The 144,179-nt window shown below is 43.0% G+C and overlaps 1 protein-coding gene across 2 annotated transcripts; it reads left to right on the forward strand.

Annotated features, from left to right (window-relative positions):
• Positions 1-48,222: 48,222 nt before the first annotated feature.
• On the forward strand, positions 48,223-112,642 carry MMP2 (matrix metallopeptidase 2). 2 transcript variants are annotated; one of them, XM_075940312.1, is made up of 14 exons: positions 48,223-48,366; positions 48,666-49,016; positions 53,681-53,907; positions 58,821-58,969; positions 61,161-61,289; positions 65,010-65,183; positions 78,474-78,647; positions 81,646-81,819; positions 85,612-85,767; positions 88,097-88,226; positions 96,096-96,232; positions 99,585-99,744; positions 109,300-109,424; positions 111,597-112,642. In XM_075940312.1, the coding sequence occupies exons 2-14, from the start codon at positions 48,864-48,866 to the stop codon at positions 111,698-111,700; spliced, it is 1,992 nt and encodes a 663-aa protein (XP_075796427.1). In that variant the 5' UTR covers positions 48,223-48,366; positions 48,666-48,863; the 3' UTR covers positions 111,701-112,642. The 2 variants fall into 2 exon arrangements, with proteins under 2 accessions (XP_075796427.1, XP_075796429.1); XM_075940314.1 differs by having other exon boundaries at positions 48,224-48,366; positions 109,300-109,409.
• The last annotated feature ends 31,537 nt before the right edge of the window (positions 112,643-144,179 follow it).

A 144,179-nucleotide genomic window follows, 5' to 3' on the forward strand; every position in this document is an offset into this window, starting at 1 on the left:
CATGCACATAGAGATGGATTGCCCATGCTAGGATGAATTTCCAAAGAATTCCATCCTGCAAGCCAGTGGGAGCAGTATTAGAAGCCTAAATATGCAGAGAAGGCTTCATCCTTGCTTCCCTATCCTTCTGCTTTCTACTCATTCAAGTATTTTATGCACAGCGATTTGGTGCCCCCATCTTTCTCCAGATGAATTCAATAAGAGCAGGAGCAGATGGCCTCAGAAACTGATCTACTTAACCTTTACACTGTACGCAGAGTTCAAAATCATTTTATTTTATACTGTGCCACTTAGAATTGTTCTCAAAGGAATATGAATACTTTCACTGAGAGGAAGTATAACAACTCTATAAATATACATTTGACAATATTCCAAAATGTTGTATTCCTGTCTGTCGGTCATATAATAAACCTAGGATGTAGGAACTTTGTAGAGAAAATTTTAAAGGAATAAAATTCAGCTGTTTTTGTCAGTTTGAGATGTTTTACTTTTGGTTTTCATTTTTAAAACCTTCTCAGCAGGAGCTCTAGAGAACATAGTAAAAAAAACCACTTAATGAAAACCTCAGTGAAATATGTACAGTTGACCTTTGATCAAAAAGACTGTGGAAGTTCAGATCCATGATGTATTTTTGTATTTGACATGGGCATCAGATATTATTCCCTAAGTAGAACAATGTCAGTATTACATTTTAGAAATGTTATGAAGATAAATGTGACCTGCTTTGTCATGAAGAATTCCCTGAATTCATTCAGGGGACCTTAATTTCTTTAATCTGTGAAGAGGGCACAAAGATTCTTTGCAGATATGCAGAATCTCACTTGTGCCTTCTGACACCCTTTTAGTTGAGAATTTTCAGTAGGCAACCATAGTGAGTTATAGGCTCTCCTACGCAACTATTTCTTTACAATAGGATTTTGTTAGGCAATACACTAGTGGAAGACCAGCTTAAGAAATGGGGTAGTTAAAAATGGGCATTTTTCTTATGTGCACCAAAGTACCTCTCCTTTCTGGATGCTGAAATATTTGTGGAAACCTTCCTCTATCAACTGAGATTGTCTTCTTCCATCTTCTCACAGGATAAAGGAGGCTCCTTCAAATTCAGAAGACCCTCATCCAAGTGGTGGGAAGTTGCAAACAGCATTGACAAAAAACAAAGACTAAATAATGCATCTGCGTGCATAGATAGGAGAGACATTTTCCCCGTACCAGCTTGCTTGTGTGGGATGAAAGCAGCTGTAATATGGTTACAGCCCTGAGTGATGGAAAGGCTGGGCAGAGGCTATATATTTGAATGCCTGGACACACAACTGCACCCACCCTGTGCAGTGGCTCATGTCTGCAGGCAAACCCAATGTCTTCAGATGTTGTTCCTCTTCTTCCTCCTCCTGGCTCATAAGAAAGCCTTAAATGACCCCATAAAGGGCAGGTCAGTTTGCAATTTAACATTGTCCTATTGCACACTGCTTCATATTTATTGGAAATTATGACAGATCAAGACTGCTAAAAACCAATCATTTCTTTTGGAAAGTTTGTGGAGCATCACTTAGGCATTGATTGCATGTACTGGACTTTGGAAAGTGCATTTCAGAGCATTTATAATGTGTTATGTAACACTGTCCAGACCTGCCAAACCTTTCAGCTTCGCATCATCACACAGCTTCGATTGGGAATTCCCACTCAGGTTATAAAACCTTTTTTTCTCTCATTGTGCAGCTATCCCAGACTCATTACGATCATTATCAAGATGCTCATGGAATCAAGCCATCAAGATAACAACAACAAAAAAAGGAAGACTGCCTGATTAAATGAAAGGAATAGTTCATGGGACTTTTTAAAATAGTGAATAGCTCCTAAGGTCTCAGATGAGTAACATATTCCACAAGGCAACAATTCTCTACGCATTTAATCAGCATATAACATCTGATACTTTACTAGCACTGGGTAGCATTACTCACTCTGTGAGGAATCCTTATTTCAGGGAGACAATTTGTAGAATTAAGATACTTCTCAGTTTGAGCAAGGATTGAAGAATTGGACCTTAAACAAGAGCAATGAGCTTTCATCTGGGGGTATTAATAGAATTATAATATAATTAATTGAATTAATAATTAATATAATATAAGTTGACATCTTGCATTGTCAACACAGAGAACAGTGCACAGAGAGCAGCTATCCCAATGTATAAGTAGCTAGAGGGTGATATGGGAAGGGTAGGTTCAGCATCACATGATGCAGGTTTTTTAATCCAGTCATTCCATGAGCATCCTACTAGGTTTCCAGCTGCTATTCAACTGCCTTGGTAACCTGTGAGCCAGCCATAGACTCATGGTTTGGGTCACTCAATGGCCCCAGCGGTGTAGCCCAGTCTCCAGGGCCTGGCATGGCCTCTGGTTATCTCCACCCATCCTCTGAGGCTGGTGGTTATTGGGGTACCCGGGGCGCATCCTCAGGGTTAGGCAGGTGTCCCAGGGACACAATCCAGTCATCCCTCAAATGGCAGGGCTGCCGTGCCTCTCTCTTGGGGAGGCCAAGGAGAGTGTCTGGCCTGCTCACTCATTGGGCTCAAACTGTGCTCTCTGCCCCTGCCCTTATAGTCCCATCCCCACCCTTCCACTTCCTGGGGGTGGGGGTGGGCATCTCTGGTCCTGCCTACCAGGAGAATTTATGGAGGGCTTCCCCTTTTGGGTCAGCAGGAGACCATGCTGAACCACTACATGGACCTTCTCCAATTTCTCCACATCTTTCTTGAAATGTAGTGTCCAGAACCAGACACAATACTCCAACTGAGGCCTGATCAGTGCAGAGTAGAAAGGAAGAATGACTTCTCCTGTCTTGCTCACAACACTCCTGTTAATGCATCCCAGAATCTTGTTTACTTTTTTTGCAACAATGTCACACTGTTAACTCATGTTTAATTTGTCATCCACTATGACCCCTGAATCCCTTTCAGCAGCACTCCTTCCTAGATAATCACTTCCCATTCTGTATTTGTGAAACAGATTGTTCCTTTCTAAGTGGAGTACTTTGCATTTGTCCTTATTAAATGTCATCCTGTTTACCTCAGACCATTTCTCTAGGTTGTCCAGATCATTTTGAATTTTGACCCTATCCTCTAAAGCAGTTGCAACCCCTCCTAGCTTCATATCATCTGCAAACTTAATAAGCGTACTCTCTATGCCGCCATCTAAATCATTGATGAAGCTATTGAACAGAACCCCACTTGTTATGCCCTTTCAGCATGATTGTGAACCATTAACAACTACTCTCTGAGTACGGTTGTCCAGCCAGTTATGCACCTACCTTATGGTAGCCCCATCTAGATTGCATTTTCTTAATTTATTGATAAGAAGGTCATGTCAGACTACCCTTAGTGTCACAATAAGAAGCCAAAAAAGGTACATGGAAAGTGCGTAATTTAAGTTTGATGTAAACTGTCTGGGGGCAGTGACAGTCTGTTTAATATGTTTGTGAAGTACAAGGAACAAATGGGTCATGGAAGAATGAACACAGTATAAATGCTTATGAGGATTATAAATCCCTCAGATGGAGTTTTGTAGATTAAGACAATATATTTTCTAGCAATCCATAGTAATAAAGTTCCCGAAAAGCACAGAAAACGGAATAATTTCCTTTCCAACTGGGGTATTTCCATAGCAGGGGATAATACAAACCCTAGTGACATCAAGATGGGAATGTTCCATAACTATGGACATGTGATCAGAAACACTAAGGGTGTGTCTGGAACTACAGGTTTTTTTTGAAAAAAGTGGCCTTTTTTTAAAAAAATTCCCCTGCATCTAGACTGCTGCCGTGTTCTTTCAAAATTAACTCAAAAGAATATGGTGGTTTTTTGGACCACGGTAAACCTCCTTTTATGAAGAATAACACCTTTTTGCAAAAGTGCTCTTTCGAAAAATAGGCGCTATGTAATGCAAACAGGGGCTTTTTCGAAAGAGAGCATCCAGACTACCTGGGAATTCTCTTTTGAAAAAGTGGCTTGCTTTTTCAAAAGAAGTGGTTGCAGTATAGATGCTCTCTTTCGAAAGAGGCTTGTAGTCTAGACATAGACTAAATGGCAAGATAAAGAAAGAGTCACTAAATGATTATAGAAATTCAAAGCTAAAATAAATGTGAAGTGGCACAGCAGTGCTGAGATGACATGACAAGCGGAAGTGTTGGGAATCTAAACATGTATCTAAATGGACCAAAACTGTGGAAGGTAAACTTTTCTGAATTATACTAATGAGGTTAATCTCATCATTTATATGATGAAAGACTGTAATTAGCTTTCTAAAATGATCTTTGCAGAAGAGAAAAACATTGGGTTTTCCTTTGCGCCTGATGAAAGATATACACTGTTATTTCATGTGTGGTTTGGTGAACAACTTTTGATTACTACTTTCAGAAGGTTAATGTAGGATTATATTGGATTTATGTTTCTGGATTTGACCACTTTGTGCAAGGAATTCCAGAGTAACCCATTGCTACTAAGTGTAGAATATCTGCTGGGAACAAATAATTAGTTAATTAAAAGCAAATGTCCACATGATGTGCAGTACTTTCAACTTGAACTTTAAGAGTCATAAAATGGTTGCAATCACAATTTACCATCAGAGTTTCAGATTAAGATACTTGTATAATCCCTTTCCCTTGGAATTCACCAGATTTTGTTCAAGTATGAAATTCTCCATCTAACTCTGTGCACCCTGACAAATGCTCTGCACAGTTCCAACCTCAATCTCTGAGGTTGCTTACAAAACGATCGTTGTTTATAAAATGATCAACTTTGAGACCTTGACCCTCTTCCAGTGAAGAAAATAGCAATAATCCAATTGACTTTAATGATACCCTTTATTTCTCTGAAGCACATGGTCATGATTGTTCTTCAGTCTCCTATAGTCTCTTTGCTACTCTCACAGTCTCTGTGCCTAGACTCCTCCAGCTTTAGAACTTTCCCTCTACCCCAGATGTTCTGTAATTTCTGAATGGAGACAGAGTAATTCTAAATGGCTGTTAAACTGATATCAGCTGTGGGTCTCTTTCTAATCTTCCTGCTAAATGTTGACTTTGCAACCCCATCTAATTGCACAGAAAATACACTCTAGCTCATTCATCCTTAAATTAACCGTTGTTTTAAATGAGCATAAAAATGGTTTGGAGTTTTTACAAGTCCATTAGATATCACCATTTGAGCATTTTAAATCTCAATATGCTCACATGCAAACGTTACTGAGAGCTATGTTATGAAAACAAAGCCAAAACTATTCTCAATCAAATGTTCACAGTTAAATGAGATTAATATGTACATTCTAGCACCTAATTGTGGGTATAGATTGGTTATCTGCATCTGCAGTCTCTCAGTTGGATGCACTAGTATCTCTTTACCCATTTTGAACATTTAATGGTACATACAAATTAAACATGTATTTGCACAGATAAAACCCTGGCTCCACTGAAGCCAAGAGTACAACTCTCACTGGTTTCAGTGGACCAGAATTTCACTTACAGTTTTGCTGGCTGATTTGTGATGTTCTGTTGCTATTAAAAAGTGCACTAGGCTTCCAAAGTCCTCTCAGTAACTGTCTGAACTGAGATTTAAGCCTGGAAAGGGAAGATGTAGACACAATAATCTTAGTTAATGCCCTAGGCAGTTAAAGTTCATCATAACCTCTATGAAACAGCTCATTTCTAGCAACATACTGTCAATACTCTCAGTAATTAGAAGTAAGTCAAACTACAAAGAGAAATGGGGAATAATAATCAGAACCTCTAGTTTCAGAATTAGTTTGACAAGAGTAAGGCTCTTTTGTGTTAAGATTACAGCAATCTCTTTAATAACCAGATTTCTATACATGAACAAAATACTTGGATATTATATTTCATTAGGAAACATTCCATCCCACACGTTTGTTTTCTTTTCTCTTTTTCAAACTCTGAGAAATACAGATAGAATATTTTACAGTCTGCAAAACCTTCAGGGACCCCTGGCACTGTTGCAATATATAAAATAATCATCATCAAACCAAGAAAAAAAATAGTAAGAGCACTAGAAATACCACTCTTATGATTTAGCCTGCAGTGAGTTTTGCACAGTACCAATATTAAGTTAGCCCAGTGACAATATCTGCAGAATTTCAAGTTGCAGTCTCGTGTTGTTTCTTTACTTTGTGGTTTGTTTAACTTTGCCAAATGGCCAATGCAATTCTATCACAGAGACATCACAAGAGTCCAGTATGCACAGAAATATGCAATTATTTGCCTCTTCTCATGTTGTTTAAGTAAGTCTGCTTATTGTGAAGCAATGAAGCCATATGGCTATAAACCATTCCTGAGTTCCTTTGAGTTCATTTACCCAAGCACAGTTAAAATATAATTTATTACTCAGTAGCCTGAAGTGAATAACTAACTGCCTACTCTGTTTTAGAATGTGACTCACCCAGGCTCACTTAATCCTATTTTAAAAAAACATGTCTGGTTATTTTATTTCCATATTTTTCTCTCTCCCTTTTGGACCAGAATTTCATTTGTAGCGGAAACTGTGTAGCTGCGTGCTGATGAAACTATGCTGATTTACACCAGCTGGCTATCTGACCAGGCCTGGTACCTGATTAAATTAATCTTGGAAATATTTCCAGGATAGTTGCAGAAGGCAGTGTTACAGATCCAGATCAGTAGGCTACAGTAGCTTGATAGAAGGTCCATATAATAGCCACTGGACAAACAGTTTTCTTTGCCCCAAGGGTACATCTATACTGCAGGGCTAAAGTCAAATTAAACTACACAACTTCAGCTATGTCAATTGCGTAGCTTAAGTCAAAGTTGCTCAATTCAGATTTTGGCACTGTCTACACAGCATGAAGTCGAAAGAAGAACACTCTTCCTTCGACTTCCCTTACTCCTCGTGGAATGAGGGTTACCATGAGTCAGAGTAAGAAGTCCACCAGCTTGACATTATTTCTAAATAAAGGTTTGTAGCATAGACACGCACTATGGGTTGGTCTACACAGCACTCTTACCTCAAAATAAGCTACACAATTTGCACCACACATATTTCAAGGTTATTTCTACACAGCACCAAATCTTGAAATAAAGTGCTATTCTGACAAGTCCCTTAACCCTCATGAAACGAGGATTACAGGGATGCCGGAGTCGCATGCCCATTATTTCATAATATATTTCAAAATAACAAGCGAGTTTAAAGATGCAGAATTGCTATTTTGGAATACTTCCGATATCCCAAAATAGCTCCACTGTCTAGACGTAGCCTATGTTATTTCTGAATAATATTAGTTATTCCAAAATAATGCTGTTGTGTAGATGTACCCCGAGTGACCAAGGCAAAGAGGGCTGCTGTACAGCAAGCAGATTAAGCCAATTAAGAGCTGGTGAAATGCAAGAGAGAGACATGCTAATCAGAACACCAGTGGTCCAATAAAGTCCTGCAGCAACTAGTTTAAAAGGCTTCCTTTCAGGGAGTGTCTGGAACCAAAGGATGGGGAGTGAAGAGGTGCTGAGGAAACGTGGAAGGACCTTGAGGTACCAGGAGAAAGATACTGGGAGGAATAGGTTGAGGAAGTGACTCAAGGAAAAGCTGCAGCTCTGGTGGTGGAGGAATCACTACCTGCTGTCATTGCCTTTTAGGGTCCCTGGGATGGAACTTGGAGCAGAAGATGGGCCCAGTGCCCCCCCAACTCTTCCTGCTCCACTACAGAGACTAGCCCTGAAGGGTGAGCATGGGACTAAAGAGAGGTACACATCAAACCTGTTTGACTGGCCTATGATGAAGGTGGCTGAATTATGTTATGCCTCTCTCCAGGAAAGGAAAAGAGGCTACCTTGAGGGTCACAGTGAGCCTCTGAGGTAAGTGCCACCCCCCCCCCCCCCCCGAAGCACAGGATCCCTAAGACAAAGCTGAAGTTCTGCCACAGTTTAGTAGAGACTACCACCACCGTGTCTTAGGGTACGTCTACACTAGCCCCCTAGTTCGAACTAGGGAGGCTAATGAGGGTGACCGAAAGTGCAAATGAAGTGCGGGATTTAAATATCCCATGCTTCATTAGCATGTTCCCGGGCGGTCACTATTTTGGAAACTGACTAGCCCGGAATAACTGCCCGCGTCTACACGCGGCAGTGAAATGGGAGTTCAAAGTAAACACCTAACTCGAATTAGCTGTTAAACCTCATTCCATGAGGAGTGTGAACACGGGCAGTTATTCCGGGCTAAGTCAGTTTCCAAAATGGTGACCACCCGGGAACATGCTAATGAAGCATGGGATATTTAAATCCCATGCTTCATTTGCAATTTTGGTCGCCCTCATTAGCCTCCCTAGTTGAACTTATAATGGTGTGAAGCCTTTCTGAACAAATGAAATTTCTATTGACAGGAAAAACAGTAGGTATATTCCATAATAAAATTCTAAAAAAGACTGGAAAATATTGTAGTTGACAATTTTTCATTACAATTTTTTATTTTTCTTAAATACAAGAAACTAGGCTATATGTGCGGCTGGAGAGACCTGCTCTTTTTCCTTTTATCTCTCTTTTCCCAGTGCAAGAAAATGTGGAGGAGTCTAAAGTGAAAGACACGGGATGTTTTTTTTCCCACAGAAATGAAGGAAAAGCTCTGGGAAAAACTTGAAATATATAATCTAATTTTTTGTTGTTGAAACGCATACTGAAAAGAAACACCTTTCTATGGGGGGAAATTTTGGAACTAAAGTGGGGTGTACCCCAAAACTATTTGATTTGCCTATGGTGAAAGTGGCTCAATAGTGAAGTTGACAAACTTTAAATTTCAAACTTAAACAGAACCATCACATTTTAGATACATTTTCTTTCATGCATAGTGAGTTCTATCCGGAGTAACTCCACGTAAGTGAATGGAGAGGAAAATCAACCCCATCAATTTTAAATACAGATTATCTGTCAGAGCCTCAGCTGGTGTAAATCAATGTAGCTCCACTGACTAAAAGGTCTTTCCATTTTAATGGAGGTAAGTTGATTTACAACAGATGAAGACCTGACCTTGTATATGGGCTTGCTCACTAAGACTTAATACATCAAACAATTCAGGAAATTATATTCCTGTCTAACATAGTACAGACGTGACTCAAAGTCCCATTGGTTACAATAAGGATGACCAAGTGCACAACCCTTTGTACAATTCAGTTCTTGGTCTTGTCTGGTTCTAAGTTAATTTGGGAGAAATGATGGCATAAATATTTAGAAAACTTAGTTTAGTACCAAGAGAATTCCAGACCAGGAAGGGTAGGGGCTGTCCTGAATATCAATTCTCTGCTCTTATGCACAGCCAGTGACAACTGGATGTAAGTGACTAGAAGAGGTTGAACTTCTTTAGTCCGGCACCTGACTTGTTCCAAACCTGAGAATTTGCCGAACACGGAAGGTCAATATTGTTCAGCTGCATTACCAGCACTTCCATTCCTTACTGGGCTGTTAGAGGACATTGATGGGTAAATTAGAGCTAAATAGCAGCACAGGACACTGAGAGCCAGGACAGGTGCCTGTAAACAAACTTTACGGGACTGTGGGAAACTTGGCCACACCCATGAAAAATGAAAATCCAGATAACTAAAATCATGTGGAACCCCAGATATTGCCAGACTAGAGAGGTTCAATCTGTATTAAGAGAAGAGTTGTGAGAATATACAAGATATATCCTGTCTTGTGCATTACATGGCAGAAGTAAAAATAGGAAACCAAAGGTCTTGCTGCTTTCAGTAGCTCCAATATTTAGTGTTGTTACTGTGATAGACAAAACTAGGCTTCAATAATGCATTGTGAAGCCTCCATGGCAGAGTCCATGTTCTGTTTAGACCTCATTAATATGTAGTTCACTGATTTCCATGCTTCACAATCTGTACCAAAAGATCTGCTCAGCAATCCCCACCTCTCAGACCTTTAACTACTAGAGGCTCCAATATCATTTCCAGAGATCAAATATTTTAATAAATAATTTGCAGAACATTCGCTAGTGTATTGTGGAGTTCCATTGTAATCAATAGAAAATGAACATCAGAGTAAGGATATTCCTAGGTCTGTTATCTTCATCTGCATACTTGCTAATACACAAAAGGCCTCTCCATCCTTGCTACAAACTAGTGAGGTTCTATTATTTTTAATGAAGAGGTCCATGGTAATTTGAGGGATTGGTCATTAAACTGGAAAATATTTAAAACAATCCCTTTTAATACAGAGGGATTGCTCTCACTATTTCTCCAGGAGTGCAAGGTGGCAAAAGAGAGCACATCCATCTCCCACTGCATTAGCCAACAGAACTGCCTGGTCACATAGGGTATATGACTACACAGCAAGGCGAAAGCCGAATTAAGCTACGAAACTTCAGCTACATCAGTTGCAAAGCTGAAGTTGAAATAGCTTAATTTGTCTGTTGGCGCTGTCTACACAGCAGGAAGTCAAAGGAAGAACACTCTTCCTTCAACTTCCCTTACCATACAATAAGGGTTACAGGAGTCAGAGTAAGAAGTCCTCCAGCTCGACATTATCTCGAAATAAAGGCTTTCAATGTAGATGCACACTTATACCAAAATAATGCTGCTATGTAGACGTACCCATAGAAGGCAAGTAGCAAGCTTCAAAGGAGTGCAGTACCAGGTATGTGGCCAGGGCCGGACAGAGGCATGGGTGAGCCAGGCAGCTGCCCAGGGCACCAACCGATGGGGGGTGCCTGATGGCAGCTGTAAGTGGCACGCGGTGTCCCTTACAGTTGCCATCAGGCGCTGTGCGCCCAGCTCCTGCAACACCAGCCCGCCCGCATCCCCGCGGAGCCAGCCAGCAGCGCTCTTCCCCCCATGGCTGCGGGGCCCTACACGGCCCGGCGCGTGTGCCAGCAGCGACAGCCGGGCCGGACTGGGCCGCACTTGCGCCACGCGCCCTAGGGGAAGGCCCCAGGCTGCGCGCCAGTGGCTGTAGCCGGGCCGCGCATGCGCCGTGTGCCCCAGGGGGCGGACCCCAGGCTGCGCGCCAGTGGCTGTAGCCAGGCCGCCCATGTGCCGTGCGCCCCGGGGGCGGGCCTGCGCACGCCAGGAGGGCGGGCCCGTTCCCCATGGGTGGGCCCGTGCATGCAGTGTGTGCCCGGGGGTGGCACTGCACGCCCGTGCCCAGGGCGCCAGAATACCTCGGGCCGGTCCTGTATGTGGCCTCTGTATGCTTCTTCATGGGCCAGTATCTCAAAGGTTAGTGAAGTCCTGTGTTGGCCCTTCCCATAAACAGCCTAAATAGCAAACTAGCATTAATTCAGTAGGACAAAACCTGCATTAAATGCAGGTCTAAGTTAGAACAGCTTAAATTCAGTGAATTTAAAATATTGCAATGGAGAGCAACATTTGACCTATTTCTTTTGCAATAACTTTTCTGGATATTCTGATTCAATGTGTGGGCCTGCGTCATCCCTGTACTCCTAACCTCGTATAAACCATTATTGGAAAACAGGATACAGAACTTTAGTCTGACACAGTTTGGCCATTCTTCTGTATTTCTCCAGGGTTAATCCATTGAAACTAATGGAATTGCATAGGCATGAAACTTGAAGTTGCTTTGTGAACCAGGCCTTCTTCTTATTTCTAAATAAACATCTTTTCCTCAAATGAGTGGAACGCTGAAGGACAAAAGTGATTTGAGATTTTTTAGTTGCCTGGGTTATTATTTTTAATTGCTCAGGTGTAATTCAGTTACAACTGGCTAATATTTCTCTTGTATCTTTAGTAAGTTACATAAAGGATACCTACAGACTGTGAATAAATACTTTTATTCATGTTCAAATCTAAATATAATACTTATAAAATCTAGACATTGAAAATGACAGTTTTCTTCATTCAGCTATATAGGAAAAGTTCTAGACTGCCAAATTCTGTCTACAGTCTCTAGTATAAATCTAATTTAAATGAAATCTGTGAAGGGATTAATGATTTATACTGGTTACAGAGAAAAAATTGGCCTTAAATATATGACGCTGTGGATTTAAAAACAAAAACAAACCTATATGTTCTCAAGTAGCATGCCTGTGGCTCCCAGACAAATGCAATAACATGTAGATTGGCAAAAAATGTTCCCTTGGAGACAAAGAGATGTTCTACGTCAGCCCACAACAACACATTCCCACTGTTCAGACTAATAAGAACAAGCATTTTGCAAAGCTGGTGCAGAGAACTGGAGTGATCTTTATATGGCGGTAAGTGACTGCAGCAAGAGAGACATCTATGGAATCTGGAGCAACACATGGAACAAAGGTACAGCTCTGCTCCCACCGTGAAAGAGCCTCAGGCTGTACACAAAGCACATGGATTTAATCTCTCCTGTATTGCTCAGAACTGAGACTATAATCAGAACAGATAAATGGGCGTTTTTATATTTATTTACGTTCTGGAGGAGCAAGCAGGAGATAGATACCAGATTTTTTTTTCATGTCAACAAAGCATTAAAGAAAAACCTCTCCCTAATTTACTCAAAGGGAAGATAGACAGTTACCAGAATTTCATCATCAACAAGTTGCACTGACTGCCAGTCCTCTTTTTTAATGTTGCCTTGGCATATCCACCAGAGCCATCACTCTACTCTATGTAGTGCCTTTCTGCTGAGCAGCCCTGCTTTGCCCCATGACCAGTACAACTAAGAAGAACATGGGCCTGAACTTCACTCAGGTTCTGGCATGGTCTAGGGGATAGGGCATTGGGCTGGAGAAAGCAGGTAGGTGGGTTCTAATCCCCCAACTTTAGCAGCTGAGGGATAGCCTAGTTAAAAGCCAGATATTCTGCTTGCATGGATGGAGATCAGGTATACATGCACTGACTTCAGTAGGCTTACAGCAGTGTAACAAGCCACTATTACACTCTTCTATGAAAGGATACTGCTGCTTGGGAGACTTAGAATGAACATCATTCTTCCCTGATTTACCACAGGGAAAGCATTGTTAGAACAATGCAACTCTACTGGGCAGGAAACTATTGATGAATTATTATTTATACAGTGCCCCAAAATGTACTGGCCATTCTGCAGATACATAGATAAGATAGCTGCCTAGAGAAACTTTAAATCCAGCTGTTCAACTGCCTAGGAGATGGAGCAAGGAATTAGGAGGTTTCCCTCCCTCTTGTTGGCAGGCAAAATGCAGCCCTCCTGCTCCCCAAGAACAAACCCAAACAGCCTCTCAAGATGCACAACACCTTAAAAAAAGGATGTGGAAGGGTTGGTGGATTTATGTCCCTTGCCTCCCTTAGTACTGGGCATCAGAGCTGGTTGAGTCTGACTGTATGCTCTACTCCTGGGATGGGTATATTCTGTGCCTTTGCCCTACAGGAGCTGTCTGTGAAGGCCAACTTCAAAGGGACAGAACAGAATGCAGTTGCCTAGGCACTCTGGTATTTCCACAGGGTAAGGCTGCACCTCAAGGAGACCTTCCTTTTACAAGCTCTGATCTTGCTAGCCTGGGTCTCAAACCAGTGAGGACATAATAGCTTGCACTTCAGCACAGCCTGTGCAAGTCCATCTAACCACCCTCCCAGAGAATCCCTTATGGCAAGACCAGCTTGGAGCCGCAGACACGTGGCAGCAGCTGAGATAACTGACATTCTGCCAGCTGTGGAGGTCTCAAGAAACAGATTGCCTTTGGGGAAACACCCTGGTTTTCAGGTAGATTTGCAGTTCACAGTACATTTTATAGAATTTGTTTGTGTTCCAATAAGGAACAATATCAGGTTTGGAAAACATGACATTTTGCACGAACAGGGAATTCTGCATTTTGGCCTGCACTCTACCTGAGAATGCTTTTTTAACCCACGTAAGTGTGCTCAGGGGAATACTGGGTACTTCTTACCTCATGTGTGGGCTATGCACCCCGACTTCAAAGGCTGTCTCTCACTACTTGGAATAACTGCATATTACACACTTTGGCTAGCTCCCCTTAGCACCATTCTTTTCTAGCTAGTTCAGTCTGCTGTGGGCTCACACTGAGCCTGCAAACACACAGCATGTGACCTTTCATCCCCACATGTGTTCTTAATGAGCTTCCCAAGCATCCAAAGGAACACAGCCTGCTTGGCAGCCTCAAGCCTGATCCTCTCCCTGTGGGTCATGGATGCTGTCTTTGGCGCATGAGGGTGGACAGTCTAAGCAGACATGTGGTACCAACATGGCATTACAGTCACAGCAGAGTCTGTAGAAGGCTGCTTCCCAAATGTGTTCCCATCATTGCATACAGCACCATGTGTGAGACACCCATTGGCATGCATGCTGCTAGTACAAATGAGAGCCTGAGATAGAAGGGACACATCTATTTTTGGCGTGTTTTGATTTTTGAAAGAGGAAAATAAAGCTACAGCGAGTTGTTTCAGTTCTCTCTCTTTTTGCCTTCTTTACTCTCCAGCTTGCCTTTGTGCACATACACTGAACCAAATTCTCCAGGAATGTAACTCTGCATTTTGGTTTGGAATGTAGCCTCCCTCCTATTACATGTTTCATTGCTTCAGAGCACATTCAGTATAAGGGGAGTATTGCAAAAGCTTTGGCTCAGTTTCTCCTTGGTTTTCTGCAACTTCACCTAGTCACAAGTACGTTCCAGGCTGCTTTGGTGACTTCGCCTTCCATGTAAGTCACAGTTCCACCCCTTGTGGGATACCCACATTCAGAGAGCACATCTAGAGGCATTCAGGCCTGTCAATACTTCTTCCTTCCTGCTTCCTAGAAGGAATATTAAATTCCTTTTTGGGTTTTGACTCAAGGGACCCTCTAAGACCCTCTAGGGTTGTGCACAATCCCAATTTTCACTCCCCCATCAGCTCCTAAGGTAAATAATGGTGACAGGGCTGACTGCACTTCTTTGGATATTGTGCAGGGCTTACATAGGATCACTTGTTTTCATCAGTTATCCTGCAGTTGGTAGCTTTGAGACATGGGTGCATGACATGGCCATTTATACCCTCTCTCTTTTTGGCTGAGAAACAGCTCTCCTGCTGCATGGGGAATGCTGCTAGAACCCACCTATCAGACCCCATTATATCCCTCATTATCTGAAGGGATCCAAAAGGATTGTACCAGTAATTCACTGTTGATGATCCATATGCCTCTATGGAAATGCCCAGCAAAAGGAACAGTAAATATGGATTTCAGGCCCCAGGGCATGAAAATACACAGGAACTTCCACTTCAAGAGTAACTGGGGCAGAGGTTTCCAATACTGATATAAACACCACTGAGTAGCAGTGAGAAATATCTCTAGACACACCCAGTTCCCAAGAGGTTAGCCTTTTACAAAGATATATTTTCACTCCAGGAGGGCAACAGAATTGCCAGGCCCCTGGGCAAGGTTGGTGGTGACCCCAAGCTTCCAGAAGGGGTGGGGTCTTGAGAAGAACGGTAGGGTTGGGGGCAGCTGGACCCGCCACATCTCTAGTTATTCTTACCACCAGATCTTAGCACCACCCGGAACACACTACCTGGGGTTCCAGTAGTGATTGAAAGGACCCAGGCTGCCACCATCACAAAGCCTGTTTCCACCCCTTTTGCATTTCCTTGTTCTGACTGCAAATAAAAGCAGAAGTGCCAAAATGCCACAACAAAGGCTGTTCTTGTGGCATCTCTGGCCTGACTAGAGGGAACAGGAAGTTCAGGAAAACACATGAAAGATAATCAAGGACAACCAACTTCTGTAAGATGATGTGACCAGTTTCAGAAGCAAGAATACTTGCCAGCATAGAATCATAGAAATGAAAGTCTGGAAGGGCTTTCAAAAAGTCATCTACTCCAGTCCCCATCTCTGAGGGAGGACAGAGTTTACCAGACCATCCCAGACAAGTGTTTGTTTAGCTTGTTCTTTAAAACCTTCAATGACAGGGATACCAAAAACTCCCTTATAGTTATAAAAGTTCACCCCTACCCCGTGCTGAAGATTAAGATGATTGCTTCTTGACCTGCCTTCAATGAACATGAAGAACTGTCTTTTTTTATATATAAAAGCCTTCAACGTATTAAAAAATGTTGGCTGGTCTATAATTCTCCATTTTGAAGGTACCTGATTTTTTCCAAATTATTTAGGCTTACCCCATTTTAAAAAGAGGAAATGTAAAGCAACCCAGTTCCAAATGGAACAATGTGGTCTCACGCTTCTGAATATTAGAACCATTTCAATGAGGTGCCTCCCTTTCTGAATTTGTGTACACCAAGATCCTTTAAAAAGTCCTATCTGGCAATAAGTGGTATGAGTGGAGTGAGCCCATATATTTTTAATACGAAGAAGTCATCAAAGAAAATTGTTGCTACTAACTCACACCAGTAGCCCCAGCTCAACTGTTTATGCAAGATGAGTACACACAGCCCAAGTTTTTTCCCTTTTACCTTCTGAGAGTCAGTCAGGGAGCCTGAGGCAGGCCCACATCTATGTAGGAATGCCACCAGGGAGCTGAAACACTTCAGACTTATCAAAAAAAGGAGAACGATTCACAAAGAACCTTGCAGTTTAATTACTGGCAATTAGATAATCCTGGTTTGGGGTATTTACAGCTCAAAAATGTTAATGAGTGCCAGTTGTGTCAGAACATTTGATGAAGCTTTTTAAGCCAAGCTTGCAAAACTTAAAACATTCGCTACATCCCATGATCAGAGTGTCTTGGGGGGAGGTTTCAAGATGATTCAGAGAAATCAGAAGTGCTTTAGTAGTCTATGCACAGCTCCCCATGGACTCGAGTTTGCATCACAGACATGCATACCCAACATGTTTGGTGAGAGACATTCCTAACTGGCAGTTTTATGGAAGACTGGATAGCATTACTGGAGGTCACTATCTGAATGATAACATGGAATTCCACAGCTAGGAATAAAATGAATAACCCTGGTGTAATAGTCAGGGGATAAGTGGATAGGAAATGGAAAAAAGGTTAGTCTCTGTGGATTGGTTACCTTTTAACATATGGTCTAACTGTGTTGATAGTTGTCTCAGTAAATTAAAGAATTAAAAAGAAGCAGCATGGGTAAGTAATTACTTTAGAATGAAATAAATATGAAAAATTACAATGAAAACAAAAATTAATTCTGGGGCCTAACAGATGATACATTCCAACGCGTAGATAATGCTGATGATGAATACTTGCTACACAAGTCTCTGTGTGTCATAAAGCATAAGCAACACAATCAAGACAAAGAATTGAAAAAGACAAATGACAAAGCTCTGTGCATCATTAATGAATTATGAGGATAGAAAGGCAGACGATAACCCTCCATGCATATAATAATGACAACTTTGACTGGTGGTGCTTCTCCATGCCTGAGTGTTTAATAAGCTGTGCTGGAATTAAAAATTTAAAAATCATGTCTATATGCTTCATAAAATATGAGGGAAGAGTAAGTCCTGCCAAAGTTAAGATGTCAGCATTGAACATATGATTAAAGAGTGAGCTGATCTCTTGATGCAAATGCATTTAAGTATGGTGGCATTCTAATACTGATACCAAAACAAATAGTACCAATCAGTAGCTTCACATCTTGTTAACTTAAAGGAAAAGTGATCTGTATCAAAAGATCTGGGGACCCAGCATTACATTGTATACATCCTTGTATCTGCTGTCCTTTTTGCCAGCTATTTTATGGCCAGGTCTACACTAGATCTGGAAGATCAACTCCAGCTATATAAAATTCATAGCTGGAATTGGCTTACCTTAACCTGAGCTTGGTGCCATCTTCACAGAGGGAGGCCAACAGGAGCAAATACTCCCATGGCTATGTCTAGACTGGCATGATTTTCCACATATGCTTTTAACGGAAAAGTTTTCCGTTAAAAGCATTTGCGGAAAAGAGCGTCTAGATTGGCACGGACGCTTTTCCGCAAAAGCACTTTTTGTGGAAAAGCGTCCGTGCCAATCTAAATGCGCTTTTGCACAAAAAAGCCCCAATCGCCATTTTCAAGATCGGGGCTTTTTTGCGCAAAACAAATCTCAGCTGTCTACACTGGCCCTTTTGCACAAAAGCTTTGCGCAAAAGGACTTTTAACCAAACAGGAGCAGCACAGTATTTCCGCAAGGACACTGACATTCTTACATGAGATCGTCAGTGTTCTTGCGGAAATTCAAGCGGTCAGTGTAGACAGCTGGCAAGTTTTTCCGCAAAAGCAGTTGATTTTGCGGAAAAACTTGCCAGTCTAGACACAGCCCCATTGGTTTCCCTTACTCCTCATGACTGTGAGGAGTACTGGAACTGGCCAAAGCTGCCCTCAGTGTTCAATTTACAGTTCTTAACTAGATCCACTAAATTGAATGCCAGAAGAGCTATCTTCAGCATGGTGAGTGAAGACATGCCCTATGTCATGATAAGTCACATAACAGTAAGTCATCTAGTATGACTTTTTTCCTATAAACAACAAATGTGTTATAAAGAAGATCTAAGAGAGGTCATTCTGCATGGTAGCTTAGGGCACTGTCAATGGGTGCAAGAATTGAACACAGCTTATTTTTCATGCTCAGACTATGTAGAGTTGTGTGTGATTCTTCCAGTAACTTGTGCTCCTCAGATTGAAGAGATGGCAGCAATAAAACCAGTGGCATCTTTATGCTGAGATCTCTACTCCCCTGGATTCTAAATTAATGCTGGCAAATTCTTTGCATCTACATTAGAAGCTACAACTGAATTTCTACCCTCGTGTTTAATGTTTTATCCTCCATCTTCCCCACTTCTGCCCCATACACATACTCACACGTGCCCTTTCCCATTTTCCTGTATTTTTTTCTAGAACTCTGTGGTGTCTGAGTCCTAAAATGGAAATGCTCATGACCCAGTGAAATGGTAAATGGAGCCCTCAACAGGCCTTACAAGAAAAGAGAGAACAGCAGTATACAGTAAGGAGTTCTTAGCTGGAGAGGAAGCCCATATGGAAGGAAGCCGATGCCCTACAGGTGATTGAGGTTGAAGGGGGAGGGGGGAGGAGCAGACCCAGATTAAGAATGATACTATGGGAGTAAGCTGCTTTACACTTTTTCCAGAAATCTCAAATTAGTTTGGAATCTGAGGTTGATCTAGTGAAAGTCTTGAGATCCAGTCTGCTTCCTCTTCCCCAGTAGGTATGACAAGGGAAATCTGCTCTTTTGTTAAATTAATGTCACAGATTTCTACAAAATCCCCATTCCTTGGGGAAAATTCCTTGTCGTGCACATAGTGAGAGCATGATCTCTTCTGAGATTGCCAGTACTTACTTTGACAGGCTGTGACCACTTACAAGTAAAGCCTAACCCTTCTCTATAATGCTGCATTTTAGATTAAATAATGTTAAATCCAACAGGCACAAAGGACTAAAAAACAGAGAACTGTCAATGAATGCACATGGCATGCTTCTATTTTCACTTACACAGGTGTATCTGAATCTACCTACATGGAATCATTCCTGATTTACACCAGTCTAAGGGCATGTCTACCCAGCAGGGCTAAAGCTGAAATTAGCTATGCAACCTGAGCTATATCAATTGCATAACTTAAGTCAAAATAGCTTAATTCTGCTTTTGGCGCTTTCTACACAGCAGGAAGTCAAAGGCAGAACACTCTTCCTCTGACTTCCCTGCCTCCTTGTGAAATGAGAATTTGCAAGACGGAAACAGCACAGGTTTGGTTAGTATTATGAATGGAAGATGCTGGTTTGCTAATCCATCACTGATTTGACTACCTTCCATTTAATGCACCAGAACGCCATATTTCAAGGTAATAGATCCCTGAAGCTGAATTCTTGGTACTGGGTTTATCCCTCAGATTCTAAGAAAAAATAACTTGTTGGCACAATTCTTTTAGATTGTGACTGGCAACAATTTAAAATACCAGAGAAAATGGAGGGATGGAGATGGCGCTAAAATAAACAGCAGTAGAAAGAGGATGCATTTTCAATGTGGCAATACTCTGAAAAGTGACTGCAAAAGAGAATTCTGAAACTTAATGACCAACTTGTCACTTTACTTGTGTACAGCTAGTGGAAGGAGCAACTAGCATGGCCAGTAGTGTTCTAAATCCCAAGAGCGTATGTCCCATCAAGGTAGGATAATTGGGGAGGTTCTAATTCCCTGCACATCTACTTGTATGCATCTAATTCCCAGAAGATGCATACTTGTTTGAGGACACCTCTTCAAAAGAAACTAACTCCATCCATCACAGAACACCTCTTGCTGCTGAAATATTTTGTCTACAGTTGCAGTACACAAATATGAGGAGCCACCTTCTGTCTGTTAAAGCTCTTCATGCTCCCTCTCATGGCTAATGTGCTGTAAGACACCATTTAGCTGTAAGTATACAGCAGCATCTCAAAGTCTTCCAGAAAAGGCATACTCAGATTATGCCAGTCAAAAGATGATTTTTTTTCAAGCTGCTAGTTCTGTGGACTCAACCTGTAATCTGAAAGTCAGCGTGTGATCTGTATGGCTCACGCATCACTAGCATTAATAAAGATCTGGCATGTGAAATTTAGCTAACCATGATGTTGATTAATTGCTAGGCAGAACAGAAATTCAGCTCCCTTCACTTGCCCATAATTATGTCATCTCTGTATCATTTCAGTTGGTTAAATAAGCAGATGTGTCTCAGAAGTGTAGCGTATGAGAGCCATTCTGCTCAGAAAATGGGCTTTTTTCCAAATAAGTCACTTGCATCCTACAAAGTAGGAGCATGGGGCATCACATGAGGGAATGGAGCTAAGAATAATCATAAGTTGGATTTTATATAATGAAAACTTCATAATTGCAAAGAATTAAAAGGTGTCAGTACAAGGGCCCTCTCCTGCTCCTCAGTAAAACAAATGAATGCCCCACTGCGGCTATTTCAAAATAACCCCTCACCGGGACAATTCTAAGCTATTCCTCCCCAGTGCTTCCCAGGGCGCTAAACCGAGATAGCACGTCTACATTAGGGAAGCCTGCCTCGGACGAATGTTGAAGCTTCCTTGCAGCGTAGATGTGCTCTTTTGAAATAAGCTATTTCAGAATAACTATTCTGGAATAGCTTATTTATAAATAAGCGTGCAGTGTATTCATACCCATAGGCTATGTCTACACTGCAGGCTTCTTGCGGAAAAACTTGCGGCGCGTCTACACTGCACACACATTCTTGCACAAGTAAATTTACAGTAAAGCATCAGAACAGAGGGCTTCTTGCGCAAGAATTATTCCTCTCCCCACAAGGAATAAGCCCTTGCTCTTGCTCTTGCTCTTGCTCTTGCGCAAGAGCAAGAGCAAGAGCAAGAGCAAGAAGGCAGTGTGGACGGGCAACAGGGGTTTCTTGTGCAAGAAACCCCTATGGCTAAAATGGCCATCAGAGCTTTCTTGCGCAAGAGAGCATCCACACTGCCATGGACGCTCTTGCACAAAAGCACAACTCTTGCGCAAAAGCACATGGCAGTGTTGACACGCTATTGGGCAAGAAAGACTTTTGCGCAAAAACTCTTGCACGAAACAGTTCTTGCACAAAAAGCCTGCAGTGTAGACGTAGCCATAGAGAATAATGACAACAGGATCCTACACACCCAAACTACAGGGAGCAAAATGTCACCCAGTCATTTCATCACAGTTTAAAACTTTCTCAACAATTCTAAAATGATTTGTTTGTCCATCCTGGAGCACTAATAAGTCTCAGGTTCTTATTCTTCAATATGCAATAATGAAGCAGGAAAGGCAGACACAATAGTGTTGATCATAATGAATGCAAACATTTTTTAGCAGGATGAGCCATACAATTAATTCTATAGTGAAGACTACACAAACATCCACTCTCTGGATCTTAATAGAGATGTAGCCATGGTAGTCTGGTCTAGCTGTCTCTGGATCTTGTTATACAAGATGAAGAGAACAGGTAATAGGTTTGGCCTGGTGGAGACTATAAAGACACAGGAGTCACTAGGTGGCATGGGAGCTACTGTGGATATTTTAGAGGATTGTGTCCCTTCCAAAAAACATGGTGCCACATTACTAACTGGGAACAATGAGGATTCTTGTGGCACTTAAAGATGCTCACTTATATGGCTACCTCTCTGTAAATGGGAACAGGATCTTGTAACCTATCTCACAGTTCCCACTAAACCCCATTATGAGAGTCCCCTTTCCACATCTTGCCATTATCCAGAGTTTTATTGTAGAAATGTATTGACAAGATGACTTGGTCACCCTGGACTTATTGTACACTAGGCTGTGTCTAGACTGGCAAGTTTTTCCGCAAAATCAGATGATTTTGCAGAAAAACTTGCCAGCTGTCTACACTGTCCACTTGAATTTCTGGAAAAGCACTGATGATCTCATGTAAAATCATCAGTGCTTTTCCGGAAATACTATACTGCTCCCGTTCGGGCAAAAGTCTTTTTCCGAAAGACTTTTGCGCAAAAGGGCCAGTGTAGACAGCATAGTACTGTTTTCCGCAAAAAAGCACCGATCGTGAAAATGGCGATCGGGGCTTTTTTGTGGAAAACCGCGTCTAGATTGACCACGGACACTTTTCCGCAAAAAGTGCTTTTGCGGAAAAGCATCCTGCCAATCTAGACGCGATTTATCCGGAAATGCTTTTAACAGAAAACTTTTCCATTAAAAGCATTTCCGGAAAATCATGCCAGTGTAGACGTAGCCTGGAAGTGAAATGCAGAGTGAAGGCAAATCCAGAGGCACTATCACAAAAGACAAAAAACCTTCATATCTAAAAAAGTTCTGACAGTATTTCTTTACTGCAGAGGAAGATTGAAGCTGCCGCTGTCAATATTCCAGGGATTGAATTAGCAGTCTAATGAAGACAACTAATTCAAAGTGAGAGGGAACTCTGGTCGATGCCGGTAACCCTGCTTTCACAAGGTATAAGGGAAGTCAAAGTAAGAGTGTTCTTACTTCCTGCAGTGTAGACAGCTCCAAAAGTTGAGTTAAGCTACTTCGACTTCAGCTACGCAATTAACGTAACTGAAGTTGAATAGCTTAGGCTACGTCTAGACTACAGGCTTCTTTCAGAAGAAGCTTTTCCGGAAGAGTCTTCCAAAAGAGAGCATCCATACTGCCAAAGTACATAGAAAAAGAGATCTGCTTTTTTGAAAGAAAGTGTCCACACTGAATGGACACTATCTCACATTTAAGCTGGGATGACTATGGGTGGAATGGCCACCAGAGCACCTGTGCTTTTTCCTCTTTGCTCTTCTTTCAAAAGAACTCCCTCTTCCCCGTGCACACATGCTTTTTTCTGAAAGAGCTCTTTCAGAAAAAGGCTTATTCCTCGTAGAAAGAGGTTTACCAATGTTGGAAAACCCCCTCTGTTCTTCTGATTTTTTTTTGAAAGAATGCAATTGCAGTGTGGGCATAAGTGAAGTTTTGTTTTGGAAAAACAGCTGTGACCTAGCCTGGGAGGGGTTGCAACTGCTTTGGAGGATAGGGTCAAAATTGAAAATGATCTGGAAAAATAAACAAATGGTCTTAGGTAAACAAGATGAAGTTTAATAAGGACAAATGCAAAGTACTACAGTTAGGAAAGAACAATCAGTTTCACACATACAAAATGGGAAGGGACTGTCTAGGAAGGAGTACTGCTGAAAGGGATTTAGGGGTCTGAGTGGATGACAGTGCGACACTGCTGCAAAAAAAGCAAACATGATTCTGGGATGCATTAATAGGTGTGTTGTGAGCAAGACATGAAAAGTCATTCTTCTGCTCTACTCTGCACTGATTAGGCCTCAACTGGAGTATTATGTCCAGTTTTGGGCACCACATTTCAAGAAAGATGTGGAGAAATTGGAGAAGGTCCAGGGAAGAGCAACAGAAATGATTAAAGGTTGAGAAAACATGATCTAAAAGGGAAGATTGAAAGAACTGGGTTTATTCAGTTTGGGAAAGAAGAAACTGAGAGGGGACATGGTAGCAGCTTTCAAGTACCTAAAAGGGAAGAGGGAGAAAAATTACTCTCCTTTAGCTCTGATGATAGGACAAGAAGCAATGGGCTTAAACTGCAGCAAGGGAGATTTAGGTTTGGACATTAGGAAAAACTTCCTGTCAGGGTGGTTAAACACTGGAATAAACTTCCTAGGGAGGTTTTGGAATCTCCATCTCTGGTGCTATTTAAGAGTAGGTTAGACAGACACCTGTCAGGGATGATCTAGACAGTGTATGGTCCTGCAGTGAGGGCAGAGGTCTGGACTTGATGACCTCTTGAGGTCCCTTCCAGTTATAGGATTTTATGATTCTAAGTGTAACCATCACTACATGGAAATAGCTTTCTAAAAATGACTTCCTGGAACCCCCAATAGAATGACAAAGCCTGTAAATTACATACCGTGTAAATGATTGAACAGATGGAGTGAGCACTAATTGTATGACAGAGGGAGTCAAGATTCAGTTTCGAGGCCACTGAGTCATGTGGATAGGTCAAAAATGGTTCGGTGCCTCAGTTTCCCCATCTGAGAATAAGATTTAGCTTAACTCACAAGGATATTGTGAGGGTTAATCAATCATAGTGTACAAAACTTTGTGCTCCTGGATGAAAGGTATTAAATTAGTATTGTGACCCTACAATCCCCTTGATGCATATTGATTCACTGCTGTATAAAAGCAGTTCCTGTCAGGCCTGACAAACTCATTACCTGACACTTTGCTGTCAAGTGTCACAAATATAAAATGTTCTTACTAACATGGCCTCTGAGGTGACTTCTTCCCTCTTCATGCTACTTACACCTAGGAATATTCACATGACTATTAAAGCTCATCAGAGGGAATGAAATGTATTCTTTCAGCCAGGACAAATACAGTTTATTTCCTTCAACCAATATACCCCAATCCAGTAAATCTCTTAATCTTAAACTTGTAAGTAGTCCCCTTGGTTTCATGAGTTTAAAGTGAAACATGTGCTCACACTATACTGAAGCCAGGGCTGTTCTCAGCCACAGGCTTCTCCCCCTCCCCATACTGGAGGAACAGGTGTTAAGGAGGCTCCCCTTCAGGTTCAACCAATCACCATTTAGCCCCATCTGGTGGTTCCTTGTTTTGCTGCCACTCTGAATGTTAATAGTCTCTCCCCTCTCAGGGTTCAAGAGTCAGGTGGCTGGTAACTCTAGCAAAGGGGCAATTCTAGGGGGCTCATGTTTACTCTGCAAACTTTACTAACCCCTTTGTTGGGCTTGGGAATCCAGGCCTACCATTCTTCTAGGGGCCCTGCCCAGAGAACCTGTATGAAGCCCTTGCAACTGGTTTTACCCAATTCCTTACTACTTCCTTGAACTCCTTCTTAGCCCCTCTCTACAGTAGGCCATTTCCCAAACACACAATCTGTGAGCCTTTTCCTCTGGAGGACCAGCAAATTGCCTGGCTCCCTACCAGTCCCTGGCTGAAAAACCTTTTTCTCAGAGGTTCCTCACCCTGTCTGGCAACCACCCTTTCTGACTTGCAGCCTTTTTATCTTCTCAGCTGTTGCAGATCACCAAATCACCAGGTAAGGAGTATAGGGCATGTATATAGCCCGTTGGCAGGGCACAAATCACTATGGCCAGCATGAGCTGTCTTTGAACTCATGTCTGTGCACTCACAAAGTATTCATGATTTTTCACCCAATATTTGATCAGTTTCTCCCATTCACCTCCTCACATATGTTAGCAGGGCAGGGTTCTGTTAAAGTTTGTAAAGGCCACAGAGCTCCTCGAGACCATGTAACTGTAAAATATATCATTCTCTGCTCTTGAAAGCCTTTCCTAGCCAGGTAAGAAGCCTGTGATCATTCCATATGTGTCAAAATTCAGTAAACTCATTTCCACAGCAGAGGCATTTGAAAAACTCTCCAACCCGACTTCATTGGAAAAAACTGCAAAAAAAGTTTGCCATTACATAATATTTCATGTGGGGAGGGAGGTGCACCTAGCATTCTATTAATAAAAAGAAAAACACCACAATCAGATGGTAAAGGTTCTATCACTATCATAACATATATCATTAGATGAATAGATTAACATAATGCAGAGCTAATATCTCATATTCTGGTCTTGTGCCACCCTTGTGGCTTGTCATTAAAGAAAAGAAACATCAGGATTTCAGTGTCTTGTATTCAAAGATAATTGTCTTTTTTTTTTTTAAAGTAATTTTCAGACTGGGGAGCAGTTAGAAATTATTTCCCCCCCCCCCGGGATTAACTGACTGAAACAATGGAGGATTCTCTCCCTTTTGGGTATGGGGTATATAGAACCAGCTGTGTGAATGCCTTATACTTATGGGCTTATCCGATACCCAGGGAAGTCAATAGGAGGCATTCAAGTAGAGCTTGTGGAGCTCCAGAGATGACAGTAACCTGAGCAGTGCATAGTACTAGTTTTGTCCATACATTGGCTTAGCAAATTCATACATCCATCTCTTTCTGTTTTCTGCCTTTCAAATACATTTTTCATCCTCAGTCCTTCCCCCGGATGCTGTGACGTGCCAAGTCAAAGAGCACCTGGTTTCTTCAAAGACAATTTTTAATAAGTAAATAAGCAATAGACACACTGAACATCAATTACTCCACGGCTGGGTCTAGACTGGCATGATTTTGCGCAAATGCTTTTAATGGAAAAGTTTTTCCGTTAAAAGTATTTGCGCAAGAGAGCATCTATATTGGCATGTGCCTTTGCACAAAAGATTTGCTTTTGCGCAAAAGCATCCATGCCAATGTAGACGCTCTCTGCGCAAGGAAGCTGTGATGACCATTTTAGCCATTGGGATTTCTTGCAGAAGAAATTAATGTTGCTGTCTACACTGGCCCTCTTGCGCAAGAATACTTGCGCAAGAGGGCTTATCTCTGAGCGGGAGTGTCAGAGTATTTGCTCAAGAACCACTGATTTTGTACATTACAAAGTCAGTGTTCTTGCACAAATACTCGTGGCCAGTGTAGACAGGCAGCAAGATTTTGCGCAAAAGCAAATGCTTTTGCGCAAAATCATGCCAGTCTAGATGCACCCCACATGTACACAGTTCAGTAGGCAAAATTAAAAAACAGAAAAGGAAACTTACAAAGGCAAACCAAAGCTGCTGCATGAACCAAATAGGCTGGATGTTTTCAGTGCTGCTTTTTTATTTATCGCTGGGCAGATACTTTCATGGAGAAAAGTACCCATTACTTGTTTGACTCAACAGAAAACACAGAGTGATCTGTTCATGATCACACTTGCCAAACCAACTCCTGCTCAGCTATTCAATTTCTGTATAACATAAAGAAAGGACAAAGGGAAAGACAGCTATCTAGGCAAAGTAAATCTTCATTTAGATTCCTATGTAAAACCTTAGACATTTTATTCTGTGGAACAGAAATATGGATGCAATCCAGATCTCTCACTGGCTTAAAGTCAGGGGGAAAAAACAGTTTGAATCAGTGGAGTTAAGCCTTTGCAAAATGTGGGAAGGGAACCTAGACTCAGGCTCACTAACTGGAAAACATGTAAGTACTGTAAAGCTGATGAAGTTGCCTCTGGAAGCAGTTTAGCCATTTATTTGCCCGGTATTAACAATAGTCAAGTATGAAAGAAATTAACAGCTCATAAAAAGCACAGGAAGGGCAATAAAAATGTTAAAAGACAAAACACTGGAATTTAATCTTTTTATAGACACACACATTCTCATTGGCCATTTAACTGCTGCCTTTATTCAGCTGTTCCCATTAGCAACTAACACAAGTCATCTGAAGAAATACAGGTGGTACCACTAGTTCACATTTTCTTTTTAATGGCTAGTTTCTTTTGAACTCAATACCTTTATTTTTATCCACAAGGCAGCTAGGCTTTCACCACCTTTGGGATTCCCATTATTTACCTGTAGTTTCCCCCTCAAAGTCACAGTTCTATCACAAAGTGTGTACCATAGAACTAAGATGTGTATTTTGTTCCTGCTGACTTACTGGTCTAGTTAAAAGAAAATGTGCCGAAGGTTACAGCTAATTATGAAAAATGTAATTCCTAAATAAAATTAGGAGACCCCTTTTTCAACTTTCTTCACAAATTAGGTAATTGCGTAGAATCAGAGAAAAGGTGATAGTGCAATTTCTTCTAATCTACTCCCCTGTACTAGGACGGCTTACATTCAAACAGTAAGTCTGGATACTCAGGACCAGCTGAGTGTCTGGACATAGTTAGTCCAGTTGCTTGCACAGTCTTGGTACTTCCTCACGCAAACTGGTCATGCAATTGCATATGCCTAATTGTGAAAGTTGCCCAAGTTGACTGAAATGTAAGGACTCAGAATAACTGAAAATCAAACAGGAAGACCCCATAGATGTTTATTTTATTTAAGTTTAGCTTTAGGAAAAAATCCACATGTAACTCTAAATGCCTGGTAATTACTAGCCTTGCCATAACAACAGCCAGCAGTGTTAATATTAATAGACAGATGCTTTGTAGTCTTAAATAAGCAAACTGATGCAACAGTTTACTTAAACAGCTGATAAAAATAGTAGGGAAAAACTCTAGTAGAGAAAAGCATCTCACCCCAAGATCATGCACAGGAAACCTGCTAAGACACTTCTCAATTTTTAGTTTTAACAGCTGGTTAAATTACTATGTGAAAAGTTAGTAATATAAACCAGGCAAACTTTGTAACTCCCTCCAAGATTTATTGATATCTTGAATAACTACTCTTGCTAATCTCTCTTTTCCAAGGAACTTATTTTATATGCAATAAACTAGAATTTACTGCCTGGATATAGGCAAATGTGGCAACTAGAACTGGTTGTAGGTTGTTCAAAAATAGTTTAATCATACACTTTTTATCAGCTACTGAATAAATGTTTTGCAAATAAAATTATTTTCCCATTGTTAAACCATAAACTATTCCTGAAGTTACCAGCATTCAGTCACTTTTTACACTATTCATTCCACTTCATTGTGAAAGATCACCCCAGCCTTGTTATCCAATTTTCCTTATCTCTGTTAAAAAGGTGTATAATGTGCTAGCTTATGTAAGTTTATGAGTTTGAGTATATTTGTTTGAGGAAGAAATAATAGAAATAGGTTTCTCTACATAGTGGGAAGAAATTAGCAAAAATATGCAACATTCATCAAGTGAGACACAATTAGCCAATTAATTAAAAAAAACCACTAACACCAAAACACCCTTCAAATAATATTAAATCAATTAACCTAACATTTTATATTTCAAAACTATAAATCCAACCAGAGTTTTTGCCTCATAAAAGGAAGTGCTAGAGCTTCCATGAAGCCAACTAGGTCTTCAATATTGCCGTTGATTTATGTGGAAGGTTCTCAGATAGGGTATGTCTATGCAGCAAAGTTTTTTCGGAATAACAGCCGTTATTCCAAAATAACTATGCAAGTATCTACACAGAAATGCCATTATTTTGCAATGATTTTGAAATAATGGATAGCTTATTCCAACTTCTGTAAACCTCATTCTATGAAGAATAATGCCTATTCCAAAATAGCTATTTTGAAATAAGGCATGTGTAGACATTCTACTTCTGCTATTTCGAAATAGCCCCTCACTAGGGCCATTTTAATTTATTCCTGGGGCTTTAAATCAAGATAGCATGTCTACATTAGGGAAGCCTGCCTCAGATTAATTTTAAGGCTTCCCTGCAATGTAGACGTGCTATTTCGAAATAAGCTATTTCAGAATAACTATTCTGGAAGGGTATGACTTCACAGCAAAGTTATTTCGAAATAACAGTCGTTATTTTGAAATAACTTTACTAGCATCTACACAGCCAAACTGCTATTTTGTAATTAATTCGAAATAGTGGAGCACTTATTTTGAATTTGGTAAACCTCGTTCTATGAGGAATAATGCCAAATTTGAAATAGCTATTTTGAAATAAGTGCTGTGTAGACACTTATATCGAAATAGGGGGCCTCCAGCCTTCCTAGGGTGCCCTGGTGGCCACTCCAGCCTCAATCGAGAACACTCCTCTCCAGGGCCAGCCTTAAACCAATTCGGCCGAATCAGGCTCTGCACCTAAGGGGGCCCTGCGCCCTGCACCGAGAACTTGGCTCCCTCGGCTCAGCGGGCTGGGCTCCCTGCCCTTACCTGCACACGTTGCTGGCTGCTGCCGCCGCCATGCAGATAAACAGGAGACGCCTGGGCATGATGTGATGTCATGCCCGGGATTTAGAAACTGAAAAGGTGGTGGCGGCGGCACACGCGGTTTGGAGTCACTATGCCGGGTTGGTCGGACCCCGTGCCGCGTGGCTACACGCGGTATGGACTAGCTAGTTCGGATTAGGCTTCCTAATATGAACTAGCTGTACACCTTGTTCCACTCGTACAGCTAGTTCGTATTAGGAAGCCTAATCCGAACTAGCTAGTCCATACCGCGTGTAGCCGCGCGGCACGGGGTCCGACCAACCCGGCATTTAAATATGGCGCTGGCAGGCTTTATGCAAATGAAGCCCGGGAAATTCAAATCCCGGGCTTCATTTGCAACTCCGTATGACTACATTACCCCCCCTAGTTCGAACTAGGGGGGTACTGTAGACATACCCTTAGATACTTGAAAGCTGCTCTCAAGTCCCTTTTTGGTCTTCTCTTTTCCAAGGTAAACAAAGCCAATTTCTTCAGCCTTGCCTCATATCTCGTGTTCTCTAGACCTTGCATCATTTGTGTCGATCTTCTCTGGACTTTCTCTAGTTTCTTCACATTTCCTGAAATGTGGCGCCCAGAACTGGACATGATACTCCAGCTGGGGCCTAATGTAGATGGCTCATTCCCTGCCTAGGGAATGTGAGACTGGGTGGGTTGATTTCCAATCCTCCCGTTTATTCTTTTCCTAAGCCAGCAGGGCACAGTAATTCTGATGGGGGTTGGAGAGGGGATGGAAGCCAGATCCAAGATCAATGAGCCCTGGGAAGTGGGCCCATTGAAAGGAGACCTGGACCTGTGGATGCCTTGGGCATCAGCAGCAAGGGCCCGCTTTGGGAAGCCCCCTCTTTGGAGGTGAATGTGGCAGCATTGAGACACCACCCAGAAGCAGGCGCCACAGACACTAACTGCAGAGTCATGGGACAGCTCTCACAGATCTTGCACATGCATAAGAGGATAGAAATGCAGGAGGAGGGGCAGTGGCATAGTGTGGGGGCTGAGGGGTCAGTTGCCCCTGGGAGAAAAATAATATAAAATTTAGTTAAAAATAGATGTCACAAATTTTTTAAAGGAATATCATATCTCCTGCCTTTTGTCTATTTTTGTCTCTTTAGGCCCCCAGTTAAAATTTTCAAAAGCACTTGAGTGACTAAAGTCATTTTTGAAAATTGGACTTGGAAATCTAAGCTCAGATTTTCAAAGGTAATTAAGCTCCTAAAGAGACAGTTGCCAACTCGGATCTTCAAAGATATCGATCTGATCTTTACACACCTTTGAAAATCTGGTCATAAGTGTCCTAGTCAGTTATGAACGTGAGATGAAGGAGCCCAGTCCTACTTCCTTCAGGCTTTTTTTTTTTATTTGAACATTTATCTACACTAATTCCCCTCCTTTCTCTTTCACTATCCAATAAATGCAAGGATCAAAATTATTGGTGCTTTGTGAATATGCTGACTTGAGAGTGGAAAGATTTCATATTGTCATGTATGATTCCTGAAAAACTAGGTTGATACTTGTTCATATTAGGAGCTGTTGAATTCAGTTCACCATTTGCAGTATCTCATTAGGATGTTTTGTGGAGAAGATATTGGTTTTTTTTATTTATACTGTGGGCAAAGCATGGGCTCACAAGAATTCCTCCATGGTTTTACCATGAGTCTCAAAACATTTGGTGTTTTTCTAAAGTCCCCTGGAGTCAATTGATTAGGAATCTCAGCTTTCATTTAAAAAAAGTTCTCTATATTTCTGGGCCTTACAGCTAAAAAGGAAAGCTTTAAAACATGAACCCTAAATACTCAAGAAACAAAAGGCCAATAAAAATCCAACATGTTTTATTTTTAAAAAATCTTATGCTTTGTAGACCATTCTCATAACTTTGTGTAGGCAAACCTTGTGATTTTTGGGTTGACAATACTGCTCTTTGATTGGTAAATTTAGAGAGGTCTCTCCCTTCAATTTCCCTTTCCACCCTCCTTTTTTGTCACAGGTCATCAGAGAATCATAGAGACAATGGAGAGTAGGGTGAGTCCATAACTATGGTTAATGACTGGTCAAGGTGACTAACTATCATCAGCCAGTGGTCTGAATGAGCTATCTACTGCCATCTGTTAATCAACTATAGGAAAAAGCTGTGTCAAGGTGATCAATTTTGGCTCTTTTGGGTTGAAATTCACTTAAGACTTGGAGCTAGGAGAATGAAATGTTGTCATCCATATTGTATGATTAAATGGGGATAAGCCGGAGAAAAGCGCCAGTCTAGACGCGATTCTCCAGAAAATAAGCCCTTTTCCGGAGGATTTCTTATTCCTACTTGAAAGGAAAAGGGCTTATTTTCCGGAGAATCGTGTCTAGACTAGCGCTTTTCTCCGGCTTATCCCTAAGCCGGAAAAAAGCGGCAGCCATGTAAATGCAAATGCTGCGGGGGATATTTAAATCCCCCGCGGATTTGCAATTCCAACTCGTCTCATTAGCATCCCTTTTCTAGAAAGGGATGCCAATGTAGACACAGCCCCAGTGTTTAAAGGCAGAGCTGACTCAAATCAATTGAGAGTCCTTGTCTTGTCTCAGTGATCACTTGAGCAAAAATCATTGATAAAATCTTGTGTAGACTGACGTTGGACTCAACATGCAGGCAGTGTGTTGAAGGGCAAAGGAGGCAACGGTGGTGAGGTACCATATTATCTAGTGAAATCATTGGTGCTGAAATCACTAAGGACTGGAATTTGACCACAGAACTGACACTTTCTTTACAAAGACTCAATTTTTGCTATTTAAAAAGTAAATCAATGTAACAGAAAACTGCAACGCTCTCTGGTAACTTTTTAAAAATCAAACTTTAAACTTTATTGAAAAAATTGGATAGTTTGCAACTGAAAATATTTGACCTACACTCAAGGCAACTGATTTAATTTTGTGTAAAATTTTGCATAATAAAGGATGGCATTTTTTGGAAAATGTTCAACTATATTGATATACATTGTGATCAGATCTACTTCTGATGTGATATTTGTGTGTGGTTGTGGTTTGTTGGGTGTGTGTGGAATTTTTTTTGCTCAACAAAAAATCCTGGGGGGCGCGCCAAAATGGTTCGAATTGGGTGCCCCACTTCCTAAAGCCGGCCCTGCTCCTCTCCCTCCCTCCTTTCCCAGAGCACTTAAAGGGGTTGACTCTGGCCACAGTGCCTGTGCCAGCTCTGAGCCTGCCAGCCCAGAGCCAGTAGTCACTGCCCCTGACCCAGGGACCCCAAAACATGAGGCAGCAAGTCACTGGCAGCCAGCCCTCCACCGCTCCCCAGGAGCAGTCTGCCAGCTTCAGGAGCCTGCCAGGGCCTGGACAAGGCGGGCGCCTTCCTGGTCCAGGGTGGAAATCATGGACCTTATTCAGGTTTGAGGGGATGCCCCCAACGTCCATGATCTCTGCACTAGATGAAGGGAAATGGCCGTCTATGGCAGGATAGCTGCCAGCCTGGCCACCAAAGAACATATGCGAACCCAGGAGCAGGTTCGCATGAAAATCAAGTTGGTCCGGCGAGACCCCCACCCCTGAGCCCTGGGCTTCCCCTCCAACTTATTCCCCTTGCTTCCCCATTCCAGCTCCTTCCTCCCAGGTTTCCCCCTCCTTTCTCCCACCCTCTCTCCTCCCATCTCCTCTCCCCAGTCTCACCAGAGTTTCATCCTCCCCCCAGTTTTGTTAAATAAAAAGAATTTGTGTTTATGAAAATATGTATATTTTATTTGACATCAGGAAGGGGGGCTAGGGAAGGGTAAGTGGAAGAATGTGAGGGAGGAATCAAGCACAAGCCCCCAATGGGGCACAGAGAAGCTCTTAATGCTCCTCAGGATGGAAGCTCTCCTGCAGGGCCTCCTGGATCCTGACAGCCCCCTGATGGACCTCCTGGATGGCAGCCTGCAGAAAGTGCAGCCAGACTCATAGCAACGTGTCCACGAGAAGCACCAGAGTGCCCAGCTCTGGCTCCATGTTGCAGAGTGCTGTGGTGTCCTGAGTCAGGGCAATAAGAGCATACAGAGACACAAATGCTTTGCTGTCCCTCACAAATGCTTTGCTGTCCTTTACGCCCAGACCTCAGTTAGCCTCAAGCAGCAGCCCCACACAATAACTCCTGACCTGGTGCCCTGCTGGAACTGGTTCCAGCCAGTATTAACTCCGATTCAGAGTCCACTTAGTGTGGACACGCTATTTTGAAATAGCAAAATGCTATTTCGAAGTGCATTTTGTGTCTAGACGCGTTATTTTGAAATAAGCTATTTCGAATTAACTATTTTGAAATAAGATATTTCGAAATAACACTGTAGTGTAGACATACCTGAATAGCTTATTCCAAAATAACTGTGCAGTGTAGACATAGACATAGTGTAGTAATTGGCAAGCAGTATAAATCCCTTAGAAGTTTCTTAAATTAAGAATTTCTGGCTAATAGGAGCTTTATTTTGACTTAATATTTCAAGAGGAAAATGAGTAGAACAAATTAAATGGCATTGTAACAAACACACTCCCAGAAAAAACTACAGTAAAACCTGTGTTATCTGGCATGCTCGAGGATTAGAGCATTCCGGGTATCTAAAAATTCCGGTTATCTGAGGGTCCCTTCAACCTAGGAAAAACCAGTGGACAATAATAGTAAAACTCAGGTTTTTAATATCGGTAGTTTTGTAGTGTGAGGCAATTGGTCTCACATTTCTATATTGAGTTACAGATGATTAGTACTTGTTCAATAAAAAATTGTTAAGCCAATCATGGTAAATCAAGCCAAGCCTGTGTTCCTGAAGATGTGACAGTATTGTGGCTGGTGGCAATGCCAGTTAACAAAGTTTTCTGGTTAACAGAGTGCTGGATAACAAAGGTTTCACTATATTTGAAAGAGAGCTATGGAACAGTAATGTTACAATATTTGCTGAAGCTTACTTGTAACATAGCCATAAATAAACATAATTGATTATCAAGCCAGCCTGTAGCCCTTAAATTACTCACCAATTTCACTCCTTCTGGATGAGAATGGTAGCAGTAGAGGTATTCCAACTTTGACTTAACAGACTATGAACATTGTTGCAAGCATTTGAGTCTCAGAGCATATGTTGTCATTTATTTATAGCAGGGCTGCACTATTGAAGGGACCGTTTCAGAACTTTTGTTCACATTAATTCCTGAATGATTATTTGTGGGAGTGTTTAAAATCTGTTGTTATTAATTTAAGGATCTAGCATGCAAAGAAGGTTTGTGCTCATGAGACATAAGCAAAAGCTCCCACTGATTTTAATTAGCTTTGGACTGGAGTTCTAAGTAATCCTGGCTTCATTGTCTTCAGTCAGTAACTTTACTGTGTGGTGCCTCAGTTTCCCCACCTGTAAAAGGGTGTTTATCTTGCTGCTCATTTGTAGTGCTTTAATAGCCTTTGCCACCCAAATGCTAGACAAATATTAACTAAATATATAAGCGCTAAGCAAACCTGTGCAAATTTCTTTTAGCATACTTTTCACCTGTATGTGAACTCTGTAAAGAAACTAATAGAATCCAATGACTAACGGCTCCCAGTCTTTCCTCTTTTACAAAGAGCATGACAACAGGGACCTCTTTGCTTTTAAGAAAAGCACATTCTCATCTCTGAATCTAGCCTAATTAAAAGTCATTTGCATTCAGCCTATATGCTAGTGGTCAGAGGGAATCACTTTCCCCATCAAAGATTATGCACTTTAAATCCTTTGCTATTTCAACCACCATGCATTTGATTTTAATTAAAGTTCTGTCATGAATTATAAAAGACCAGATCTTCACAGTCATTAATTAAAGCCCCTTGGTGTCTGCACACTAACATTATAATGACGAGTGAGATGGACAGTGCCTATCAGCAAGAGGCTCCCCAGCCGCAATAGCAAAGCAAGCAGAACTATTATTCTGACATGCTTGGGACTGCGCTTTCCAATTGTTCCCGAAAAGACATCTCTCAAGAATACAAACCCACTCACAATTGGGAATAGTCACCCTTTGGAATGACACATGGTAGGAAGCACCATGCACATCTTTAGACTAAATAAATGGGTCACTCCATGATCTACTCCTCAGGGTGAGCCTAGAAAATTTGAAAAAGCAAAGTAACAAAGGCCCACGTTATGTGATTACATATCTGATCCTGCAAGCCCTTCTGGCTAAGAGTGCCTACTGTGAGTAGTCATGATCTTCTTAGGAATATATGTGCAAAGTGGTTAGACTCTTCCATGCTTACTCACATTAAGGCCTGTCAGAATTAAATTTATTTGTAATCATTTTGACAAGCATCATCAAACAATAGCAATGGGTAAGGATTATTGTTTTCTTTTTTTCAGCTTAAATGCTCAGCCTTATGCAAAATTATAGGCCTTCAGCATTTTTAAATTGTATTTTTTAGACTTCATAACCATGAAAACATAAATTGTAACATCCTATGTTAACATGCACAAAGTAAATATCCTTAAATCAAATTCCAATAAGTTCTCAAATCCACATTTTTCTCAGTTCGCCTATCTGTAGCTTTTGATTATTATCAATGGCCATATTTTTTCATTGGTTTATGTGTGTATAGTGAAATCAACATTTACTGATTAAAAAACTAGTATTTCCAAGCCTAGTCACAATGAATAGTACTTTACTCTGTAAGTAGCCCCATTTAGATCAGGAGGTGTATTTTAAAAAGTCTAATTGAAAAAGACACTAATCATCATTGATAAGGATGATAAAGAATATTCCCCTAATGCCATTTATGACCATGCCTTGTTACGCAGGCTTAGGGAAGTCTAGCACCTTCAGCACTAAATTCTTTTGTCAGGACATACAGGTGCTGTATTTTTTTAAGGCAATTCTTTGCCTTAACATAAAATTCAATTTTAAAGACAGCTGTGATCAACCAGAAGTGTCTTTCTTTCCCTAGGTTAAGAAGTGGGACTACTTCACAAAGTGTTGCTTACCATGAGTAAAGGACACAAAAGCAGGCCTTTAAATTGCTAGAGATTTTCTTATGCTGAAGTCAATGGGGCTTTGTGCAGTAGAAAATAGCAATCTCAATGGTAAGGGTTTGGCTGATAAGGTCTAAAAGTAATAAATTTCGGTCACAAGCTGAGAGGAAAATAGCAGTGTAAATTGCAGGCACTAATTCCCATGATAAAACTTATTTGAATATAAGCAGTACAGATCTATTTGAATTGTCTTTCTTGGGTTCCCATTCAACACCACTTGAATCAGTAATCTGCTACCCTCCCTAAAAACACAAAATAAGATACGCCATTTGTGCTTCTCAAATTGCATATCTTATTTCAATTGAACTTCAAAATAGAGTATTTCAAAATTTGGCATGTCTACACAGTGCCAAATTTTGAAATAAAACACTATTCCGAAACATCTTTTAACCCTCACGAAACAAGGGTTGCAGGGATACGGAAAGAGCGTATCCACTATTTTGAGACCTATCTTGAAATAATGAGAACATTCAAAAGATGCAGGATATTTCTGGTATACCAAAATAGCCCTGCTGTGTAGACATACCCTCAGAAATCCAGCAAATCCAGAACAAGAAAAAGGATAAAAGAATAATCTTGTCCTGTTATAACCTTGTCTCATAAATAAATGGCCTACTGCGAATAACATCAAAATTATTGTCAACAAAAAGCTCCACACACTTTGAGCTCCCCAGTGCTTTATCACACCCGTCCATCTGCTAGACAGGAAACACACATATCCTGTAAAACAGAGACTTAAAGATAACTCCGCCCACCAAAAAAATCCTATGGAGGAGGCATGCTCTGTGCTGCATAATGTGGGGTTTGGCCTGACTTTCCACCCATTATGGAGTTCTACCTCCTTCCCTGGATTTTTACAAACCCAAGTTCAAGACCCCCCAGGATCAACTGCTTTCATTCCTGTACCTCTAGTCACAGCCAGTCACAAACTATCAGGCTTTTCTCAGTGAGAAGAAGTTCTCTCCTGCCAAACTGAGCTCTTTCCTGTACTTAGGCCACCGAGCCTCACTTCCTTAGAGACAATCAGTTAATTTACTTCCTACTGTGGAGCATCTTCAAGTATAGTCTCATTGGTCTTAGAGGTGATGGGGATTAAGCCTATCACAAACCTTCCCTTCTTTTAAAACTTACTCATCACTGGGCCACATTACCCTTTAGATTTCTGGTGTCCTGCATTCCCACATGCTTCTCCCTCAAGGGGCCCACGTCCACAAGCAACTACTCCTGTAGGCTCTTCACTGACAGTTCTAGAACCCCATCGGGGCATTTTTATGGGCACTGACACCTCTGGGGGATTTCCATGAGTGATCACCATTATTTCATTCCACTTTCCTTCACCCTCGCCCTGGTGGGTTTGTATCCCTTTGAGCACTCACATCATTCATTGTCTCCATTTACAGCCGTGCTGCACATGCACCTGCTTCCTAGGCATTCGTGCCCTCTGCTTCTCCTTCATTTCTTCCTTCAATGAGTCTACTTCTTCAAAGGGCAATATCTTTGGATGTGGCCCACCTTCCCACAATACAAGCAATTAAGCCTTGTCCATCTCTCAGCCACTGGCAGAGTTTCTGTGGCTATGCCCCTGATCCACCTCAGTAACTCCATCTTTCCCCCACCTGGCTCTTCTCATATGTCCCTACTGTCTATTCCATGAAATCTCCTTGGTTGAGCCTCCAGTCCTTCGGATTTCTCTTGTCTACTTGGTGTGGTAACCACTACTGTATCTATCCCAGAGGAGCTGTAAGCCTCACTGAGCAGCTGAAGATGATGTTGCAGACCCAGTCCTCCCCAAAAATGAGTGTAGGAAGTTCAGTGTTTATATCTGCTCCTGTATCAAATCATGAAATCATGAGGCTGGAAGAGACCTCAGGAGGTCATTGAGTTCGGCCCACTGCCCAAAGCAGGACCAACCCCAACTAAATCATCCCAGCCAGGGTTTTGTAAAGCCAGAACTTAAAAACCTCGTGGGATAGAGATTCATCACCTCTCTAGGAAACCTATTCCAGTGCTTCCCCACACTCCTACACTCCAAAAGGCTCTGGATGACAGACCTATACTCTCCTATAGACAACCACCTAACCTCAGGAAGATTCTCACTAACAACCACAGTGCATACCAAAATAAAACTAACCCTGGAGCTTTCCCTTGCAACAAACCCCATTGCCAGCTTTGTCCACATATTTACTCTGGAGACACCATCGCTGGACCTAACCGTGTCAGTTATACGATCAAGGGCTCATATTCCTGTATGTCCAGCAATGTGGTATATGCCGTTATGTGCCAACAATGCCCCTCTGTGATGTATATTGGACAAACTGGCCAGTCACTTCGCCAAAGAATTAATGCTCACAGATCAGACATCAGAAATCTCCACACATAAAAACCTGTCAGCCAGCATTTCAATCAAATTGGTCATTCTCTTAAAGACCTGACAACATGCATCTTACAACAAAGAGACTTTAACACCAGATTACAGAGGGAGACCTCAGAACTTTTATTCATGCTAAAATTTGACATGTTGCGAATGGGTCTTAATCGAGATAATAATCATCTTACAGATTACAAAGACAGCCTCCCCATCCTTTATGTTCAGAGAGCTGTTAGCACCTTCAGTGGCTATTAAATAGGTAGTGTGCTAGCCAGCCCATATCACAACTGAGTCCATTACCATGTGAATTGAATTTGTGGATGAACTGTGATTCCAGTCCTTCCCTATGCATCTGGTTTATGGAGCTGGCCTGTGAAGTAAGATACATAGGGAAGGACTGGAATCACAGTTCATCCACAAATTCAATTCACATGGTAATGGACTCAGTTGTGATATGGGCTGGCTAGGACACTATCTACTTAATAACCACTGAAGGTGCTAACAGTTCTCTGAGTGGTATCCTTCCTGTCTTAGCATCTATCTATTGACTTTGATTTTTATCTGCTTAGTTTAAGTACCTATTCTCCAGAAACTTAATGATGCTCTGTCTCACACACCCCTTCCTTTTTTCTTTTTCTCCCCCCTCCCCTTCCCCTCTCCTATTTATTTCGAGTTTTCATATCCCCTACTCATAACTCCAGTCATCTGAAGTAAGCTCATGATACCATCTACATGTTTTGTTAGTCTATAAAGTGCTACCAGACCATTTGTTGTTTTTTCCCCACCTTTTGATATTTGTAGTGACTCCAGATTAGCCACTTAATTGACTCTTACAATAAGCAATTTCCTCCTTCCTTGTTGCTTTTCCCCCTCGCCCCCACCTTCTGTTCTATGGAGCTGAATTGTAAGTTTGTAATTTTTTTTACCTTCTTTCCCTCTGTCATATAATGGTCATGCCTATTCACTTGGGCTACGTCTACACTGCAGGCTTTTTGCACAAGAATGGCTGTTCTTGTGCAAAAACTTGCAGAGTATCTACACTGCACGTGCATTCTTGCGCAAGTAAATTTATAGTACAACGTCGGAAAACAGGGCTTCTTTCAGAAGAGTTATTCCTCTCCCCACGAGGAATAAGCCCTCTTGTGCAACATTAATTTCTTGCACAAGAAACCCCTATGGCTAAGATGGCCGTCAGAACTTTCTTGCACAAGAGAGCATCCACGCTGCCATTGACGTTCTTGTGCAAAAGCACATCTCTTGCGCAAACGCACATGGCAGTGTGGACACGCTCTTGTGGAAGACCTTTTGCACAAGAACTCTTGTGCAAAACAGTTCTTGCACAAGACGTCTGCAGTGTAGATGTAGCCTTTCAGAATATGATCTGAAGAAGTGGGTCTGCCCCACGAAAATTCATCATCTAATAAACTATTTTGTTAGTCTTTAAAGTGCTACATGACTATTTTTTTGTTTTTCCTAATGAAATAGTTTGTCTGAATATCCAACCTAGACCTTTATACATCAAAGAAGAAGGGCGAGCTCACCAAAAAAGTCCTTCTTATTATCTGAATCTTTCTCTCTCTGTATTTTTTCCTTCATAGTCCATCCCTTTGTTCTCGGTCCTATTCAGACCCTGCTTCTCGTACCATGTGTACATGTAATTCCTGGGGCAACCACTCTGGTAGCCACTTACCCTCTTCTGAGCCCTTTTCTGAGGTTTAGTCTTAAACCAAAACTTTCTTTGCCTCTCCTGGACTTCTCTTCACACACACACGGTCATGCTCCCCTCCTGGACTCACCTCCAGACAGCAAAACCTTGCACCTCCTTGGATTGAACCCTTTTCCAGGATTCTGGCCACCCAAGCTTTATTATTTCTTTTTAGTGATTTCTTCTGTGTTCATTGCTGTAACATCTTGGTAAGCAACCTAGACAGAATGTGCATGTATAATAAATCAAATCATAGGGTGACACCTTGTCTTTATTGAAATCAACAGCAAAACTCCCATTATGACTTTGATGGGGCCAGGAATTCAACTGCAATATAAAAGGCCTTAACCAAATTAATTGAATTGCCAAGATTCATTTTTAATTTAATGACAAGCTGGCAAACTGCTTCCATGTGTCAATGTAACTTCTTGTCTTTTGGACCTACAGGATAAAGCTGACTTCAGACATATATGAGGCATCATAGAGAAAGCAGTTGTGGGTAGGTAGAAGGATCACATGCATCTTGGACAGGATGGTGCACTAGTCTGGCGATGTTCTAGTGTCTCTATCAGTACTCGATTCTGGTTGCCCTTTCACTGGTGTGCAAGGCATTAGCAAAAGAGGTGGTGTGCAGCATATCAGTTTCTCGGAAGCCACACCAGCCAAGGGGATGAGCTGAGAGTGGAGCATCTTACACATCATGTTTCCTTGTTCTTTTCACTATGTTTTGCCACAGTCAAATCAGGCAGCTCTGAGATTCTAGCAAGTTCCCCTGCTGAGTCCAGTGGTTTTAAGAATAGGATGGATTTTGCTCACTCTGCAACAGTGGTTGTCAAAGTGTAGTCCGTAGACCTGAATATATTGCAGGTGAGCAGCAGGCTTGGAACTTGCCCCCCTCACACATAGCAGGGAGACTGGCTGGCGCTCCAGCCCCTTCGAACCGCCTCATGCAAGGTCAACGCGCTAGTGCCAGCTTCCCCCTGCGAGGGGTGGGGCGAGCCTCACAGGCAAAGGAAGTGGCTGGGGAGAGGGCAACACAGGAAATGGTCCACTTGGAGGTTTTTCCCACTGCTCCCATTGGCTCAGCTGGCTCTTGCACCCTCTCTCACAGCCTCAGCCCCCTCGTGCATTCATTTTGTCATCATGGGTGGTTGGCTGTGGTCCGCAGAAAGGTCTGCGTTGAGCGAGGTGTGTTTGAGAACCACTGCACTACGGAAAGGAAGGGTGATGCCATAAATAGCCGTTTACTATAAATGAAGCCATTTTAACTTTCTGATAATTGAATTACGTGGGCCCATACAAGGCAAACTTTTGAATACTGCAACACATTCAGAGAGGAGGAAAAGATATGAAGCTACATCAACACTTCAGCCAGGGATTTTGCTAATGGACCAAATTCTGTTCCCAGGTACCAGAAAAATCTCCAATTCTAGGCACAGAGGGTATGTCTACACTACAGCACTAATTCGAACTAACTTAGTTCAAATTAGTTAATTTGAACTAAGCTAATTCGAACTAACGCATCTAGAACTAAAAAATAGTTCAAATTAGCGTTTTGCTAATTCGAACTAGCATGTCCACATTAAGTGGACCCTGAACCGGGCTTAAGGATGGCCGGAAGCAGTGCTGGCAGGGCATCAGAGGAGTACTTAGAGCGTGGAGATGATGTCTCGGGCTAGCTGAGGGCTGCGCTTAAAGGGACCCGACCCCCACCCCGGACAGACAGTCCTCAGGGGTGCCCCGCTTGCAAACCAGTCCTGTCTTGGAGTGCCCGGAGTGCCCACACTGGGCACATCACAGCACTCGGCCATCAGACCGGCTGCACTTGCCCCAGGCTGCCATCTGGGGAGAGGGAGCAATTGGGGGGCTGCAGGAGAGCTTCCACCCCCAGAAGCCCGCAGAGCCAGCCCAGTCCTCCCCATCGGGGGCTCGTACCCCATTCCTCCCTCATCTCTTTCCACTTACCCTTCCCTAGCCCCTTTCCTTGATGTACAAAATAAAGGACAATTGTGTTCAAAAATGGAATCTCTCTTTATTGAACAAAACTGGGGGAGACTGGGAAAAGGAGGTGGGAGAGGGGAAGAAAGAGGCTGGGAGAGGGGAGGGCAACTACAATGATCAGTGGTTGGGAACAGGTCCCATATGAAGAGAGGCTAAAGAGACTGGGACTTTTCAGCTTAGAAAAGAGGAGACGGAGGGGGGACAGGATAGAGGTCTCTAAAAGCAGGAGTTGGGTGGAGAGGGTGCATACAGAAAAGTTCTTCATTAGTTCCCATAAAGAAGGACTAGAGGACACCAAAGGAAAGGAATGGGTAGCAGGCTTCAAACTAGTAACAGAAAGTTGTTCTTCACAAAGCAAAGAGTCAACCTGTGGAACTCCTTGCTGCAGGAGGCTGTGAAGGCTAGAACTGGAACAGAGTTTAAAGGGACGTGAGATCAAGTGATGGAGGTTGGGTCCATGGAGTGCTATTAGCCAGGGGGTAGGAGTGGTGTCCCTGCCCAAGGTTTGTGGAAGGCTGGAGAGGGATGGCACGAGACAAATGGCTTGGTCACTGTCTTCGGTCCATCCCCTCCAAGGTCCCTAGGGTTGGCCGCTGTGGGCAGACAGGCTACTGGGCTAGATGGACCTTTGGTCTGACCCAGGACGGCCATTGTAAGCTCAGGGCTCAGGGTCGGGGGTCTCAGTGGACCCCCTTGATTTTCATGCACACCTGCTCCTGGGTGGCCAGGCTGGCAGCTCTCCTGCCCTAGACAGCCACTTTCCTGTGCCTAGTGCGGAGATCGTGGACGAAGTCCCCGATGTCCGCACTAGCCCAGGCGGGTGCCCGCCTCTTGCGGTCCCGGGCAAGCTCCCGGGAGCCGCCAGCCTGGTCCCGGGAAGAGGGGGAGGGCTGTGGGGCATCGGGTGGGTGGCTCGAGCCGTGCCAGGTGCAGGGTCTGCTGGCTGGGTGCTGGCAGGCTTGCACCTGGCACGGGCACTGTAGCCAGCCCGTGGCCCTTTAAGGGGTCCGGAGCCGGAAGGGGGGCAGACGAGATTCCCTGGTGTTGGCCAGAGTGGCCACCAGGGAAACCTGGGGAGGGCTAGCATCCCACTAGTTCGAATTAAGGGGCTACACACCCCTTAATTCGAACTAGCTAGTTCGAACTAGGCTTAATCCTCGTAAAATGAGGATTACCTAGTTCGAACTAAGCGCTCCGCTAGTTCGAATTAAGTTCGAACTAGCGGAGCGCTAGTGTAGCGCCTATCAAAGTTAGTTCGAACTAACGTCCGTTAGTTCGAACTAACTCTGTAGTGTAGACATACCCTGAGTCCTTAAGCAAACCCACCCTTAAAACCTTGGTTGTGCACATACAGCTCCACCGCAGAGCCACATGGGTCAATGAGGGCCCATCCATGTAAATCCATTGCAGGGCTGGTAAGCCATTACCTAATAGTAAGAATTGTGTGTGTTGGGGGGGGGGGGGTGCCCATGTAGCAGATATAGCCTAGCTACAGACCTTGATTATGCACAGAATCTTTGTTCCCCATAAGGTCCTTTTCTTCTCTGCCAGGTATAGATGAGAAAACTTAAAAAACAGTGGATAGTCCTGCAGCACCTTAGAAACTAACCTAAGCATGTATAATAACATCTTACCAGGAAACTTATGTTGCTGCAACCTGTTATGTTCAGATTTCAGAGTTCTTTTTTAACCTGTTGCTCAGGTGCTTCTTCTCAATCATTTCCTAGGTTGTTATGAACTTGTAACTAAGGTATATGTAGTTTTTGAAGACTGGCATCTACCTGAGGTTGGAGTTGTGGATGATCGTTCTCTGGTAAGTTTGTTAGTGATTGTGCAGGTTCTTCTATTGTTTTAATGGGTTCTCTAGGTAATACTTTCACCTTAAGAATAAATAAGCTTGCTTAGGAAGAACTGTGTGGTGACCTATACCTGCAGGCAATACATTGTGCATCATCTGTGGAGAGAAAACAAAGTGCATAGCTGGACATGTCACAATGTAAAGCAGGGAACTGTGCAGCCTGGAAAACCCCTGCAGAGGGAGAGAGACGCAAGTCTTGACCCAAGGGAGGAGACAGTTGTGCACAGGTAGCCTGAGAGTGGGAGCCATTGGTGGACCTCAACAGAGAATGCAAGTACAGTTGCCCTGAAACTGTGCCCCACTATACAAGAGCTGAGTTCATAGACACGATAAAAGTGCCTTATTCTTTCGTTGTCATTCAGTTAGCACAATGGCTTGGCAACACAGCAGATACAAAATGTCCAATATAAAAACTTTTTAGTGAACAAATTCCCATTTTTTCAAACGGATGCACTTGGCTACAAAGCACAAGTTCCAGGCATCCTGCTACATTTCATTCAGGCAAAATTATTATGATGTCAATGAAATCTCTGTGGTGCCATTTGGATCACAGAGACACTGGTGAACACTTTGAGGGATGTTTCACATTTACCAGAACATATTTTGTGGGTTTCTGTTGATTAACATACACATGGTATGCATGCAGTTTTACAAACCCAGGCATTCAGAAACCGTGAATCAGGCCCTAGAAGTCATAAGATTAAAACAAACCCTTTCGTTTTTTCACTGAATTATAGAATGGGGCAGCGTTCCTTCTAATTTTTTCCATTTATGAGTTAATGCACACCAAGGCATATGCAGATGTTCACCACCAGTAGAAACACTCTCTACTGGCTGTGGGCACTCAGCTAATCAGCTGGGCAGTACTTCAATCTCTCCTGGGTGGCCACCCAAACATGCACTCTACAAGGAAAGTGCACCTTAGTCTTTTTGTTTCAAGCTGTTAGGGTGCATTTGGGTCACATTTTCAAGTTTTTCTCTGCAACCCTATGTTCTAGAAATGTATTTTTATTTTAAACTAGCAGATTTCCCCAGCATTACTAAGGTCCTTAGCTCAGTTAAGGTTTTTTCCTTTGGGGAGAGAAAGGTGTAAATAAAAGGAAAATGTACATGTTTTATTTAAATGATTGTATTTTTTGGAAATATAGTGTTATTTTGATGAAGAGAATTTTTATTTTGGACTTATTTACAGAAGGGATTGTTGAATGTCCATTTACATTTTTTTTAGTAATTTTTTTAAAGTGGGATTTCCATCAAGTGTATTTTTTTCTTCATCCCTATAAACTCATATCATTTACTATTTTTTAACAAAAAAGGGCTATAGGCAATTTGGTTTCCAACATTGACTTCTAATTTTCAAATCTTAAGCATTGATTTAACTATGCCAAAACAGAGCACTACTCCAGATTTCTCCATTTTTTATCTCTTTTCTGTAAGGTTTATTGAGAACCAAGTTCATCTTATTTTTCTAGCTCATCTTGATTCTGTCTCTGACTATTTGCTCAGTTATGTCAAATTTGAGGACTATACTTGCTTGGCGATTGTCTCTTTTCTGTTTGGTTTTATGAGAAGCTATTCCATTCCAGGCTCATCTTGTTCTCCTGGCACAACTAAACCCTTACATTGCTTTAAGTTATTATAAGAGGATGTTGTATATAAAATTTGGTGGTAATAGCTCTTACTGTTTAGGAGGAGTTCTTGATAAAATAGACAAACTCTGTAAAATATATAGCAGATGAAAGCTGAGATTCACATCTAAACCTGCCACTCCAGATGCTGGGATTTTAAGAAAAGCATTAAATATAACAAGACTTCTGATAAAACCAAGAAAGTTGGCCACACCGTGCACAAGATACAAAATGAAAAGTACCATGAGTATGGCCAAGTCTATACTAAAAGGTTGCATCAGAACAATTATACCAATGGATAAAACCCCTAGTATAAATAAGGTCTAGATTTCATTCATGCCATCCACATGACATTGCTACTTTGATTTGCAATATGAACCTGTCTTTATTGTACTGAGAAAGGGGGAAAATGTACATTGTATATAGGGGACAAAGTTACATATATGTCATACAGGTCATCCCAAATGAATATTGATCATATTTTTATATTTATACACAATAATTAGAGAGCCTTCATTTTCAGTTTAAACTGATTTTTACCAAAAAAATTCCTGGGTTTTACTAAAAGTAATATTCTTTTTTTTTTTCAATTTTCATACTACTTTTGTATCAGTCAAATATATAAAAATTACTTTTTAAATTAGGAAAATACACTGAATATATATATATATAATACATAGCCTTTCTATAACAGGCAGCTTGGCATAGACACTCAGACTAATGTATTATATATTCTATACCGAATAGCACTTTCTCTCTGTCTGTGCTAAGCTTCCTGTTGAAGTAAGACTATGTTTAAGTTTAGAAGATACACACTACAAACATACAGGCCTTCATGCGAACTCTAGCGTACACAAACATCTGAACGTAATGAAGAATTTCACACCCACCATATAGACATTTCAAGTTGTTAGCAAATAAAGATTTAAATATTTGACATGCTAAAATGGGAAGAAAATGTAAATCTGCATCGGAATATGTTTCAGAACAAAAGGAAGTATTCAAAAGTTTAAAAAACTGGAGAAATGGCTGAAATTGAGTGCACTGCAAATGCTGTAGTCTAATTAATAAATGTAAATATTTATAAGCTAATAGTTCTAAGTCTACAGCAGTAAACTGTTTATTCAAATGAAAAGTGTTATTTGGGGATTAATGAGATGTTGTTTTCTTAAATTCAGAAGTGGCATTACATTTTGAGTTCTGTTTAAGTTCTGAAACAGACCACACTGATGAATGGAATTCAAAGTATTAATCTACTGAATATCTCCCCCACCCTTCCCCCGGTCTTTCTGTCCACCAAAATGAATTTCAATATTTACTCAGAAAAATGTATTAATTGTTTTTGCACTGTTTTTCATTTATCTTGGTTGCTGTGGTAATGAATGCTGAAAATTCCCACAGAAATAGGAAATGAAATAATATAGCTGGATCAAGAATACTTTAAAAAACAAAGGCAAAAAGGCTAAAGATAATGTGACTCTTCATTCTGTCTGAACTTGTGTTACCCTTTAAACAAAATACAAGCAGAAAACGAAGGGCCCTGCACATAGGAAGGGACTATTGGAGGGAAGGACTCCTTATGAGCTCTGAATGCATTCATCCATGGTTCATATGGACTGATCTGGAGTGTCAGAAGAGTTCTCTCCCTTTCTCCTGTGCTGGTGCACTGTCTGTCTCCAAATCTAGCTCCAACTGTTTACTAAAATGCACTGTAATATACTGACACACGTGGGACTAAAGCTTGTTTGAGGTAAGAAAAAGTTTGTTGAAAATGATGCAAATACCAAACCTAAAAAAGTAATCTTTAGGATTTTAGTTTTAAAATGTACCAAACATGAATTCCATGCGTCACCAGCAATTAATCTTGGGTCAGAATTGCCCCAGGTGGCACTTGGGCACACCTAGGGCTTGAATGTAATTAAATAAGGGCAGAATTTGGCCTTTTGTCTCTTTCAGCCTACATCAATATATCTGCCTGTGGCTACCTTAAAATCATAGCAGATCACATCTGGTAACTGCCCTTTTTCTCATGTTTCCACTGGTTTTCAGACTTCCTCTTGTGGTAGCTTGAGACTGCGCATCTGGATGTTTTAAACATACAAAGGAATTGCTAGAGCAAGCAAAAGGGAAAACAGTGCAGAGAGTTAAGATGTGCCGATAAGCAACTAGTGGACTCTGCAGCCAAAGTGACCGACAGTCTGTTACGAGAAATCTCTTTGTAAGAAGGGTAACACAAGTTCAGGCAGAATGAAGAGTCACATTATCTTTAGACTTTTTGCCTTCGTTTTTAAAGTACTCTTGATCCAGCTATATTTTTTTCACCAAACTTTAGCTGCTCCATCACCCATCATTAAGTTTCCTGGAGACAGCTCTCCCAAAACAGACAAAGAACTAGCAGTGGTAAGTTTTCGTTTTGTCTTTGTTTCAGATTTATATTGTTGTTCTCCATAAGCAGATGTTTCTTTCTTGTTTCAGCTGAGACTAGGAAATGACTGTAGCTTTTTCTCTCTAGAGTCTCTGGAAGGGAAAGCTGGCTAGGAAGGATATCAGCTTTCAGATGTAAAAGCGAGAGCCAAGTAATGTTTCCTCACTTAACATTTTTAAAGCCAGCTCCGGGAGTCTTTTTTTTTTTTTTTTTTACCCTGAAGTCTGAACACATACAGGATTATTTCAATAAATTGCTTTGACTTTCACTGAAGTAGTAAAGAGCGGGAGGTGGGGGGAAGAGACAGTTAAATCTGAATTCGAAGTAAGTAAAATGCAATAGAAAAATATAGGAACACACATAAACCTGAACTTATTGTTCACAGGTCTCACAGCTTTTCAAATGTTGTTTTCCCTGTTGTTTACTGTGCATTGCATAAGCACAGCTTTGATTGGGCAATTAAAGCTGGTTTGAGCTTCAAAGAAGATAATGACGACTTCTAACTTTGCAATATACTTTTCTTAAGCCAAATTCAATCTGGAACAAAGGATTGCATTTGGGATTTCTGAATGTGACATTAGAAAGTTATGGATGTATAAGAATTTTATCCTAACCTTCTTGTAACCCTGTGGACTTTCTTAAAATGACATAATGGGGAAATCCATTTTAGGGGATATTGAGATAGATTATCCTTATTTTAGTATATAAATTATAGACATTTCTCTTCCTCAGCAGTAAATCCATTTTCAGGAAGATTGAGATAGATTATTCTTATTTTAGCATGCAAATGATAGAAAGTTGGTCCCTCTTTCATTTGGAGTTGATGCACAACTAAGAGAAACTTGCCAGACAGAAGGGAGGTGTGGGGGCAAGGAGTGGATAATTTCCAAAAGGGGGGTGGAGAGGTTAGCAAAAGCAAGCCAGCTGACTCAAAATAGCAATTTCCAGGCTTGGCTCTCACAGAACAAATCACTAAATGTTTTACTGACCTTGGCAGCATGAGGATGGGTCATATATTTCTAATGGTACTTCAACTGTTCTTAAATATGCTCTCCATTTTGTTAGACGCAATCAGACTTTTACTGAATAACGGTAATCATCTCAACTGCATTTCATTCAGCAAACTGATTTATTGTGCATGTTCCAAAGAAAATCATAGTCTATTTTAACATGTGAGTTCTTCTTGGTTTCTCTTGTAGCACTCCTAGGTAATGCTAAATGGCTAGGTTTTCCATGTGCTCTAGATCTGAACAACCCTAAGGCTCAGAATTGGAACCTACAGTTTGCAGCTGGCTTCTGTTTCTATAATGGCCTGAATCAAAAACCCCAGAGCATCCCACTTCCCCCCAGACTTGGAGTGAGGTGAATTTTGCAGCTTGACCCAACATTTAATTTATAGGATCAAGACCATTTTCAAAAGCCTGTTCTCGAAGTGTTCAGTTCTCTTCAACCCTGCCTCTGCTGTAGGGCAGATTGATATATGGATATCCTGATTTATAAGTTAGCTAGTAAATATCTTTATTGCGCCTCTGTACTTCTTGCTCAACTATCTCCCAAAGTATAGTATATGGTAGCAGAAGCAGCCTGCCCCTTCATACTCATGCACCCTAATTTTGAGGCCATGGCACATAATCGAGAGAGAAAAACAGAGCCGTGATCAGAATGTTTACATGCCAATATGAAAATCAGGATAACCTATGCTGATGTGTGTAGAATGTGAACCATTTCACATGAAGCTAATAGGCCCCGTTAACTATGCATTGGCAGAAGGAACCTCATGGTGGTAGCATAGCATGAGGAGTTGGCTTGCGGATTGTTTGTTAATGTATATGCTGATACAATGATCTCCAGAGCAAAATACCACCTCAAACTGTGGTGTCATCACATTGTATAGCTAAGCAGGATCAAGTCAGGTCAGTTCTTGAATGAAGCACCTTCAGAGGAACCCAAGTTGTTGTACAAAGTTACGGTAAATTCCCTTCAGAGACAACAATGAAGTAATTCCTTAAAATGGGGCACTGTTTTGCTGGACATGCCAGATTTTAGATGAGGTCCTTAAATATCCCTTTTTACTGGTGTAGGGAGATTTGCCCAGTAGGCAGGATAGGGGAGGGTCCCTTCTCAGGCAGAAGGGGCATCAAGCCCTCTGTGCTGCCCTGTGTGCAGTGCACCATCCCTGCCGTCAGACCTATCTGGAGTACATGGCCTGGTCCTTTGGTTGCAATTTAAAGGTCCTTAACAGTGCTTTGGTAGCAATTTAAAGGTGGGCTCTGGCCACCACCACTGCCATGATAGCACCGGCAGTGACCGGAAGGCCTGTGCTCCTTTAAATCTCCAGGTCCAGGATAACTTCCCCCTTTTCCTCCCCTCATTGGGGGGCCTGACTGAAACAAATCCTTTATACATAGGCAAAGAGCTTTGCAGACAACAGACTTCAAACTGGAATTCCACTCAAGTCAATGAGTCTCTACATCAAAGTAATGGTTCCCCAAGGGTAACTCTGTGAGACCCATGCAATTAGGCTGTAGGCTAGTTTGTCAAGGTATTTGGGATGTTTGGATAACAGCTGTGATCTACATATTAGTTACTATTATTATTAAAGACATACTTCAACCTCTCTCCTTAATATTTCTCTGAACACCATCACACTTGGGCAGGGATAGCCATTCCCGGATTGAAACATAGTACAGGCAGTCCCCGGGTTACATGGATCCGACTTACATCGGATCCCTACTTACAAACGGAGTGAGGCAACCCCGCACTAGCTGCTTCCCCCCCAGCAGACCAGGGAGACGTGAAGCTAGCGCCCCTCCCTCCCCCCCCCCCCCCCACACACACACACACACAGCAGACCAGGGAGATGCGGAGCGGCTTTTCTCAGCAGACACCTCAGCTTGAGAATAAAGGACTGAGGGAAGTGAGGTGTGGGAGAATAAAACTGAGCTCTGGAGAATGTTTAGCTAGAGTTTCCCCTACAATATGTACCAGTTCCGACTTACATACAAATCCAACTTAAGAACAAACCTACAGTCCCTATCTTGTACGTAACCCGGGGACTGCCTGTACCAAATCCAAATCTCATTGCTGATTTTTCTCTTTTATAAGCCAAACCAGTCTGGCCACCCTGCGCTATGAAAATTAGGTAGGGCTTTTGAAATCCACCTTTTGAAGCTAAGGCATCTAATTATAATTTAATTTTGTGTACCCACTTTTGTGTACCCACTTCTGGTTGCTTTGCAGTCAACAAAGCATGTACTACATGTTTCAGAAATAGTTTTAAGTCTTCTAAAAGTTTCAGGGGGGAAAAAAGTACTTACAAAGGGGAAATGGAAGTGCAAATATTAAAACTGAGAAAAGGACTGCTAAACAGTGTTTTGTTGTTGTTGTTGTTGTTGTTGTTAATAATAATTTATTTTATAGCAGGTTCCACAATATGCTAGGTGCTTTCCAGACAGACATTCAAACAGGAATGGTCCCTGTCCCTATCCCTGTAACAATATAGTTTTTCTGTAGCCATACTTGAAGACCTGTAGCCATACTGGAAGGCCTAAAGTATAGGGCCTTTATCTGCAGCTAGACTGAAGCAGCCATTACCTGAAGCTCCCACATGACTACACTGCAGGGCAAAAGTCAAATTAAGCTACACAATTGTGTAGCTGAAATCGAAATAGTTTAATTAGCCTTTTGGCACTGTCTACACAGCTGAAATCAAAGGAAGAAGTCCTCCAGTTCAACGTTATGTCAAAATAATGGCTTGCAATGTAGACGTGCACTATGTTATTTTGGATAGCGTCAGTTTTTCCGAAATAATGCTGCTGTGTAGGAATACCCCCAGCGAGACAGACCAGTTATGGCTTAGAGGAAGGGAAGCATAAAATAGGGTGGTTGGTGGTTTGTTGATCGGTTAATTCTATGCATATACACATTTTGGGAAGGAAACACCACACCTTAAAAGAATATTCTTAATAACAATTCTATGCCCGTTGCTTATGTTAAACAGAGATATCCAGTTAATCAGCATGCAGATGAATACTAAGACTGTTTAATTGGGATGAGTGCTAGGAAACAGATTGAGTGTAATGCATATTAGTGATTAGACACAACTGACCACAAAAGGCATTTCCATTTTAAATGGAATATCTAGTGTCTGAAAATTATTTCCCATTGTTGGTTTCCTTTGATTCTATGACCTTACAGTTCTTCAGTCATCCATAGACCCTTCCAGAACAAAAAAGAATAGATAAAAAGAGAAACTCTGAAGTCTAAAACAAGCAGGTTTATACACGACAAAGCAACCAATAAAAGAGAAGCCCATCATTTCCTTTGTAGTTCATGTTTAATCCCCCGTGCTTTGCTTTTTATCAAGGAATTCTTAAAACAAAGGCAAAAATAATGTATTCCTGTATACTGTATTTCTAATAACTGGAACAATTCCTTTAGCAGCAGTGTTTTGTCTCCAAGTGGGGTCAGTGTCAACTAAGAAGACTATCTGAATGTTAGCTGTTAATACAGTAATTTTTAAAAACCTGACAAAGTACAGATATAAAAGTTAATATGTGGTGTCAATAATTATAGGGATGTCTCTGCGTTTCAGAGTTTTGAAGATTTTGTTACTTCTGTGTTTCTTTCTCTTTTGAAGCAATACCTGAATAAATACTATGGGTGCCCAAAAGACAATTGCAATTTATTTGTGCTGAAAGATACTTTGAAGAAAATGCAAAAATTCTTTGGGCTGCCTGAAACAGGAGATCTGGATCAAAACACTATTGAGACGATGAAGAAACCCCGCTGCGGTAATCCAGATGTGGCCAATTATAACTTCTTTCCAAGAAAGCCAAAATGGGAAAAAAATCAGATAACATACAGGTAATATTGGTTTTTTTTTCCCACAGATGCCCTGAGAGTAGAAATGGAGGAATTTAGAAAAGGAGGAATTTTCTATTGGCCTGTGCTCCAGACTTTAAAACAGGAATCCCCAAATTATAAACCCTTTGTGTTTGGTCAACCAATGGAAAATATCTGTGACTTTCCCAAATTTACTGTTTAATGAACATTCATCCAAAAATGGTACATAATTTCAAGGAAAGAAGGGATTATCTTGTTGTTGAAGTGCTGGATAGGGACTCAGATTATCTGAGTTTTATTTTGCTCCTGAAAACTTTCTCCGTAATTTTGGATGAATGATTTAATGTCACTCCTATCTATACAATAGGTACAATAGTATTCCTGATAAGCTCAACAGGCTTCAGAAACTATGGCGATGAAGCCCATAGAAGCTACTAAAACAAAGGCATGAAAAGCAGTCAATATTTACTGTTCTTTAATGTATAATATTAAGATTTTTCACCCAATGAAGGTACAGATGGACTATCATGTGACTTAACTCATTATAAATGAAGAATAATAAGTAGCAAATTGTGGAAGTGAATAGTTTTCAAACTTGTAAGGTGACATTTTTTTTCACACAGAGGATTAATGTTTAAGAATGGCAAAATGGCCTTAGATATTTAGATTGATTCATGAAAAACTTGCAAAATTGATGAAAGAGGAAGGAAGAGTTAATATTCCCTGAAATTTGACCATCTTTATGACTGTGAGGCATTCTGTCTAACAAACAGCAAACGTATTTCATAAATGGGCACATTTTTCTTTAGTTATTATAATCACTAAGAGTTAAGGTTCAATTCTGCTTCTATTTAAATCAATGGACAAACTCTCATTGACATCACTTATCCTCCATACTGGGAGTAGACCAGCAAACTCTGGAGAATATTGTGGTAGATTTGCAGGCCTTCTTTTGCGGATATGCTCCAGATAATATCATCCCACTACAGCAATTCCAGGGCACATCCACACAGCACTGCTAAAGTCAAAATAAGCTTATTTCGGCTTTTGGCGCTGTCGACACAACAGGAATTCTGAGTTAGACTCTTAGTCCAACTTCTCTTACTCCTCATAAAATGAGGGTTACAAGAGTCAGGGTAAAGGCTTCCTCCAGCGTGACATTATTTCAACATTATGTTGGAATAAGTGTTTCTGTAAAGGGAAATCCTGTCTTACTAATCTATTAGAGTTATTTGAAGGGGTTAACAAACATGCGGACAAGGGGGATCCAGTAGATATAGTATACTTGGATTTTCAGAAAGCCTTTGACAAGGTCCCTCACCAAAGGCTCTTGTGTAAATTACATGGCCATGGGATAAGAGGGAAGGTCCTTTCTTGGATTGAGAACTGGTTAAAAGACAGGAAAAAAGGGTAGGAATAAATGGTAAATTTTCAGATTGGAGAGGGGTAACTAGTGGTGTACCCCAAGGGTCAGTCCTGGGACCAATCCTTTTCAACTTATTCATAAATGATCTGGAGAAAGGGGTAAGCAGTGACGTAGTAAAGTTTGCAGATGATACCAAACTGTTTAGGATAGTCAAGACAGAAGCAGACTGTGAGGGACTCCAAGAAGATCTCACCAAACTGAGTGATTGGGCAACAAAATGGCAAATGAAATTTAATGTGGATAAGTGTAATGTAATGCACATCGGGAAAAATAACCCCAACTATACGTACAGTATGATGGGGGCTAATTTGGCTACGACAAATCAGGAAAGAGATCTTGGAGTTATCGTGGACAGTTCTCTGAAAACTTCCACACAGAGTGCAGCGGCGGTCAAAAAGGCAAATAGGATGCTAGGAATTATTAGGAAAGGGATAGAAAATAAGACCCAGAACATCTTACTGCCCCTGTATAAAACTATGGTATGCCCACATCTTGAATACTGTGTACAGATGTGGTCTCCTCACCTCAAAAAAGATATTTTGGCCTTGGAAAGGGTTCAGAAAAGGGCAACTAAAATGATTAGGGGTTTGGAACGGGTCCCATATGAGGAGAGGCTAAAGAGACTGGGACTTTTCAGTTTAGAAAAGAGGAGACTGAGGGGGGATATGATAGAGGTCTATAAAATCATGAGTGGTGTGGAGAGGGCTGATAAAGAAAAGTTATTTATTAGTTCCCATAATAGAAGAACTAGAGGACACCAAATGAAATTAATGGGTAGCAGGTTTAAAACTAATAAAAGGAAGTTCTTCTTCACACAGAGTGTTGTCAACCTGTGGAACTCCTTGCCAGAGGAGGCTGTGAAGGCTAGGACTATAATAGAGTTTAAAGAGAAGCTGGATAAATTCATGGCGGTTAGGTCCATAAAAGGCTATTAGCCAGGGGATAAAATGGTGTCCTTGGCCTCTGTTTGTCAGAGGCTGGAGAGGGATGGCAGGAGACAAATCGCTTGATCATTGTCTTCGGCCCACCCTCTCTGGGGCATCTGGTGCTGGCCACTGTTGGTAGACAGGATACTGGGCTAGATGGACCTTTGGTCTGACCCAGTACGTCCGTTCTTATGTTCTTATGTTCTTATGTTTGTAGTGTCGACATAGACTATGTTATTTCAGAATAATATCAGTTATTCTGAAATAACACTGCTGTGTTGACGTACCCCCAGACACAAAGCAGGCCCCGTAACCACAAGAAGCTGCACAATGTTGGAAGCTTTTCTTTACAGGAAGATCATTGTCTGAAATCAGATGTATGAATAAGGCCTGGTCAGAATAAATCAAGATGAAGAAACAAAAGCACTTGTGAGCTGTCTCTCTATGTGTTATGTGTCTTATGTCTCAGTCTGTACCACATCCTTGATAGCAGAGTTGCTTGGCATGGAATTATCTATTATTTATTTAACACAAAATCAAAACATGACTAAGAAGAAAAAGGCATTTTTTAAGCTTAAGGGGAAAAGTGCCCATTTTTTGAGCTCCACATTTCTTCTAGTAGCCAGGAGGGTCCCAACAGTCTCATGATTCAGTGGTGGGATGCTTGTGTACACATGTCTAATAGGATGATATGACTGAAAGGATCTTTGATTTCAGTGAAGCAACATAATGTTTGGTATGGCTCTTCCAGCATGCCAGCTATGACATACAATACATATATTCAGTTCAGTGTGCATTAAAGATGTAAGTAACACAGCCACTGAGCAAATAATCAGTAACATGTTGTGTCAAAGAGATCCCCTAGAGATTGTCACTTGATGGGCTGACACTGAACTCACCTACTTGCCCTCTCAGGTGTGTCACTGACCTGTCCTGCTGAACCAGAAGCTCCAGTCTCCCCCAGCAAAGGTACAGAATTGTGGTAACAGCCCCCCAGCAGATTAACACAGATACTTACAACAGCTCAGCTCAGGGAGGGCTCACGACATGGACTTCACCGTACCCAGGAGCATAGTGCAGGTGGGACCTAAACCCCAGATCAATCCATCTTACTCTGAGAAGAGAGTTTTACACAGAGAAAGCTCCTGTAGTTCACCACCCCCCCTTTATCAATGAAAGAGAGATCTACACAGCTGTTCCACCCTCCTCCCACGGAACAATTATTTACACTGCTGTTGATAATAAACAAAAGTGATTTTATTAAATATAAAAAGGAGAATTTAAGAGGTTGCAAGTGATAATAGACAGATCAAAGCAAGTTACTAAGATAAAATAAACAAAATGTGTCAGCTAAAGCCTAATATACTAAAATAAATTGTTAAAGGCCACAATTTCTCACCCTAGTCCTTATTTCAAGTAAAGTCCTTCAGGCCAAATCTGATCTATTTTCTAACCAGGGCCCATCTGCTTCTACTTCTCTTTGTTAGAGTTATTTGTTTCCAGGTCTTTTCACATGTCCTCTTGTGATGGGAAGCAGTCTGGGAAACCAGTTGAAGACAGTCATTGTTTGCTTCCCATTCCTTAAAAAGAATTTTCCCAGGGCATGGTCACATGTCTTTGTAGGACCAACCACAATTTACACTTATAGGAAAAACAAGGCTATTCTTTGTCTTGAGCAATGGGCATGACCTTGGGACATGACTGGTCCCAGATGAGGGATTTTTCTGGACCAGGGGAGGTCATTTCAGGCCTCCTGCTGATCTCCCCACCGGACTTCCTGGCTTCCTAGTTCCTGGCCCCTCTCCAGTTAAATCGCAAACCAGCTCTTGACCCCCCCCCGTCTCGAAGTCCAACTGAGCCACATGCCAGCTCCTGCTGTCCAGATAAGCTACGTGCCAGCTCCCTTGAACTCCCTCTCCCCCCCCCCCCCATTGCAGCCCAGATAAGCCACATGTTGGCTCCTTGCCCCACCTTGCAGCCCATGCAGGCCATGCCAGGTTCCATCCCTCCACCCTCACAGCCCATCTGAACCACATACCGGCTACCAGGCCCTCACCCCACTGCAGTATGCCAAGACTCTCTAATCCTAAAACATCCACAGTGATGCTGGATCACGGATGTTACTGAACCAGAGAATCCTGGATTTTTGAAGTGCAATCTGTACATGCACACAAATAGAATATACATATTCCGGAGTTACAAGCTCTTGAATGATAGGTTACTTGCTCAGTTTTGCATAAAACATATTTGAATTATGCATATTCATATTTAAAAACACATTTCCATAATAATATGGGATGCAGAGTCAGATAACCAGTTACGTAGCATGCTGCTTCCTGCAGTGCCCTCATTCTTAAAGGAAACATCAATAGCTCTCTGACAGACAATTACATTTAAATTACAGGTTGGTCTAAAAAAATCTTGATACCCTGGAGCTCTGGGAACATCCAGAACCATTTAGTATGGTTGACATCTCCCTTTACCAAAGGAGTTAATTTTAATGGTACTTTCAGTGCTCTAAACAGAACATTTATGTGTTGTTTAACTTTTCAGACTGTGCTCTTTTTTCTTTTATCATTAAGGATTTTAGGGTATACACCGGATTTGGACTCTGAAACAGTAGATGATGCCTTTGCACGAGCCTTTAAAGTCTGGAGTGATGTGACACCACTGACAATTTCCCGAATTAATGATGGAGAAGCAGACATTATGATTAATTTTGGACGATGGGGTATAGTTGCTATTCTTACATATGCTTTTTGTTTTCTTCCTTCCATTAATCATCAGTTTAGGAATGACCTACCTGCAAGCAAGCACTCCAATCAGCCTTTCTGATAAACCATGCCCCTGCATGAGTTTGTGAGTATGGCTGTAGACATACACCCTTGGTCTATATTTATCTGTTGCAACAAGAGAATTGCTAAGGGACAAAAATATTTCTGAATGTAAACAATCAGCAATAGATCTGGGGAATATTGAGACAGAGCCTCAGCTGATGTGAATTGGCAGAGGTCCACTGGAGTGAATGGAATGATATTGTACTGTTTATTGAGAAATCTCTGCTAGGTTTTTCAATTGGCTTCAAATGCTATTTGCAGAGGACAGACTATTCTAATACTCCTAGACACTAAATATGAATTGGGATGTGCCATCTGAACTTCACACTTAGTCTCTATTTGCTTTTATGGGCTGAACTTAGTCCAAACATGTTTTGCTTTTGGGAGTTCCAAAATCTAGATCTGAACAGGCACTGTTATTAGACTGGATTCAGTTTGTTAATTTGACTTCACATAGAAAGAGCCTGGGTTTCATTAGGAACTTCTGGCACTTAACCAACAAGCCATAGAAAGCCATGTCATTTTTAATAAGTCCATTTGCATGTTCAGTGTTTTAAGAGAGGAAACCAAAGGAAGAGCTGAGCTGTGTGTGGAGGTCTCCAGTTCAAGCTAGTTTTCTTTGCTTCAGTTAGTGATGGCTTAGCCTCAGAAGGTTCAAAGTTTTGGTGCAGTAGGGATCAGCACCCAATATTTCAAATTCTTACCCGGGTCCACAAAACTGATCTCACAAAATGCAGAGTTCTCGTGCTGGTTTTAGTATCTCTTGATTACAGCCTAGAAATAGCATAAGATTTGCTTTCCCTAAGGCTTCAGTTCTTGTAATCACTGTTCACACCCCTCTGTTCACAACCCTGTGTTAAGGTTCAAATTGGCAGGGACTCTACACAGCATTTTGAGGTTGTTGTTCACAAATCTTCTCAAACGGAGTCTATGCTGACAAAGAAAAAGACTAAGGCTGGACACATGGGAATATTGGGAAGGAGGCCAGCAAAAATAGGTGTAATGGAATAGAAAATTCAGCATGTGTATTTAGGGCTTCTGTGAAATGGCACATCAAACCAAAAGGCTTTTAGTGATGTGACTGGAGATCCTGGAAGCTTCAAATTGCCAGAGCAGTGTGGTGAGAGAGCTGTGAATAACAGGGCTATACCCATGCCAGCTTGCGTTACCCAGGTGTGGTAAGCTTCCAAGAAAAGCTGTTAAAGTAGTAACAGGAGAACTACTGAAAAGGCAGTTGCCTGGCAAGCAGGCTCAGATGAGGCATGCTTGATGTGGGAGTAGGATGGGCTGAGCCTCAGACTTCGGGACACGGAATAGGAACCAGCTTTTCAGGGATTCATGGCTGAGAAAAATGAAGCTAATTTGCTTTCCTATGAGGCAGCACTGGCAGCCTGTGCACAGAGAAGGAGACATACAGGAAAAGATAACAGAGTATGGGTATGTCTACACTACCCCGCTAGTTCGAACTAGCGGGGTAATGTATGCATACCGCACTTGCTAATGAAGCCCAGGATTTGAATTTCCCAGGCTTCATTAGCATAAGCGGGGAGCCGCCATTTTTAAATCCGCTAGTTCGAACTAGCGGGGTAGTGTAGACATACCCTATATGGTAAAGGACTAGCTTGCTGTGGAAGAGACTACAGGAGCCTGCAAAGCCAAGTAGATCCTCAGGTCTGATGCTGTCGGTTGCAGACCGATAATGACATTTATATTCCCCTGAAAACATAACTTCACTGCAATGTTTATTTTACTCTTCACACCAGTCAAAATTGAGAACATCTCATGGATGTGTATAGCACTGTTTAACATGAGATTGTCTTACAGAGCTTCACTAACACCAGCATCCCTTCCAAATATCCTCCTAACAGATAAGGAAACATGCTGTAACACAGGCACGAATCTCCATGTGTGCTTGCTTTTTTATATGAAAGTTTCCTCTCCTAGAGTCCAGCCCTGCAAACCTTCCACATGTGATGCATTCCCAGTGATGTCTTCAATGGGAACGCCCATGAGACTAAAGTCACGAGTGGGTTTTCAGGATTGGGCCCATTATAAATGCCCCTCTTCTGGGTTTTTCTTGTACAGAGCATGGTGATGGATACCCATTTGATGGCAAGGATGGCCTCTTGGCTCACGCTTTTGCACCTGGGCCAGGTGTTGGCGGTGACTCCCATTTTGATGATGATGAACTGTGGACTCTGGGCGAGGGCCAAGGTACCTAAGCAATTTTATATTTCAAAGCACCTATCGACTGCTTTGTCTTAAATGGTGGCCAGAGATTGCACCTCATTCTGTTACTGAAATGATTTCAGTAGTAAATGCAACGACAAAACTACTACACTGGCAACTGATGGTTATTAATTCCAATAATTTTTAAATTCTGCTTTTATCCAATTTTTATTTAATTATAGTTCTCCCCCATTTCTCCCAGAAATTAGAATTAATCATAGATCTGATTCTGCAACCCTTTACTCGTGTAAAGAGCCCTCAAGGCAGAAGTGCAAAGCCAAGATTTTCAAGAGTAACAGGGAGTTTGGGGTATTTCCATGTTGACATTCCAATCTGAGGCTGCAAGCTTCTTTTGGAAGAAGCTTTTCTTGGAGAGATCTTCTGGAAAAACTTCTTCTGAAAGAGAGCATCTTCTCCAGGCATGTCAAACTCGAAGTCTATTGAGGGCCACACAAACAAAAACTGATAGCTCTCAGGGCCACCAAAGAAAACGTACTTCTATCTGAAAGTCATAATTATTTATTATTATAGATTATGTTTTAGGTATATTTTATAATTTTTCAGGTCTTGTTTTAATATAATACAATAATTTGATGTGTAAAATTATTTGCCCATATAAGATAATTTTTAATTTAAATATAAATTTAATGTACTTTTTAATTTTGTATATGATACATAACTTGTTTTGTCGAAATAAAAGAAAACGTATAGACAGTGGTTAATCAAACAGAACAGGCTTCGGTGAAAATTTCAGGTACTTTGTAAGTTTGAGATTTTGCATAAACATAATATTCATGAAATTGCAAAAAATTGACATGTTTAGTGATATAAAATTAATATACATTTTGTGATTTTATTTGGGAATAAATAAAAAACAAAATGTTAACAAAATATCCTCCTTCTCTCCCCCAGAACCAGGCACTTCCCATACCCCCATTCTAATCCGATCCCCCTCCGCTCCCGCAGAGCACCCCCCCACTCTAACCCAATGCCTCATCTCTCCCCCAGAGCCAGGCACACCCCCCCTCTAACGCAATGCTTCCTCACTCCCCCAGAGCCAGGTACCCCCAACCTAATGCCTCCTTCATCCCCCAGAGCCAGGCACCCCCAACCTAATGTCTCCTCGCTCCCCCAGAGCCAGGTATCCCCAACGTAATGCCTCCTTCATCCACCAGAGCCAGGTATCCCCAACGTAATGCCTCCTCCCTCCACCAGAACCAGGCACTCCCAGCCTCCCCCTAACCTAATCCCTGGGTCCTGGAGCTGCCGCCGCCAACACACATTTCTTCTTCAGGCGATGGGGCGGTGTGAGCATAGCGACCAGCTGTGAGCAGGCGCTTGATGCCTGTGCAGAGCAGCCAGCCGGCTGTCAGCATGTGCTGGAGCGCCCAACACAGTGAGCAATCGCTGTGGTGCCATGCGGAGAGTGGCCAGTCGGCCAGCTGTGATCTGCATTCAGCCACATGCTCCGAGTGGCCTGCGGGCCACACTTTATTCTTTTATAAAATGTAGTGGCGGGCTGCAAAAAATTTCAATGGGGGCTGCATGCGGTCCTCCAGGGGCCTGTTTGACATGCCTGATCTACACAGACAAAGTGCAATGAAAAAGCAATGTGCTTTTTCGAAAGATAGCGTCCACATTGATTGGATGCTATCTTGCATGGAATGCTATCTTGCATTTAGTATGGACGGAGTAGCCACCAGGGCACCTGTGTTATTTCCTGGAGGCCTCTTCTTTTGAAAGAACTCCTTTTTCTGCATCCACACATGCCTTTTTCCACAAAAGCTTTTTCGGAAAAAGACCTCTTCCTCGTAGAAAGAGGTTTACCGCCATTGTAAAAACCCCTCCGTTCTTTCGATTTTCTGTCAAAAGAACTCAATGGCAGTGTAGATGCAAGGATTATTTTTCCAGAAAAACTCTGGAGTGTAGACATATCCCGAGATACCTTTTTAGGGAGTCTTGCTGTTTAGAGGGAGAGGACACAGAGCTTCCTGAAAACTGGGCCCTTCTAGGGAGTCTCAAGTTGGACACCCCAAATTAGTGATCACTGTTGAAAATGTTGCCCCCTTATCTTCAGTGGGTCCATTCACTTGAGAAAGAATTTGCTAGTTCATGTCTGTGCTCCACAGGCTTGTGACTTGCACTGAAATGTATCTAAATCAGGGCTGGAAAAAAAAGAGATTCAGCGTCAGGGCTGGAGCAACCACAGAGAAAAATTAGCTGGTGCTTAGCACCAATGACAGCCAAGATCCCTCACTCCCGCCTGCCAGCGGTCCCCACTGATCAGCTTCTTCCTCCCTCTCCCAGCACCTCCTGAATGCTGCGGAACAACTGTTCCATGGGTACAAGAGGTGCTGGAAGTGAGGGGGGAGGAACAGGAATCTGCTGTTCTTGGAGGAAGAGGCAGAGCAGGGGTAGGGCCTTGGGGGGACTGGAGGGCGGGTTTAGGGGAAGGAGTGGAATAAGGGTGTAGTCTGGAGCTATAATGTGGCTGAGCACCCTTGAACTACAATTAGAAGCCAGCACCAGTGGGACTTGGGGATGTCTGCAAGTTTGTCTTTTGGACAATTAAAGGATGTTTTCTTTATGCAAACTATTGACCAAATATTGTTTGCCTTACACCTTGTGAGTCAAATTGTGATCTCAATAAAATCTCACCTGAGGTTGGCCAGCATGATTTGGCCATTTATTTCACCCTTTAGAACTAAATATTACTGCTGATTATGGTAAATGTTTCTCTTTAATTTGACAAAAATAATAGTCTACCAATTATAATTCTTTGTGCCAAAACAGGAATGCAGGTTCACAAAAAGCAGAATTTAAAGTGCATCCTCATTTCTTTAGTTCATTTCAAATTCTAAATTTCTGGAGTAATTTGTTCATTGGAAAAACAATGGAATCCTTATGCCCTGGCAGTTATGTTCCATCTCTTCTGGCTTTTTTTCAAGCTTTAGCAGAAGGAATAGCTTTGTGGCTGTCATTACTGGACTGAATGTTTGCTCAAGGGTGACAGCGAATAGGAAACTGTTTTGCGTATTTGGATTTATTCTGCAAATGGTCAATTAATTCCTCACATTGAGAAATCACTAAGGACAGCTAGGCTGAATGCACTTTAAAATAAGTTACCATTCCAATGTTGTATTCTTAATGAAAGTTTCTATGTATTACTAACTCCTGAAATAAAAATCAGGCTCAGGAGATGTGTGCATTAATATAACCACTATCACAGCAGTAGATCAGATTCAATTCTGAATGAAAAAGCCAAAATGGTTTATGAGGCATGTTAAGATTATGCTGAAACTACTCCCTGGAACCTTTTGAATTATAGGGAACTTTTTACACTATGCTATTAAAGAACCTAACTTACTAAACAAATTAATAGCTTGGATTAAAGTTTGCATTGCTATATCAACTACTATAATTATCTTTCTGGGCTGCTTGTGAGAACTGAACATTTCAATAGAAGCAATATTTAATTTGTTGTTTGTTTTTCAAAATTACTTGTTACAGTTTCAGTTTTGGTCATTATGCCAACTGGGAACCCATGGGGATATATTAGTTCAATGTGTCAATGCACCTGAACTTTCTACATCAGTGTCCCTTATAGCTAAGTTCCACTCTAGAAAAGAAACAAACCTGTATGCAGAAAAAATGGATGAAAACAATTGGTGACAGAATGCACTGTTGTGTTTTCTCCCTTTACAGTTGTTAAGGTGAAGTATGGGAATGCAGATGGCGAATATTGTAAATTTCCTTTCCTGTTCAATGATAAGGAATATAACAGCTGTACGGATGCAGGGCGCAATGACGGTTTCCTTTGGTGCTCAACCACATACAACTTTGATTCTGATGGCAAATACGGATTCTGTCCCCATGAATGTAAGTGGAGCACTTGGTTGGGGGCTTGTCTCATGGCAGATTTTTAGCCAAGAAGTATCAGCTGTAATCCCTGTACTGAACCACCCCCCCACATTCTCAGTTTAGGAGTTATTTGTCTGGATTTTCTTATTGTTGAGTCTCCTTGACTTCCCTAGCTAATGACTCTCTCAGTTTGGACCAGTTGACAGTGACTCATATGTAACTAGAGGCACTGAGTGGGAGCATGAAATCTGTTCTACAGCCCTGTGGGCTTTTAGCTCATGCAGTAGAAACACATGGCTTTAGCTCTAAAGGTCCCAAGTTCAATCCCTCCTGCTGATGACCTGACTCTGTCAGTAGTATTTATGCCCTGTCAAATTCTTTCCCCAGACCCTGGCAAAGAGTCTGAAGCAGAGTTGCACTCTAGCAAGCTTCAGTGTTTTCAAGCAGGGGTGGGGAACCTACAGCTGGATTCAGCCAGTGGCTTGATGGAAGGCTTCAGGCTCACTCCCCCCCAGAGTCTAGTGGGGCCCCAAGGCTATATCTAGACTGCAGGCTTCTTTCGGAAGAGATGTTCTGGAAAAATTTCTTCCGAAAGAGAATGTCCACGCTGCAAAAGTGCACTATGGGAGGAGTGGCCACCAAGGCACCTGTGCTTTTTCCTCTTTCCTCTTCTTTCGAAAGAACTCCCTCTTCCCCGTCCACACACCTTTTCCCAAAAGAGCTCTTTGGGAGAGGGTTTCTTCCTTGTAGAATGAGGATTACCAATGTCAGAAAAACCCCTCTGTTCTTTCAATTTTCTTATGGAAGAACACGATTGCAGTGTGGACGTAAGTGAAAGTTTTTTTGAAAAATGGCAGTTTTTCCGAAAAAAAACCCTCTGTATTGTAGACGTACTCCAAAAGTCTACTCATCCTAGGCCCCCAGGAGAGTTAATCTGACCCAAGCCTGAGCCTCACTGTCTCCTTCCCTCCATGGGACTAGAGCTTGAGGGGAGTGCGGGGAATGTCTTTTTTGCTGCTTCTCAGTTGGGGGCCACATCAGTGTGTGTGGGGGGGGGGGTCTTTTTGGTTCTCACTTGCATGTGGCCCCCACCTGATTTCTCTGGGGGTCAGTGGCTCCTAACCCAAAATGTTCCCTACCCCCATTTTAAAGTTCAGGCAGTCCCCGGGTTACGTACAAGATAGGGACTGTAGGTTTGTTCTTAAGTTGAATCTGTATGTAAGTCGGAACTGGCATCCAGATTCAGCCGCTGCTGAAACTGACCAGCAGCTGACTACAGGAAGCCCGAGGCAGAGTTGCTCTGCCCTGGGCTTCCTGGAATCAGCCGCTGATCAGTTTCAACACGTTGAATCTGGACGCCAGTTCCGACTTACATACAGATTCAACTTAAGAACCCCAGGCGTCCCCAAGTCAGCTGCTGCTGAAACTGATCAGCGCTGATTCCAGGAAGCCAGGGGCAGAGCAACTCTGCCTCGGGCTTCCTGTAGTCAGCGCTGGTCAGTTTCAGCAGTGGCTGACTTGGGGACGCCTGGGGCAGAGTAGCTGGGGTGCTGCTGGGTTGCTCCAGTAGCGCCGCTCCTTGGCGCTACTGGACCAATCCACCAGCACCCCAGCTGCTCTGCCCCAGGCGTCCCCAAGTCAGCCGCTGCTGAAACTGACCAGCAGCGGCTGAATCAGGATGCCTGGGGCAGAGCAGCTGGGGTGGTGCCGGGTTGGTCCAGTAGCGTCCAGAGCAGCGCTGCGGGACCAACCGGCAGCGCCACAGCTGCTCTACCACAGGCGTCTGGAGAAAACCGGACGTACTAGCTGTGCCCCCCCCCAGCAGACCAGGGAGACGCAGGCGGGGGACCGAGACGCACTGCGGTCCCGCCGCCCGAGTCCTGCGCGGCTTTGCTCTGCTTTTCTCCCCGTCTCCCTGGTCTGTTGGTCTCCAGCAAACCAGGGAGATGGGGAGCAAAGCCACGGAACACGCCGGCAGCGGGACAGCAGCGGCACGTCTGGGCTTTCCGCTGCCCGTGTGCTCCGCGGCTTTGCTCCCGGTGTCCCTGGTCTGCTGGAGACGGTCCCCAGCAGACCAGGGACACCGGGAGCAAAGCCGCAGCGGCGGCGGAGTCCCGCGCCTCCCCGGCTTTGCCAGAGCAAAGCCTCAGAGGCGCGGGACCCCTCTGCCTCCCCGGCTTTGCTACCAGTGTCCCTGGTCTGCTGGAGACGGTCCCCAGCAGACGAGGGGCACCCGGAGCAGCTTTTCTCACCCCGGAGGTCGAGGTGGCGGGACCGCTGCGCTCTGGGCGGTCCCACTGCCTGCGAGCTCCGGGGCAAGAAAGCCCCGTTCGTAAGTGCGGATCCAACATAAGTCAGATCCACGTAACTCAGGGACTGCCTGTATGCTGAAACTGACACAGAACAAGTAGTGGTATCAACTCCTTTGTGGCCCTTCCCATCTCCCTCCTTCCCTGGTTCAGTGCACCCAGCATAGAATCTGGGCCACTAGCTTCAGCTCCTCAGATATAATTGTCATATTGACATCACTGGGTCCTTATCAAGTACAATAAACAAGGAAATATGGGGAAGGCATGAACAGAACACACTAGCTAAACGACTCCCCCCTCCATCTCCTCCTTGGCGTCACAGAGGCAATTTTTGCGCAGGTCAGGTGAACTGAATAGAATAAACGAACTGACTACACAGTAAGAAATATCTCCCCCCCCCCTTTTCAGTCCTGCTAATTGGTCCCCTCCAAAGAGAGGCCACATAACAAAGTAACAATGGAAAGGACTAGCATTTGGCTCTTGACTTCCACAGGACCAGGATTTGGCAGAGCCAAACCATTGCATGGGCAAGCATTCACATTTTCATAAGCACGTTCGCATTTTCCCCACATGCTACAGGAACTAACCTTGATTTATACAACCCCTGAATATCCACATATCTTTTGGCATATCGCAGTCAGCTGAAGACATCACAGGCTTGTCCAGTGGGTAACAGTCCCATTAAGGGTGTGATGTAATTACAAAGAGAATGAGGACAGATAAAAGAAAGAATTTTTCACTTTGATGTACCATACTTGGATTTTGACTTGCTTGATATTAAATATTACTGTCATAGTATCAGACTGAACCTGGCCTTTATGTAGCTGCTTGGCAGGAGGAAAGAATAGTTCCTTGACATCCAGAAACTAGGTAGAAGCACATTCCCCATGCACCCGGAATTATAGAATCAGCTTCTCTTAGCAAGATGGGACAGTCAGAGAGAGGCACATGCTACAACTTATCTCTATACTTTGGCCACGTGTCTTTTCCCTTGAACACCAGGCTGCTACAGCAGGAATCATAGCTCCCCCATAAGTAACAATTGACCCCATTGTTTGTGACATTCTCACGATGCAATGGGCCAGGCCCAATCTCTGTACCTTCAGTGATGTCACTGAAGCTCTGTCAATTCATATAGCTGAGGATTTGGCCTATTGTTAGAACCCTGGCCCCGCTTCTCTGTGGTGGGAGATATTGTTACATCATATCACGTTCCACAGAAATGCTCTGACTCCTTTACAGAATCATGATGGTTGAAATTCAACTGCAAATAAATGTTGGTATGAAGTTACATAGTTAATGGTTCATTGCAAAATGTGAGTCAGGTAAGTGGGAATGCCTTTAGAATTAGTTTTTTATTTTTAACAAATGCCAAATGACTTTTTTACTTAAAAAAAGCCCTTTCAGTTGTCCAAAGCAGACAGAGGAATGACAGTGTGTATTTCAGAAACCATATATTAAAAACCATATTAATGGAAAAATGTTTGTTGGTTTTGAAAAGCTGAGCTCATCTGAAGGATTTTTTTTATTAAGCTTTCTGAATTGCAAGCAGAGTGCTAAGCCTCCAAAAAAATGCGTCTCATAATCTATCATTTTTTTAGGAAAGATCACATGCAGATTAAATAATCTGTATAACAATTTCATTCACTCAGAATTTTTTTTCACTATATGGAGTGTGGTGATTGTATTTAAGTAACTAACATTCTTCTGTTCATATATTTCAAATATGTGCATTATTTAAAATCTTGAGGTGAGTCTTCAGAGTGGAAAATTACAGAAAACTCTCATGCTATGTAAACTTTAATTTGATGTAATGGATGTGAAACTGCAGGGAATATCCTGGAGTGGTGCATTGGGTCAGGCCGGGGCCTACAGCGCAAGATAACTAGATTCTATTTCTTACTCTGCAACTAGAATATTAGGTAGCCTTGAGCAAATCACTTCATCGCTACATCCCCCTTCCATTCTTTGACTACTTAGAATGCAAGCACTTGAGATCAGGAGCTGATGTGCTGCTTGCCTCCATACGTGTTATGTTCCATTGGCAGGGGTGCCAATTGGGGGGACACTGTTGCCTGGGACAGGAGGACAAAAGCAATCATTTGTGAGAGCCCCCAAACTGAGTGGCAATGCAACCTGGCACATGGGCTCACAGCATCCCTTGGGTTTCTCCCAGTAGCTCCTTGACAGAGGGTTCACTGGCACTAGTTGTGCCATGACTCCATGCACCAAGTTGTAAGTGCTGCTCACTGAAATTCAGCCTGGCAGACGCTTGGTCACAACCTTTTAAGTTAAAGTGAGAGTGGTTCAGCTGTGATGTCAAAAATTTCTGGGGGTGCTCCTGGTGTGTTTTGTACAGTGCCTAGCACAAACAGTCCACAATCCTATTTGAAGCCTCCAGGTAATACCGTAATCCAATAGTCAATAATAATAATGAGTCAGAAAGGAATGAATTAAATAAATAATATTGGAGATTTTGTTTGAAACCAGAGTTGTTATAATCTCCGGTTCCTCCTTGGAACACTCATACAGGTTGTACCTTCCTTAACTGGGACTCTCTGGTCCAGGAACATCTGTGATGTGGCAGGACCAGGGATGTTCCTGGGCCATAGAGCCCAGGTATAGCAAGGTTGAGCCATGGGATAGGAGCATGGCAGGAGGGCTGGCGACTCAGCTGGGAGCCCCATGTGAGGGAGAGGGGGAACACGAAGAGGCAGGCGGCACAGCGGAGAGTTCTGCTGCTTGTGGCTGTGAGGTAGCTGGGGTTGGTAGCAGCTATGGAGCTCCAGGCCTGTCTGCCACCAGGGAGGTCCAGCCCTGGCTGTGGAGCTCAGGTCCAGCAGGGGTAGCTAGTGAGCTCCAGCCTGGGGAGCCATGGCTGGGCACGCAGCAATGGTGCTATGTTGAAGCCCTAGAATGGGGCAGGAGTTCAGCATGGGCCATGTTGGGAGGGACCTCCCCTGGTCCAGCAGATCCCCTCATTTAGGACTGGTCAGGTCCCGAGAATTCTGGACAAGGGAGGTCCAACCTGTAGTGCACTTGTTTGCAAGGTTATGGATGAATTATCTTTAGAAAATTATAGATTGTATTGGGAAAGGGAGTGCAGGTTAATATACCTCGTAATCAGTGTTTAGAAACAAAGCTAGAGCCAGTTATGCTCAATATCTTGCAGCATCAAGGTCAGACTAACAGATCCCAAAACACCTAACTACCATGCGACATGTCCTGCAATAACTGCCCATGTAGGTATTTCTATTTATATATTTGTCAGTCGAGCAGCCATAATTTGTAGAGCGACCATAATAGCTATTGTATAGAAAAAAGTGTTCTCATAGCCTCTTTTCCAATGCTTTCCTATTAGCCTTCTTATCCCAATCAGGGCATGTCTACACTGGAGAGTTATTTCAAAATAACTCCCTTTATTTCAAAATAGCAAAGGTGAGCATCCGCACTACCAAGTTAGGTATTTCGAAATAAGGGGCCTGGTATTTCAAACTGATGACTCTTGCTTGTGAAGAGGAATAAGCCTATTTCAAAATAACTTATTTCAAAATATCCTGGTTGTGTAGACATAGCCTCAGACTTCATGTTGTCCCTTGGGCTCGCGTTTCAGAAAAGAAGATTTTCAAACTTAGCAGAAAAGATCAATGTTTTTTAGAATTTCCAGTAGTTTTCAGGTATAGTGCCACATATGTCCGTATTCCAGCCAGAGGTGCCAAAGGGGGCACCTTCATTTCTAAGCGCATGGCAATATTATAAAGCACTGTAATGTGCTATGCTCTAATTGCCTTGTTGGTGCACTCTGAGTCTGAGAGGTACCTAGATCACATCATGTTACTGTCCATTAGGTACCTTTAAGAGCATGTCATCAGGGTGTACGTGGGGCAGACAGAAATCAGCACATTAGAGCATCTATAAATAACCCCCCTCCCTCGGGACACTTTGCTTCACTGTGTGGACAAGACCTCAAGTCTTTCCACCAACTTCTTCATCTCTCCAAATTCATCAAGTTGCTTCTCCTTGAAACTGGAAAGAAGGAGGGGAGAGAAACTGCTGTTGTTACTTCCTTAAAATACTAGTGGAGCTTAGATACTACAGGGATGATGGATAGATAGATATTTGTGCATATGGGGCTATTTCTGTGCCTAAGATTACATGGACTAGAGACATTAAACTGTCTCTTCAAATGTCAAGAGGAGTTATGGTTCTGCTTGCCCCAAATACTAGTGCCAATGTTTTGAAACTGACTTGGTGGTTTTGAGCCGTTTGTTTGTGATGTCATTGTTTTGCAAGATCTTTGAATGGCTATGCACAGATGTTTCTTGTTAAACACATTGTGGTATTGTTCACTTATTATTCCAAGACACCATTTTCTAAAACCTAGAAATAGATTCAAATAGCACAGGATTAGGAGTTGATATCATGGAGTCTGTCAGGTCAGGAGAAATTTGCAGTTAGCAGCATATTGATCTTTTATTTCTCTGAAACAATTTTTCACCCATCAGAAAAGACTGCCTTCTTCAATGTATGTATCCTGGCTAGCTTGCCACCAGAATCTGAGACTTAAATACTGAGTCACACACTTGGCACTGGCTCTGTCACTTTTGCTCATTTCCCCTAGTTTAAGGGGCAGGTTAGGACATTGCCAGAGAGTTTCTTTAGTTTTTCCATAAAATTCTACAAGTTATATAACTATATAACCAGATAATACATGTGAAATGCTTGAAAGAAGCTTTTTAAAAGCTATTCTGCCCAGAGAAAGTAAAGTAAAGTAAAGTACAGGCAGTCCCCGGGTTACATGGATCCGACTTACATCAGATCCCTACTTACAAACGGGGTGAGGCAACCCCGCACTAGCTGCTTTTCCCCCCAGCAGACCAGGGAGACGCGAAGCTAGCGCCCCACCCAGCAGACCAGGGAGACGCGAAGTGGCTTTTCTCAGCAGACACCTCAGCTTGAGAATAAAGGACTGGGGGAAGTGAGGTGTGGGAGAATAAAACTGAGCTCTGGAGAAATGTTTGGCTAGAGTTTCCCCTACAATATGTACCAGTTCCGACTTACATACAAATTCAACTTAAGAACAAACCTACAGTCCCTATCTTGTACCTAACCCGGGGACTGCCTGTATTTTAAACACTGTACCGGCATCTTCCAGAACACTAATCAAACTATCCATTAACATATATAGTCAGAATATATGGTCTTGGTTCTCATCTACACTGACACCTCAACATTCTGGTTATGTAATAAGGCCCAGAATATATCCCACCTGAAGGCCTCTTTGCACTTTCTAAATGCTGTGGAAGGCCCTTTGTGTAAATGAGAATCAAACCCAAAAGGTTTGTTTTGTGCAATGAGCAGGATACGTTTGGAGAACTTTTATCCCATTTTGGGGATCCCATGGGAAGGCTGAATTGAATCACAGACCAGGAGCTCTGACGCGTGGAAGAACTACTCACAGGGTATGCAGGCCCTGTCAGAGGGCATCCAGGAGGTCCATTTGGCTCAGGCCTCAGAAGACAAAGGGGCCTCAACTGTTGACAGTTTTCTACCAAGTCATTTCCATTTATTATATACCTTGCAGTTATAACAGAGACAACAAAAGAAGTGATATATATTTGCAAAAATTGATTTAAATCATTGTGGGACCTTGGACCTTCACCAATTTTTCGGTCACATCTGAATTTTCATCTGAATTTTCATCTGTGTGACTGGAGATGGAGCAGCTTCTGTGATCAGTGAATCTATGTTATGAAACACTGATTACAGTCTTTGCATAGTGTAGAGGTTTTGAAAGTTGTAATTAGTTTCTGTTACCATAAAGTGATTTTGCTTGGTCTGAGAGTGAGTTTAACCTTTCAATTAGATGTTTATCTCTGCATAGGAGATTTTCGTATTCCTGTTTTTTCTTACGTGTCTTCGTATACAATAACCATATCAGGCTCAGCTGTAAGCTATCTCTTCATCCAGTTTTAGATTCCCCTTTAAAGGCTTTTTTGTGATAATAAACTTTTAATTCTAGTTTAATAAACTTTAGATCTAATCTGGCAATCACCCTGTGTTAATATTCGCAATAACGTACCAGTTATTAGAGGAATTTAATAACAGGAACATGTTAGGAGATGAAATTTCAAGACTATATAAGGCCATGAGGGCTGTATTAAATAACACCTTCAAACTGTTATTATATCATATTAATTGTGAAGTATATACAATTAAAATTTTGTATAACCAATAGCCTTTAGTGAATCAATGTACTGTGTGTTGCTGTGTTTTAAAAGAACCCCTTTATAAAAATGAAGCGAAGATTTGAAAGTGGTGCAAGTAAGAGACAGTGAGAGTAACAGTGAAGCAGCATTTAAGAGTTTAAAGCCAATAACATGATTTATCATAGAAAAGATGCCTCAGCCATTAGCCAGTGAACATACTGACAGTGACACTTCCAGTTTGGATGATGAAAATTTTGTATCTACAAATTACATTTCAATGCCACTGCCTCAAAATGAGAAGGTCATTAATCAAGACACAGAAATGCCAATAGAAGAGATAGATGCAGAATTGGCACTTGATTTAGAGCTGGTGCAGGCAGAAAATTAGGACCTCAGAGATGCTGCACAGCAAGAACAAGAACTTATGACAAGCATAGGACACAGTGTAACAACAGTGGCATCAGAACCTGATATTGGATTTCTTGATAAGAACAATATTGCTCAAATGTAATCATTTCTCAAAGTTAGTTGTTTTCAGATACCAAGTAATATACCGAAAGATTCTGAAAATCACTCTTTTCCCATTTGTCTGCTGACAAAAACTCTTCCAAATGGATAGATCTACACAAGAGACTGTCTTTGCTGGAGCATAGGAAAGCAGACTCTGTACAACGTACTCTGTTTCATTTTTAACTGTAATACTTCCAGTTCATCAGTACTATTTGATCTATTCAGTTGGAGCATCAGTAGAGGTTGGAGGAAGTCAAAAAACTGAATACCTGCACATGAAACTTCAGTATCGCATAAAGATAATTATGTTACATGAAAATCAGTTAGTAGAGCAGCACTAGCTGACAGTTCAACTGAAAACTTACTCCTGAGTGAAATAAACACAGAAACTGATAATTGGCAAAAACTGCTTGCGCGCATATTGAATGTCATTCTTTTTCTTTCTGATCTGGGAGTGGCTTTGTTTGGTTCCAGTCAATGTATCGGTGACCCTACAAACAGAAACTTTCTTGGTATATTTGGATTTCTTAGCAAGTATGACCCACTTTATCAGGCCATCCTTAGCATGTTCATGAATTACAAGAGAGCAGAGAATTCATGCGAATTCATTATCTGTCTACAACAATACAAAACAAGCTTATTGAGTTGCGGGGACATTATAAAAACAACAATTCTTGAAGCAATATGACATGCAAAGTACTTTTCAATTATTGTTGATGCAACTCCAAACTGTTCTCATAAAGAACAGACAACCTAGGTTGTTCATTATGTTAAAATTACATGAAGTTCAAAGATTTCAATAGAAGAACAATTTATTTTGTTCGATAATTTCACACACAAAGAAATTGCTGCTGGTGTATCAGAAATTCTGGAAGGCTTCAAATTAAATTTTCAAGTCTGCATTGGCCAAGCTTATTACAATGGATCCAATGTGGCTGGGAAGTACAATGGAGTACAAACTGTCCTTCTTGAGCAAAATCCAAACTGTATTTTCTCCAGTTGTGGCAACACACACTAAATCTTCTTGGCGATGATTGTTCTGAATCATGCAAGGAAGCAAGCACACAATTTGGAACAATCCAGAAATTGTACAATCTCTTCAGTATCAGTCCTCCAAAGTGGAAAATTCTGAAGCAGCATCTGCCTGTTTCCCTTCATGGCATATCAACAATGAGATGGTCAGCATTAACAGATGGTGTTAAACTGGTTGCACAGCATTAGGACTCTGTGAGAAAGGTTTTAAGTGAGTTTGAATCTCTTACTCTCACAGCACAGGCTTAGAATCATAGAATCATAGAACCATAAAGATGGAAGAGACCTCAGAAGGTCATCAAGTCCAGCTCCCTGCTCTAGGCAGGACCAATCCCAACTAAATCAACCCGGCCAGGGCTTTGTCAAGCCGAGACTTAAACACCTCTAGGGATGGAGACTCCACTACTTCCCTAGTTAACCCATTCCAGTGCTTCACCACTCTCCTAGTGAAATAGTTTTTCCTAATATCCAACCTGGACCTCTCCCACCACAACTTGAGACCATTGCTCCTTGTTCTGCCATCTGTCAGTACTGAGAACAGCCTTTCTCCATCCTCTTTGGAATTTCCCTTCAGGAAGTTGAAGGCTGCTATCAAATCCCCCCTCACTCTTCACTTCTGCAGACTAAACAGACCCAAGTCCCTCAGCCTCTCCTCGTAGGTCATATGCTCCAGCCCCCTAATCATTTTGGTTGCCCTCCGCTGGATGCTGTCTGATGCGTCCACATCCTTTTTGTAGTGGGGGGCCCAGAACTGGACACAATACTCCAGATGTGGCCTCACCAGAGCCGAATAAAGGGGAATAATCACTTCTCTGGATCTGCTGGCAGTGCTCTTCTTAAAGCAACCTAATATGCCATTAGCCTTTGTGGCTACAAGGGCACACTGTTGACTCATATCCAGCTTCTCATCCACTGTAACCCCCAGGTCCTTTTCTGCAGAACTGCTACTTGGTTGGTTGGTCCCCAGCCTGTAACAATGCTTGGGATTTCTTAAGTCAATTCAAAAGTATACATCCAAATGTGAATGCATTTTAATGTCATCCATGTGGATGAAGCTGCTAAAAATGATCCACAAAACTAATCTTGTAATTGAAGCATCCAATGCTACATTAGATGTTGAGAGGGATAACACTGAATGACTTCTTAAAGATATTAAAAAGATTTGTGATCAATGGGATGCAATCCTCTCTGAGTCCAAATCAGTGGCTGGGCTCCCTATCCCAGAACACAGGGAGCATAGAGGGCATGTTAGAGTATTCCAGACAGTCTTAAGATCTGTAGGTCCCTCATGGATGCAGTGCCCCCTGGAAGAAAATTTCTAATGTGACTGCATCAGGGAAGCATAAATATAGCATTAAGCCCTTCTCTCCTGGATCCTGTGCTTAGGATGGTATGGTCACACCATAGGACCATGCTTGACACATTTAAGCAATAACTTGTTCTTTCATGGTAACTTCTGAACATTATCCCTCAAAGGAACCTAATCATACTAACTGGAAAGCGGCTCCCTAATGCCCCAGTCAGTACCTGTGTCACAATTCTTCCCTACTCAGTATTGATGCCACTCAGCTCTGTTAGCCTATTTGTTTCTCCAAAAAGCAAATGAAGCCAAGAAACAATGGATAGGTCACTATGGCTTCTTCCTACTAACATGACAGACTAAGACCAGAGAAAAACGAATCCCACAAATACAAAGTGTCTGTGATAATTTGTCAGTAATCAGAACTGGCTGAAATATAAGGCTAAAAGTAGCATACACCTCAAAAGAAAGATACTATGCCCTAGGTGTAGCTCTCTGACCTCTAGATTTTGCACTGCTAAACACATGGCCAGTTTATTAGCATTCAGGTATTTTTTTAGAATCAGAACATGTGGTTAAAATAGTGCAGAAAAGTATTTAAATGATTCTCACACACGCTTTGTTTTCTTGCTCTGTTCAAACCTGGTTGCAAATGAGGGAAAAAGTCCGGGGGGGGGGGGAGGGGGAGCAGGGAGTGAAGGGTTTCACTTTGCTGTGTTTGCTCCTAACAACCCAGGGACACAGTAGAATGTTGTGGCCCTTTACTCTTACAGGGGGATCTTTTGTTCTCAGTTCTTGGCTCATTTTGATATTCTTAGTGTTTCCTTTCACTGGTAGCTTGGTACCCACAGGAGCTTTTCTGCCACTGCTGATCCTAGCTGATACAGTGGCAGAGCAGAAGAGACAGACAGGGCTCAGCAGGGGTTGATGCTCCCTTTAGATGGATACCAAGTCATTAGCACACACATACATTATTCATTCTCACATATATTTTTGAAAACCTGGCCAAAACCATTTAATTGCCCTTCCCTGGGCCACATAGCATGGCTGTAGCAAACCTGAGGAAATAATCCAGATGTCCAGACGTAGAGTTAGTTCTGTGCCTTAAACTACAAGAACTTTCTTCCCCATTTATATGATAGAAGGATTCTCAGGAACTGTAGAAAACTTGGGAATGTTCATGAGTCATGTGTGGGTGACAGGGAGGGTGAAACCTGAACTTCTTGAAGGGGAGCATCTCACATCTAAGAGTATTAACTGGGAGAGAGCACATGAGTCATGCTTATCTATCCTTCTTGTCAGAGAAGTGAAGCTCAGTCTATGTAGCATAGATATTTATAGTGTCAAGCACTGCAGCGTCAATTGACTGTTGTATGGACAGTCAGAAAAGTGAAGCAGAGCTAAAGGAAAGATAAGTGGGATCGAAAAAAATACCCAGGTGGGGCCTCCCCTGCTTATATCTTTTGTTGTAGTCATCAATCTAAACAAACAGGAATGTCACATAACATACCCAGTAGGAAAATCATCATCTAAAGTATTAATGGCAAGCTACAAATCTGGTACATGTTTAAGATCCCATTTTAGTAACCTCAGTAGCTCAGTGTAAATAAATTAGCAAAGCACTAAAGAAAATAGATGGCTTCCAGGAACACTCTCTCCAAGTCGTATGAGGCAGGGCATAAAGATTATGTTGCCATAAGCTTGATCAGCCCAGTGCACTTTACTTGAGTCGTGTTAATAATGATTGTGAACACATGTGCCTCAGTTCCCCCTTGTGTGAAATGGGGACATAACTTCCTTTCTCCCAGAATTGTCTTTGTCCTGGGCCCCTACATGCTGCCATACTATACATAATTAACCAATAATGTTTTTCTTAGCAATTTCTAATTATAATGTATATAATAGCCATTAAAATATTCTTTTTTTTTCTGTTTCACTTTCACTGCAGCTCTTTTCACAATGGGTGGAAACAGTGAAGGGCAACCATGCAAGTTTCCCTTCAAATTTCAAGGCACATCCTACGACAGCTGTACAACAGAAGGAAGGACAGATGGGTACCGGTGGTGTGGAACTACTGAAGACTATGACAGAGATAAAAAATATGGCTTCTGCCCAGAGACTGGTAAATGGACATTTGAGTTGATCTGTTGGTTTATTTTGTCATTGACCTGTATGATCTATTTTGTCATCGATCTAGTTTGTCATTGACCTGTATGTCACACATTTAATTTTCCATCCTTTAATTGTATAATTAAAAGTGGCTGAGTTAGGGGCATACGTGATGATTGCGACTTCTGGGCACATATGCAATATAACCCATAGATAAGTCCATATTAAACATATGTGTGTTTATATGCAATATAATATTAAACCAAGGCAACATCAGTTAAACAAGAATAAAGAATTACTGAATTCCCATCCAACCCTACAACCCCCAGGAAAAATAAAAAAAAAACTCAAGTCCTTTCTGCGTCTCAGGAAAAGTCAGAGAAAATAAAATAGCTATTTAATATGCCTAGCACGTAGGAAGTCGGGCTCTGTTAGACAAAAAGGAAAGTGGGCTCCAGAACTGAGTCCCCTTTACTGACTATGCTCTTCCAGCAGGTCTCAGATGCATATATCTCTGGACACTCAGCACAAGTGCTGGAAAATTGCTAGAGAGAGCTGTGCAGTACAGATCAGAACTAACCCTTTGACTTAAACCTAAACTGAACTGAGGCCATGGTATGTCTTTTTCCTTCACCTCCCCAGTCACCTGACTAACCATGAATATATCCATTCAGATGTAATGAGACCCACACTTGGAACATTGGGACAAAGCTCAGAGCTGAAGCCTTACTGAGGTTTGAAAGAGTTTGCTTACGTTTTTCTGCCGTAAGCAAGTAAAAAATAGTAATTTTTCCAGATTCCTTGGTTCTTCCAGTCTCCAAATGGAAATGGATTTACCCACAATAACAGTCCTATATTTGAGCTATACTGTATAAGCCAATCATGTATGGCCCAAATTTGTAAAGCCATATTCATCTAAGGTTACTTTCATTTCTGCATGTATCCAATTCAGATGAAAAAATCTTGGCTGCATGCACACAATCTTAAGTAGCTTGCCCATAGACCTCAGGAACTTGCACAGCTAAATCAGGAACGAGTATAAATACACATGTATGTAGGAACATGCCCTTAAATTAAGTGTCTACCACTACATGGTAAATTATTACCATGGTGAATTACCATGATCTACATGGGGAAATGATTACTTTTTAATGTCCCTGAAACTTGGGCTGTAAATGAAAAAGCAGTGCAAAGGGAATGTAAAACTTAAACAGCCAATGACTAATGCTTAACATTTAAATTTTTTAACGAGTGTTTAGGACAGTCAAATATAACTTACTAAACATGCATTTATGAATTTACATCACACTAGGGAACAAATTGATACCTCTTCTCTCCAGAAGAATGATCTTTTTGCTTTCGCCATTATTACCTAGCATGTTTCAGGAACAAAATGAGTTTAAAGCATTGTATAACTTGGCGGGAATCATTTTTCTAAGAAACACAAAAAAGGCTCGACCACTCATTTAAACAGGATCTGATGGTTCAGCATTTTTGGTACTTCAAGGAGCCAAGCTGAAACCACCAAATATAATGAAAGCACAACTAAATCTAACTCTGGAACCATGGTCACATGATGAGCAAGGAGATTTCATCCATTTTCAACCCTTTTTTAAATCCCATCTCTATTTAAAATAGGTTTTTGGAGCATTTTGATTGGTTGGTGATTATTTCTGATCATCTCACCCATCATTACTATTAAAAGTCAAAAATAAATAAATAAAAGTATCAAATTTAGCATAACTGGTAATGGGACAGAGAAAAATCTTAAGCTTCAGGGGGTAGCTGAGTTAGTCTGTACGGGATAAACTAAAAAAACAACAAATGGTCTGGTAGCACTTTATAGACTAACAAATCATATAGATGGTATCATGAACTTTCGTGGGCACAGCCCTCTTCTTCAGATGACCAACACTCTGGTCTTCTGAAGAAGTGTGCTGTGCCCATGAAAGCTCATGATACCATCTATATTTATTAGTCTATAAAGTGCTACCAGACCATTTTTTCAGTTGTTTTAGAAAAATCTAAGTGATAATTAAATGAGCAGGAAAGTATTGTGACTAATATATTGGAATTCTTACTCAATAATCTTAACAATAGCCAGTAGTAGTTTAATTGCTTACTCTGTCAGGACCCTCTCTCTACTGTTTTGTATAGGACCTAGCACAGTCGGGTTCTGGCCATGGCTAATAGTAATACACATGATTACTAAGTTTGAGCAGATAGAGAAGTAAATATGTCATCAGACTGTTGCATTTATTTATTGTTTGTGAATGGTGTATGCAAACTACTAATATTCTAACTGGCCTGATTAGTCTTTGTTTCAAATTTCTGTAGATTTGCAGTATATATTAGTGCCTCTTTCCAAAGTAAAGTAGGAAGACAAAAGCTGTTTCTGTGATCTCCTATGATGGAAATGTTACTCCAAAGAAAGGTTCATATATAGCTTATATTCTTTGCTTTAGAGTTAGTTTTAAAACCACTGATTTTAATTTGATCCTTTCTGTCAGTACACCTCAACCTTGTCAGTGTGCAAGCCGTGATTTTTTGACTCCTCTAAGATCTCTTTCTGTCCTCAAAAGCTAATTAAACCTCAGCGTGACACTTCACAATCTGCTGATATATAACAAAGTTATAAAGTTTCTAGCAATAAATCTACTTGTGGAAGACAATTGAAAACATTACCAAAAAAGATCTGATTAATCAGGCTAACACCAGGACGTTAATTAATCAGTTCTCCTTCCACCCACGTGTCACTCAGTTGTAGTTTTGGGGCCACTGAAGCTAAAGACAAAAACTGTGGGAAGAGACTTTCCCTTCCTTTTTCTCTGTTGCAGACAATTTCCCTTTCAAATTTGTTATTTTCAGTCACATCGTCGGCGTTTGTTAAAAAAGGTCAGATTTTCCAGATGCTTTCTGGATTTAGGTGTAAGAGAAGTGGAAAAGTCAATTTTATGTCTCAAAAGCTGGAGGATTCTCTATTTATTGTATTTAAATGTTGTTTCCCCCAGCAATGTCAACGGTGGGTGGAAATTCAGAAGGAGCTCCTTGTGTGTTTCCTTTCACTTTCCTTGGCAATAAGTATGAATCCTGCACAAGTGCTGGACGCAGTGATGGCAAGATGTGGTGTGCCTCCACTAGTAACTATGATGATGACCGCAAATGGGGCTTTTGTCCAGATCAAGGTAACGTGGTTTTTTAAATAAATACTTCAACCCCTGTAACAATGGGTATTGCTCCTGTATCTGTCCCAAGCTAGCCAATAATAGAAGAACACTGAGCAATTGCTTACACTGATGTGAGCAATTGATATAATTGGTATTACACACAGGATAAGCTTGGACCAAACTTAAAATTCATGTTCACTTGCATTACTTTCCTTAAACATTTGGGGCTGCATATTTTGCTCTTGAAAATAAAAAAAAATAAAGAGATACTCTTGGAGCACATCTGGCACCCAAAGTTAGGTTTTGCAAAAAGCTTGTCAAAAGAAATGCATAAAAATATTTGCATGATATTTTTAAAAGACAGGTTTTAATCATACATGTTCCCTAAGGGAGTAGCAACCCCTCCACAATTCTCAAAAAAGTGGAAAAATAATTTGAAAAAATCTTTTCATTTTAATCATCTTTGATGTTATATATAAATAAGTTTGAGGTTTAAAAACATGCAGTAGTTCCAACATTGGTCAACAATTGCTAGATTCAGCTATCTTATACAGAGACCTACAGAAGGAGGAAGGATAGCTCAGTGGTTTGAGCACCGGTCTCCTAAACTCATGGTTATGAGTTTACTCCGTAAGGGGGCCATTTAGGAATGTGGGCAAATCAAATCTGTCAGGGATGGTGCTTGGTGTTGCCATGAAGGCAGGGGACTGGATCCAATGATCTCTCAAGGTCCTTTCTAGCTCTATGAGGGTATGTCTACACTACAAAGTTAGTTCGAATTAACTTTGATAGGCGCTACACACACGAACTGCTAGTTCAAACTTAATTCGAACTAGCGGAGCGCTTAATTCGAACTAGGTAAACCTCATTCTACAAGGACTAAAGCCTACTTCGAATTAACTAGTTCGAATTAAGGGCTGTGTAGCCACTTAATTCGAACTAGTGGGAGGCTAACCCTTCCCAGCTTTCCCTGGTGGCCACTCTGGGCACCACCAGGGAACCTCTTCTGCCCCCCTCCCGGCCCCAGAGCCCTTAAAGGGGCCGCGGGCACGGGCTGGCTACAGTGCCCATGCCAGGTGCAAGCCAGCCAGCAGACCCTGCACCTGGCACGGATCGAGCCAGCCACCCGCTGTCACCCAGCCCTCCACCTATTCCCAGGACCAGGCTGGCGGCTCCCGGGAGCCTGCCCAGGTCCGCAAGAGGCAGGCGCCCACCTGGTATAGTGCGGACATCGTGGACCTCATCCACGACCTCCGCACTAGGCACAGGAAAGTGGCCATCTAGGGCAGGATAGCTGCCAGCCTGGCCACCCAGGAGCAGGTTGGCATGAAAATCAAGGTGGTCCACTGAGCCCCCTGACCCTGAGCTTAGAATGGCCGTACTGGGTCAGACCAAAGGTCCATCTAGCCCAGTAGCCTGTCTGCCGCCGACAGTGGCCCACATTAGGTACCCTGGAGGGGATAGACCGAAGACAATGACCAAGCCATTTGTCTCGTGCCATCCATCTCCAGCCTTCCACAAACTTTGGGCAGGGACACCACTCCTACCCCTCCTACTCCCTGGCTAATAGCACTCCATGGACCCAACCTCCATGGACCCAACCTCCATCACTTTATCTCACTTCTCTTTAAACTCTGTTCTAGTTCTAGCCTTCACAGCCTCCTGCAGCAAGGAGTTCCACAGGTTGACTATTTGCTTTGTGAAGAAGAACTTTCTGTTGTTAGTTTGAAGTCTGCTACCCATTCATTTCATTTGGTGTCCTTTAGTCCTTCTATTATGGGAACTAATGAAGAACTTTTCTTTATGCACCCTCTCCACCCCACTTATGCTTTTATAGACCTCTATCATATCCCCCCTCGGTCTCCTCTTTTCTAAGCTGAGAAGTCCCAGTCTCTTTAGCCTCTCTTCATATGGGACCTGTTCCAAACCCCTGATCATTGTAGTTGCCCTCCCCTCTCCCACCCTCTCTCTTCCCCTCTCCCACCTTCTTTTCCCAGTCTCCCTGAGTTTTGTTCAATAAAGAGAGTTTCTATTTTTGAACACACGTGTCCTTTATTTTGTACATCCGGAAGGGAGCTAGGGAGGGGTAAGTGGAAGGAGGTGAGGGAGGAATGGGGTACGAGCCCCCGATGGGGAGGCTCTGCGGGCTCCTCGGGGTGGAAACTCTCCTGAAGCCCCTTGATTGACCCTTCCCCCCCCCCCCGGATGGCAGCCTGCAGCAAGTGCAGCCAGGCTGATGGCCGAGTGCTGTGATGTGCTGAGTGTGGGCACTCCAAGCCAGGACTGCTTTGCAAGCGGGGAACCCTTGAGAACTGTCTGTCGGGGTGGGGGTCGGGTCCCTTTAAGCACAGCCCTTGGCTAGCCTGAGGCAGCAGCTCCACGCTCTAAATCCTAATCTGATGCCCTGCCGGCACTGCTTCCGGCCATCCTTAACTTCAGTTCAGGGTCCACTCAGTGTGGACATGATAGTTCGAATTAGCAAAACGCTAATTCGAACTAGTTTTTAAGTCTAGATGCGCTAATTCGAATTAGCTTAGTTCAAAGTAACTAATTCGAACTAAGTTAGTTCGAATTAGTGCTGTAGTGTAGACATACCCTGAGATAGGTATATCTCCATTTATCTATTTTTTTAGAACAGGAAATAATTGCTCTATTCTGATACTTGGGTAGCTGTTGATAAAATGCTGCCCTTTTGTAATATGGATAATTTTTCACTCCTCAGTATTACTTGAACACGAGGGTCTCCAACATTTTAAGCACAAGATCAGTTTTTGAACTGAAGTCAATACAGGATCTGCCTCAAACCCAAATACCCTTGCTCTGCCTCCTTCCCGGCATCCCTGCACCTATACTGCCCCTTCTCCAAGGCCCCGCTCTACTCACTCTGTGGAGATGGGGGACATGGAAAAGGGGACATCCTGACTTCAGTGCCCCCCCCCCCCCATCCACTTTTTCTACCCTGGAAAGCAAGCAGGAGGTTCCTGGGGGCAGCTCCAAGACAGAGGGCAGTAGTGGCACAGCAGTGGGTGGGGGAAGAGGCGGCTAAAAACAGCCTCCCGGCCAAACCAATCAGGATCACCTGTCAGAGCTCCAAGATCTGCCAGTAGATCCCCATCTACTGGTTGGTGACCACTGCTTTAACAGAACTAAACCAATGCTTTTCTGCACTAATATGGACATCTTGGTGTTAACAAATAGGTTCTAGAGTCTAAGGCAGCAGTACAAAAATGCTAGTGACCTAAGCCAGGCTTCAGACTCTGAAATTCAAAGGTGAAAGATTACTGCATTAACCCTGGGCCTTCACCCACTTCATCTTATCTTCAACTCAACCTAGACAAATAATGAAATCAGTTATTCTGCTAAAATATTTTTTAAAAAATCAGTACATCTGTGTAGCCCTGTATGGTTTTTAATGATTGAAAGCAAGATTCAAGGTCCAGATTGTAGATTAATTCTTCCATGCTAAATAAATCAACCATTTCACTTGAATTCCTTCCTTCTTTCTCAGAAGTACTAAGTCTATGTTCAAGGGCAATTTACATGGGAAACAAATAAAATATATTCATGAGTCAACTGTATAATAAGATTTTAAAAAAACCTTTCTATCCAATGAAATTTCCTAAGAGTTGGCAACATGCATGGCATGTGAGATTGGAGGCTGTGAAAGTGTTTTTATATGAATTTCCACATCAAACAATATTGATTGTGAGAATCTTCTGGTCGAGAGAGGAGGAGGAGCAATTCCATGGCACTATGATAATAGATGCAGTATATCAGATACAAGCAATCTTATTGACTTGTGTTCTGCAGGTTACAGTCTTTTCTTGGTTGCTGCTCATGAATTTGGCCATGCCATGGGACTAGAGCACTCGGAGGACCCTGGAGCACTTATGGCTCCAATCTACACTTTTACCAAGAACTTCAGACTTTCTCAGGATGATATTAAAGGAATCCAGGAACTTTATGGTAAAGTATTAATCATTTATCCATCGCCATAGAGTGCAGGCTGGCCTATTATTTTCATGTTATTGTAAACAGTGTGTGCTTGCAATGCATTGGAGATGCAAATTTCTATTTCCTTGACTGCCTCACTCAAGATATTCCTACTTCCTGTTAATGGCTCAATTCAGTAACAGTCACTGAAGTTCCTGAGCTGTGAAAGCCCCAGCTCTCACTCTCTGTGGCCCTAAGGATCGAGGAGGGCGGCGTGGCACACTCTGGGTGGCATAGAGGGCTGGCTGCTCCTGACCCTACCTTTCCTACCCAAGGCCCCACCCCTTCTGGGAAGTGCAGAACCGCCGCCCTCCTCGCCCAGGGGCCCACAGAGGCAGTCAGTGATCTGAGGTTCATTTTCAAGAACAGCTGTTACAATGCACCGCAGGGATGATGTGCTGAGAACTATACAGAGTGGCAGTGTTCTTAAAAGGTTGCAGTGAAAGACATCAGACAAACTTCCAGGGAGTGATGGGGAAAGGAGGTGCAGGGAAAGGTACAAGCTACCTAACCAGACCAAATCCATTTTGGCTATTCTTTTTCCAGTAGTTGGCCAATTTTGAATGCATCACGCTGATGGGGGAGGAGGGCGGAGAGGATAAAGGGGGACAGTGATTCAAAGGGGCCCCTGACTGTGGCCAATGCCACTGCCACAGTAGCCCTTTAAATACCTGCTGCTGCACTGCCCTGCCCTGCATGCTCTGGGAAGCACTAAGGGCTGGGGTGGGAACACACATTGTGCTTTGGGCCCTGCCCCTTCTGGGAGCACAGAGTTCCCCCCCCTCCTTCTCCCCTCCCTCCCCACACACACACCTTGCCTGGGGACCTGCAGAGGCTATTGGCTCCACTGTGTCAGAGAAAGTTATTAACGAATAAAATGCTGTATAACGGGGTGCAGCTGGTGATCAGTGAAAGTGCTCCTCACACAATGATTTTGGCTGCACACAATGTAGGGATGCAAATGTCTCTGAAGGCTACTGATCCATTTGAAAGGATCATATCATTTCTCTAGCCATGCTTCTCAGTTTTCTACCTGCCTCACATCTTAATTATTGGTGCCTTGTAATTAAGAGTTGTTGTAGTTCTGGGCACCTTAGAAATGCTCATTATAATAGCAAATAACTACCAGATGAAAATTCTTTAATCAAAAACCTGACTTGGATCTTCAGTCTTTCCGATTTCTGAGCTCTTGAATTAATTATTTGTGTAAAGTCTGGTGAGCCCAATCAAGATTGGACCTCGTTGTGCAAGGTACTGCACATAAATATAGGAAAGTTATCCCTGCCTGGAATTGCTTACAATCTACCTAGTCAAGACAAAGGGATAGAAGCAGAGAAGGATGTAGCATTCTACCAAAAGACTCAGAAGTGAGGCACAGTAAGGTGAAGTGATATTCACAAGCTCATAAAGAAAAATGTCTAGAAAAGCTCAGAATTTAACCCATGTCTCTTAAGTCCCAGGCCTGGGCCTTCCTGCCTCTTTAACTGAAATAATACTTTACAAAAAAAAATTTTTCCTTGTATTTTCCTTTTGGGATTTTGTTCGTTACACATGTTCTAGCATTATTCAGAGCGCCATCACATCCACTGGCGTCGCATTTTGTTTAATGATGTGAAAACCACCTGATTGCTAAGGAGCAGCCAGATGCTTCACCGGGCAGTTCTGTCATGGCTAAATAACAAAACAAAATAAAATCCAACAGATGGCAAAGTACATGTTTTGAAGAGACCATTTTGATTCTCAATGAGGGGAGAAAGGCTACAAGTAGCTCAAAATGTGTATTTATTCCTTGCAAACTATTAGCAGGCTGGGAAAACTGCACTAAAAGGAGCTGGTGAGTATTCAGAATTATCTGCACATCAGCACAGATACAATGGCATGCATTGTTCTAGGAAACTGATTTATTATATTTTAAATTACCCCATTGCTGGGGGAGGGGGAGGAGAAATTCTCAAAGATAATATTCACAAATTGCTACTAAAATTGTCCTGGAAGTCTTCCAAAGTAAATTGCCTAGATCAACTATTTTGGGAGGGGATATCCAGGCACATAGAAGTGACAAAGGTCACACAGTATACTAGTGGCAGAGCTGGAAATAGACCCCTGCCCCCAGCACCTTCTGAGTCCTAACCTGCTGACCTGTTCACTGAACTACAAACTCCCAGAAGCATTTTCTATCCAATATAACTTCCACCCAGCTGAAGTAGTTGCTTCCTTTACATGTTTTATATCAGTTTGGAGTCTTCACATTCCTAGAACCATACATTTGAACATTACTGTATAGATCTGTTCCTCTTTGTAGGAGGATCCACTGATTTTGGGCCAGGTCCGGATCCAACGCTTGGACCTGTCACCCCAGTGTTATGCACACAAGACATTGTATTTGATGGTGTCGCCCAAATTAGAGGAGAAACGTTTTTCTTCAAAGACAGGTAAGTGAGAGAAGTTGCTTAGTGGTAAAAGGGTGCCATAAAAAAGATGGAGAAAAGCCATTCTCTTTTGCCACAGAAATCAGGACAAGAGGCAATGGGCTCAAATACAGTTTAGCAAATGTAACATAGATCTCAGGAAACACTTCCTAACTGTAAGAATAGTAGGACAATGGAACAGAGCAGTGTTCCCTGTAAGCTGTGCACTTGTGCAGACACTCAGGAAAGAAGCAAATGCCACCCAGCTGACTAGAAGAGCTCCCACAGCCACCTGCAGCTAGCATCTTGTGTTTCTATTGGTAGTGCTCAGCCACATTCACCTTCATGTACATAACAAAATTTATTCCACACATGGATGGAAAAAATTAGGGAACATTGGAACAGATTGCCTAGGGAGGTCATGGAAGCTCTTTTACTGGTGGCTGGAGTATCTGTGCATCTTGGGAGTGGGGTTACACTAGGTGAGCCTTGATTTGATAATTACTTGGAGCAGAAGGAAAGTTTGTGCTATACTGTCAAAACAATTCTGTAAAACCTGAAGGGTTATAATCAAAGACTTATAATCAAACAGTGCCTGCCCCCCCCCCCCCCAGGCTTAATTATGGGAAAGCATCCTAATGGATTCATAAGGGAAAGCAGATGACACCATGCATGTTGTCATGCAAAATCCTGCTGTGAGGGCATGGGACTGGACTCGATGACCTCTTGAGGTCCCTTCCAGTTCTATGATTCGATATCTGATCATGTAGAACATTAGGAATGGGTGAAGCAGGTTCCTATAAAATAAGAGTTACAATACAATTCTTCTCTTCTTAAAACCAAACTTCTATGAGATTCTGGAAGGTCTTGTGGGTTTCAGGGTTTTTTTTTTCATTTCTGGTTTGTGGTCTGCATTGAGAGTGCTATTGCCAAGCCATGACAAAGACTAGTCTGGCAGTAATTCTAGCCAGCATCAGAACCTAGAAATGCCAAAAACCTCATAAAAAGCCTTTTCTCATCATATTTCCAGCCCATTTTGCAAACTGAAAGGGCCAAAATTATACTTGATGTACCTCCACCAGCCTTTATCGAGTGACACCAAGGATGAATTCATCCCAAGAGGATGAAATAGTACAAAGAAACCCAAATTCGTGAATGCTTATTCAAACCAGACCTAAAAACTGCAACCCTTTGATGGTTTACTCTCTTCAATGTTACTCACAGAATTAGATCCGGAATAGATGCATTAGAATCCAACCCATCCCCTAGCAATGGAAGATTTATTCCCTGTAAACCACTTCTGAATGCCTTGTACAGCATAAACCTAAGTACTTTAAATCCAGCAATGGTACTCCCCCATTTTGTGTTGAAAAGAATTCAATAGGGGTTGGTGTCCTAGATTTTACAGTTTAGTCTGCATTTAGATGTTGGTAGAATTTTCAAATCCAGTTACAAGGAAACTGGAAAAATAGCCAATGGAGACATATATTTATCTAAAAATACGGTCTGAAATTTGTAGCTCAACTCTAATGACCCATAAGTATATACTCTATTATAGAGACAGAGTCTTACTTATAAATACATGATGCACTGCAGCACAGATGTTGCTATGATGTCACCTGCCTAAACAGTTGCTTTTCCTGTGTTTGTAACATAGAAGTGTCAATGATTTCACATATGGCGCCAAGCACCAGTAAAAAGTGTAATGTGATCTGAGGCTTCCGTAAAGGCTCATCAGGGTCACTGGTGGCTCTGATGTAACCTAGAGCAACCTTCAGGGGGCGGTCAAAAACAGAAATTTCCACATAGGGGAAAATACAAAATTCTAAACAAACCAAATGTTCTGTTTCAGAACAAAGCAGAAATGTTGAAATTTCCCATGAAGTGCACTTTGGAGAGGAAGGATAGTTTTGAAATAATCTTTTTTGTTTTGTTTTTTATATGAAAGGGAGTCAAGGGCCTAATAGTCCTGGAAGCCTCCAATTTTCAGAGCTTCCAGACTCTCTTCTGCAGGTTTGGGAGGTTTCTCTAGAGCTAGAGCTCCCAACCAGGCTTCCATACCTGTAGTAGCTTAGGCTCTGCCACAGGGAGCCTGGAAGCTCTGAGGTCCCCAATTCAGAGATAGTCTGTATAGCAGGGTGCTCCCAAGAGCTACTGGTCCTGGAAGCCTGGGCTTCCCAGCAGCACACCAGATAAGGAGGCAGGAAATTAGGCAGGACTCCATTGGAACCAACCTATGTTTTTCAGAAGTTCATTGATACAAACAGTTTCTGCAAAAGAGTCCAGGTTTGATGGATCAGTAATGAATACCTGCTTAGGCAGAAAATTCCCAACTGGCTCTAATTGGGGGAGTATAAACAGCACCTTTTTGCCCCCCTTGCATTCCCTGACAAAAGCTGAGGTTCTGGCCATGTGCACATAGTATATGTGTGTATCAAAGTCAAACACAACAGCTCAGGCTATGTCTACACTGCAGGCTTCTTGCGCAAGAAGCTTTTATCGGAAGAGATCTTCCGCAAAACTTCTTGTGCAAGAGCATGTCCACACTGCAAAAGCACATCGAAAAAGCGATGTGCTTTTGTGAAAGAGAGTGTCCAGACTGCATGGACGCTCTCTTGAAAGAAAGCTGTGATTTCTATGCATGGCATGGCCACCAGGAAACCTAAGCTTTTTCTTCTTTCCGCACAAAAAACCTCTTCCTCATCCACACACACCTTTTTGTGAAAGAGCTCTTTTGCAAAAAGGCATTCTTCCTCATAGAATGAGGAATACCTATGCCAGAAAACCCCGTCTCTTCTTTCCATTTTTTTGTGCAAAAAAACGCTTGAGGTGTGAATGCTCTGCAAGTTTTTTCGGAAAAAAAACTCTGTAGTGTAGACATAGTCTCCGAGTTAGGACCAGAAAGTGAACATGAGCTGGCCAGACTATTAAATGGACCTGGTCCATTCAACTTCAGTGTCTATACATTTCAAAAAAAAAAGGAACACAATAAAAGACTGAAAAGTACATTCAAACTTTTCATTTGTTCCAATAATCCAATATTTTATTATTGCCACAAAAATAGAGAACTGTGTTATGCAGGAGAGTAGACTAAATAATCATATAATGGCTCATTCTGGCCTTGACATCTATGAATCCAAATGTATATGTTTATGTACATAATGTGTATGTAGGACTACATAGATATACATCTCCACATTCATTTATAATTGAGTAAATTCATTTTAGAAAGCATGCTTTTCAATAACATGTAAAAATGAATCTAACTTTTGTTTAAAATAAGCAGATTTCCTTGTTTAAAACTGCTTAGGCAATGCTGTAAATTGGCATGAATGAGAATGTTGATGGTTATATTATTGTCCCAGATAAACAGGCCTAAAGGCCATTTTTCCAGCAGTGCTGGAAACCACTGCGGTTATGTGATCTGCTGAAACACAAGAGGCTTGGATCCACTGAACAGAACTAAATAACCAAATGGGGCATGCTCACAAAATATCTGCAGTGGCGCTTCCAGTTTCAGGGCCATTTAATAATCATTTGTGCCTGCTGGTGTCGTATGCCCAGAAATCTCCTCCATGTTTCATTTTCAGCTGGAACACTTTTGAGTTTTTGTGAAATAATATTGCCTAAGCTATATTCTTTGATCATCCATCCAGAGAAAAAGCAGAAGTCAGAGGCAAGTTCTTGGGCCTGATTCCCCACTGTGTAACTCCACTGGTGTCCCTCCAATGATTCAACAGATTGACTCCAAACTTACATTCACGAGAGATCATAATCAAGGGCCAAGGTTTGGAAGGGCGAACTTTTGCTCTGTTACTGGATTTCTGGTTCAGTAACAGAACCTGAGATGACAGACGGAGGCAAGGGGAACCCAGTAAAGAAACTATAAAGGCAATGCCTGCTGAGGCTGCTTTGTTCTATTGTCAGTGTAAGAGACCTTATGAGCTTTTCCATGGAAAGGAATTTTTAATTGGCATTGGGACACCTTAGAAGCTCCTGGACTATTCCCTTCAGCCCCCAGAAAAGCAGACAAAATCAGGGCTTCCCTACAATCTGGTGATGTGCAGAGGCCAGAATGGTCCCTTATGGGCTGTGGGCAGCTGTATTAGCAGTCCATGGAGAGCAAAAAGCCACCTTTGGACTATTCCATGCCTGAGCTATGAAGGGCTGGGCTGCAAGACATGAACCACTTCCTATTTACCATACATAGGATATACACTTCTGCTAGCTTTGATATTTGAGGGCAGCCCATAGCTCAGGCTTCCTTTTAGCTAAACACATGGCCTTTCAGTAACGTCAATCACCTTTACCCAAAATGACAACAACGTTTAAATGCAGGGAGAGAAATCAAGTCCTGATTCAGGAAAGCACTTACGACTGCACTGTATATTAATAGTCCACAAAAAACAGCTGTAGTTATTTCCTGGCACAAATGGAATTCCATTCCTATAACAGATCCTAATAAACATGGTTTTCTAGCCCCAAAACCCAAGATTTCAAAAAAAAAAAAAAACCCTCCATTCATTTTCCTGGAAAAGAGAGGAGGTTATCAAATATGCTATATGCTTTATTTTTTTCCCTAATGGAGGGCATCTTTGTTGAACCTAACCACGGCCTCTTGCAGTTTCTTGTCAACTCTCTCTCCTCCTTTCTTTGTTTGCAGGTTGCTAGTGGCAGTGCAAGCCATAGCATTAGCATAATCAACAACTGCCTTGCTTTTATATTATTCACATAGATCTCTTACGTGAAGCTCATGTGCAAGGATTATGAATGTGCATATGCAAGGTATCAGCCATGTCAGTTCAACTTTTTATAGCCTATACAATAATAGGAAAATATCAAATTCAACATGCACTCAGTATAACTTAATTGTTCCAAGAACAATATAAAGGCTAAAACAAATTGTTCAGACTGACTCATACTTTATCTAACATTCGGCAAAGAGAGGATGTAACAATTTATTTGTTTTACTTTGGAACTCATTTGCTTCTCAGTCTCCTAGATTTGCCAACATAAGGGGGGAAAGCGGAAAACAACCTTCTGATCCACTCTGAAATTAAGAAATAACCCTGAATCATGGGGCCTGTGACTTTTATGACTCACCCACCTCAATATAAAAATTACCAAAGAATCCAATTGTTATTGTTATATTACATACAGAAAAGATGAGTGATGATTAAGGCGAAAGACCAGATGAACTTTTTTTTTAAAAGGGGGTTTTTTGTTTGTTTGTTTTGTTTTGTTTTGTCCCCATACAAATGTATGTAGACTCAATAAATGAGAGAAGGGAATATGGTGAATATGTATTACCTTACATCAGCAAGAGGCCCTGCATTAAAAGACCTACCGGCCTTTCCAAACTACTATATATTTGAGAGAGTTTTTCAGTGTGTGTGTGTCTGTCTATGTGTCTGTTTGTTCAAGAACTCCTCCTAAATAGTAAGAGTGAAGATTGCCAAATTCAGAATACAGCTTCCTCTTATCGTAACTTAAATCAAGGTAAGGGTTTCATTGTGCCAGGAAAACAAGATGTGCCTACAACAGGATTGCTTCTCAAAGAACCTATAGGACAGAGGAATGTGAAAGGGGCTGGCTGGGAGTGCTCCCCCAAGCCCAATCCAGGATTGCCCCAGCCCCAAGCCTCCCACTCCCCAGGTGCCTTTTAGGCTCCCCCCATCCCCCAATTTGTACGTGAATATTGCTGGCTGTTCCCCTTCATCATGGAGTGAGGGAAAGTGCACAGTTTGCTGCATTCCTCACACTGGCTGAAGCACATGGGGGGGGGAAGGGGAGAGGTAGACAAACCTGGATCTGCCTAGGGGAATGCATCCCTCCCCCAGCTGTACCTGCTGGAGCTGCAGTGGCCATAGAGAGGCTAGTCCTCTCTCTCTGGGGACAGCCTGCATACTGAAGCCCTCAGCCTCAGCCCACCCCCAAGCAATGATTTAAATGAAGAAAGACAAAAATGAATTGAGCTAAGGACCCAAGCATTTGTGTTCAGTGGGAAATTCCAGTTATTAGAAATCTGTTTTCACTGCCAAGTCGAAAAAAAAATCAACATTTCAAAATTTTCTGCAAAATGAAAAGTCCAAAAATTTAAATTCAGAGCCACAGAATCATTTTGTTTCACTAATGTGAAACTAATTTTTTTAAATGAAACAAGAAAGTTGAAAGAATTCATTTTTCCTTGTTTACCCTTGAATTTTGTGCTGGAATCAACATATAACCACAAAACATATCGATTTTCAATAAACAGAATTTTTCAACAGAAAACTGTTGTGGCAAAATTATTTTGATGGGACCATTAATTAGTAATGAGCTTGAATCAGATCTCTTCTTTCATACTGTTTTGGGCTCAGGGAGGTTTAGAATCCTAATGTGGATATGGATCATTGGCCCTTTCTAATGACTAGAGCCCAAATTAGATCAGAATCCAAACTTTGTAAAGGGGAGCAGACTTACTAATAGGGATCAGAATTCTGCATCTTGGGTCCTTCTCTACGGATAATCAGTTATGCAACGCTATAAAGGTAGTGACAGAGATGTGTTACATGTCATTCCTTATGTTGCATGTAATCTACTTCTCTATGAAGGAAAATATTTATATAATAGGCAACAGGATATTTTGTATCTCTAAATTTGCTGGATTTTATCCTGCTCCTGCTACTCTGATTACTTGATTAAAAATAACAATAAAAATGAAATTGATATGTTTATGTTGGTGAAAAAATAGGATACACTCATACATCGTTCTTTCAGTCAAGGTCATATCTCAGTTTATAGCTAACATAATTTTTGTGAAATAGAGGGAATGTAACATATATTTAGCCATTTTCTGCATTGCTCATTTCAGCTACCACATCCTAGTTTCATAGCTGCTTAATTTTTAGTTTTAATTTTTATACCACAATCTACAAAGGCAATTTAAAGCCAGATCTTCCAGTATTTGAGCAAAACTGAAATACAATTTCAGTCTCTGGGAGGTTCATGAGACTAGGGATTCCAGTTAGGGATGAGAAAAGTGGCACTTTTTTCAGCATCTAATTTTCAGAATAAAAGAAAGATTGGGCCTGATAATCAATTTACTAGCTACAAACTAATGTATGTTGCAACGGGGCTTCAGCTAGCTTGTTGATTTTTCGTCTTATAAAATTGGCAAACTGCTATAAGCTTTCTGTTCTGTTGGGGGGGAAGGCTGTTATTTCAATAAGGGAGTAAAACAGTAGTGCCTTTGTTAATGTCAAATGCCTTCTACACAATGCACTGCCATTTAAAGATAATTACAGCTTTTTACATCTTAAATCAAATGATGTTATTGCTTGTACATAAAATAAGCATTTCTCTAATTAACATTTTTAATGCTTAAGGATTCTCTTACAGCCAAGCACACTATCCAGCTGCTTGATATATAGTTATTAGATATGAACTTTTAGTCACTGCAATAATAATTGTAAGAGCAGTTCATGGAATGCAAATATCTGTATTTGTCAACTGCTTGTCCATCTGCTCCATACGCAACAGCAGGGTAACTGTGATCGTGTAACTGCTTTGTAAATGGTTTAATTTGTATAACTGAAGCACAGAACACATTCTAGTCTGGCACAAGAAGCAATGTGAGCCCTTCAGCAATCAATCTACTCCAGTTCCATGGGGGTCCAGCATGCGGCAGATTATGCAACCATTTCATTAACATGCTGGAGAAGGATTCATTGAACCTCTCAGGCACTGTTTTGAAGGTATAGCCAAGCAGTTCTAAGTTTGTGCTGCTCTTGCTAGACCATGTGAGAGCATGTGCCTGTGCATGCATATACACCGTTGCCAGACATGATGAGAAACAGATGTGCTGATGAATCAATTCATTGTAAAGCCTGTGCAATTTTCTGTTCTGCTTAGATTCATGTGGAGGACTGTAAACCCCCGAAATAAACCCACAGGTCCCTTGCTTGTTGCTACATTCTGGCCGGAGGTGCCAGAAAAAATCGACGCTGTCTATGAGGCCCCTCAGGAAGAGAAGACCGTGTTTTTTTCAGGTATTGGTTTGAAGTTGTAAACATAGCTTGCATAAGTGCTGCATTCAAATTGAGTCTTTTTTTTTTTTTAATGTGAAGCTGGGTCAGAGAAATGTATCTCTGAGGGCAGCCATATCAGGCCTGATATAATGTCAGATTTCAGCCATTCCTTTTCAAGCACTAAGGGTCCAGTATCTGCAAGTTGCTGCACACCGTTAACTGCAATTAACCCACTGGGCGCTGAGAGGAAACCTGAGCAACATGCAGAACTGGTTCGTAGGTGAATGCTCAGTATTTCACTCAGACAGTATGTCACGCTTCACTTTGTCCAGCTACGGTGTCGGTACAGATCACTGCTCTCTGGCTGTCTTAGATATAATTCCACTCCTCCCCATGTTGTTCTGTGGCACCTCTCCTCTCCGTCAAAGCCAAATTCATATTCTGCATTCCAGGAGTCTAACCTAGATCACTCATCAGGAAGAGAGGTTGCAAGCAGGCATGCTGGCTAGCTTGATGGGAGAGGACAATAGTAGATAGGAATCGGTATACTATCCATTTTAAATCAGGATTGCAAATATGACCCACTCCAGCTAGCCTGGCCACACTAGTGCAGCTGTTTGGAAAACCGAGCCTGCCAAAACTATGCTCCAGAATCCTCTGCAACATGACTAAATATCTCCTATCATGTAAAAAAAACACATGGTTGCTGCTGCTGTATATTTTCTGCATAGGGGGGAAAGGACTGGTAATTTATTCCACATGTTTGATTGGCTACATGATAAAAAATAAAAACTCAGCACAGACAAAATGCTTTCATATGCCACCTCCAATAAATCTGGTTATTGGTTGTGGGGGACTTTGTGGAGGTTTTTTTGTTTGGTTTGGTATTTTTGTTTTCCTTTTATTCAAGGAAATGCAATTGCTTTAAAAAAAATGCTAAAGAGGAAAACCTAGCAAATGCTAAAGGCCAGTAGGAAACTGCCTCCAGCCCAAGTATCTGAAAATCCTTTGTACAGAAGCAACTATATCAGGGGTCAGCAACTTTTCAGAAGGGCCATGACAAGATTTAACTTTCCCCATCCCCCTCAGTGCAAGCCCTATCCCCTCCCATCCTGCCCCTGCATCCTCCTTCACCCCCTCAAACTCTCCACATCCCTGTGCCCCCAGCGTACACACAGGCAGGGCAGCAGCACTGGGATTCGCAGCCCCCTGGGAGCAGCGCTGGGGCAAGGCGGGGCTGGGGGGGCAAAGTCACTTCCCTACCCAGCCCTTTGCCTGGGGCTTGCCCCTCACCTGCAGGATGCTGCTCCAGGGCTGGTGCAGACAGAGCCTGGGGCTGCCCAGGGCTGTCTCCAGCCCCCAGCCGTGTTCAGCAGGGCACTGGAGCAGCCACAGCATAGCCCAGGCCCCAGCCCCGGTGCCCCACAGAAGCAGCAGCCTGGTGTGACCAGCCGCACCACCCCAATCTGTGGAGCTGCCCCAACCCCGCCCCCTTCTGGAGCAGGAGGCAGAGCATGTAGCGGGGGGAGGGGGAGGGCTGTTAACCTGTTAGATCCCGGGAGCTGCACACCCGAGGGACGGAGCCCAGCATAGAATCAGGCCGCCCACCCCTACACCATGCTGCATGTGCCACAAAAAATCATCTTGCATGCTACTTATGGCACACATGCCGTACATTGCCGACCCCAGTCTATATTTTACTCCTGGATACCCATGATGGTAACTTACCAGATGGCAAAGTCTATCCTGGGAAGCAGTAACTGTGGGTACGTCTAGACTACCGCGTTTTGTCGACGGAAGTTTTGTCGACAGCTACTATCGACAAAACTTCCGTCGACAAAGAGCGTCCAGACACATTGAGTTCTGTCGACAAAGCAAGCTGCTTTGTCGACAGAACTCCGTAGTCTGGACGCAACGTTAAAGGCAATAACACCTTCTGTCGACAGAGTTCTGTCGACAGAAGGTGTTATGCCTCGTAAAATGAGGTATACCAGCGTCGACAAAACTGCTGAGTTCTGTCGACGTTATGTCGACAGAACTCAGCGGTAGTGTAGACGCTGGTATAGTTTTGTCGACAAAAGTCCACTTTTGTCGACAAAACTAGGTAGTCTAGACACACCCTGTGAGAGAGATTTGTGGAGGATCATCAGCTGTACATGAGCACCTAGTATGGTTCAATGACCAAGACAGCTAATGCCTTTCTGACATGTACAAACTGAAGAGCTGAAAGGTTATATATGTGGCACTTGTGCTACTGTTGCTAGAACAGTATGTCCAGTACTGGTACTGACAATCAAGAAGTATGCTGAAAAATCAGGGTGGACTCAGAGAAGATCCATGGGAATGATTAAAGGATGAAAAAGCCTGGCTAATAATAGCAAACTCAACGAGCTAAATTTACTTAGCTTAACACAGAGAATATTAAGGGGTGACTTGATTTACAGTCTGTGAGTATCTACATGGGGAACAGATATTTGATAATAGGCTCTAGATTAGCACAAAAGGGTATAAAACAATTCAATGGTTGGAAGTTCAAGCTAGACTAATTCAGACTGGAAATAAGGAGTACATTTTTAATGGTGAAAGTATTTAACCAGTGGAGCAAACACACTTGGCCATGGAGAATGTGCTCTAGCAATTATTTTGAGTTAGTTCTATAGCCTGTCTGATGCATGTCAGATTAGATTATTACAATTAACCCTCTGAACCTGGAAACTGGGAAACTTCAGTGCTGTACCGTACACCTTTCTCAGTCTAACTTAGCTTGGTATCCAACTCTCAGTGAAGTCAATGAAAAGCTGACATTCATAATTATTGTAATTATGGTGAAAGCTTCCATGGTCACCAGTGCATAATTTCACTGGACTCAATAGGAATATTCACTGAGCAAGACAGCAATCAATGTAAAAGTTGCAGAAATTGGCCCTGTGATTTGTATTTATTTTGGGTCATATTCAAAAGTTTTGCTAAATCAAAAATCACAGAACCGAGGCCTTTTAAAAGGTCGATGGACGTTATTATGTGATACCCTTCTATCTAAGTTGATCGATAAATATAAATTTCTGAAATAACCCCGATACATGGACAAAGTGGATGTGGGCAGGATCTGGGCAGCATTTGTCCATCAAACTGCCCTGCTTTAAGATTTGCTTCATCATCCAACCAAATTATCATTAATTTTTTATACTATAATAAATCCAACTGAGACCAAGGCATTGTTATGCATTCTCATAGACAAGGGAACTCCCTCTCCCAGAAAATTTACAATTTAACTAAATAAGCCAGATGACAAGCAGGAGGGGAACTGGCATAGAGAGGGGAAGATATGTATCAGAGTTAAGTGCCATGTAACTAATTGTTTTTTCTCACTTAGGAAATGAATACTGGGTTTATTCAGCCAGTACTTTGGAGAGAGGCTATCCAAAGAAACTCACCAGTCTGGGGTTACCTCCCGACGTACAACAGGTCAATGCAGCTTTTAACTGGAGCAAAAACAGCAAGACATACATTTTTGCCGGAGACAAATTTTGGAGGTGAGACACATTACTGTTAAGGCGGTGAGCCTTCAACTAAGCTTGCAGCCTTTGGCCGTGTCCAGACTCAGGGGTTTTTTCGGGAAAAGTAGCCTTTTCCCGAAAAAACTTCCCCTGCGTCCAGACTCAAGCCGCGTTCTTTCGAAATTATTTCGAAAGAACGCGGCTTTTCTTTCGATGGCGGTAAACCTCATTTCACGAGGAAGAACGCCTTCTTTCGAAAGTTCCTCTTTCGAAAGAAGGCGTTCTTCAATGTAAAGAGGCCGTCTTCGAAAGAGAGCATCCAGACTCGCTGGGTGCTCTCTTTCGAAAAAGCGGATTTCTCTTTCGAAAGATCCGCCTACAGTCTAGACGCGATCTTTCGAAAGAGGCTCTTTCGAAAGAAGCCTGCAGTCTAGACATAGCCTTTGCGATGGAGATTTGTTCTCATTTAGGCTCAGTTGTTTGCTACAAAATATTTTGCTACACAGAGACTGAATAAGATTATACCCCTTTCCAGCACAGAAACAAGGTGATTGGGCAACAAGGTGTGGAATAAATCTCTAAGATTTTTCAAAGGCACATATAGTAGCTAGGTGAAATTTACTAGCAGTCATCTAACTGCCATATGTGCCTCTGGAAAATCTCCCCTTAAGTCACCATATCAGAAGGGCACTGGACAGAATTAGGGGGAAAAGGGACAATACAAGGCTATAAAACTTGATTTGGGATAACTACTCTTCTTGTAACAACTGAAATAACAAAGGACTAGCATATTTGCTTTACTCTTCTAGCTGGTTCTGAGGGGAGGTGGGCACATCCCACAGAAGTACATCTGTTACTCTTTTGTCAAATCTCAATTTGAAATTTATTTTGACAGCATTTGGAATTCTTTTCATGTTTTCTATGAATAGTGATGTGAACACTTTTTGTAAGGATGTCCACAGATACTCATAAATACTTGTGTGAATATTATATTACCCAAAGAATCAGGTTGGAAATATCTGTCAGGGAGTTAAAATGATATTATGTAACATGAGTAATTAAATCCAGAATTCAAATGTCGTATTATTATTTTTGCATCACATATTATGATGGTGCCTGGAGGTTCTAACAAAGATAGGAGCCATTTATGTTATGCAGAGTAGTTACATACAGTAAAAGGTAGTTCCTGCACCAAAATTTGAACGTAGAAGGCAGCTAGGGTGAAAGTGGCCATGACATTGTAGAGTTCATGATTCTAAGGAATGGTAGAAGGGAGAACAGCAAAATAGAGACAATGGATTTCAGGAAGGCAGATTTTAGTAAACTCAGAGACCTGGTAGATAAGGTCCAATGGGAAGCAAGACTAAGAGAAAAAACCACTGAAGATAGCAGTTTTTCAAATGACATTACTATGAGCCCAAAAGCAAACTATTCCACTGTGTAGCAAAGACAGAAAGTATGGCAAGGGATCACCTTGGCTTAACCAGGAGCTCTTACACAATATAAAAATAAAATAGGAATCATATAAAAAGTTGAAGCTAGGTCAAATTACAAAATATGAATATAAGCAAACAACACAAGTATGCAGGGGCAAGATTAGAAAGGCAAAGACACAAAACAAGCTAAATCTAGTTAGACATATAAAGGGTAACAAGAATTTCAGAGGGATAGCCAAGTTAGTCTGTAACAGGAAAAACTTAAAAAACAACAAATAGTCTAGTAGCACTTTAAAAACTAACAAAACATGTATATGGTATCATGAGCTTTCGTGGGCAGAACCCACTTCTTCAGATGACCATCGACGGAGCCATGTAAACTAGTTTACCTGACATAGTCAATGAAGCGGGGATTTAAATAATCCCCGCTTCATTAAAATAAAAATGGCTGCCGTGCTGTGCCGACAATCAGCTGATCCGACATAGCACGGCAGTCTAGATGCGGATCGGTTGACAAGGGAAGCCTTTGTCGACCGCTCCCTTATGCCTTAGATCAGCTGATTGTCGGCACAGTGCGACGGCCATTTTTATTTTAATGAAGCAGGCATTATTTAAATCCCCACTTCATTGACTATGTTGGGTAAACTAGTTTACATGGCTTTGTCGACGGAGCCATGTAGTCTAGACATACCCTTCAAGACTAAATAGTTACAAGAGGCTGATAAGAACCATTAGTTAGCACTTGGACAGGAAGATGACCAACACCAGAATCTAAAAAGACATCAAGAACCATTAGTACCTTCATTGTTTGGTTGGTTGATAATATACGAGCCATCCGATATCCTGATATCCTGATTCAAACAATAGGCATAAGAGTTAAACTTTTGAATGAAGTTAACCTCCAATCCTTCTCTGTGTATTTGGCTTATGAAATTGGTCTGAAACAAAACAGCCACTTGGAGATTTATTAATGAGTGTCCAGGAAGATTAAAGTGTTCTCCAACAGTTAGAAAATTTAGATGTCTTTAAGTCACCAGGGCCTGATGAAATGCATCCTAAAATACTCAAGGTGCTGATAGAGTCTTTAGCTATCATCTTTGAAAAGTCATGGATGTCGGGAGAAATTCCAGAACACTGGAAAAAGGCAAATATAGTGCCCATCTATAAAAAGAAAATAAGAACAACCCAGAGAACTACAGACTAGTCGGTTTAACTTCTGTGCCAGGGAAGATAATGGAGCAAGTAATTAAGGAATTTACCTGCAAACAACTGGAAGATAATAAGGTGATAGGTAACAGCCAGCATGGATTTGAAAAGAAGAAATCATGTCAAACCAATCTAATAGCTTTCTTTGATAGGATAACGAGTCTTGTGGATAAGGGAGAAGCTATGGACATGGCATACCTAGACTTTAGGGCATTTGATACAGTCTTGCATAATATTCTTATCAATAAACTAGGGCAAATAGGGGTTGCAACTGCTTTGGAGAATAGGGTCATAATTCAAAATGATCTGGACAAACAGGAGAAATGGTCTGAGGTAAATAGGATGAAGTTTAATAAGGACAAATGCAAAGTACTCCACTTAGGAAGGAACAATCAGTCTCACACATACAGATTGGGAAGCGACTGTCTAGGAAGGAGTACTGCAGAAAGGGATCTAGGGGTCATAGTGGACTACAAGCTAAATATGAGTCAACAGTGTGATGCTGTTGCAAAAAAAGCAAACATGATTCGAGGATGCATTAACAGGAGTGTTGTGAACAAGACATAAGAAGTTATTCTTCTGCTCTACTTTGTGCTGATCAGGCCTCAACTGGAGTATTGTGTCCAGTTCTGGGCACCATATTTCAAGAAAGATGTGTAGAAATTGGAGAAGGTCCAGAGAAGAACAACAAGAATGATTAAAAGTCTAAAGAACATGACCTATGAAGCAAGACTGAAAGAATTGGGCTTGTTTAGTTTGGAAAGGAGAAGACTGAGAGGGGACATCATAGAAGTTTTCCGGTATCTAAAAGGGTGTCACAAGGAGGTCAGAGGAAAATTATTCTCCTTGGCCTCTGAGGACAGGACAAGAAGCAATGGGCTTAAACTGCAGCAAGGGAGGTTTAGGCTGGACATTAGGAAAAACTTCCTAACTGTCAGGGTGGTTAAATACTGGAATAAGTTGCCTAGGGAGATTGTGGAATCTCAATCTCTGGAGATATTTAAGAGCAGGTTAGATAGACATCTATCAGGGATGGTCTAGATGCTACTGGGTCCTGCCATAAGGGCAGGGGACTGGACTCGATGACCTCTTGAGGACCCTTCCAGTTCTAGTGTTCTATGATTCTGGGATTATCCTGCAGATGAGGATGGTCTTCACCTCCTGTAGAAGGATACAGACAAACACAGGGTTGCCAGAGCCCTCAGGAATTCCCCGAGCCCAACTCCCTTCCCACAGCAGGCGCAAACCCCAAATTGTCCTGTCCCTGGCAGGGCTTTGTGAAGGCAGGACTGCAAAACCTCCAAGGAGGGAGAGTCCGCTCCCCCTCTTCCCTAGGGAACCCCATTCCAGCTGTTCACCACCCTCTAGGACAATCATAAAAGAATCAAACCTTCATAATCACGGCCCTGACAGTTAATCTCCCCACGCTAAATATGAACCAACAGTATGACACTGTTGCAAAAAAAGCAAACATGATTCTGGGATGTATTAACAGGAGTGTTGTGAACAAGACACAAGAAGTCATTCTTCCGCTCTACTTTGTCTTCATTAGGCCTCATTTGGAGTATTGTGTCCAGTCCTAGGCACCACATTTCAAGAAAGACGTGGAGAAATTGGAGAAGCTCCAGAGAAGAGCAACAAAAATTATTAAAAGTCTAGAAACCATGATCTCTGAGGAAAGATTGAAAGAATTTAGTTATTATTTAGTTTAGAAAAGAGAAGACTGAAAGGGGATATGATAGTAGTTTTCAAGTATCTACAAGGAGGAGGGAGAAAAATTGTTCTCCTTGGCCTCTGAGGATAGGACAAGAAGAAATGGGCTTGAATTGCAATAAGGGAAGTTTACGTTGGATATTAGGAAAAACTTCCTAATTGTCAAGATGGTTAAACACTGGAATAAATTGCCAAGGGAAGTATGGAATCTCCATCACTGGAGATATTTAAGAGCATTTTAGACAGACATCTATCAAGGATGATCTAGAGTTCTAGATGGTGCTTGGTCCTGCCATGAGGGCAGGGGACTGGACTTGATGATCTCTTGAAGTCTCATCCAGTTCTAGTATTCTATAATTCTATGATTCAAACAGCTTATATTTTAAATAGAAAAGACAGACCAGGCCTGGGAGAGATTAAAAATTACAGAAAGAGAATTGAAGCACAGAGAGATGGAATGACATCACTATATTCATATAGGAAGTCCGTAGCAGAGCTGGGAACTGAAACCAGCTTTCCTGAAAACTACTCTTTCTTCCCAAATAATAAAACAGTCAAAGAACTGCACAGAAGGAAGCTTTGGGTAACTTGTTCTAGAAGAAAAAGACAGCTCTTTCACCAGACAGACCTTCCTTACACATGGAATTAGGGTAGAGGTGGGTTTTAAGAACAAACTTTAAGTTCCAGGTAGAAATAAGAGCCATTCATTTGTTGCAGGGGGCAATTTCAGATTCTAGTGGCTGAGGGTGAAGCACCAACCTGTGCATGCTGTGATGGGGGGGGGCGGACTGAGGAGAGAGGGTTCAATAGTGTTACTGAGTATGTTCAGTACAAGCCAAGCATCAAAGTGGGGAAGGGTTTCTGCATCTGCATCCACGGATGTGGCTGTGGATCTGCATCTGGAGATGTGGATGCGAATATCCACCCCTTGTTTTTGTGGATACAAATTTTGTATCAAGAACCCTGCAAATGTTCAAATATTGGCTGTATATCCCCCAGTATCCACATATGTCAATGTGGATATCTGCAGCTCATTTTTGCAGATATAGAAGCAGATACAAATTTTTATCTGCACAGAGGTCTGGTAATATGTTCCCAAAGTTTCAAATATGCTTCCAGTGAAATGGAAGCTCTCTCACATATCAAAGATACGTGAATTTGAACATGAATAATTTTTATACAAGCAATAATTTCACATTGTGAATGGAGTAGATGAAGTGTCTTTTATATGAATTCCTGTTAGTACATAAAATATCCTTTCACAAAGCTTGCCATTTAAAAGACAAGTATGATTAATTACCTTTACAATTCTTGTACCCATGATCTGTAAATATAGGCATTGATCTTAAAAAGCAAAAATGACTTCCTATTCACTTTGAAAATATTAACTATGCAGCTGATCATATTTAATGTTTTCAATATTCGTAATATAGCCATTTGTAAAACTTAGATTACAGACCAAGAGTTAACAAAGCTGCAAGTTTCCTCCTTTAACACTCAGTGTTTTGATTAACTGTAGCTTTGAGTCTCCAAGAAATTTATCACTCTGATCTCAGACACTATTCCTATCAAAGCCCTTTATCAGTTGCAGTCACTGTAGAATGTATAATTGATTGTTAAGCAGCCAAACAGCTTAATTGATTTATATCTGTTTAAAGAAGATAGCAAGCAAGCAGAAAACATTTGGGAAAAGGCAACAGTGTTTAACATAGACATTATAACCAGTACACATGCAGTTGCTTTATTTTATACAAGTATTCTGCCAGATAGTATCAAAATAACTACTTTTCAAAGTCCTTTTCATGTCATTATCGCATGCTTTAAACAGAGGGATAAGAATGAAACCCACTGCCTCCCTTTCGGCATCTTCACAAATTAAAGAAGGATTGTTAAACCAGGGAAGTTCATTGGGCCAGTGGCAAGAGCAAATGGTTCATACATTCCCCAGCTAAAACTTTTAAAACTACACTACTGGGTAGGTTAGACCCCCCCAAAAGGTTTTGCTTAAATATTACAGTAATAAAAAAGTCATTATTTTAAATATCTCTGACTATGTGGACTTAATTTTGATCTAAGTTCCATCACTACAAATCAGGAAAAACTTAAAAAACAACAAATATTCTAGGAGCACTTTAAAGACTGATAAATCATGTAGATGGTATCATGAGCTTTCGTGGGCACAGACCACTTCTTCCGATGACCAGAATGTTGGAAGTCCAGATCCAAGAATTAATAAGGGAAGCTTGCTATTGTCCCTTGCATAATCTCCTCTCTCCTCCTTCTGGGAAGCAGCCTCAATCAGTAGGCCCATGTGTGGTGAAAAGTCAGGCCTTTGCTCCTCCTGTGCCCTTAGGGATACCCTGTATCCCCAGGGTCACATAGGGACAGTCACTTGCTTCTGGCATTGTTTCTCTCCCTGTGCACAGGCTGGTCTAGAGTGAAGCATTGGATCCTCAGTTGGTGAAAATAGGAAAAAATGGGGTCCAGTTGTTGTACTTAAAAGAAGTACTCGGGATCTTTTTCAGGGGGATAAGGCAACATGCCACATTTATTGATCACACAGGGTACGTCTACACTACAGCGCTAATTCGAACTAACTTAGTTCGAATTAGTTAATTCTAACTAAGCTAATTCGAACTAACGCATCTAGAACTAAAAACTAGTTCGAATTAGCGTTTTGCTAATTCGAACTAGCAAGTCCACATTGAGTGGACTCTGAACAGGGCTTAAGGATGGCCGGAAGCAGTGCCGGCAGGGCATCAGAGGAGGACTTAGAGCGTGGAGATGCTGTCTCAGGCTAGCCGAGGGCTACGCTTAAAGGGACCCGACCCCCACCCCGGACAGACAGTTTTAAGGGGTGCCCCGCTTACAAAGCAGTCCTGGCTTGGATTGCCCGGACTACCCACACTGGGCACATCACACTACTCAGCCATCAGCCCGGCTGCACTTGCCGCAGGCTGCCAGCTGGGGAGAGAGGGCAATTGGGGGGGGCTGCAGGAGAGCTTCCACCCTCAGAAGCCCACAGAGCCAGCCCAGTCCTCCCCATCGGGGGCTCGTACCCCATTCCTCCCTCACCTCCTTCCACTTACCCTTCCCTAGCCCCTCTTCTTGATGTACAAAATAAAGGACAATTGTGTTCAAAAATGGAATCTGTCTTTATTGAACAAAACTGGGGGAGACTGAGAAAAGGAGGTGGGAGAGGGGAAGAGAGAGGGTGGGAGAGGGGAGGGCAACTAAAATGATCAGGGGTTGGGAACAGGTCCCATATGAAGAGAGGCTAAAGAGACTGGGACTTTTCAGCTTAGAAAAGAGGAGACGGAGGGGGGACAGGATAGAGGTCTCTAAAAGCAGGAGTTGGGTGGAGAGGGTGCATACAGAAAAGTTCTTCATTAGTTCCCATAAAGAAGGACTAGAGGACACCAAAGGAAAGGAATGGGTAGCAGGCTTGAAACTAGTAAGAGAAAGTTGTTCTTCTTCTTCACAAAGCAAATAGTTAACCTGTGGAACTCCTTGCTGCAGGAGGCTGTGAAGGCTACAACTAGAACAGAGTTGAAAGGGAAGTGAGATCAAGTCATGGACGTTGGGTCCATGGAGTAGTCTTAGCCAGGGGGTAGGAGTGGTGTCCCTGCCCAAAGTTTGTGGAAGGCTGGAGAGGGATGGCACGAGACAAATGGCTTGGTCACTGTCTTCGGTCCATCCCCTCCAGGGTCCCTAGGTTTGGCCGCTGTCGGCAGACAGGCTACTGGGCTAGATGGACCTTTGGTCTGACCCAGGACGGCCATTGTAAGCTCAGGGCTCAGGGTCGGGGGTCTCAGTGGACCCCCTTGATTTTCATGCACACCTGCTTCTGGGTGGCCAGGCTGGTAGCTCTCCTGCCCTAGACGGCCACTTTCCTGTGCCTAGTGCGGAGATCGTGGACGAGATCCACGATGTCCGCACTAGCCCAGGAAGGTGCCTGCCTCTTGCGGTCCAGGGTGGCTCTGTGCCGTGCCAGGTGCAGGGTCTGCTGGCTGGGTGCTGGCAGGCTTGCAACTGGCACGGGCACCGTAGCCAGCCCGTGCCCCTTTAAGGGGTCCGGGGCCGGGAGGGGGGCATAGAGTTTCCCTGGTGTTGGCCAGAGTGGCCACCAGGGAAACCTGGGGAGGGCTAGCCTCCCACTAGTTCGAATTAAGGGGCTACACACCCCTTAATTCGAACTAGTAAGTTCAAACTAGGCTTAATCCTCGTAAAATGAGGTTTTCCTAGTTCGAACTAAGCGCTCCGCTAGTTCGATTCAAATTCGAACTAGTGGAGCGCTAGTGTAGCGGCTATGAATGTTAGTTCGAACTAACGTCCGTTAGTTCGAACTAACATTGTAGTGTAGACATACCCACATAGAATAATCCATACTTATCATATGCATATGATACATCACACTCATGCACTCACACATACACAAGCACACTCCATCTTGTTGTTACCAAAAGTTGCTCCCCCTAACTGCACTGGCCAGGTGAATTAGATGGGGGAGGCGGGGAGCCGGGCTTCTGCCGATCCGGATCGATGCTCCCATGTTGACAAGACAAAAACCCGGGGTCCCTCTGCAAGATGCCTCCTATTTATCCCTCTCCTACAGCCAATTAGTCATCAACTGGCCTTTCTTAGTGCTGCTTCAAAGAGAGTTCTTCCAAGGGCAGGCACTTGCTGCTTGACTCCTAAGGTGTCTGTATGTCCAGTCTTCTTAATGAGCTCACATTGCAGGTTTTGTCTTGGATCTGGCTCCCAGACCTTCTCCACCCTTGCAACTGCTGCTGGAGGTGCTCACCTTTCATTCTCCATTCACACCTCATTCATTTCAACAGGGCAATCAAGGAAAGGGGAGAGCTCAAAAGACATTTTTTTCTTACAAGATCTAGATATCTTAATACAAAGTTATAGGAGAAATGTTACAGAGATTCTATAAGAACACTTAACAAAGATATATCTAAAAGGACAAGATCTTAATACAAAGTATAATATCACAGAGATTTCTCCACACAGTTTCAATCCATAAAAGATTGCATTTTCAAATGGGAAAGTTGCAAAAACTCCCAGGATTTTCACAAAATTGGACCAGTTTCAAGAAAGGGAAACAATGTGAAAACACTGTTTATTGTATTTCCATGTGAAATTTCAGTTACTGATGACTTCCTGAAAGTTGGTGTCAAATGTTACAATTAAATAAAGAAATGTGACTGTGGTTTGTTGTCTTCCATAGGTACAATGAAGTAAAGAAGAAAATGGATCCTGGGTTCCCTAAATTAATTGCTGATGCTTGGAATGGCGTTCCCGATAACTTAGATGCTGTGCTGGATCTCAGAGGAAGTGGTGAGCTACAGTCTGGTATAATTCATTATTGAGCTTCCTTTCAAGTGTGTATTGCCCTTGTCTACTTCTGGAATTCCTGGAGACATTCATTTCTGGTGGTTAATGAACAGGCAGCCCACTCAGTCATTTTGCTTGGCATGCTGCCAGCTGAAATAAGTTTTTCAGTTAAATACCTCATTCCTCTCAATTTATTCTTAAAGAAAAATAGTTAGGAATTATGACCTTTCCTGAACATTTCTGGTTCCTTTAAAAAACAAATCAGTGCCTTCAAATCAGTACCACTTTTATGCAATACTTAATATTTTTAAAAATCTGCTACCATTGATATTTGAAAGTATTTAAACTCCCCTGACAATGATCCCTTAGAAAGGAAGTCTCTTAGAAACAGGATTGAGTACAAAGAAATCCATTGATTTTTAGTTTTCCAGGAGGAAAGGGCATGACCAGGGAATCCTTTTATCCAGGAAATTTTCCCAGATGACTCCTTGGAATTATGGGTGGCCATTTAGAGCATGTTCCAACCCTGCTATAATTCTCCCAGGCTCTGAATAAGACGATGGTAAGCTCCAGGCTTGGGGGATGTGTTGAGATAGCTCAGGGTCACCTTTGCTTCTCCTGTCCCTGAATGTCTCTCAGCTACAGATAAGGTCCTAGTCTATGGTTTTCAGAAGTGTCCTGCCATTTTTGCACTGACAGCCTCAAAGGCACAAGTGTTTTTGAGCTCTCATGGACATGCCTACCTGATCGCACCTTCATATTACGTAGCTACATTTTTAAATGCCATTAATTCTGCCAGCAAATAATGTACACAAAAGACTTAGGCTCAAAAAATGGGCTTCATTCAAAATCAGGCCTGCCTTGATGTCTTCTCTGGATTTCATAATTATATGTACACTAGCAGACTGACCTGGCATTGCCTCGGTCCTTCAGGACAGGGCCTTGAGGATGTGGGGGTGGGGTGCAGAAGGCTGGGGGCCAGAGACCTCCCAGCACTCCTGCGACCTGTTCTCTCTCTCCCTCCCTCTGGTGCTGCGACCAACGGCGGGTAGTGGGGCAAAGGGTTTGGAGTAAAGAGTTTGGGGGCAAAAGGGCTATTTGCTGGTGTGCTCACAAGAAAGATGGCGGAACCCCAGACCTGCTGGCCACTCCCTTGATGGCACAGCTGCTGCTTCCCCTCCCCCCAGTGGACACTCTGGCTATGTCTACCCTACAGAGTTTTTCCAAAATACTGGCGGTATCCCAGAAAAACTCTGCCATGTCCAGGGAACACGTCCACTTTTTTTAATCAGTTTCCGAAAAAGCAGGTGTGCTCTTTCGGATGCCCTGTATTCCTCTTAAATGGCTCTTCCAAAAGAGGAGTTTTTTCCCCCACATTTTGCCCTGTGTAGATGGGCCAAATGTCAGAAAAGCCTCTGCCAAAAAAAGAACTGGAAAAAGGTACGCAAATTGCAGTTCGCAGTTTGCGTACCTTTTTCTGAAAAATAACTGCAGTGTAGATATAGCTTCTGTAGGATAGCTCTCCTGTGGTCTCGCTGCCTCCAGTGGACACTCTCTTATCACCGCCCTCAGAACAGCCCCTCCCTTTGCACTTTATGTCCCTTTCCTGGGGGCTTCTGGTTGTCCTGGCACAATTGAAACCTGGCCTTGCTTTAAGTTAGGAGGAGAGGAAGCTGCATACCAAATTTTGTGGCCCTAGCTCTGACTATTTAGGAGGCGTTCTTGAACAAACAGACTCAGAGACAGTCGCACTCTACTACATACATTACACACACATGTATATAATAAAAAAGCGGCGAGGAGTCCTGTGGCACCTTATAGACTAACCGAAGTGTTGGAGCATAAGCTTTCGTGGGCAAAGACCCACTTCGTCTTGCATCTGATGAAGTGGGTCTTTGCCCACGAAAGCTTATGCTCCAACACTTCGGTTAGTCTATAAGGTGTCACAGGACTCCTCGCCGCTTTTGCAGATTCAGACTAACACGGCTACCTCTGATACTTGACACCATCTATATAATAATACATATGTAATTTTAAAAACTCAATTAAAAACAATAGTGTCTTATTAATATCCTTAGGGAAAAAAATCTGTTCCTAAAGATTTAGCTAAAATAATTAAGAAACAAAAACTATTATCAAGAATTGTGCTTTCCGTAATAAATATATTTACATACTTTCTTTTCTTCACAGAGTTCACTTACTTTTTCAAGGACTGGTATTATCTAAAACTGGAAAACAAAAGCTTGAAGATTGTTAAAGTTGGCAATGTAAAATCCGATTGGTTGGGTTGCTGAACTGTATAAAATATTAATAACCAGTATTACTCTTTTTGTTATATGCCTTTTCTGTCATTAGAGATAGATCTGAATGCTGATTAATGGACCAGTCTGGTACTGGTACCAAAACACTAAGTACCAGTACTCTGCATTTTCTTTTATCAGATAATTTAAGAGTGTGCACCTCCTAATTATACAAAGGATGTTTACTTACATATCCCAAAAATATGGCACAACTTTCCGATTTTCATGCTAGTTATAGTGATGCTAGGAGCAGAAAGTCCATCACCTTTCATTCCCCTGGTGTCTGACTCAGAATCCAGTGAAGACAATTGAAACTGACTTCTTTGGACTTTGGATCTGGCCTCTGTGGGGTACCTGTCCTGAATAAGTTCAAATGAGATGTACCAGCAGTGCACTTTGACTTTTTTTTACAACTCTGAATATAGATAGACTTGTTCCAATGCTTGTTACCTTCTTGCAGGTTTTGGTCATTGTTTCCATTTATTTACATAGTAATACAGAAAGACTGTCAAAGGCACAGGTTGCCTCAGGATTTGATTTGTGTTGATGCATGATGGAATCATGGCAAGAAACTGTATTAAAAGTATTGTTTTAAAGTACTTTTATTTTAATATCTTAGTTAAAATTTAGCAATTTGCTTCATGCACTTTGTTACTTCTATCACTTGTTTATATGGACAGAATGACTCAGATTTTTTAGGTCAATGCATTATACATAAAACCCAAGTACTAATGTTTATCTTGTTTTATTTTATTTTGTTTGTTTGTTCTCTATAACATTGAGGGTTTGTTTGTTCATTTGTTTACTTGCTTGCTTATACATTGGGCAATGAAAAGTTTTCAATCTACTACCTGATGGAATGTTTCTATTCATAAAAAAAAAGAAAATCCCACACATGAATGCCAATGATACAAATAAAACCAAATTATGCTGTCAGTGATTCTCATAGACATGCTTCCTTGAATTGTTTGAATTTACAAAGCATTTTGATAGTATGTTAAATTGAGCATCAGCCAAAGGAAAGACAATATTAATCCACAACAAAAATGCATATTGGAAGTGTTTAGGAATTCAAGTTCAAATTCTCTATTGGTAACTTCAATAGCGGTGCTCCAATTTACACCCATCAGAATATTTCATAAAATCATAGGGTCAGAAACGACCGTAAGGGCCATCTAGTCTAAATCCCTGCCAAAATGCAAAGTTCACTGTGTCTACTGTAAACCGTACAAGACAGACACCCTGGCCAGCTTTTAATAACCTCCAGTGAAGAAGCTTCTACAACCTCCTTAGGCAATTGCTCCAAAGTCCTACTTTTTCTTAGAGTTAGGAAATTTTTCCTGAGATTTAATCTAAATCTTCTATGCTGTAGTTTGAACCTATTGCCTCTTGTCCTGCCCTTTATAGCAAAAGAGAGCAACTTAGCTACATCTTTTTCCTGGCAGCCTTTTAAGTATCTGAAGACTGCTATCATGTCCCCCCTTAATCGCCTCTTTTCCAGACTAAGCATATCCAAAAGTCTCAGGGCACGTTTATACAGCAATGTTAATTTGAAATAACTCACGATATTTCAAAATAACAAAGTGAGCATGTACACAGCAAGTCCATTATTTCAAAATTATTTCCAAATAATGAGGATTGTATTCTGAATTCTGCAACCCTCATTGTACGAGGAATAACGCCTATTCCAAAATAGTTACTTTAGAATAGGATGTGTGTAAACAGGGCAGACGGAGTTATTTCAAAATAAGTAGTCTCCAGGGCTTCCCACAGGGGCCCTGGTGGCCTCTATCTTTGCACTCATCAGAACGCAATAGTTCCCCTTCTCCTGCAGCCCTTAAAGTCCCAGTCCCAGGGGAAAGGGCTTGTGGCACAACGTAGGCCCTGCCAGCCCTGTGCCACGCAGCAGCAACTCTCTCTGCCTTCCCTGCTGCTCTGGCAGACTGCAGCACGCCTCCTGAGCTCTCCATGGCTCCCAAGCCCCTGCCTGCGAGCGGAGGAGACAGGCCCCATCCTGGTCTGGTGCAGAGATCCTGGATCGCATTCAGAGCTGGGAAGAAGAAGAAAACCTCCAGGATCTCTGCACCAGGTGCAGGAATGCCAAGATCTACAGCCAGATGACCAACAGCCTGGGCCAGAGGGGCCACGTGTGCACAAAGGAGCAGGTGCGCATGAAGGTCAAGGGGCTCAGGCAGGCCTATACAAAGGCCAGAGAGCACAGCTCCTGCTCAGGGGCAGCACCCTGGACCTGCCCCTACTTTCACCAGTTCCACCGCATCCTGGAAAGGGGGGGGGGGGGGGTCAGTCCGTCCCCGCCAGTTGTGGACTCTGGGCTGGAGACACCCATCGTCAACCTCCCAGAGGGCAGGGGCAGGGCTCAGAAGGAGGAGGAGAAGGAGGCCAATGAAGCCACCATGCCCACCAGCCAGGAGCTCAGCCACTCCCTACAGCCAGCACTACCCTCCCAGGATCTCGCTCAAGGATCAGAGGAAGCCGGAGAAGGCCCATCAGGTGAGCTCCAATACTTTCCCTAGACATACACGGGACAGACAGCGGGAGGCAAGGGGCTGCATGCACCTCACTCAACCTGGGAATCATGCAGCAGCCTGTGCATGTGGGTGCCAGTCCAGAGCACACAGCTCCTATGAGGCTGCCTCCAAGGACCCTTGTGCTCCTGCTTACAGGGTTTCTGGGGAGGCCTGCCTTACTCTCAACTCCGAGGTGGGACACCACAAGCCACTATTAAGGAGGTTGGGGTCAGGGACACGCACAGCAGTGCCACACTTGACATATGGTTGGGCCCACACTCTCGGCACAGCATCTGCTTCCAGGCAAGCATAGCGAGGTGGAGGATACTGAACCCCTGCTAGGGGAGGGGAAGAAAGTGGAGGGGACCCCAGTAGCACCCTCCGTGGCAAGCAGTGTCTGCTGCTCACATACACCTTCCCCCAGCCCCCTCCCCCCTCTAGCAGGCAGGGATAGAAGTCCTCTCCCTATGGGATGCTGCCACTGCCAGATGTATGCATGGCACATAGGGAAGGTGAGCCACCCCATGACCCCTCTCATGCCTGCAGCACCATGGCCAGCACCTTCCTATGCCTGCATGTGGGGTGTGGGGAAAGCAAAGCTCCCCCTGGGGACATCTGTGCCATTGCAGGAAAGGGCCCACCGTGTAGGCCACAGATGGCTTTGCTCCAAGCACATCACCTTCGTCTGACCTGAGACCTTTCGGTGTCAGCTCAGAGATGAGAGCTGGACTTCAGGCCCCCTGTCTCCTGGGATGACTGCCCTACTCTTTGTTCTTTGCAGCTGGACCAGCTGCGAGTGAGGTTCCCGCAACACCACCCAAGACAAGCCACAGACAAGCCTGTGAGGACCTGTAGCAAGAACACGTTGCCTGCCTATGTGGACTCCAGCACTCTCTGGACCAGCAGGACCAGCGATGGGAAGTGGACCAGGAGCTACATCTCAACACCTGGCAGGACCTGGCCCAAGAGGCCTGCAGCATCTGCACAACCTACACAGCTGCCATGGATCACATGATCATTCCCATAGAGTGGTCCAGCAGCCCCACGCCTGCTCCTGCTCCTGCTCCTCCCCGTAAGCCTCCCCCCATGGCCACGTGGAGCCCTGCAGAAGAAGCAGTGGGACCGTCCAAGACAGGTGCCAGTCCCAGCCCCATTCCTTAGCCTCACCTCCCTCTTCCACTTCCTTCCTCCCCCCTCCCAGGTTTTCCCCAGTCCCTTCCCCGTTACATTTACCCCCAAACAAAATACAGTTTATTCTTTGAAAAAAAAGGCTTGGTTTATTTTAGTTTATCAAGGGAGGGGGGAAGAAGGAGGAAAGGCACCCTGGGGCACTGAGAGACCCCTTGTGAGGAAGCCCAGGGGAGAGTCTCATGGGTATCCTAGTGTGAAACTCTCCCTCGTGGCCTCTCAGATGTGCACAGACGCCTGATGGGCCTGCCGGATGGCAGCCGTGTACCGTTGCGGAAAGGCCCTGACCAACTGCTCAGCCTCTGCCCCAGCCTCTGGCAGGAATGCCTCCCCCTTATTCTCTCATATATTGTGGAGGACACAGCAAGCTGACACCACTTAGGGAATGTTCTGCTTGCTGAGGTTCAGCTGTGTGAGGAGGCAGCAGAACCTCCCTTTCAGATGCCCACAGGCACTCTCCACCACCATGCTGGCCCTGCTGAGCCTGGGGTTAAACTTCTCCTTGGTGGGGTCCAGCATAGGACTTCATCAGCCATGGGAGCAATAGGTAGCCTGCATCTTCCTGGATGCACATCGGCATGTACACGTCCCTGACCTTGATGGTGTGATCGGGGAAAAAAGTGCCAGTGTGCATCTTCTGGAAGAGGCTGGAGTTCCTAATGATGCTGGCATCATGCGCCTTCCCGACCACACAATATTAATGTCTGTGAAGTGGCCCTGATGGTCCATGATGGCCTGCAGGCCCAGTGTTCCCTCTAAGCTTTGGGGCAGCACAGCTTCACAGGTGATGAATCAACCCCGCCCAGTCAGTCAGCTCCATAGATGGAGCCCTGAGCCTCTGACTGGGTGGGGCTGGGAATATTGTGCCGCACAGCTTACCGGGAATATTGTGCAGAACCATGGAAAAGTACCCCTTGTGGTTAATATAGTCGGATACCCGGTGGTCGGGGGACTGGATGGGGATGTGAGTGCCGTCGATGGCCCCCCTGCAATTGGGCAAGCTCATGGTTGCAAAGTCCTAGGAAGATGAGCTGGCACAGCAGAACGGTGTCGATGACCCTCACCACCTGGAGAAGGAGACAAAGAGAATCACTGGGTTGCCAGGGCCCTCAGGAGTTCCCCGAGCCCAACCTCCCTTCCCTTTACACCAGGAACAACCCCTAACTTGCCCCAACACTCAGCAGGGATTTGTGAAGGCAAGACTAAGAAACTTCCTGGAGAGGAGGCTTCCACCACCACCCTTCCCTTCCCCATTCCAGCAGTTCACCTCCCTCCCAGTAACATAGTAAGAGAATCATACCTGCATGACCACGGCCACAACAGTCGATCTCCCCATGCCGATTTATTTCCTGACGGTGTGGCGAGCTTCCACAGTGCAATGGTGACCTGCTTCTGGAGGGGGATGGCAGGTCACATGCGGGTGTCCCATCACTTGAGGGCAGGGACAAGACACTTGCAGAGCTCCAGGAAGGTGTCTTTCCACATGCGTAAGTCCTGGAGCCACTGCTGGTCATCCCGCCACTCCATGACGATCTGGTCCCTCCAGTCAGAACTGGTGTCCCATTGCCAGAAGTGACAGTGCACGGGGTGGGAGGGGCTGGGTTGTTCAGCAGTCTGTGGAGAGAGATGAGGATGTGCTCTGCAGGGAGCTGCAGGTACAGATTCTGCAGTGCCATGAGAGCAGCCTGCAAAAACTGCACCAGGAGGTGCACCAGGAGGTCCAGAAGCTGCTGACTGCTTTCCAGCAGGTCTGGCTCCATGGCTGGAATGCTGTGTCCCCAAGGGCACCCATAGCAGGCAGTGGAATGGGTTTGCTGTCCCTCAAGGAGGTAGGCAAAAGAGAGGAGCCTGAGACATGGCTATACAGGGAGGTCCCTTTAAGCACGAACCTTAGGAAGCAGCTACAGAAAATGACTGCTGATCTGAAACCCTGCCTGCAGTGCTTCCAGGGGGCTTTAAATGTGATTGAGGCTCCAACCTGTATAGATGCTCTGTTTCGAAATAAGCTATTTCAGAGTTTTTCTTCCGAAATAAGCATTCAGTGTAGATGTACCCTCAGAGGGGTAGCCATCTTAGTCTGTATCTGCAACTGAGGAGTCCTGTAGCACCTTAGAAACTAACAGATTTATTAGGTTATAAAATGTGGGTAAAACCCACTTCATCAGATGAATTGTAGTGGAAATTACAGAAGGGGTATGCATACAAATGCAACAAAAGAAAGAAGTTACTTATCAAGTGTAGGACCAGTGTTTTAATGAGGCTAATCAAATCAGGGTGGATATGGCTCATTCATAACAGCTGAGGGGGAGATGTGACTATCAAGAGGTGGGAAATTGTGCATTAACCAGTTTAAATCCTTATTCAGTCCTAATTTGATTGTACTGAATTTGCAAATGAATTGCAGTTCAGCTGTTTCTCTTTGTAATTGAGTTTTGGCTTTTTGTGTGTGGAAGGATGGCTACTTTCAAATCCATTACTGAATGTCCAGGGAGGTTAAAGTGTTCGCCTATGGGTTTATGTAGGTTTTCTTGATGTCTGATTTGTGTCCTTTTATCCTTTGATGTGGAGACTGTCTGGTTTGGCCAATATACATGGCAGAGGGACATTAATAGCTCTTGATGTCACATATCACCTTAGTGGACGTACAGGTAAATGAGCCCCTGATGGTGGCTTATGATTAAAAACAATTTGTATTTATTAGAACAAATATGCTGGGAACTGATCTGTGCTTGTAAAATTTTCTGTTACTATAATCTATTCATCTGAGAATGATTTGAAAAATCAGATGTCTGTCTGCTTCAGCCTTCCTGTGTCGAAGTCAAGCCCTAATTATGTTGCTTCCTAGTAAAACAAAACAGATCCACTCTGTATCACCATTTCTTAAGCTGCAATAGCCTCAAATACAATACTGAATCTTGGTGACCTGTTAATATGTGTTAATATGTCAACATGTTGGATAATTAATACAGTGCAATACTAATTTTGCATGTATTTTGCTGTGTCCGAAGAACCCATATTTTTAAAATTAGCCATATGCATAATGAATCTATGAGACAGTTTAGGAGAATGGCTGATATCTTCAGGAAACAAGGTGAAAGTACGGCTATACAGCAAATAAGGTTAGAGCAGATGGAATGGCATAGAATATATATTAGGTCCTATAGTCAATGGCATTCAATAACAGGCTGCCACAAATGAATGTTAGTTTGATCCAACAGAATGAATCCTATCCTACTGAAATGACGCTAAACCATTTTAAAGAATTAAAGTAAAGATGAAGACTGCAATTCACATATGTGTGTCACAGTACAGACAGTTACAAGTGCTGATTGGCAAATCACAGAAGACATGGAGTACTGGTGTGCTTTGGTTCAGATAATCACCCATGAATAGATCTAGGCATTCAATTGGATCTAAATGTAACCAATACTCCACATCTAATTTATATACTCCAAAGTTAAATAAAGCATTAAGATTAAATTAGTGTAGCGGTATGATATGCAACACTTAGTTACATTACTAAACTCTGTGCTAACACACTCTTTGCATGTACAAAGTTGTAAAATGCAATGCTTGAAAGATTTCTGAAACACAATTCAAAAGAAAGTTTATATTGCAAATCTCTACCCTGAGGCTGCTGACATTTTCTGTGGCTATATGACTGAAAGGGGCAAGAAGCTGAATAGTGACCATATGAGGGAGTTAGATTTCAAACATGGATGCCTAAACTACCCTGACTTTTGCCAATCAATCATATGTTGTGTGAATGCCCATTTTAAATGCTCAACTACAGAATGTGTCCAGAATGTATAGGTTCCCATTTCAGTACTGGATCCACAGTCAAAGATGAAAAAGTAAAACATGCCAAGATACATTGATTCTCTTATTACATTGATTCTCTTATTATAACTTTCCAGGATATCAACTTCAGTGACAACTTCTGTTACTTGAGGATCCAACATTATTATTTTCATTCCTACTTAACCAGAGTATCTAGAGAAATCTCCCCATATAAAAAAATCTTATGCATCTTGAGGAAGAAATTAGGTCATCCTTTTCACAATTAAAAAAGACTTCTTGGTTTCAAACACTATATTAACTAGCTGTTTTCCTCAATGAACTAGAATGAAACACTTTAGTAAAAAATTATTTAATCTCTGATTCCAGGGATGAAAGAGGTATTCTATTTTAAAGAGGTTTATATCTCAATTAACCATAAAATCCAATTATGATCACTTAAATACCATCATTGTTAACCACTTCACTATAAATTGTCCAGCACACCACAAATACCAACTCAAAATCATCCAGTGTGGCTAGACACACAATACCTTGATGAATAATCCTGTGGCACCTTAGAGACTACCAAAAATATACAGTATCAGGGGTTTTTATGAGTAAAACCCACTTCATCAGATGAGCTGGAATGAAAATAACAAAAAAAAAAGTACCTGTCAATTGTAGGACCAGTGCTAATGAGGCTAATTAAGTGGGCTGGAGTAGGAAGTGGCCAAGTGTGTGAGAGGAGCATGGGGAAAGGGGGCAGAGAGGGGGTGCATGGACTCCAGATGGAACCCTGTGGGCCACAGGTTGCCCACCACTGGTCATGCAGGCCAATGAGACGAAGGGCCACTGATGCGATCAACTCACTAGTCTTTGTTCCTCATCTATGGTTTGTAGCATGATGACCATTGGGAAGTGGACCTGAATTTATCCCAAACTGTAATAGAAGGATGAGAATGTGATGAAGTTTTTAAGACGCTAGCCTGGAAGAGCTGGAGGTTTCTTCCTGGCTCTGCCATTTCCTCACTAGCTGGCCTTGAAGAAAAAGCACTATATGGCCGTGTCTATAGTCACCACTGACCCCTAATATTTCCCACCACTGGTACTGCTGGTGCAGCTCCAGCAGTGGTAGCAAAGTGGGAATGCTCATGGAGACAAGGCCCTGACATTGAACTACTGCACTACCTAGACGTGCTCTGAGCAGGGTTAGACAGCAAGGCTTGAGACTCCAGTGGCTGCCCAGTGCTCTCCCTACACTAGGCCTGTCACTGCTGCTACCGCATGAAGATTGGCACTGGTGGCAGTAACAAGAAAAGAATAATTCAGACAGCTCCTCCAGGGAGGAATCCTTTTGAGTATACTCCTGTCCCATGTTCATAACTCCATGTCTTGACCATGGAGTTAACTCAAATTATAAGTTAAGTTGCTCCTCGTTTGAATCCTGTCCACATACAGAAATTCTGAAGTCAAGTGTGGTGATGCTTTTGATTTGAGTTGCCTGACCCAAAAGGGGATATGGACTAAAGCTCAAGTGAGCACAACTCTACCTGAGTGATGCTCTTATCACTGCCCTCAGAACAGCCCCTCCCTTTGCATTTTATGGAAAACTGTCCCTTTCCTGGGGGCTTCTGGTTGTCCTGGCAAAATTGAAACCTGGCCTTGCTTTAAGTTAGGAGGAGAGGAAGCTGCATACATGTAATTTTAAAAACTCAATTAAAAACAAAACAGTTTCTTATTAATATCCTTAGGAAAAAAAATCTGTTCCTAAAGATTTAGCTAAAATAATTAAGAAACAAAAACTATTATCAAGAATTATGCTTTCCATAATAAATATATTTACATACTTTCTTTTCTTCATAGAGTTCACTTACTTTTTCAAGGACTGGTATTATCTAAAACTGTAAAACAAAAGCTTGGAGACTGTTAAAGTTGGCAATGTAAAATCCGATTGGTTGGGTTGCTGAGCTGTATACAAAATTAACAACCAGCATTACTCTTTTTGTTATATGCCTTTTCTGTCATTAGAGATAGATCTGAATGCTGATTAATGGACCAGTCTGGTACTGGTACCAAAACACTAAGTACCAGTACTCTGCATTTTCTTTTATCGGATAATTTAAGAGTGTGCACCTCCTAATTATACAAAGGATGTTTAATCTGGCTCTGGCCCCTTCCTCCTTTCACCCATGGCAATTGGGAGGCACATTGCATCTTGACACCCTCCCCCCCCCCAATTGCCAGTGGATTCTGAACACATTTCCCAGTCTCAAGTGATTTCAGCTCCCCAATGATTTCAACTCTTAGCAAGCAGGATAGTAAAACACAACTCCAACACACTTAGCACAAGAGCCATCTAAGGATGTCTATTTAGCGCTCTTCTTTGAACAGTGGCAGGAGGGAATGGTTCAAACCAGCGCAGGCAGAAGAAGCCATATAGCCTCCTGACTAGAATAAGCTTCCCATACCCCTCTCCTCTCATAGAGCTCTGAAAGTCAAGCCTCTGCCTTGGCAAGATTCTTTCTGCTAACTGTGAGCACCGCATTGGGGGACAATTTAGCACAAACCTACTTTTCCATATTCCCTCAAAATTACAAACATAGTTTAGCTATCCTCGCATTTAATACGAACAAAACTGATGTTGGGTCACAAATTAAGTTGACTGTGATGAGCAAAATACCACTCCATCTGCTGAATAGCCAACATATTTAAGGAAACAGGAGCAAACTGTATTTACATAGGCTCACCCAGGGTTTCTCTCCCATTCCAGCTACCTGTGATGGAAGCATTCCTTCAAATTCTGCTTGCACCCCAATGAAAGACTGTGATGACTACTGCCTCTCTCTCCATTGTTCCTGTTTTCAACTCAGTTACTTCCATTTGTGCTGAACATTGATGCACTGCAGTTTAATGTTTAGCAGGGTGAGTGACTGTGGTAGTAAGTAAAGCAAATTGAGGAAATTTATTTAAATGCAAGTCTTGCATGTGACAGGAAAAAGTCAGACAATTTTTCTCTCAATAGTCAATGCACCAGCCACAGTCCATCTTCTTTACAGAGTTGGAGAGAAGGTTCATTACACATTTCCCTCCTAGGATTTTGGTGCAAGGATGAAATGGGAAGACATCTTGCTACTTGATAGGTCTCCCCCTCTCCGCCCCCGGTCAGGTGACTTGTCCTTCAGCAGGTTCACATGCCAAATACAAGGCATTTGTGTTACTTCTATTCAATAGCCTGAACAGTATGCTGAGAAGAAGGCAGCCAGAAAACCAAGGCGCCAACATAACAAAATTATCAGTGCCTGTTTCACATGAAGGTGACAATATTAGAAAGAAATAGCCTTCTGTTCCTTCAACAGCGCCCCACTGTAAATCAGACAAAAGCTGCGAGTCTTCATTCTCAGCATTCTGTTCTCCCCTTGCTATTCTCATTTCTCTCACTCTGTCCCCTTGAAGCATTTGTTTGAGAACCCAGAGTCACCCTCCCTTCTTTACATACTTCTAGATTAGTAACTATCACTGAGCAGATCAAGCTCCCTCTGCTGGAAGATCACCAGGCTGTATCCACCCTCTAGATCTGAGCAGTGTCCAAGCACTGGTTCTAGCCTCACAGATTCACTCCCAGGCTGTCTCTAGACTGCATCCCTTTTCCGTAAAAGGGATGCAAATTAGACACATCGCAATTGAAAATGAAGCAGGGTTTAAATCCCCCCACTTCATTTGCATAAACATGGCTGCCGCTTTTTTCCAGCTCGGAGCTTTGCCGGAAAAAAGCGCCAGTCTAGACGGGGATCTTTCGGAAAATAAAGCCTTTTCCGAAAGATCCCTTATTCCCCACCCTCTGTACCCCCTCCTTGGCATCTTGGAGGAAAAACCCCTCCTGCTTGAAGTCTACAACTTTCACCTTCACTCAGCATTTCCCCTTCCCTTCCCTTGCCTGAGGGGAAGGCTTTTATAGTGAGTCCACAGGCCTTAACTGGTGGCAGGTGTTCCATTAGGCTGTACTCCAGACTGGCTGCTAATGAGTTTCAGGTGCTTGCCTGATCTGATGGCTGAGCAGCAGTCTTTGGCAGCCTACTCAGGGAACATAAACCCACATATCCAACTCCCCGTGTATTGCCCTCCACCAAACTCCTGCAGCCCACTGCCTTCACACTGCCACACTTACTAAAACTGTCATGGAACATCACACCACTGGATATGTGACGTGCTCCTTGTCAGCAAATGGTGGGTTCAATACACACTGGAGTTCAAAAACATCCATCAGAATTCATAAATTGTACATAGACATATATGGGATTCAGTTCTACCCTCCACTAATAGTTGTAGAAAGGTGGTTAAAATACTGAGCAGACTCAGGAGCTCTGGGGTTATTTCCTTGCTCTCCTACAGACTGTCTGCATGACCTGAGGCAAGTCACTTAGTTCCATATCTTGGATAAAATTCTGTGGTTTGTATTATGTAGTCCGCCAGACTAGATGTTCATAATGGTTCCTTCTGGCTTTAAAAATCTATGAATCTGTAAGAAAGCACAGGTTACCACTTTGCAGAATTTCATGACAGCACAGTAGCTGATTTCATGGCATGAAATAATAGGCTTGAAGCTCTTAGTATTGTACAGATGAAGGACAATGCTGAGGTGGCACTGTAGTACTGCAGAGCATACACTGCAGAGTGGATACACTGCAGGTTATCATTTAGGGATGTGATTCTGAAAGGTACTGGACACCCACAAGACACTTTGAAGTCAATAGGGGTTGCAGTTGCTCAGACTCCTAGGCTGCGTCTAGACTTGCATGATTTTGCAGAAATACTTTTAACGGAAAAGTTTTTCTGTTAAAAGTATTTCCGCAAAAGAGCGTCTAGATTGGCACTGATGCTTTTGCGCAAAAGCATCCGTGCCCAGTATAGACGTGCTTTTGTGCAAGAAAGCTCCGATGGCCATTTTAGCCATCGGGCTTTCTTGCGCAAAAAATTAAGGTGCCTGTCTACACTGGCCCTCTTGCGCAAGTATTCAGGGAGTATTGCGCTCCCTGAGTGGGAGCGTCAAAGTATTTGCGCAAGAAGCACTGAATTCTTACATTAGAACGTCAGTGCTCTTGCGCAAATTCAAGCGTCCAGTGTAAACAGCTGCAAGTTTTTGCGCAAAAGCTTGCCAGTCTAGATGCATCCCTACAGTAGATTTGCTTTTATTCTGTTGATTCAGTTTAGGCACCAGATAATTTCAGTTTAGGCACAGATGGAAGCTTCCATCACCAGAACATTACTGTGTGTGGCTACATAAGCTTAATAATGAAGTTGTCCTGGTTCTCTGAAAAATAAATCACAAAATTGTTTGTATATTAAACATTACTACATCTTCCTGCCAGGGTGTGATTTTCTATCGGTCAAAGGGGGGCAGTTCTCCCTCCCAACTTTTGATAGGTCTCTGTGCTCCATTATGCCTTCCACTTTTTGCTCCACTCAATTCTTGGAGCCAGTTATTAGGAAATTAATCACTGTTTAGTCTTTCTCATTCATAATGCTCTTCAGGACAGGGAACGTTCTATATGCTAACACAATTTGCCCACCCTAAACGATGCTGTACTGCATAACCATTTGTGAGAGAAGCGAATCTAATCTTACCCTGGCATACGTGCATCTGCTTTCAAATGAATAGATTTTTTCTGGCTTATGCTCACTGGGAGTTTGGCCCCTTGTTTCTCATTCAGTTATTTTAACTCCCAATAAAAAGCAAAGAAGAGAGAATATTACTGAGAGGAAGTAACAGAAACAGGGGAATGGACACATTTAGCTGTAGTTTGCAAATAGAATGGGAGAAGATAGCAAAGACTCCACACATCCCTCATGCTGTATTTTTAACATTGGTACATCATTTGGAAGAGAATAAGTTGCTAGAGTCAGGCTAGTATATTAGTTTGCGCTGAGCAGGATGTTTCACAAATGTCACTATCTGAGTAAGGGTAATTCTATACTCCAAGCTTATTTCGGAAAAAGCTCTTCTGGAAGATATCTTCCAGAATAGCTTATTTCGAAATAGAGTGTCCACACTACAGGGAAGCCTCAAAATTAGTCTGAGGCAGGATCCCCTAATGTAGACATGCTATCTCGATTTTAGAGCCATAGAGTGCATCTATACTGCACCATTATTCCAGAATAACGCCCATTATTAAGAAAAAACAATACTAGCATCCACACAGCAACTGTATTATTTTGAAAGCAAATAGAAATAACGGAGGGCTTTTTCTGACATTGGTAAACCTCATTCCATGAGGAATAAGACCTCTTCCATAAAAGCTATTTCAGAAGAAGGTGGCTGCGTCTAGACTGGCAAGATTTTGCGCAAAAGCAGTTGCTTTCATGCAAAAATTTGCAGCCTGTCTACACTGGCCATGAGAATTTGCACAAGAGCACTGATGTTCTACTGTCCAAAATCAGTGCTTCTTGTGCAAATACTCTGACGCTCCCGTTCAGGAAAAAGCCCTCTTGCGCAAATGTTTTTGTGCAAGAGGGCCAGTGTACACAGGCAGCTAAGATGTTTTGCGCTAAAGCAGGCTAAACGGAAAAAAGCCCTAGTGGTTGTTTAGAGGCTGCATAGCTGCAGGCAGCTCCCGGACTTCTTGGTAACCCCAGCCCCCTTAAGGCAGATGCAGCCTTCAGAAGCCACAAGGCAGAAGCACCTTTGCCATGCTCTGCTGAGAGCTGTGCCACGTGGCCCCTGCTGTCCCCAACACCACCCAGCGCACGATGGCAGCTCCAGCGGGGGAAACAGCGAGCCCCATCCTGGTCCTCGGGGGAGCTGGAGGCCCTACTGGACCTCTGGCAGGAGGAGGAGGCCCTACACAGCACCCACTCCCGGTGCCGGAACACGGACATATTTCACCGCATGGTCCAGGCGCTCACTCAGCAGGGATATCCAGCCTGGACCCTGGAGCAAGTCCGGGCTAAAGTCAAAGAACTGCGCCTGGGCTATGTCCAGGCCAGCAAGGGCCAGGGTGCAGGAGCCAACACCTGCCCCCACTACCGTCGGCTCCACGGCATCCTGGGCCAGCCAGCACCGCAGGGACCGGACATCCCTGTGGACACCAGCGTGTGCCCCCCAGTCACCAGGACCACCGAAGCGGGGGAAGGAGACAGCAGCAGGTCGGAGGACGAGGCCGGCACTGCCACCCTGCAGGCCCCTTCCGGCAGCCTCGACGTCTCCCATGCGTCCTCAGAGGTCGGGGAAGGATCCACCGGTGACTGTTGCACTTTGCACTCACAAGGGCGGGGTGTGGGGGGGGAGCCAGGCGCCCGGAGGGGGGAGGGGGAGAGCACATCACTCAGGCCACATGAGCTGCATGGGCTGTGTAGCCTTAGGCAGTGTGCAGCACGTGCAGCCATGTGGCTGCGGCAGGCAGCTCCAGGGCACGCCTGGGACCGTGCTGCTCACACACATCCGGTGGGACCAGGGGGGAAGGGTGGATGCTGGCTGGAACCAGCCAGGGCCCCAGGGGCTCAGGCCAGAGCCCACACCTCTGCAAGGGTGCAGCACACAGAACGGCACATTGTCCCATGCCTGGCTGTGAGGCACAGCCAGATGCTCCTGGGTAAACTGCAGCATCACAACCCTGTGAACATGGCCCCCACTGAGCCCCTCGCCTGCTCCCGGTGCCTTGGCTGGCCCCCCGAGGGAAGTCCCCACTGCGGCCACACATGTCCCTGGGCTACCATGTGTGAGGGATAGCTGGGGGGGAAGAGGGGAAGCGCTTGGGCCGGCCCTAGGGCCGCCTGAGTTTTGCTGTAAGGTTGGTACGCTCCCCAGTCACTCTCCTGGTTCCATCCTGGAGACATCCCATGTGATGGGGATCTGAGAGCCCAGACCACGTCTGCCAGATGTGCTCCCAGGCACTGTGTGGGGATGCATCTCGGTCCCTGTCAAACACCCATGATTAGCCCCAAAGCCTCACAGTCTCCACCGGCAGGGAGTTCCACAGGTTAACACAACACAAGCGCCCTCCCACCCTCCAAGGGGCCAGGACACAGACCGGTGGTTACAATATATGGAGGAGGACCCTACTCCAGGAGCGGTCCTGTATGCAAACATACAACACAGAGGGGAGGGGGGTAACCGAATGGGCCCAAGCCACACAACTGTGGTGTCACCTGGGCTCAGGGGTGGAGGGCATGAGGTGTGGGGACAGTGGCCGGGCTGTCTGACTGACCCATCCTTTCTTCTCTTCCCTGCAGTGGGACCAAGCACAAGCCGGGGACCCTCCAGCTCTGCGGCAGCGACAGCACCCCCAGCCACCCAACCACCAAGGTGGTGGCTCCGCCACTGGGACCAGCTCCTTCGGCACCACATGCAGGCCATTGAGCACGTCAAGGCAGCCATCACTCGGCGTGTGGAGGTAGACCTGCAGTGGTGCCAGGCGGCCTGGAGCTCCTTCCAGGCCCAGTGCGTCCGCATGGCGGATTCAATATTCACCCTCACTGCACACATTGACCATGCCATCTACTATGGCATGGCCTTGCCTCATGCCCCCATCACCCTCCCCTAGCACTGCCTCTGCCCTCACCTGCAATGGCCCCTCCGGCTCCTGTCCCTCCTGTCCCTGCTGCCCCTGCCTCTCCTGCTCCTGGTCCTGCCCCTCCTGCCCACCTCCCCGTGCTGCCTGCCCTGACACGCAGAAGCAGTCACAGGGGCCACTCCTCCCAGGAGTAGCTCCTCCCCATCCCAGCTGAAGATCTCCTCCTTCTCCCATCCTAGACCCCCACTCTCCCCATTGTAAATAAAAAGTTACAAGTTTGTGTTTAAAAAAAAACCTGTGTTTGTTGTTTATTGGGAGGTAAGAGGAGGGGAGGTGGAAGGGGAGGGGATGGGAGAGAGTTGTAAAGGGAGATCGAGGCAACCCTACAGAGGCTTGGGAGAACATATTCGTCATGGCTTCCCGGATGCACACCCCATCCTGGTGCAACTGGCGGATGGCAGCTGTGTGGGGCTGTTCGTAGGCCTGTCCCTCGCCTGCCATCCATGCCAGGAGGAAGGCCTCCCCGCTCTGCTCCACAAGATTGTGGAGCACGCAGCACGCGGCCACTACCTCTGGGACATTTCACTCACCCATCTCGAGACGGGTGAGCAAACAACAGAACCGGGCTTTCAAGTGGCCAAAGGCGCACTCTACTTGGTTGCGGGCCCGGTTGAGGCGGTCGTTGAACCGGGCCCGGTTCTGGTCCAGCTGCCCCGTGTAGGGCCACATTATCCAGGGCAGCAGGGGGTGGGCCACATCCCCCACAACACAGATGGGCATAGGCACATCCCCGACAGTAAACTCCCGCCGGGGGAAGTAAGTGCCTGCCTTCAGACTGCGAAACAGGCTGGAGTTCCATAGGATGTGGGAGTTGTGTTCCCTACCGGACCAGCCCGCATAAATGTGCAGGAAGCGGCCACGGTGGTCCACGAGGGCCTGGAGTACGATAGAGAAGTACCCCTTTCTGTTCATAAAATGGGCCGCTCGATGCTCTGGGGCATGGACGGGGACGTGGGTTGCATCCAGGGCTCCCCCACAGTTGGGGAACCCGAGGGCAGTGAAGCTGGCCACTGTAGCATCCACGTCGCACAGGCAGATGACTCTCGGGAGCAGGACGTCATTGATGGCATGGACAACCTGCAGAAGGGTGCAGAGAAACACAGGAGAACATATCACATAAGGCAGGGTGAGTGTGCACTCCCTTGGCCCCCCCGCCCCCGTGATGCCCTCTGTGCTCACGCACATACACACACCAGGGCCACCTCGCCCTATGTCTCCTCCCCCCCACCAGCAGGCCTGTGCAAGGGAGGGACGGCCCAAACCCCTGGGTGACCCAGCCTGGAGTCTTGGCTGCCTGGGCATGGAGTGCAGCACCCTCCCCCCATCCCACTCCTCCTGGGACTTACCTCCATAATGACGACACCGACAGTCTATCTGCCCACCCTGAACTGGTGTGCCACCGATCGGTAGCTGTCTGGGGTGGCCAACTTCCAGACTACAATGGCGACCCTCTTGTTGATGGGGATAGGTGCCCGCAGTGGGGTGGTGGTTCTCTGGAGCGCAGGGGCGAGCCAGGCACATAGCTCCAGGAACGTCTGCTTTCGCATGCAAAAGTTCTGGAGCCATTGCTGGTCGTCCCATTGCCCCAGGACCAGCCGGTCCCACCAGTCCATACTGGTGTCCAGTCTCCACAGTGGCCACTCCATGCTGGGGTGGGGATGCCACAAGGACGCCATGGTGAGGGAGTCCAGAGCAATCTGTGCCTCCCGGTCCTGGAAGAGGAGGGCACCAGACTGGAGCACCAGCTGCAGGCACTCCAAAATGGCCAGAAGGGGCCAGAGCAGGCACATGGCCACCCCTAGCTCCATGGCACAAAAAACAAGCAAGATGGAAAAAAAACAGGCAAAGGCACCAAAAGGCACAAGGCAGTGGTGTCCAAAAAGGCAGAGGGCAACCACAAAAACTGCTACGGCTGTCAGTCCCGCAAGAGGTCCTATAGCACGCAGCAGGAGAGAAACAGCTGCAAAATCATGCCAGTCTAGACGCAGCTGGTGTGTATAGACAATCTACTGCTGCTATGTCAAAATAGCTTCTCACTAGAGCAATTGTAAGTTATTCCTCCCCAGTGCCTCCTAGGGCTCTAAATCGAGATAGCGCATCCACATTAGGGGAGCCTGCTTCGGACTCATTTTGAGGCTTCCCTGTAGTGTGGACACTCTATTTCAAAATAAGCTATTCCAGTTCTAGAATAGTTTTTCCGAAATAAGCTTGCAGTGTAGATGTACCCTGAGGTTTATTCATATACTTGTACCTCCAGATCTGCTTCCTGTCCACTCTCAGTTGGCCAAATTAGACAGCATCAAATTTTGAAATAAGCTATTTTGAAATAGCCTTGAAATAAGCTACAAAATTTGACTAGCAGTAATTGCGTAGCTTATTTCGGGGTAAGGGAGCTGTGTAGATGCAGCCATAGTCCGCATCTACACTACAAGCAGTTATTTCAACATAATGTTAAAATAATGTCGAGTTGGAGTTCTCACTCCAACTCATATAACCCTCATTTAGGACGAGTAAGGGAAGTCAGAGGGAAAGTGCTCTAAGTCGGACTTCCTGATGTTTAGAGAGCGCCACAAGCTGAAATAAACTATTTTGACTTAAGCTATGTAAATGATGTGGCTCAAATTGCATAGTTTATTTCAGTTTTAGCCCTGCTGCATAGACATGCCCCGGGAGTAAACGTTTCAGTGTAGAGGGTAATAAAAAGAAGACAACCATTCAGACCTAACTCATCTGTTTAGAGCCACACCAGAAACGCAAAAGCTCTTTGTCAGCACTACATTCAACTTATTTTAAAAATGGATAGATTTAATTTATGGATGAATTTTGTGCTTATAAAAGTAACTGGCTACTACTATTATAATACCTGTACAGACAAATGCAGTGCAAAATCCCCAAAGAGTCTGCTAATGCCATTCACTCCTGACCTAAAGCTACTTGAAGTACCAGTTCAGTATCCCAAGAGAAGAAATTGCTAATTGTACCAAACTAGCACACATTGTTCTTTTCAGGAAGACTCTTTATTTTCAGTTAGGTAAACGTTTCGATCAGGAAAGAACTTGGCCTAGTCTTTACATTAGCTGGATGGACCAAATAAGAGTGATTAAAGTAATTATTACTATTTGCCATTTGTATCACAGCAGTAATCATGGGTATCTAAGCAGGGTCAGAACCTTATTATGCTCAGCTAGGGTACATCTACACTGCAGCACTATTTGAGGACACTTCCAGCATCCTGAAATTATGTATTCTGCATTTGACAGCGTGCCCATTATTTCGAAAGTGGCTTGCTATTCTGATGACCTAGTAAACCTCATTCCACAAGGATTAAGGGATGTTTCAGAATACAGGCAGTCCCCGGGTTACATGGATCCGACTTACATCAGATCCCTACTTACAAACGGGATGAGGCAACCCCGCACTAGCTGCTTCCCCCCAGCAGACCAGGCAGACGCGAAGCTAGCGCCCCCCCCCCAGCAGACCAGGGATATGTGGAGTGGCTTTTCTCAGCAGACACCTCAGCTTGAGATTAAAGGACTGAGGGTAGTGAGGTGTGGGCGAATAAAACTGAGCTCTGGAGAAATGTTTGGCTAGAGTTTCCCCTACAATATGTACCAGTTCCGACTTACATACAAATTCAACTTAAGAACCTACAGTCCCTATCTTGTACGTAACCCGGGGACTGCCTGTAGTGGTTTATTTTGAAATTTGGTGCTGTGTAGATAGAACCAAATTATGAAATAAGCTATTTTGAAATTAACTCGAAATAAGCTACACAATTTGCCTAGTGAGAGATAGTTCCCGAGTGGATGCATCCCTAGTGAGAAACAGTACCTACCCTGAATAGCTTATAATCTAAACACACAGGACAAAACAAACAGAAGGTGAGAGAAATAAAATACCCCCACTTTAAAATAAGAGAAGTGAGGCCTGAAAAGTTAACAAATTAGGTCACATTAAAAGTCTGTGGAAGAGACAGGTTTTGAGAAGGACATCAGGATAATATTTGCAAAGATAATTTGGGGACCTAAAGATGCAGATAGGTGCCTAAATACCTTTGCAAAGTGGACCTTACCCCCTAAATATTTATACTGTTACATGTCATTGGCTATTCAAAAGCAAGGCTACTTTACATGGTTTTCTCTTTTTTGATCTGTATAGTGTGGTGCTGCAAAGATACTCACATAAGACATTCTTATCAGATTACCTCTGCTACAATAAACGCAATTGATTTTTCCACTGTGTTAGCAATTCCTCACATTAAATTATTGAAGCCCACACTCACCAACACATCCAGAAAGCTCTTAAATATGGATTGCTTATAAACTATGAGATCTTTTTTTCTCATGTGTAATAAGCATTGTGGTGAATTTTAACCTACTGAAGGCCTTATAGCGTGCCCAAGGTTAATACTGCAAACTTCACTAAAACACTTCACTAGGTTTTGCCGGAGGTTGCTATAAGAAGCAAACTAGCCACAAAGCCCAAGACTGTGCAAATAAATCCTTGAGCAGAGATCGCTGCAGTCTTTTCTGGTCAATTTAACATATCTCTGAGGTCCTATCTATGTTAACACTTTCTCCATCACTGATTCAGTGTGAATATAACTCCATTGATGGTACAAGTGCTGATATAGGCAGGGCTCTGGCAGTTTTGCTACCATGACATGTTAACTATGTACAATATGTACAATCATCTTCATCTACCTTCACACACCTTCCTAAACAGGATTGGAACACTGTAGGCATGTGACTCCAGATCTCTGGGTTTTGTGATTACCCCATAATTGCTGTTTTCATTTTTAGAAAAATTACAATCTCTGGTCCTAATGGCTGTCAAGAAAATGGTCAGATCATGGTCCCAACATAACCAGTCCAGCACCTGAGCCTGCAGAGAGCCCGAAACAGTAGTTTGTAGAGGTGTAAACTGCAGTATGCATCTCAGTGACATGATAACTCCAGGACCTACTGATCTGGGGCCCTACCAACGCTATCCAACGCTATCCAAACAGAGGATTCAGTATGGGGCAAGAACAGACAAGCCAGCCATCCCACTCTGGAGGCTTGGTAAGCACAGAAAGGCTCACCAGCTGCTGCAACTGCTTTTTTTTTGGGGGGGGGGGGGGTAAGGAGCATTGCTTGCTGCCTCTGTTGCTCTCATGAGGAATTTACCTTGCCATTCTTAAACTGGTGAGAAGGGGACTCAGGCTTTTGCCCCTGACTTTCTGCCAGGGCAAAGGCATGTGCCCCACTGACATCACCACTCCAACTGAAGGGAAGGTCATACTGGGACCTGTGTCATAGTATGCCTAGGGTCCCACATTACCTTAGTCCAGCCTGGTTTCTTCCACTGCTACCACTACCACTAGTGGAGTTATACTGTTAGCAGCCAACAGGGAGAGAAGTGCTAGAAATCCCAGTGTAGATAATATATGGAAATATACCCTCTCATAGAGCTGGAAGGGACCTTGAGAGGTCATTGAGTCCAGTGACTGCTCTCACAGCAGGACTAAGTACCATCCCTGACAGATTTGCCCCAGATCCCTAAACATCCCCCCTCAGCTTGAACTCACAACCCTGGGTTTAGTAGGCCAATGCTCAAACCAGTGAGCTATCCCTCCCCCTAGATACCTCCTAGGAATGCATTCTACCAATTAATACTGTTTGGGATGCCTTGCCTGCATAAGCGGCAAGGAGTCCTGTGGCACCTTATAGACTAACCGAAGTGTTGGAGCATAAGCTTTCGTGGGCAAAAGCTTATGCATGTCTTTGCGAAGTGGGTCTTTGCCCACGAAAGCTTATGCTCCAACACTTCCGTTAGTCTATAAGGTGCCACAGGACTCCTCGCCACTTTTGCAGATTCAGACTAACATGACTACTCTTCTGATACTTGCCTGCATAGAGTCCCTTTTATCTGTGTATCCCAGAAAGCTTTATGAACATCAATGTCACTGCACCTGCTCAGCAGGCGAGTGTCCCAGAGAAGGAACTAAGGCTATGTCTACACTAGCAGGTTATTTTGAAATAATAACTCCCAAAATAACTATTTCGAAATAAGCTTATTCCTCTTCACAAGCAGGAGTTATTTCAAAAAACAAGCTCATTATTTCAAAATAACAATCTTGGTAGTGTGGCTGCTCATCATGTTATTTCAAAACAAGGGCAGTTATTTTGAAATCACTCCCGAGAGTGGACATGCCCACAGTGGGCTTACCTGTACCCACAGAATGATTTTGAGTACTTCTCTATTTTCAGTGATATATATTGGCATGACATATTCTTCTCCAACATTATACCTGGATTTGATGTTTTTTAAAAAGCAATACTTGGCTTTTGGCCTGTGGAAGTCTTCAAAGACAGTGAAGAAGTCCCCCAAAAATGAGTTTTATGTGGATTTTGCAGCATTACAGGACTTTCATGGTGCAGAACTTAAAAGTATTTCTTATTAAACAATTGTGATCTTCATAAGCATAGCCCTGTAGCTTAGCTCTACAAAATCCGACCACCCAACACTGGACCTGTGTTGCAAAAAAAAGCCTCCACCTGAGCTCACTAGATTTATATACATGGATTTTCTACAGCCACACCAAACTATAAGGTCTAAGGTTTTAAACTGCAACTTATTGTGATCCTTGTCAATCTTTGCAATCTGTATAACTCTCAAACTTACTGTAAACTGCAACTTTGTAATCTTTGTAACATGCAGCCATCTTACAAGCCTTGCTTGTAACTTTCCTTAAGCTGCATTCTCCCCTGAGTGAATGGAGAGAGAGTGTGAGTGTGTTTGAAGAAGGCTTGGAACAATGGACCACATGGCAATGAGTCAACACAGTATGGGCATGCTCCCTGCTGGATAAATAGAAGTCTGGGCATGCTCCCTGATGACAAGGTGAATGAGTCACAGGAGCCATTCAGATGCTACATAAAGAGAAAGAGCACATGTGAGACTCTCTCTTTTTCCTTTCACTGATCCTGAGAAGCTCCCCTCCAGGCTATGTCTAGACTGCAAGCCTCTTTCGAAAGAGGCTCTTTCGAAAGATACTTTCGAAAGAGCCTCTTTCGAAAGAGAGCGTCTAGACTGCACGTTGAACTTTCGAAAAAGCGGCTTGCTTTTTCGAAAGAAAGCATCCAGTGAGTCTGGATGCTCTCTTTCGAAGAAGCCCTATTTACATTCAAGAACGCCTTCTTTCGAAAGAGGAACTTTCGAAAGAAGGCGTTCTTCCTCGTAAATTGAGGTTTACCGCCATCGAAAGAAAAGCCACGTTCTTTCGATTTAATTTCGAAAGAACGCGGCTGCAGTCTAGACGCAGGTGAGGTTTTTTCGAAAAAAGGCTACTTTTTTCGAAAAAAACCCTGAGTCTGGACACAGCCCCAGTGTCTTTCCTCCTGACCAGCTTCCCCAGCCATGATGGGCAGACAGACCCTCCAGGATTCACATGCATTGGCTCCTTCTGCAACCCATATGTCTGTGTAAGTGTGTGATTGCCTGAGGGCAGGAATGAATGGGTGTGAATGAGTGAATGAATAGAGGGGTGTATGCTTGCTTGTCTGTGTGTGTGTGAGAGAGAGTTCTATCTTCTTTAGCTTAAACCTTTGGTGGCTGCTTTCTCTTCTTTACTTCTACTTCGTGGAAATAAACCCATACTAGTGTAATCCTGGGTGGTCTCTAGTGAGAATATTTTTGGGGTAACAACCTGTGCCTCTGAAAAATGAAAAATATTGCTAAGATATAGTGTGTTGGAAAGGCACTGCTTCTAAACCATTCTACTAGCTCTTTAGAGAGAGGACTTCAGATTCAAGGGTCATCTTATTCTGGCATCTAAATATTAAATTCACATAAAGCAACAGCCTAGACATGAGGAAAAATTCCTTTCTGACCATTTTGAACCTTATATTTAAACAGCAAGAATAATTCACCTCTTTTCAAACTATTCCATTCCTTGTAGTTAGCATCTTTATCTCAGCTGGCAAAGCCTGTGCTCTGTGGAATTTGAACTGCTTAAGACAAGCATAAATTTCAACATAATATAATGTGGCTGATTTTTGAGATTAGCCTCAGTTTTTGGCATGTACAGAATTGAGCTTAGTCTTCTTATCCCTAACATTGAGAATAATAATACACAACCTACTTCATAGGCATGTTGTCAGGTCAAACTAGATAATGTCTGCACAGTAATACAGCAGTACAAAGGGGTATTAAAATCTGTCATAGAGGTGATAAACGAATCCCAGCTTCCAGCTGTATGCTTATTTCTCTGCACAATGTGGCCTCTAGGACTGCAATATTACCTCTGCAATTTGGTCCAAAAGCTTTGATTAAGAAAAGGAGCCTCTAAGTTTTCTCACTCCACTGACACACGTTTTGGTCTCCCAAAATTTTAGGGATGCAAAATGAAGTGATAAAAAATGTTTGCAGTGTTGGTGTAGCTATATGAAAAACATTACTTTTAGGAAATTTTCCATCCATTTCTGGGTGCAAATAATTCTGGATTTCTCTGCATATTCTTGTGAAAGGAAAATTAATTGATTAGAACCAGAAAAACAATAGCTGCTGGAAATAAAGGCACTTTTTTATCATAGAATCATAGAATACTAGAACTGTAAGGGACCTCAAGAGTTCATCAAATCCTGTCCTCTGCCCTCATAGAAAGATCAAGCACCATCTCATCCCTGATAGATGTCTATCTCACTGCTCTTAAATATCTCCATTGATGGAGATTCCACAACGTCCGTAAGTACTTTACTCCACTCTGACACTTAGAGGCTACGTCTAGACTACATCCCTTTTTCATAAAAGGGATGTAAATTAGACGTATCGCAATTGCTAATGAAGCGGGGATTTAAATCTCCCCCGCTTCATTAGCATAAAAATGGCTGCCGCTTTTTTTCGGCATGGAGCTTTGCCGGAAAAAAGCACCAGTCTAGACACTGATCTTGTGGAAAATAAAGCCTTTTCCGAAATATCCCTTATCCCTTATTTAAAGAGGGATAAGGGATCTTTCGGAAAAGGCTTTATTTTCCGCAAGATCAGCGTCTAGACTGGCACTTTTTTCCGGCAAAGCTCCGTGCAGAAAAAAAGCGGCAGCCATTTTTATGCTAATGAAACAGGGGAGATTTAAATCCCTGCTTCATTAGCAATTGCGATACGTCTAATTTACATCCCTTTTATGAAAAAGGGATGTAGTCTAGACATAGCCAAAAAGTTTTTCCTCATTTCCTAAGCCTCCCTTACTGCAATTTAAGCCCATTGTTTCTTGTCCTGCCATCAGAGCTAAAGAAGAAGCATTTTTCTCCTTCCTTCTTGTAACATCCTTTTAGGTACTTGAAAGCTGCTACCATGTCCCCCCTCAGTCTCCTATTTTCCAAACTAAACAAGCCCAGTTCTTTCAGTCTTCCCTCATAGGTCATGTTTTCTAGACTTTTAAAATCATTTTTGTTGCTCTTTTCATAGAATCAAAGAATCATAGAATCATAGAGCTGGAAGAGACCTCAAAAGGTCATCAATTCCAGCCCCCTGCTCTAGGCAGGACCAATCCCAACTAAATCAACCCGGCCAGGGCTTTGTCAAGCCAAGACTTAAACACCTCTAGGGATGGAACTTCTCGAATTTTTCCACATCTCTCTTGAAATGTGGTGCCTAAAACTGGACACAATACTCCAGTTAAGGGTGAATCAGAATTATTCTAGGAGGGGTGGGTGAGATTTTGTGGCCTGCACTGTGCAGGGGGTCAAACTAGATGATCATAATGGTCCCTTCTGACCTTAAAGTCTATGAGTCTATGAGCACAGAGTAGAGCAGAAGAATGACTTCTCGTGTCTTGCTCACAACACTCCTGTTAATACATCCCAGAATCATGTTTGCTTTTTTTGCAACAGTGTCACACTATTGTCTTGTATAGCATGTTGTCCACTATGACCTCTAGATCCCTTTCTGCAGTACTCCTTTCTAGACACTCACTCCTCATTTTGTATGTCTGAAACTGATTTTTCTTCCCCAAGGGCATGTCTATACTAGGAAATTATTTCAAAATAACTAAATTTGACTTAACTCCTGATTTTTCAAAATCAAAATAGTGTGTCCTCACTATATGGAAGCCTCAAAATTAGTCCAAGGCAGGCTCCCTTAGGCTATGTCTAGACAGCAGAGCTATTTCGGGATATATATATTTCCAGAAATACCTATTATGTGTCTTTTAATGTGCCTGTTATTCTGAAATAGATTTCAAAATAACAGGCGCACTATTCTGGCATCCCTCTAACCTTCGTTCCACAAGGTTTAAGGGACGTCTTGAAATAGTGCATTATTTTGAAATACATTTGAAATAAGCTACGCAAATTGCACTTTATGCAAATTGCATAGCTTATTCCCAGATTGACTTAATGTGGATGCCCTATTTTGACTTAGCACTCCAGGAAGCACTGGAGACTATTTAGTTTAAATTAGTCTGGGGATTAGTTATTTCGAAATAGAGGCACCAGAGTGTCCACATTAATGCTATTTTGAAATAGATACTTCAAAATTAGCATTATTCCCCAAGGAAAGCTGGAGTACAGATTTCAAAATAAGTAGCCCATTATTTAAAAATAATGGGCTTGGTAGTGTGGATTCGCCACTTATAAAGGCCTAAGGGACATTATTTCAAAATAACATCCTAGTGTAGACCAGAGCTAAGTGGAGTACTTTGCATTTGTCCTTATTGAACTTCATCCATTTTTATCTCAGACTATTCCTCCAATTTGTCCAGATCATTTTGAATGATGATCCTGTCCTTCAAAATAGTTGTAACCCCTCCCAGCTTGGTATCATCTGCAAACGTTATACGCGTACATTCTATGCCATTACATAAATCGTTGATGAAGATATTGAATAGAACCGGTCCCCAAACTGATCCCTGTAGAACCCCATCTGTTATGCATGAATGTGAACCATTCATAACTACTCTCATGGGTATGTCTACACTACAAAGTTAGTTCGAACTAACAGACGTTAGTTCGAACTAACTTTAATAGGCGCTACACTAGCGCTCCGCTAGTTCTAATTTAATTCGAACTAGCGGAGCGCTTAGTTCAAACTAGGTAAACCTCATTTTACGAGGATTAAGCCTAGTTCGAACTAGCTAGTTCGAATTAAGGGCTGTGTAGACCCTTAATTCGAACTAGTGGGAGGCTAAGGCTTCCCAGGTTTCCCTGGTGGCCACTCTGGCCAACACCAGGGAATCTCTATGCCCCCCTCCTGGCCCCGGACCCCTTAAAGGGGCACGGGCTGGCTACAGTGCCCGTGCCAGGTGCAAGCCTGCCAGCACCCAGCCAGCAGACCCTGCACTTGGCACGGATCGAGCCACCCACCCGATGCCCCCCAGCCCGTCCCCTCTTCCCGGGACCAGGCTGGCGGCTCCCGGGAGCTTGCCCGGGACCGCAAAAGGCGGGCACCCGCCTGGGCTAGTGCGGACATCGTGGACCTTGTCCACGATCTCCGCACTAGGCACAGGAAAGTGGCCAGCTTGGGCAGGAGAGCTGCCAGCCTGGTCACCCAGGAGCAGGTGTGCATGAAAATCAAGGGGGTCCACTGAGACCCCCAACGCTGAGCCCTGAGCTTACAATGGCCGTCCTCGGTCAGACCAAAGGTCCATCTAGCCCAGGAGCCTGTCTGCCGACAGCGGCCAACCCTAGGGACCCTGGAGGGGATGGACCGGAGACAGTGACCAAGCCATTTGTCTCGTGCCATCCCTCTCCAGCCTTCCACAAACTTTGGGCAGGGACACCACTCCTACCCCCTGGCTAATACCACTCCATGGACCCAACCTCCATGACTTGATCTCACTTCCCTTTCAACTCTGTTCTAGTTGTAGCCTTCACAGCCTCCTGCAGCAAGGAGTTCCACAGGTTGACTGTTTGCTTTGTGAAGAACAACTTTCTCTTACTAGTTTGAAGCCTGCTACCCATTCCTTTCCTTTGGTGTCCTCTAGTCCTTCTTTATGGGAACTAATGAAGAACTTTTCTGTATGCACCCTCTCCACCCAACTCCTGCTTTTAGAGACCTCTATCCTGTCCCCCCTCCGTCTCCTCTTTTCTAAGCTGAGAAGTCCCAGTCTCTTTAGCCTCTCTTCATATGGGACCTGTTCCCAACCCCTGATCATTTTAGTTGCCCTCCCCTCTCCCAGCCTCTCTCTTCTCCTCTCCTACCTCCTTTTCCCAGTCTCCCCCAGTTTTGTTCAATAAAGACAGATTCCATTTTTTAACACAATTGTCCTTTATTTTGTACATCAAGAAAAGGGGCTAGGGAAGGGTAAGTGGAAGGAGGTGAGGGAGGAATGGGGTACGAGCCCCCGATGGGGAGGACTGGGCTGGCTCTGTGGGCTTCTGGGGGTGGAAGCTCTCCTGCAGCCCCCCAATTGCCCGCTCTCCCCAGATGGCAGCCTGCGGCAAGTGCAGCCGGGCTGATGGCCGAGTGCTGTGATGTGCCCAGTGTGGGCACTCAGGGCACTCCAAGCCAGGACTGGTTTTCAAGCGGGGCACCCCTGAGAACTGTCTGTCCGGGGTGGGGGTTGGATCCCTTTAAGCACAGCCCTCGGCTAGCCTGAGACAGCATCTCTACGCTCTAAGTCCTCCTCTGATGCCCTGCCAGCACTGCTTCCGGCCATCCTTAAGCCCTGTTCAGGGTCCACTTAATGTGGACATGCTAGTTCGAATTAGCAAAACGCTAATTCGAACTAGTTTTTAGTTCTAGACACGTTAGTTCGAATTAACTAATTCGAACTAAGTTAGTTCGAATTAGCGCTGTAGTGTAGACATACCCTAAGGGTGTGTCTAGACTACAGGGTTTTGTTGATAAAAGTGGACTTTTGTCGACAAAACTATACCTGCGTCTACACTACCGCCGAGTTCTGTCGACATAATGTCAACAGAACTTGGCAGTTTTGTCGATGTCAGTAAACCTCATTCTTCGAGGAATAACACTTTTTGTCAACAGAGTTCTGTTGACACAAGGCGTTATTGCATCTACACTGTCCTTTGCATCTACACTCTCATGTCGACAAAGCGGCTTGCTTTGTCGACAGAACTGGATGTAGTCTAGATGCTCTTTGTCAACAGAAGCTTTGTCGACAGTATCTGTCAACAGAGCCTCTGTCAACAAAAGCCTGTAGTCTAGACGTACCCTGAGAACAGTTATCCAACCAATTATGCACCCACTTTATAGTAGCCCTATCTATGCTGCATTTGCCTAGTTTATTGATAAAAAGGTCATGTGAGATTGTTTCAAATGCTTTACTAAAGTCGAGATATACCACGTCTACTGCTTCCTGCTCATCTTCAACGCTTATTATCCCATTAAAGATAGCTATCAGATTGGTTTGACATGAATTCCAATTTACAAATCCATGCTGACTGTTACCAGCTTATTATCTTCCAAATGTTTGCAGGTTGTTTCCTTAATTATTTGCTCCAGTTTCTTTCCTGGCACAGTAGTTAAGATGACAGTCTGTAGTTTCATGGGTTGTCCTTACTTCACTTTTTATAGATGGGCGCTGTATTTGCCTTTTGTCAGTCTTCTGGAATCTCTCCTGTCTTACATGACTTTTCAAAGATGATGGCTAATGACTCAGATACCTCTTCAATCAGCTCCTTGAATATTCTAGGATGCATTTCATCAGGCCCTGGAGATTTTTAGACATCTATCTTTTCTAAGTAATTTTTAACTTCTTGTTTTTCTATTTTAACTTTTGAACTTACCCCATTTTTACTGGCATTCACTTTGTTATGTGTCCAAGCACCACCAACCTTCTCAGTGAAAACCAACACAAAGAAGTCATTAAGCACCTCTTCCCCGTCCACACACGCCTTTTTCCAAAATAGCTCTTTCGGAAAAAGGCTTCTTCCTCATAGAAAGAGGTTTACCAATGCCAGAAAACCCCCTCTGTTCTTTTGATTTTCTTTTGAAAGAATGTGATTGCAGTGTGAATGTAATTGAAGGCATTTTTTTGGAAAAATGGCCATTTTTCTGAAAAAAACTGTGTAGTGTAAACATACCCTCAGAATCATAAACTCTATCATTTCATTCTCACTTTCACCCAAGCTGCCTTCTACTTTCAAATTCTCAACCAGTTCCTTCCTATTTGTTAAAATCATATTTAGAGCAGCTTCCCCCCAGTTGCTTTTTCCACCTTTTGAAATAAAAAATTGTCTCCAATACATTCCAAGAGCTTGTGGAATAATTTTTGCCCTGCTGTATTATTTTCCCAACATATGTCCGAGCTGTTGAAGTCCCCCATCACCACCAAATCCTTTGGATGTTTTTGTTAGTTGTGTAAAAAAAACCTCATCCACCTCTTCTTCTTCGTTATGTGGTCTGTAATAGACCCGCTACCATGACACCACCATTTTTTTACCCCTTTTAACCTTACCCAAAGACTCTCAATAAGTCTCCTCTGTCCATCTCAACCTCAATCCAAGCATACACATTTTTAATATATAAACACCTCCTCTTTTTTCCCCTCCCTATCCTTCCAGAGCAATATCCTTCTATACCAATATTCCAATTGTGTGTATTATCCCACCAAGACTCTGTGATACCAACTATCTTATAGTTGTGTTTATTTACTAGCACTTCCAGTTCTTCCTGCTTATTCCCCATACTTCTTGCATTTGTATACAGACCACTGAGATACTGATATGATTTTTCCCCTCAGTTCTGCCTTGTCTCTCCTTTATCCCTTCTATTATAGCTCATGCTCCCCTCAATTTCTGACCCCTCTCCCTGGTCTCCATGTTTTTCACTTACCTGTGGGCTTTGGTCACCTGCCCCCATCAAACCTACTTTTAAGGCGTCCTCATTAGGTTAGCTAGTCTATATCCAAATACTCTCTTCCCCTTCCTTGATAAGTGGAGCCCATCTCTGTTTAGCAGTCCTTGGGTGCTTTCTATTAGTTTTTTAAGGGTTTTTATGATTATATTTTAATAAGGAAGAATTGTGCAATGAGTTACCAATATCATAAATACCACAGGACATGTTGTGAAAATTATATGGTAACTTGAGTGGGAATTCCAATGGAAATAATGATAACCATACCAGGTCAATTCATGTGACTTTGGTAAGCCCACATTCTCCTAACTTTGCAAATCAGTTGAATCCTCACTATTTGCCCATATACTCAGCTTATTCAGTAGAACGGAGCAATAAGAACTCTTATTAAAATAAAAGAATTCATGAAGACAGAAGCAAGAAAGGCTGTAGCAGTGTAAAGGGCTGGCTTTTCAATACTTGATATGTTCAGAGAACAGCCAGTGAGAATTGTTGCAGTTGCCACAGCATTGTTTCCAGTTTGTTCCTATTTTCAGAGTCAACAAACAGGCTCTGGTATACTGATATTTGGAAAGCGTGAGAGATTATGAAGTAGTGCAGCCTACATATGGTTTTGGAATAAACTTTGTGACATAATCCAGTAACTGGACAAACAATGCCACTCACAGGCCAAACTGAGTCATTGCACCAATGTGTTTCAAACCCATGGAATTTGCTAAATTATAACTGATGTAAAACCTAGTTGACTTCTTTAAGTCCTGCCCCTCATTGCCTTGTCAACCATGGCATAAAAAAAGCATTACCTCAGATACCCTCTTTGAATTATGCTTGACCATGGCCAATCCAGTACAGGGAAATTGCCAAAAATATGAACTCTGTTTTACATATATTTAGCCTGGACAGTTTTTCAAAGAACAGGCACACAAATGACTTCTGCGGAAAGCAAGATTAAAATGTTCAGTATCCCCTCTGTTGCTGCTTCCCCAGGGCCTCCTCCACTCAGTACCTCAACACTAACCAAACAATAATTCCTGCAATATGAAAGAGACATAGCTCAACAATATCCAGGTTAAACTGTCTTTTCATTACAGCATCTTGGGGCATGACTTAAGCCAATGTAAAATCCAATCTAATACTTATATCAAGACACACAGTTGAGGATTAGATATGAAATTTGTGTTTAGAGCATCGTAATGCATGAAAATGAAGGTTTGGACTTTGATATGGATGTGATAAGGCATGGCACAAGTGTGGTGCCCTAACATACGTTATAAAATGTCCTTGCACGTACCTATATTAGTCAGATGTCAGCTACTAATCCTCCATATCAGGGAGAGGCAGATTCTCCGCTGCATTCAGCTTCCGCTCTCTCTGAGTTGGTTATAGTGCCCTGATTTTGAGCCTGGCCTAGGTTAGAGCAGCTGAGGGGGAGGGGGCAGAGTTCACTGTTCACTTCCTTCTTCCACATGGCCATCTGCACTAGCCACTTTAGGAAGAGAGACACAGGAGCCACCGTGCACCTTGGATACTCCCCCCAACATCAGGGCAGTGCCAAGCAGGAGACCTGCAAGCATTTCCCGCTCCTATTATGGTGACTTTTTGGTCTAATACTAT

This window comes from Pelodiscus sinensis, chromosome 12, assembly GCF_049634645.1.
Source record: "Pelodiscus sinensis isolate JC-2024 chromosome 12, ASM4963464v1, whole genome shotgun sequence".
Taxonomy (NCBI): Eukaryota; Metazoa; Chordata; order Testudines; family Trionychidae; genus Pelodiscus; species Pelodiscus sinensis.

Excerpts from the sequence above, each read along its gene's own strand:
- MMP2 (XM_075940312.1), top strand. The coding sequence starts at position 48,864 with ATGAAGAGTCACATTATCTTTAGACTTTTTGCCTTCGTTTTTAAAGTA. Across the intron at positions 85,768-88,096 it reads AGGAATCCAGGAACTTTATG|GAGGATCCACTGATTTTGGG; the intron begins GTAAAGTATTAA and ends TCCTCTTTGTAG. Across the intron at positions 99,745-109,299 it reads GCCGGAGACAAATTTTGGAG|GTACAATGAAGTAAAGAAGA; the intron begins GTGAGACACATT and ends TGTCTTCCATAG.